The following is a 117,267-nucleotide window of genomic DNA, read 5'->3' as shown; positions in this document are numbered from 1 at the left end:
GTCCACGATTTCCCCCGGGTCACACCTTCATAACGAATCAGTCTCGTCTGGTTATCATTAACACGTCCAAGAAATATCACCCTAATACAGGTTGCTGTTTAAAAAAAATGACAGCGCGTAAATACATGTGTCGTTAAATCCGCCACCACCCGACAGCCAATTAATAATGCTTGTCACGTAAACAGAACGTGCCAATTCGTTACGAGTACAGCACACCGGTGTGTTGGAGAGCAAATCCACACCAGATTTACAATCCGACATTTACAAATCTAACCCTGCCTTTCTCAAAGGCAGGGTTAGATTTGTTGTTGTTCGCTTCTGATATCCGTGACACATTGCCCACTCGTCTTTTCTGTCCACCAAATGTTTAAACATCCTCCTGCGTCTTGGAAGCAAACACACAGACTTCACGTTGTGTCTTGTTTGCTCTCTGCCTGGTCTTTGTGATTGCCTGGCCTGTACAGCCGTCCAGCAGAACACACCTGCATGGGTAACACCGCAGTATACAGGGTGGCCGCGAAGGTCAGGACACATCGGCTTATTATATTTACCCGAACAAGTGGCATAGGGGCATTAAACGTATTTTCTCAGGTTCAGACTGACTTCCAATCAACACGAATGCACGAGGCATGAATTATCTTTTGTAATTAATTTAGGACGGTATTCAAATACAGCACACACACACACACCCACACGCACGGCAGCTGTGTGCATTTCTGTCACATTCAGCGCTGGTGATGTTTAGTCGTTTCACTTCACTCCGGGTTCTTGGTCGAGTTTTGGTCACGGTGGTTTTGAGATGACGTCACAGGGAAAAGACAAATATATAAATTATAACAGATAAGCTATCAACTTAAAGAATACACAATTAAAGTGCTTTAATGCCAGTGTTAAAAGATGTTTAGCATTTGGCTCATTTTCATTAAGAAAGGTTCCTGATGGCACACGAGGCCCGGCCGCATTTGTCTCCCCCAGTGGCGATGTTCACACGTCGCACCAGGTACACATTTAAGTCTGAGTCGACCTAGGGGAGGCGCAGGACCGGTTCAGATAAATCGTCGCTGCTGTTGGTGGCCGTGAGCGAGAATCGATCTCGGGTCGCCGGGTTTGAACGCGTGAAACAGCTTCGTAGCTCATCGGATTCCTCCAAGTCGAAATAAAGATTCAGAATCTTACTCTTAGTTCTTTCGGTAAAGTCACGTGGGTAAAAAAGTTAAATAAAAATTAATAAAAATAAAATAATAAAAATCACGACGTTTCGGAGGCAACACAAGTCTCCGTCATCAGGTGGCACCGTCACAGCCAGATTTGCTGCATCAAGTCGGTAAAGTCACTTGATGCAGCAAATCTGGCTGTGACGGTCCACCTGATGACGGAGACTTGTGTTGCCTCCGAAACGTCGTGATTTTTATTATTTTATTTCTATTAATTTTAATTTCATTTTTTACCTACGTGACTTTACCGAAAGAACTAAGAGTATGAATCCTTGCAGTCACGAAAGCTTCAAATCTAGAATTCATAATCTTCTGCTTCTCAAGAAACTCGCACCATTGTCGGAGCTTCCGCTACGACTGGGTCCTCCGGTCTTCGAGCCCTCGGGAACAGAGAAACAATGGGCTCACCTCTCTCTCTCTCACCCTGTGCACACGTAAACAAGTCAAACGTCGCATTCTACCGCGTCGCATCGCGGAGCCTTTAAATAACGAGGCACGCGCACGGTGGATATCGCACACAGGGCAAGGCCGTGAATAGCACGACACATCGTGCTCAGCACGCACGCACAGACACACACACAGCCACACACACACACAGCCACACAGACACACAGACACACACACACACAGCCACACACACACACAGCCACACAGACACACAGACACACACACACACAGCCACACACACACACAGACACACAGACACACAGACACACACACACACAGCCACACACACACACAGCCACACAGACACACAGACACACAGCCACACAGACACACAGACACACAGACAAACACACAGACACACAGACACACAGCCACACAGACAAACACACAGACACACAGACACACAGCCACACAGACAAACACACAGACACACAGACACACAGACACACAGCCACACAGACAAACACACAGACACACAGACACACAGCCACACAGACACACAGACACACAGCCGGCGAGCTAGCTGCGATTACATAACGCATTCTCGAATTCACACATTCACTCAAGAGCGGCGGTCGAAGAGTCACGGAGACGCGCGCACACACAGGCGCGCAAAGAAGACGCAAGCAAGCGAAGCAACGACAGACGCCGCGAGTCGAGCCGCAGGCAACGGGGGCGTGCAGGGCCCGCTTGGTGGTGCCCCCCGTGAGTCTCGGCGGTGGCGGCGGCGGTGCTGGGAACGGAGTCCTCGGGACTTGGAACGAAGCATTTGTGGCCTCGCACGTGGGGACCTCTCGGACACGCTGACTCGCACCGACGTTCTCCGTCGGTCGCATCGTGCGACGAAGCGACGCGAAACTCGGGTCGCCTTCTCTCTGTCTCCCTCTCTCTCGCTCTCTCTCCGCATGTACCTTGAACTTCGTTCGCGCCGTACGTGGCCAACCGTGCGGAATGGGAGGTGCCGGGGGAAGGACAACAAACTGAACGCAAAACGACACTTGTTGAAATTAGTTTCCAATCTACGAAAAAATACATGTGGATTTTCTCTCGCTGTCTCTCTCTCGTTGTCTCCATCTCTCGCTCGCTGTGTCTCTATCTCTCTCTCGGCGTCTGTTTCTCTCTCGGTGTCTCGCCGTGTCTCTGTCTCTCTCGCGGTCTCTCGATCTCGCTGTCTATCGCCGTGTCTCTGTCTCTATCTCGGTGTCTCTCTCGCATGGCGGGGTCGACAGCACGGAACACGTGGGCGAGTGGATCGCAAGCTGGCGAGGCTTGGTCTGGACGGGGGTTTTCTCTCAGCCCATGAACTTCTCGGGGTCGATAAATCAAGTGCTTTTACCCCATTCGTGGGGAAGTCAACCGTAGTTGTCCGATCGACGGAATGGACTCCACCCTACTCACCCCGCCCACCATAGGAATGTGGAATTTCCACCACTGGCGCAAGGACTGTAGGGAAGGCGAAGCGCACAGCCTCAATGCCACCTGGAGCAGGTCACCGATTGGACTTGGCACCAGCCTTAGCGGCACGCTCGTAGCTTTATCTTTGTGTGGGTAGGTGTGTCATTGTGTGCGTGTGTGGGTCGGTGTGTCACTGTGTTTGTGTGTGGGTCGGTGTGTCACTGTGTGCGTGTGTGGGTAGGTGTGTCAGTGTGCGTGTGTGGGTAGGTGTCACTGTGTGCGTGTGTGGGTAGGTGTGCCACTGTGTGCGTGTGAGGGTCGGTATGTCACTGTGTGCGTGTGTGGGTAGCTGTGTCACTGTGTGCGTGGGTAGGTGTGTCAGTGTGTGTGGGTAGGTGTCACTGTGTGCGTGTGGGTAGGTGTCATTGTGTGTGTGTGGGTAGGTGTGTCACTGTGTGCGTGTGTGGGTAGGTGTGTCACTGTGTGCGTGTGTGGTTAGGTGTGTCACTGTGTGGGTCGGTGTGTCATTGTGTCCGCGTGTTATCCACTTAAACGTGTTTTTTCAGTTCGGAAATCAATTACTACTTCAAACAATTAAAGCAAAACATTTTAATCGACGCGCTTAGTGCATGATTGGTAAGTTATATCGTAGCATTTACCTGTCAACTCCTTACCGGTGCCCTACCTTATTACAGACAAATTCAGACCTCCTCGGTCACCCCTTGCCCCTTATACATCTCAACGTTCACCCTCCAGTCCCATCAAAACGGCTGTACGCCGTATGGACCTGAAAACTCAACTTCCCTGTACAAGAATACGGGGGGTCAACCGTGATGGGTTGACAGCTATGGAAGCAGCATTGCCACTATCGGGGCAAGCTTTCTTATCATGGACATTTGTAAAGTCTTTGACACGAGCCCAACAATTGTGTGATGTAACGCTTTTTATTTTCACTTTTTCCAAAAAAAAAAAAACCTTTCGTCCACGCATCTTCGTTTATACATACACACCGGTTTTAAAGTTTTGTATATATTATTTATATATATACACGCACACATGAGAACGGTGAGCCATGTACAACAGGACCTCCACACGACAATAGTTCGGTCTAGAAAATAAGGCAATTTGTACGTAAACATAACAAAGTCTCGTCTCACAAAGTCGTACGGCTAACTTAATGGCCACCATCGGTGTTGCTGAAGACCTTGTTAAATGCGCGATGCTTAGACGCGAGCGCGTGTACGGCGTCCATGAAGCTCCTGGGCCTCCCCAAGGTCGGCTCAGCCTTAAATGAGTACCTGGCGCGGTGTGTAAAACATCTTCACTGGGGGCTGGGTGTGGTGCTGGCCACCCATGGTCCTGGTGTGCCATCCCGGCCTGTATAGGAGCTACTCTTGAACAGCATTTGGCCCAACAGCCGACGTAGGCGATACGGGGGGGGGGGGCTCTTTGTCTTTGTACATACACACGCAATATTACTGGTATGAGAGTGGCTGTTGTATCAGATGTATGCAACACAAAACAATCATTGTTGTGACAACTCAAACTGGCCGGTGACGGCTTTGGTAAGGATTCAATACGTTTGTAAAACCTTCAAAACTCAAGAAAATGTAAAAAAAAAAGACAATTTCTTATAATTTCATCTTATTGAGATGCAACCTCCTATAATATATTACAGGAAATCAAAACCTGCGATAATTGTTCAAAACAAATGCTGTATACATTGATAAAGTTTTAAGAAAAAAGATGAATGAGATGCCTTTTTGAATTTCAATGAATGAACCTTCATCCTAACATATCAATGTCCAGTTTCCTATGAAAATAACAGCTGTGTGATTATACGCATCTCTCAGCTATGCAGAACATAAAATAACGTCGTTAATCATTGCAACTATTACTCAAAAGGGGTTTCGTGTGCCTACATAGGCACTAAGGCAGATGACAGTGGCTTGAACAGTAAAGATGATTGTTGGGATTATCCCTAAGTGAAAGGAGAGGCAGCAAGTTACTAATATTCTTGGGAAGGTCACGGAGGCGAGACTTAGATGGTTTGCACTGAGAAGGGCTTTGGAGATTAGAGGTCCATACCACGAACTCACAGAGAGAGCCATGGACTCGCACAGAGACCCACAGACTCACAAAGACCCCATAGACTCACACCCACAATCACAAAGACCCCATAGACTCGCGCAGAGACCCACAGACGCGAAGGGCAAGTGGGGTGCCACCAAAGCAGAGTAGAAGAGGGAGACCGAGAGAGAAATGGGATGGGGTCTAACGAGGTGTGAAGAGGATAGTGGATGTGATGAGAGAAAACAATGTGACTCCTTGGGTGTCTATGTACGGTGCGAAAGAGGTTCAACATACAAACATTATATATGCGTCTATGCAAGTCAATGGGTCTGTTTGAATCTACGGATTTCAATTTAAGGAGCGTGAATGCGGCCTCAAGGGAAGGCACGGAACAGAAGATCACGGAGATCAAGATGAGATCTGAAAGTCTGGGCCCGTGCAGAAGATGACGAGGATGCGATGACACCTATCCGACACGGGATGATTTAATTTCTTTAAATAACATTTCCACAAACAACTTCCTTTCACAGGGCAATTCGATTTCATGTCATTAAACAGCAAAATAATTTCCGACCACTTTTATGAATATTTACTTTTATTCCGATTACTTTTAAAGTAAACAAAAACAGGTCCTTCTCTGTTATACTCGGATGATATGTTATACATTTTCGAAAAAATAAACACTCACGCGCACTAATTATATATATGATATAAGAGGATTGCAAAGTTTGCACATCCTGGCATAGAGAGCAGTGAGTGGCCTTGTTGATGCTCTGTTATTTCTCTAACTTGGTCCATCACCATCATAATCATCATCATCAATCATCATCATCAATCATCATCATTGAAGTCCCAAAAATTCAATCCGCCCACGTGGAAGAACTCGGTCTGGCTCCAGACACCACTCGGAGCTCACGGCTCGCTCGCTGCTCGAGAAGAACTACCCTTGAACGCGTACCTCCTTAACCCTTTCCCGTTCCCATGATGTGCGTGTGCGTCATCACTTTCTCTTCCTGTTCCGTTCCAATGACGTACACACACACACACGTGTACGTCATCGGAAGAAAAACTAAAATTAAATAACTTTATCAGTACCGAGGCTCCCACAAGGCCATGCGGGAGGGCGGGAGGGCAGGAGGGCACGTGGCAGTTTCGCGCCAGCTGTCGTAGGGTTGCGGTCGTGTCGCTACAGTTCTCCGCGGTGAGTACAATGTCTTTAAAAATATCAGCCCTACGCCTCTCTAAATAAACTTAACGTCGCGCCGCTTGCGTGCTCTGAGATTCAGCGGTGAACGGGACACCGCACCCTGAACGGGACACCGCACCCTGCAACTTGCCAGACGTCTCAAAAACGGGGAAGGGTTAAGCGGTCATCTCGTGTAGGTGCAACGTGCGAGAGTAGCCCTTGGTACGGCGGAGCAGATGGTGTCCCACCCGGCCGTGCTCGTGAGCTCTCCAGCCCTGGGTTGTTTCACGCACGGAACGTTCGGACGTTGGTTGCAGCCCGCGGGATGTTGCGACGGACGCACCGGACACCACGAGGTTTTATTCGACGCAACTCCCACGCCCCTTTGCCCCCCCCCCACCGAGCGAAGGAGGTCGAACCATTCCAGAAGGCAAGAGGCTTCGCCGGGAAGAAACCTCCATGCGGACTTTGCACCGGAAACCTCTCCCTCGTCGAGTCAGGTCTCTCCGAGTCGGGAACGTCGCGCTCGAGTTCCCACCGACGTTGGGAGAGCTGGCAAAGTCGAGCGGGGGGCCAACACTCGTGGCACGTTCGCGCCCACGAGCGAGTCGCAAACCCCGGGCCGCCGAGCGTGGCAACAACGTGGGGAAGGCACTGGGAGACCGGTGTGACGGGCTCGTGGGTGGTTTCCTTCGCGTTTCTCTCAAATTTTCTCTCCAAAGTATTGCTCGAGTTTTTTTTTTTTCCGTGGCCGTTCGAGATTTCTCCACCTTCAGCCCCGAGACGTGTTAACACCCAACAGGGTACGAAACCCTTTCAAAGGTGAGCGTTCGCCCTTTTGCTTGTAGCGCCGACTTCCCTGTAATGTCCAGGCCGTCGACATGTCCATCAACTTCTCACGCACAGTTGGAGGCGACCGGTACTGTTTGGGGTGTTTACTTGCGAGCTTTTTCCACCGAGGCCTCGGGCTCGTAAAAATGGCACGTTCCTGTCTTTAATGCCAATCGTGTCCATCATTGCCCATGTTGGCTCACGTCATCAGCGATGACAGGCTTGGCACTTCTAGGAGGCGAGCCTGTGGCCTCACTTCCTCGTCCCACGAGTGTGATGATGGAAGAACAGAGGAAAAAAAACAATTGCATCCAATGATCCGGTCACCAGCTGTGTCTATAAAGTACCTCGGTGTGTTTAGCGGAAGATGCAGCCGAAAGTAAATCAGAAAAAATTATTTAAAGTGACGATCAGGCACACCTTTGCCACACTCTAGGGATGTCACTGCTGCCATGATGTTTCAATCAGAGCTGGGCCCCCCATCCCTCCAGCACTCGACCGATTATCTGTTGCTCGACTGATCGGGTCGCCAAAAATAAACTGTCAAAAGCCTCAACTCTGTTCTCATGCGTGCCGCTGAACGGGAGGTGATGGGCGGGGCTTGGTGATGTCGCGGGGGGGAGGGCTGTCACTTGTGGAAAGCAGGGGTGTACGGGAGGAGGGGCGGCCGCCGTTTATGGCTCCGAGTATCCAACGACAGCTAAAAAGTTGCCGGCCTTGATGTCTGGTCGATAGCTCAACTTAAATCGGCGGCCGGTCACCCCCCGCCGGGGCTCGAACACGACCGGCTCGTCTCATCAACGGCAGCGGCAACACTCGCGTGCTATTGCAACCATCTTGACAATCGAAGGCTGAAACTCGCTTTAGGGGGGACATCCCTGCTGACGCAGCGTGGGTGACGCAGCCAACCAACGGGCTGTGAGCTGTCCGGGTTCCTCGTTGGTGTCCACGCGCGCGGTGAAGAGCGTCGAGCCGCCTGCCCGGGCATCACTCGCACACCTCCGAGTTGACCTGTGATCTGATGCTGGCGGGGATGACTTCCAGGTGTATGTCGTACTGTTGGTCCAGGCCCAGGTAACAGTCGCTCATTACGTACAGCGTGTAGATGCACCTGCAGGGAGAAAAAATGCAGGGGACGTGTAACGACAGGCGCGTCATCAGCGCCACCGGCGTCATCGTCAGTGATTTCAGACATCAACATTTCCATTACTATTCACGTCTTCATCTCATTCCTTGAATAGTCACCCTCATTAAATAATACACGAATACATATTTTGATTTAAAGCTTTCGTGACTGCAGGGATTCATATTCTTGGTTCTATCGGAAAAGTCACGTAGAAGGGAAATAATAAAGAAATCCACAGCAAGAAAAAAATTCTTGCAGTGGATTTCACACCTGATGATGATTGCTTGTGTTGCAGTCGAAACGTCGTGAGAGTTTTTATTGTTTTATATTAATATTATTTAATTATTTCCCTTCTACGTGACTTTACCCGAAAGAACCAAGAATACAAATAAATATGTTATCCAGGAGGTCGTGAGTTTAATCCCAACCCTGACGCCTGCTGCTGTATATTTGGAGTTTTCGTGTCTCTCTCCCCGTGATCGCGTGGATTTTTCTCTGGGTCCTCCGGTTTTTCCCTCCACGTTTAGAATCAACATCACGCGTTTAGAGTATTTAGCTGTGTTCATATTCTTGGTTCACTCGGTAAAGTCATGTAGATAGAAAATAAAAGTAATAAATTAAAAATAAAATTAAAGCAAAAAACCCACGCCTGATGAAGACCGTTTGTGTTGCGATCGAAACGTCGTGGGTTTTTTGCTTTTATTATTTCAAATGTATTAAATTTTTTTATTGTATTTTACTATTTTTATTGTGGGTTTTTTGCTTGTATTATTTTACATTTATTATTTATATTTTTTCTTATTTGTATTTTAAATGATATTTTATTATTTTTGCTTTAATTAGATTTATAATTTATTATTTTTATTTTCTATCTACGTGACTTTTCCGAAAGAACCAAGAATATGAATTCCTGCAGTCTCGAAAGGTTTAAGTAAAAATTTTGCATCTAGCTGCTATAAATGTCCACGTGATGATAAGCCACTTTGTTGAGCTATCATTTGTGGCCAAGTTGCTTCTGACAGAAGAGCATCATAGCTCAGTGGGCCTAACCTGGTAAAATGAAAAAAGTTAGTTTTAGTTGAATTGCCATGGTGATTGTGGTCACCTGGAATGGGCCAAAATTGTCATTCTGGCTGGATGGAAATTATGCTATATAATCGCTTTATATTGCAAAACACTTCCAGACTTTTCACATAAATGGGAATTTCAAGGTGGGAATTACTCAGAGGATGTGTGATTCCTGCAGGTATCATTCCAGGGTTGGAATTTATATGAAATGAATACCATTTCTGCAGGAATTCCCTGCTCAAAACCATCATCATCATCATTCATTCTCATTCAAAATCATCATCATCATCATCATTCAATCTCATAAAAAATTATCATCACTATCGTTCATCCATTCTCATCTAACAATGTCATTCATCACCAACAACCACCGCCATTCAAAACTTCGGGGCACACCCGGTTTGTGCCACCCAGCCACCACCCTCTCTCGAAAGCAAACGGCGGGGACCCCATTAAAGACATCGACAGTGAGGACCACAAGGAAAGACACGGGTGGGGAGGGGGTGTGAGGGGGACCGCCGGAGCCCCAATTGGCGGGTGATCAGCACACACGCGCGTGCTAGTGCGGGTCAAACGGAGTGCCGGCGTGAACTCGCTCGGTGGAGGTCCACAGAGCTCCACCGGGCGACCCGCTCGCACGCAACGACGACGACACTTCAGGTGGAGTGCCGTCAATTTCCATCCTCTTCAAAACCGGTGGGGGCGGGCACGCAACGGGTTTTGTTTGAAAACCAAATTTGTCTATTCACGCCTGCCCACTCTCACTCTCCTCTAAACAGCCGAAATTCAACGTGAACCGGTCCGTCCGTCGCTCACTCGGTTGCGCAACCAAAGTGTTCTCGACATCACGCAAGTCAATCATCGCCTGCCAACTGCTTTGTCCACATCTGAGCGAGCGGTTGTGCAGCATAACCCCGGCCCTGGTCTGCGCGCAACTCAATCGTGCAACAGAATCGCTCGTGGGGACCCCGCCTTGTGCTGTGAACACGACCCCGTGCTACGTCAAAAGCGCCCGACTTGCCATCACCACCACTACCACCACCACCGTCGTCATCATCATCATCACCAGCCGTGATCGACCCACTGCTGGATGAATACCCCAACAACCCGCAGCGGTGCAACAATAATCCACCACCCTGAGCTGACCCTTATTTGACCCGGTGACTGCATCCCCCGCCCCCCCCCCTCTCTGTGACCTCCCAGCGTGACCCCTCACCGGCCCGTGCGCTCGGGGGCGTAGAAGGCCAGCGAGACGGTGGTGGCGCCGCGCACGAAGCCCACGCGCTTGAGAGCCAGCAGCTCCTTGCGGTCGACCTCGCCCAGGACCAGGATCCAGGCCTCGTCCTTGGGCTTGGGGAAGCGTGGGCACTGCGCCTTGCTTTCCGCCTTGCCCTGCGGGCGCGAGGGCGGCGAGTGTCACCGTGGGTCAGCGCCGTCGCACACAGAGGCAGCGCAGTCGTAGTGTGTCAGCGCCGTCGCTGTGCGTCAGCGCTTTCAGCGTCAGCTCCGTCGCTGAGCACCAGCTTCATTGTAATTATCACCGTCATCTTTGTCATCATCAGATGCATCATCATCAAAGTTGACATCGTCATCGTCAGTACCATTGTTATAATTAGTGTCGGTCACCATCAATCACTAAGTTTCATCATCATCATCATCAGTTTCAGTGTCATCATCAGTGTCACCGTGGTAATCATCAATCACCGGTGTCATTGTTCCCATCAACATTATTAGCAGCATTATCATAACCATTGACTGTGTCATCATAATTATAATGTTCATCATTATCAGTTTCGACAGTAATTATAATATTGTCGTTATCATCCCATTCATTTATCAGTGTATGCATGACGCACTTTGCCGTGAAGTGCTTGTATTTGCTGTGATGATAAAGGCTCATTAACAAAATTATCATCACTATCACCACCACCTATGTCACCACCAGCAGCAGTAGAAGCAGCACCACCACCACCACCATCACCACCCCTGCTGCTGCTGTGCGCTCCGCACCTTGCCGTGGTGCGCCGCGTGGCGTCTCAGCCGCACGGTCAGCACGTACTCCTGGTCGGCGTGCAGCCGCAGCCACCGCTGCGGCCGCCCGCGGGACGCCGTCGGAGCTCGGCACGGCCCGTTCAGTGCGGCTGCCCCCTCCTCCCCCTCGCCCCCCCGACTCCTGCACCTCCTCCTCGCCGCCGTCGTCCCAGCAGCCCCGCACGGTCACGCTCACGTCGAGCAGAGGCAGCGCCGACACGTAGGCCCACGCCTGGACGGGGAGAGGGAAGGGCGGCAGTGGGAACGGCGGCGGCGGAGAGAGGAGGATTGCGGAGGGGGCGGTGGAGAGGAGGATGATGATGACGATGGAGAGAGTAGGAGGCATTTGTGGAGAGTGAGACAGGGTGGAGCAGTGCAATGATGAAGACGATAAGGAGTGAAGGATGATTGGGAGGTCGGTGGGGGATGATGATTGCGATAATGGTGGAGGAGGGGAATGAATGAGAGGGCAATTAAGAGGATGATGCAGAGGGAGGATGATTGCGATGGCGATGATGGAGGGATGATGCAAAATATGGAGAAGAGATGCAGGAGGAGGATGGAGAGGATGAGGAGAATTTGGATGAGAAATATTGAAAGTGCGGAGTATATGAGAAGGTGGATGGGGAGAAGGGGGATGAGAAGGATGATGAACAGGGAGGATGACGGAGGAGCAGCATGAGCTTACACACTTGCGACATCTTTGCAGCAGTGATGATTTGACCTCGGATGTATCTTTAAGTGGGACAAGCTGCGGACCGTTAAAAACGCGTGCCCGCGGGGGAATCGGACCGTCATCCATCATCATCATCATGCGGCTGCTGCTGCTGCTGCTACTGGCAAGCGTGTTCGGCCTGCACGCTGTTGCAAGCACATCTTGAATTGGGCGCGCACAGGGGATTCGGGACCGTCGCACGTCACACAAACGACGCCGCTTTGCTCCCACCGCCCCCCGTAACCACGGTGATATTGCCGCTATCTTCTGTGCGACATCCATGCCGAGGTGTGTTGCTCCACCTCTGATCTCCGGCGGATGCATGCAAGGTGGCACGCGCGCGTGGCCAATTCGCACCGTTGAAAACCTGGATTGCAAGTTCCAGTGCGTTATCAAGGGTCTGTTCTACCATCACATTTGTATCCCCCATATCTAGCCTTAACAGACCGCAGGAGCGAGTGCTGTTAAGCGAGTAGCACCTATGAAGGCCGGCACAGCACACGAGGGGGTGGGTGGCCAGAACCACGCCCTGCCACACCACCCTGGGTACTCATTTGAGGCTGACTCGACCTAGGGGAGGCCTAGGACCAGTTCCGATAATCGTCACCGGTGTTGGTGGCCCACGAGTGGGAATCGAACTCGGGTTGCTGGATTCGTAGCGCAGTGCGCTAACCGCTATGCCACCACTCTCCACACATTTTAAACCACGAGAAACAGGAGGCAAAAGGCAGCAAAAGCGACTTCCACGGCACTTTTCCACCACACGTTTTTTATGCCCCCCCCCCTCCACACACCCCACCGCTTACAGGAAGAAGTGCAAATATTAAAATTAATAATATTAATAATCGCAAGACAAGAAAACAAAATAACCAAAAGCTCCAATTAAATTCCCATCATCGCAGGTGAAATGAATTTCGGCGATTCCCCAGTGACAGAAATCAGCAGCGGTGTTTTTTTTTCCTTCTCCACGGCTAAATCGAATTCTTGCCTCCTTGGCAAGGGTGGGGAGATGAGGGGGGGGGGGGGAGAAGATAGGAAATGAAAAAAGATCTCGTTTGGCGAGGACACCACTGTGCATATGATTATTCAATTAGCAGCGATGCAAGTCGGAGCTGTGATTATGCTGATTAAATGTAGGCACTGCGGCCAGCCTGCATCGTGACGCAAATGTAACAATTGTTGCCGGAGCTCATAAGTATTCATTGATTTTACATATATATGTGTGTATTCATGTACACTAAGATTGGCCCCTATAGCATTGACAGACTGCCGAGTGCTGTTGTTAGCGAGTAGCGTCTATTAAGACCGGCACGGCACACGAGCGGGTGGGTGGCCAACACCACGCCTGACCGCCTTTGTCTCCCTAGCGACGATGATTTTACACACTGGACCAGGAACTCATTTAAGGCTGAGTTGACCTGGGGGAGGCCCAGGACCGGTTCAGATAATCGTCACTGGTGTTGGCTGTGAGCGGGAATCGAATTCTGGTGGCCGGGTTTGTAGTGCAGCGCGCTAAACGCTACACGACAGCCCCCCCCCCCCCCCCCCCCCCCACACAGCTTGACACAAGCGCACATTCGGCTGCAAGCAAGCTCTGCTCACCTGTGAGATGTGACTGGGGGAAAGCTCCGGGGAGAGGATAGAGGCGAGCGTTGCTTCCCGGCCGTCGCAAGCCGCGATGAGTTGAGGCAAACTGTCGATGGGGCCTTTGAATCCTCCTCCCTTGGCTTCCATCCTCCGGCCAGCGCTCCACTTCCTGCGAGGGGGACAGGTGACAACGAGCGACGTGACTCCGGTGATTTCGCGGCGAGCCGTGCGGCAAAGCTGCAAGCCGGCGACCTGAGTTTACTCAACTATACTAAGCGATTTTTTATTGTAACAGTTAAGGCCCACTGAGCTTTCAGGGGCTTTTTCAGAAGCGACCTGGCCACAAATGATAGCTCAACGAAGTGGCGTATCACGTGGAAATTTATAGCAACAAAATATTCTGAATTCATGTTGCTTGTAAAGGGAACAACCGGAGGACACGGAGAAAAATCCACGCTACCACGGGTAGAGAGACATGCTAATTCCAAATATACAGCAGGTGTAACGGTCGGGATCGAACTCATGACATCCTGATACCAGGCGAGGCAGTTAACATCTCGCCACCGCGGCGCTCAAATTAATTAAATTCCAATCCAAGGCTAACACCGGGTGACAAGCGACATCAGCAATTGGGCCTGGGTCTCTCTCCCCGCCCCTCTCTCTCTCGCTTCACAACCTGCGCTGTGACCAGCGTGGTGAAGTACGGTTCAACAACCCCAGCGCCTGTCAAGGCACGGGGGGAGGGCCTTCTTCACCCACAAGTCGATTGATGAAGGGCTGTAAAAAATTGTTACATTGGGGCCACAGGCCAAAGTCTAACAAAAGGATTACCACTTTTGACTTTCTGCAAATTGGTACCTATTTTACTAACCCTGGAGGGATGATGATAGTGGTGACAACTGGCCGAATTGACCCTCTGAGTGGGAATTACGAGTCGATCACTTCAGGTATTGGGTGGTAGATTTGTGGCAGAAAGGAACCAACACCGTCACGTGTTAACCAAACATAAATTTGATTCGACTTGAATGTGAAACGATACAAGATCCGCAGTGTAAAACATCTGTACCGTCACAAGATGCCCATGAAATAAAATAAGATCATAGCAGCTCAATGGGCCCTTCCCGCTGAAATAAATAAAATCTAACAACTATAAAAAAACTGAAATAATCATTGCAAAAATAAGTATAAGCAAAAAAGTAATCTGTGTACAAATGCATCACTCGGTAATGCTACACACAGCGAGCGGTAAAAAAAGTTTTTATAATGCGTGCGCAATAAAAGTTCCGCCGGACTTTAATCGAGGCTTACTTTGGAGCCCCCGTGCTTACGTTATAATCCTGTCTTATTGCACAATGATGTATTAATAGTAGTGGCTGTTAAACAAAAAAAAGACACTAACAAGGATAATCCTCCAGGATATACAACTCAGGCATACGAAGCATTCGCTGTGCGTGTGGTTTCAGGCCGGGGACGGTCTTGCACAGACATCGTATTCTCTGTTCGTCTGCTACAGCAGAAGTGCAGAGAATTTCAACAGGACCGACATATCTGTTTTATTGCCTTGGTCAAGGATTACGACACCATCGATAGACCAGGGCTCTGGGTTATTCTTCATGCCTTCAGGGTCCCTGATCCTCTGCTCACAATAATTACGGACCTGCATGATGATGGGCAGGCGTTGGATAAAGCAGCATGGCCAGGAGTTGACCTTGAGGTGCAACAACGATGTCCTCTGGCTCCTAGATTATTATTGAACAAATTTTTTGACCATGTAGTTCGAGAAGCTTTCCATGGCTGTGCCAGAAAATATCCATCTGGTACAGATACAATGGGAGGCTGATCGATGCCCGCGTGCGGTCAAGGGATGGCTCCTTATTCATCAACCATGTCACTCACAACTGAGTCATGCCGATGATCTGGTAATTGCAGCTCACTCGCAGGAGTTGGAGCCTCTGCTGCTGAACCTGGAGTGTGCCAATAAGAGGTGAGGCCTTACCATCAGCCCCACCAAAAACTAAGCACCTGCCTGGATATTTTATTGTCAAACACTCCACCCCTCAACTCCCCCATGAGTGATGGGGCAGCTGTGGAGAGAGTGGAGAAGTTACAGTCACTGGGCAGTCTGCTTATGACCAACTCCGGTTTGGTAACAGAGGCCTCACTCTGACTCAGTTGTGAGTGACATTATCTTTTCATCAGCTGCGAAAAGCTTTGTGGAAGCTGCCTGGCCTGTTGCTCCACAGAAAGCTTCAGATCTTCAGCGAGTGAAGTTCGTGGCTGTCGTAACCACGACAGTAGCGATAAGAGAGTGACAAGGAGTTGACAGACTGCCGGTGATGGAGCGAGTGGCTGGATGACCAATCACGTCGCTCCACGTGCCGGCGCTCTCACCTGAACAGGTGCAGGTGCTGCCTCTCCACGTTGGGCACCGTGAGCAGCGAGTGCTCGTGCAGCCAGCGCGCCTGCACCAGCATTTGCACCAGATGGGCGACGCACAGAGCCGACACGAGCCAGCCCTGCTCCGCCACCGTGTCCAGCATCGCCTGACACACGGGGTGCACACGGGGGGCACACGCGCGGGATTGCAGGAAGGAAAGATTGTAATCATCACCATCGCCGTCATCATCATCACCGTCACCATCGTTGTTGTTAGCCGTGATCTGCTGGATGAAGGCCTCCCCCCCCCCCCCTCCCCAAGCTGTTTCCATCGTTAACGATCCTGCGGTCGAACAATTCACCGAGCACCTGCACGCACCTCCGACTAGCACGGTTGGCTACGTACGGTACGAAAGAAGTTCAATGTACATCAATATACATCCTCCCGCCCCCCCCCCCCCCACTCCGTTACAGACAGACAGACAGAGCTAACGCATCGGTGTTGGCGAGCCTTGATTATAATCGGAGGATTGTTGAGAGGAAAAGGGACACAAGGAAGCGTTTTCTCATTCCCAGAAACATTTTGGTCGCGTGGCTTCATAATGACTCCGTCTCCACAGAGGACGCGCTTCCTCCTCCAAATGCCACCCCACCATTGTTGTCAACTGTGCTAAACGCACCTCCGATTCGCACCTTCGAATAGCACGGTTAGGCTACGTATGGTGCGAAAGAAGTTCAACATACATACATCCTCGATGGCAGTATCCTGCCCAAGCCTGCTTTTAACAAGTCAATATTATGCCTTACACCTGCGCGTGTTATTTAATTCGAGATGTTGACTACCTCGCCTGGTATGCGGGAGGTCGCGAGTTCGATCCCGTCCCTGACGCCTGCTGTATATTTGCTTTTCTCTCTCGCCGTGGTCGGGTGGATTTTCCTCCGGGTCCTCCGGTTTTTCCCTCCACGTTTAATAACAAACTGTGATTGACGATAGTGACGGATTACAGGGGATGCCAGTGATGATGAGCGTGCGGTTATTGATTAAAAAAAAACTCTCGTGTCTCACACAACAAATTTAACTCCCTCTAATAAAGCCAACTTTTATTGACAATGCACTTTACGGCCTAGATGCGGACAGCTGTTATCTGAACGCTACCACAAACTGAAGCCACACATTCTAACCGACTAGATTTTACAAAGCAGGCAATGGCAAAAAGGTCAAATAAGCATATTTGCAACATTTTCTGCCGTCTTTGACTCGCTGTAAAGGTGACAATCTGCAAGCGCTAAATTTAAATAGATTTCTTCTTTCGACGCACGGCTGTCTTGTGGACGCGCGCCCATTGGGCACAGACCAGGCCGAAACTCAGTCGGGGTGTTAAATTGTCGCCAAACCGCGACGGTGGTGACTAACAACACAACACGTGCCGGCCTGAAAGCAACACCCCGTTTAAGCGGCGAGCGCCTTACGGACGGGCCGGGAGGGGCATTAATGCGCTAATCTCCTCCTAAATGTGGTCAAGGGAGCAAATGTCTCATTCGGATGCCAAGATTAAACTGTCAATTTTTAATATCAGATCTTTATTCTCATTATTATTATTGTTGTGACTTTGAACGCTCGCTGCCGTACACCTTTGAATGACCACGATAGCCCAACACCGCCCTGCACTTAATAAATAAAAACTTGAACCGTTGTAACAGGAGTGTAAACATACACACACACACAGGGCCACACACGGACACACGCACATCCACCCTTGCTCCCAGCGCATCACGGCGACGCTGAGCTCTCACGCCACACGCGCTAAATTAAATCGCGCAATTTCTCATTATTAGCATAGTTAATGGGCCGCCAATCTTCCTTTTGAGCATCCCGCACAGACTGTGCGTTGATTAAAGCATTGGTATGCATTGCCACTGTCGCTCGCAACGAGCACAGGTGTATCGGCAGATTTAATTTTCATCGCCGTTTTTTTTTTGGTATTTACACATGCACACACGTGCGCGCGCACACACACACGAGCAAAGGCAGACAACAACAGCCGCCATTCGCCGAGAAGTGACGGTGACGTCACCATGGCACTTGTGCCAGGCTGGGTGCACTTTGAGGCCACGTGAAGTGTCGAAGGCTCGCTGGCAGTAGGTCACGGGACAGACCAAGCAGGTGCCACGGGTAGATTGACAGATGACTGGCAGATGCACTGCCTGTGCTCCCTAATGTGACAATTTGCTGAATTTTATTCGCCCGGCGCTACGCTCGTTGTTGTGAGCGTCGATCCTTTGCCCCCCCCCCCGCTGTTGCAGGAGGGGCGACTGCCTCCAACTGCCCAGCAGCTTCATTCATCGAAGCCGATCTTGACACCGCTGGTACCAGTCATCCACACTGTGTTCAACAACCACCACCACCACCACCCTGCAAGTCACAACAACCACAACACTCACTCACCCACTCGCACCACACTGCAGGTCACAACAACCACAACACTCACTCACCCACTCGCACCACACTGCAGGTCACAACAACCACAACACTCACTCAACCACTCGCACCACACTGCAGGTCACAACAACCACAACACTCACTCAACCACTCGCACCACACTGCAGGTCACAACAACCACAACACTCACTCACTCACTCACCCACTCGCCCACTCGCACCACACTGCAGGTCACAACAACCACAACACTCACTCAACCACTCGCACCACACTGCAGGTCACAACAACCACAACACTCACTCAACCACTCACTCACCCACTCGCACCACACTGCAGGTCACAAAAAACCACAACACTCACCCACTGACTCACTCACCCGCTCGCACCACACTGCAGGTCACGACATTTCTTGGTCCGCTTCCTGCCCCGCACTGCTCGATTAACCAAGCCACTGCCTCATAGCACGTTCAAGAGCAACTCTGCGGCTAAATGATAATAATATATTAGGCCAACTTGCACGAAACATAATCTGCCAATGGACGATGCACTACCAGGTACAGAGCATTTCATTAGGCTGTTTAGGCGAGTCTGAAAGTTGAATACATACAGTAATTGGCTCTGTGTGTTTGCAGACCGTTCCTTACTTACGCCATTTAAGCACTCCCGACATTGATTGCAATGTGTTTATTCATTCACCGTATTGCAGTTGCACATTCACTGCTGCTGGTCGATGTAAAAAAAAAAAGAACTGCTTTTTTAACAGCGATTCATCAAGAGGGGCGACCGGGTGGGGGGGGGGGGGCATCAGATGTCAGGAAGCTGAGCTGGCACCGCTGAGAACCTGGGTTCGAATCCAGGCAAGCACCACGTGTGATTTAAAACAGGCTTCTCGAGCGCTGCGAGTTGATGGGCTGAGAGCGGTCACCAATGACCGCACCAAACAAACAAACTCCCATCACATTTAGATTTAGTTCCCTCCTTAATTAGGCTTAATTTCAGCTCGGAGAATTGTCGACATTGAATCTGACTCGTGGCCGACATTTGAAAGCGTTGGCCCCCTTCTGTGCTGACTAAAGGTCACTTGAAGGGACCTCGGAGGTAGCTCTGTGATATCTACTTCTGTGGGTCGTTCTCGAACACCAAGGGTGGCACTGCTCAAATGAGAAATCTGGACGAGTTCTTCGTCTTAATGACGTGACGCCAGTTGCGGAATCGGGATACAATTTTGGATTTTGAGGTTGTTAAATTATGAAATCATATTATCTGCATGAATCTAGTTGATGTATAATCACACAAACGACCACCCACGACCTACATGTTACGGGGAAGTTTGTATTCTGCAGTGCATTGACAAAGCAATGGAAATGAAAAACCCACCCCATGAACAAAAAAATAAAAGTTTATTTTTTCTGTTTGGAAAATTCATCTTTGGCGAAATATGAACGACCTCAACTACTATACAGGAGGTCATGGTGGGTTCGATCCCAATCCTGACTCCTATATATTTGGAATTTGCATGTCCTTCCCATGGCCGTGTGGATTTGTCTCCGGGGCCTCCGGTTTTTCACCCCACGTCCAGAAACACGCGTTTCGAATATTGGGCTGCTCTAAATTTGCACGCGAAAAGCCGCTTCGTTGAGCTCCCATTTGTGGCCAGGTCACTAGTGAAAAAGAGCTCTATGGCTTAGCGGGCCATACCTGGTAAAATCAAAAATATATATATCGTTCATCTTCTTGGTTCTTTCGGTAAAGTCACGTAGAAGGGAAATAATAAAATAATAAAAATTAAACATAATAAAATACAATTCTCACGACGTTTCGGCCACAACGCAAGCAGCCGTCCTCAGGTGAAGAACAGGTCTGTCGGAAAGACAGCGTCTTCACCTGAGGACGGCTGCTTGCGTTGTGGCCGAAACGTCGTGAGCATTGTATTTTATTATGTATTATTTTTATTATTTTATTATTTCCCTTCTACGTGACTTTACCGAAAGAACCAAGAAGATGAATCCCTGCAGTCACGAAAGCTTTAAATTGAAATATATATCGTTTTTAAATGTGGGTGAACACAGGAATGACCAGAGAATGGGTCTACACACGAGGATGTAACTCACCAGAAATCACCGTTAGCAGGTTTGAATGTACGCCTGCCTACATTATGCAAACGTGCAGAGGCATGCACACACACACACGCGCAAATGTTCCTGGTGCTGTGTATATATATAAACACCTGCTCTAATTAACCAAGTTTAGCCAGTTTTCATAATAACTTAATTGAAACACAATGGAAATTCACTATTTGCATAATTGGCTTCATTGAAATACAACATAAGTAATGTGGAATGAATATGCTTCAAAATGGATTCAACCGTGCATGATAGCGCATTGGGATTGGTGCGTTGGGGATGTACGGATGAAATGCACCGTACAAATGTAAATAAGTATTATTATTACAGGCAAACGGGTGCCTCGTGCTGGGTAAACACACTGGGGAGACAAAGGCGGCCGGGCGTGGTGCTGGCCACCCACCCCCTCATAGGTACTGGCTGACAGCACCGGCCCCAAAAAGTCTGTTAAGGTTACATCTTTGCCTTTGTGCATGCGTCTCTGCAAAATGTGTTATTCATCCGTTTCATTTCATTGTTTCTCTGGCCGGTAAATGCGGCACATGTTTAGAAAGCGGAAAAAAACCGCTCGCAAACCCACAACGAGCAATGTGTCCTTTCCATTCAATCGATTCTCGGATAACGAAATAAATAAATAACTAGCACCGCCCCCCACCCCCGCGCCTTCACCAAACCAAAGAAAGATCGCAGGAGACCGAGAAAAAAAGATTTATGCTCGAATCGCTCGCTAGAAAATCCAGACACCTGCTACCCCGTGTACACACTCTCCCAGCCGGCCAGCCAGCCCCACAACCTCTCTCTTCTCCTGCACATCGCTTCCCCATCTACATTCTCCCCCCCCTGCTCCTTTTCCCCCATTTCCCATTTTTCGTCCCAGACGCCCACACGCCGCCGCAGCAGCAGCAACCCCCCGCCCCCCCTCCCCCCATAGGAGCCTTGCCTCAAGCTCACTGCCGGCAGACTTAACACGCTGGCATTAGGAGCTAACACGCACTCTAATTAAGGGCAATCTGTGTCTCCTTTGGACGGGTGCCCCTGCAATATGCCCAGCGACACACACCATCCCTTTTTCTTACTCCCCGCTGACCCACCCTCCCTCCCGCCCCATCCAAATCCACATTCATGTCCGCACCATCCCACCCCCCATCACCAACCCGAACCCCATCCCATCGCGCCCCCCCCCCGTGTCCCCAACGCAGAGCGAGCAGAACCCAATGGCTCACCCACCAACACCTCGATCGCTGCCACCACCACCACCACCCACCCCCTCCCCACAGTCCCTCCACACAAAGGAGACCCAGGGGAGGCGTCTAATTTAACGGGCGAGCGAGCGGAGAGATTTACAGGCGCACGCTTTTACACGGTTTCACAGGTTGGGGGCGCGTGGAGTCATTAGCATAGCGGCTCTTGTCAATGCGCGAGCACAGTTTTACACTTACGCCGCTCTCAATGGATACGCTGCGACGTATTCATCGACCGGCCAGTTCACGGCGTCGTCTGTCCGCGTCGAGCGGCCAACGGGGGCGGCACGAAGTCTCCGCCGTTGGGCCCGGCGCCAGCGGGGGAAATTCCACGTTAGCAGCAATTTTCGTCGGTCCAAAGTGCTCGCTCAATTTTTGCCCACCCCGGAGGCATGATGGGATGAGTCCATCCTTGACGACATGTTGAACTCCACGAGTCGTGACAAGTAACACAATCTAAACGCAATGCCACCCACTCAGAGATATTTATACGAGCTGTGATGTATTTATGAGCTGTGAAAATTATATAGTGCAGAATGACTTGGTCGAACACAGTAGACGCATACATTTGATGATGCTCACAATGTATACTGTAATAAAATCAGCCAAGATGTGTCCGATCTTGGAAGCAAAGTAAGTTTGAGCCGGGACAAAGTTTGGACGGGGCAAACGGCGTGCATAACGGGTGTTACAGGCAGCGGGACTACACTGTGGGCAGCGGGAAGCAGTTCAGGAAGAAAAAAAAACACCCAACACAGCCACGAAGGGAAAAGCTAAAATGAGGTGACGTGTTGAGTCAATGGTTATTTGTTGATAGTGCATACGAGGAAAGGAGATGATATAGATAGGCTTATGAAGCAGAGTCTACCTCCATGGCCTACCGACACTCATGCAGTGAGACAAAGAGAGAAAGAGAGAGACAGGCAGCAACAGGCGCGAACACAGACATTGAAAGAGAGACCCAGAGGACAGAGAAATGGGGAGAACTCGGGAGACGAAGGAACGGAGGGAGAGAATCAGCCAAAGACACGCAGAAGTGACAGAAACACAAAGAGAGAGAGCAGCAAGCGACACGCACAGAAAGAGACACACAGACACAGAGAGAGAGAAACAGAGAGAAGCAGAGGACACAGACAGAGGGGGAGAGGAAGAAGCAGAAGTCATTTAGAAAGCTACGGGCTGGGGTCATGCCTTGCCGGCATGTGCTGCGATAAATCGTCTCCGCTCCCACCACCGGGCCGGGCAGCGAGCCAGTAGGCGACGCAGACTTCATTATCGTGAGGAAGACGGACAACGCTGGCGGCGGCCAAGAGAAATGCCGAGACGCAAAACTTACACACACACACACACACACGTGTCGTCGTCGTTGTTGTTGTTGTGGGCTGCACTTTTGCATGGTTCAGTCGAGTTAAAAGTGTCCCGACACTTTTGCATTGTCTCTGTGCTGTTCACCTCTTGACGTTCTCTGGTCTGACACTGGTGGTGAGACTAGGCCACAGAGAAGGCCGTCTCTGGTGTAGGCCAATCAGTTTCAAAGACAACGCCACATATTATTAGAGCGTGTTTTTGTTTGCATGTTTTGCCACAAGTACCGTGTGTGGTTAATGCAGACCTGATGCCTTGCAAAAGGTTTCCGTTTGGTATTTGAACATCTTAACACCGATTGTTTTATTGCCAGGAAGGTTAAAACCTTTTGTTATTCATCATCAGTCGAACTGGTTAGGCAAAGCTAAATGACCGTGCTTCTATCGTCTTATCGTATCTTATTTGATATCCGTAGAGCGCCGGTATCGTGCGAGGAACATCAGCACCAGCGCTGGGGCACTCGGCAAGGCAGGCGCGGGCGTTAAACGAGAACGTGGTACGGGGCGTGGTAACGTCGGCACTGGGGAGACTAAGGCGGCCGAGCATGGCGCCAGCCACCAGCGTCCTCACGCGCCGTGCCGGCCTTTTCAAAGGTAACCAAATAACTTGGCAATGTCCCCTTTACTCATCCCGTCTCTTCGGCTTGGAAAATGTTAAATAAATAAAAGCATAATTTCAGCAGCATTGCTGCAATACAAGCAAAACTCTGGACCGGTTCGACACACGGTGTCTGACCAGCAGTCGGGTTTTATTTTCATCGATGCTGGTGAACTGGCGACCTTAGAGGAAAGGACATGGGGGTGGGTGTGTTGGTTGGACACAAAATAAAAAAAGCAACTCAAAATAATCACGAGCTCGCTTTAAAGCACTTGTTCAGAGACGCCTGTATTGGGCCCTGCGAGGGATATTCTTCTGAAGCGTCTTTGTTCAAAAGAGAAATGGAATACAACGTACGCACACACATGGTAATGAGCGTGCACGTATTTTGGTAGTCCCGCGTAGCGCCTTTCGCAGGACACCTCATATGATTTGTATGTGTCTTCCCGCTAAACTAACTCGCATGCCAAACACACGCAAACTATTATCTCCCTTCCCTTGCCCATAAAAACAGCGGCGATTGTGCCTCGCCGCAGCTGCTGTAAGCAAGACGATTTCTCCAAGTCGCAAGTACAATTGCCGTATGCTTTTAAACCGCACGTGTCCCGCGCAATACAAAGCAACTCCCCCCCCCCCACCCCGTTAAGCCTGACTGACTGCCGGAGCCAGTGGCGTTAGCGAGCACCCACTAAGACTGGCCCCAAGTGGAGCGTCCTGCAACATTCCTGGCCGCCTTTGTCTCCCCGGTGCCTGTTTGAATACTGAACCAAGTACTAATTTAAGGCTGAGCTGACATCGACACGTGGTTGCAAAAATATATGGCTACATATGAACAGACAAAGATCCCCCATGTAGCCTGAACAAAATGTTGGGCAAGTGCTATTAGTGAGCACCTATGAAGGTCGGCACAGCACACGAGGTGGTGGGTGGCCAGTAGCACTCCTAGCCGTCTTTGTCTCCCATATGGCGATGTTTACACACTGCACCAGGTACTGATTTCAGGCTGAGTCGACCTAGGGGAGGCCCAGGACCGGTTCCGTTTATCGTCACTGGAGTTGGCCATGAGTGGGAATCGAACTCGGGTTGCCGGGGTTCGTAGCGTAGCGCGCTAAACCGCCACTGCTCCCCAAGCGCACACACATGCACACACGCACACACACACACAGCTATACACGCACACAAATGCACACACGCGCACACACGCACACACACACGCGCACACACGCACACACACACACGCACACACACGCACACACACACGCACACACACACACGCACAATCCAAAACGTGCACCTGCATGTCTGGGCAACCAGTGCATTGGGGTCACATCCTGACTTATGCCGCGAGAGTAGAAAGATGTCCTCTAAGCTTTTTCCCCCCTCTCTCTTTCTTTCCCCACCGCCGATAATTCTTGGAGATGCCTCTGCGTTGGCGTTCTGTGCAGAGCGAACGCCCTTGGCGAGTCTCGCTCTGCGCTCAAACTTTTACGCGAAGCTCACAGCGCTGCGAGCGCACGGCCCAGGACAGGCCGCGCTCGCGACAACCGCGTCGCCGACACACTTTGCCAAGCGTGATCTATCACCCCCGAGGCCGTCAAAACCGGGTCGCACTCTCTTGGCGCTCTTGACGAATTGTCGCGTTGCTGTGGAGCATTGTGGGCAGAAGCAAACATACATCGCAGCTCCGTTCTTGAGTCTCCAAATAAATTAATAATAAAAAAATGTTGCTTAAGTCCATCAGCCAGTTGTTGGCTTTCCAGGCCAATATTATCCAGCCAGATTTGTTCGGGCAAACTCTTAAAGAGTGGTCAGTCAATACAAAGACTGGCCTTCTTGGCATACTAAAGTGGAATTTCCACCACTGGCTCAGGGCTGCCAGCAGAGACGAGCACGGTCTCTCCCATTACTAATGCGACATTTTTTCTGAGAATAAAAGCAAATAGTGAAGTTGTAACTCGATGACGAATTACTAACTTTTGTCGTGTAGATTATAAACCTCGGTTACGTGGCCCCGTCAAGACACGGGTCTTCAAGCTTCATTAACGGGTGAAAAAGTCTGGAGTGACTTTCAAACACACTGCCACGGTACTTGCGATGCCACTCCGCTGGTGCTGCATTGACACGTTTCCGCTGGGTATTTATTACATATGTAGCTACTACATATGTAGCTACTACATATATAGTAGCTACATATGTAGTAGCTACATGTGTAGCTACTACATGTGTAGCTACTACATGTGTAGCTACTACATATGTAGCTACTTGTGCTACTGGGATAATCCGGCACTGCCCGACTCCACTTCGGATGGCGAATTTCTTACTTTCCTTCGCCATCAGGATCATTATTATCATTGTTATCATCGTCACAAACAATTCTAAAATTCTACAAACGCAGCACCACGACGGTCACTCCAACGGCCATCCTACGCGCACCACCGCCACTTGTACACCTGCCACAGTAACGTGGAATTACCAACGCTGGCGCACGATCGTTTGAAGGGGGGGTGGGTTGTCTGTGGGGAGTCATTTAAGACTTTCGCTGCAGCACTCTCAGGAAGATGTACCCCCCAATCCAACTCAAATTGCCTTTAACAGCGGAGGGTTAGGATGTGAAAAGTAATTGTGGGCAATTAAAGGGGCCTCGTTTCTTGTTCTACCCCTTCGTCTTCTGCCTCACTCTCTCTTCTCGCTCGCTCGCTCCACCCCCGACCACCAACCAACCCAAACGTTTGGCCGCACGGGCAGAACGGCATCCGGCCCGCTCCACAGACAGCCCCCTCCACCCGCGCCCCAACCCACCCCCCCACAGTTCGCAGCGCAATTACATTAATTCGTCTGTTTTTGCAGTGGCCGTTTGTTCCCAGAACCCCCCCCCCGCCCCTACCGATGCCTTGCCATGTCTTAGACGTAATTAATACGGCATTTGCTGGACTCGCGACAGTAACCAGCATTGTGCCTGCACGTGGCTTCCACGCTGGTGAGCTGTGATGCCGGCGACCGGCGTCGGCGGGTTGAGATTCCCGGACGTGGTCAACACCGGTGACGATTACCTGAACGGGCTCTGGGCCCTGCGCCTTTAGGTTAACTCGGCCTTAAATGAGCACCTGGTTGCGGCGTGAAGACATCAGCATCGGGGAAACAAAGGTGGCCGGGCGTGGTTTCTGGTCACACCAACTCCCCTAGCGTATGTCATATCGGCCTGAAAAGCTGCTCGCTACCAGCATTTGCCCAAGTAGTGTGTCAAAGACTACACGGGACACCTTTGTCGTTGTGCGTGCGTGTGTGCAAACGCGCGTGCCTGTACGCAACACACACACAAACGCGTACACTACACACGCCGTCACAAACTTCTATTTCTCTCGAGCAGCAACAAAAAACCCACTCCCGACTTACTCCGTCTCAAAGGCAATCCACACGCCCATTCCCCATCCTCGCCCCTCCTCAAAGGCCCAAAGAGCAGCGGGCAGGCAAGGAGAGCCTTGGCCCTGTTGCCCGGAACTTATTCTGCAACCTGAGAATACCAAGGAAACATTAGAGAAGGGTCTTCATCTGACCCCGTTCCTATCCATCACTCTGGGCTGCATCCACCCACCCACCCATCCACCCATCTACCCCACCAGTCACCCCAACCCCAATTTCGTGGACACCCCCCCAGTAGGTTCTCCCCTCTGCCCCCCCCCCCCCCCGTAGAAAACCGGAATGGCTGGCAATCTGTCAATGGCATGGCCATGAGCTCAGAGCCTTTTACAACCGGGCGCACATAGCCCTGGCCAAACGAAGTCCCGTTTATAAATAGCCCAGATCGCTGCAGCGTTTGAGGATGAGGGCAATTAGGGCCAATTTTAAATCAGCCGCTTCTTCTGAAAGTCGTCGCGAATGCAATTGCGAGCTTAGTGATGCTTACCGACAAACGCGCGTGTGCGCGCGTGTGTGTACACGCGAGGTCTGTTCAGAGGTTTAGACACCGCTTTATCCTGTGTATGATGGGTGCGCGCGCGTGTGTGTGGGTATGCGGGGAGCGGTCGTGTAACGGTTAGTGAAATGCGCTGTGAAACCGGCGACCCGGGTTCCATTCTCGCTCATGGCCAACATTGGTGATGTGTATCTGAACCAGTCCTGGGCCTCCTCCATGTCAACTCCCGCACCTCCGATTAGCACGGGCGGCAAGGCAAGGTGCGAAAGAAGTTCAACATACATACACACAACTCAGCTTTAAGTGAACATCTGGTACGGTATATAAACATCAGCACTTGGAATACAAAGGCGGCCGGGCGTGGTGCTGGCTGCAACACCCCCTTGTGCGCAGTTCCGGCCTTCACAGGTGCTCGCTAGCAGCACTTTCCCCAACAGCCTGTGTAGGCTACACGGGGGATCTTTGCCTCTGTGGGGAGTGTTGGTGTTTCGGTATGACTTGTGCTATAAAACCGGCGACCTGGGTTCGATTTCCAGCCATGCAAAACATTACCGGCATGTGGTATTTGAACGTTTGCCCTGGCACGAGGTGTGATTAGCAAAGCGATACGTGAATGTTCTCCCTCGGGTCAAACTCAGCCTGAAGTGAATGCCTTGCATGGTGTGTGAATATCGCTGCAAGGGAGACAGAGATGGCTAGGTGTGTTGCCGACGACACCAACCCTCCGTCGTGCCGTGCCGGCCTTAATAGGAGCTTGCTTACAGGACTCGCCCCCCACGTTCTACAAGACGGTGTATGCGGAGTGTCCAAGTGTGCAAAGTATCGCCACACCGAAATAAGCACTGGGAATTGTTCCTTTCCTTTGGAAAAGCTCCAAATAGCACAGGTGGCGACGTACGGTGGGTGGAAAATAAGTTCAACCTACGTACATACATGCAGTGGTGGAAATGCCACATTCTTATAAGGATGACACTAATATTGCCTTTCCATAAGTGAGTAGTGCAGCCTCAACAGTTATTGTTTTATTTAAGAAACCTGCAGAAATGACGATTTCGGTTCTGGTAGTAGTAACAATGGTTGTGGCTGTAGTTATGATGGTTATGACTAGGTTATTACAGTATTGATACTTGTGGTTGTCATGACGATGATAGTGGTGGTGACTATGGTGATGGTGGTGACGATGGTGGCTGCGATGATGAGGGTGGTGAAGAAGATGATGATGGTGGCAGTGGTGGTTGTTGTGGTTGTCGTGATGACGATGGTGGTGGTTGTGATGATGAGGGTGGTGATGACAACGACAGTGGAGGCTGTTGTGGCTGTAGTGACGACGACTGTAATGATAACAATGATGATGATGGGCACCGATACGGCCGAGCGAACACCAGTCCTGGACTCAAACACGTGCCCTCTCACGACTGTGCGCCCGGCTCTTCAAACCACCGAGCAAGCCGCTAAGTCACAACACATCACACGGCTCATTTACTCAACACGCAAACACACACACACACATGACCCACAGCTCTGGCCACGTGACCACGTGTTCACATTTCTGCGGTGGTCAGCCGAAGGGACCACCTTTCACGTCTGGCCCATTCCGAAAATAATCCGCGCTCACAGCTTGCGAGATCCTGGAAAGTTTCTCCTTAACTTTCATGTGGGCGGGCGGCGGTGGGGGGCTTTAATTATTATTATTATAATTATATATTTTTTTTGTCCTTCACTCCCCCAGGCCTAGATTGTGTCAGATTTCAAAGGGGCCGCGGGATTTGAAGATGGCACGATGAGACGATGCGACACGACAGGCGAGGGGTGGGGGGGCAGGGGGGGGGGGTCTCGCACGTAGACACTCACAACAGAGAGGTGAGTGACATCAAGAGCGCAATGTGTTGTTCATACACGTGTATGCATGCGTATACACAAGCATGTATATATATGTAAACTAAAACTTTTTTTTAATTTTACCAGGTAAGGCCCCACTGAGCTATGTAGCTCTTTTTCAGAAGCGACCTGGCCACAAATGAAAGTTCAACGAAGTGGCTTATCGTGTGGAAATTGATAGCAGCCAAACAGTCTAAGCGCGTGTTGATTCTAAATGCGGAGAGAAAAATCGGGAGGTCCCGGAGAAAAATCCACATGACCACGGGGCGAACACGTAAACTCCAAATATACAGGCGTCAGTCGGGATGGAACTCACGAACTCCTGTACACCAGACGAGGAAGCTAACATCTCTCCACACGTATGCACATATACATGTATGTGTACATACGTAAAGACACCCTCCCACCGGTAACCTTGACGGGCTCTTTGCTGCGTGCAAGCCCTGTTAGCGAGCGCCTATTACGACCGGCACGGCACGGCACACAAGGATGTCGTGTGACCAAAGCCAAGCCGTGCTCCGCCGGCTCTCCTCGTCTCCCGAGTGGCGATGTTGACACGCCGGGCCGAGAACTAATTTCATGTTGAGTCGAACTGCTAGGGGAGGGGCCCAGGACCAGTTTAGATGTGTGTCACTCATGTCAGCCGTTTGTGTGCATCGCAGCGCAGTGTGCTAACCACTGCGCCACTGCTCCCAACATTTATATATAAAGACAAAGATACACACACGTCTGCACTATATAGCGAAGATGGGCAGATAATAATAGATTGAAAGAAACTACGAGTATTAGTAACATTCCATAAGAGCAATGAGAGAAGGATAGTCTAGCAAGTGCTAGGGTATCTGTAGAGCCAAACTTGCTGACGGTGCTGCTGTTGCTGATGGTGCTGAAATGGAGATGATAATGCTTCACAAAAAAAACATATTTCTATATTACTGCCGATGCTATGTTGAGAATAATACTGCAGCTCCTGATTAAACAGGCTAGACAATCGTGGTAAGTCATGATGATCCTGAGGATGCTGTTGATAAAAACCATAGATGTTTATAATGATGTTGATAAATACGATTTTAATAACAATCTACTCGATTCTTGTGCATGAAGGGAGCAATGTGCTCAGGAGATGAATTTACCGAAAGAACCAAGAAGATGAATCCCTGCAGTCACGAAAGCTTTAAATCGAAATGCACTATTGTTTAACAACTTTCGCACCGTACGTAGCCAACCGTGCTAATCGGAGGGGTGGTAAGGCCCCACTGAGCTCATATAGCTCTTTTTTAGAAGCGACCTGGCTAAAAACGACAGCTCACCCAAGTGGCTTAATGCGGAAATTTCAAGCAGCCAAATACTCTAAACGCGTGTTTCTAAATGTGGACGGAATAACCGGAGGACCCAGAGAAAAATCCACGCGACCACGGGGAGAGAAAGAGAGAGAGAACACACAAACTCCATATATACAGGCGTCAGGTTCGGCATCGAACCCATGACCTGCATACCAGGCAAGGTAATTAACATCCCGCCACCGTGGGGAAGTGGTGGTTGACACACCGAAGACGCAAACTGCAAACACACAGCACTAACCGACACGCCGACCCTCACCTGGCACACGCGGAGCGCCTGGTCGAGCACGGACTTGGTGTCGGTGCCGTAGTCGGGCGAGGGCAGCGGTACGCGGCCCACGTGCGCCAGCAACAGCAGCAGCGCCTTGGTGTGCGCGCTGTCCATGGGCCGCTGGGCCACGCCGTCCAGGGCCACGTGGCCCGCCAGCTCCAGGTTGAGCGAGTCTTCGTTGTGGCGCACGGGCAGTTCAGCGTACTCGGAGGCGTCCTGCGGGGTGAGCGGCGTCACGGTGGTGGTGGTTGTACATCATTACAATGATGATGATGGTACATTGTTACAATGATGATGATGGTACATTGTTACAATGATGATGTTGGTACATTGTTACAATGATGATGTTGGTACATTGTTACAATGATGATGTTGGTACATTGTTACAATGATGATGTTGGTACATTGTTACAATGATGATGATGGTACATCGTTAGAATGATGATGTTGGCACATTGTTACAATGATGATGTTGGTACATTGTTACAATGATGATGTTGGTACATTGTTACAATGATGATGTTGGTACATTGTTACAATGATGATGATGGTACATTGTTACAATGATGATGATGGTACATTGTTACAATGATGATGTTGGTACATTGTTACAATGATGATGTTGGTACATTGTTACAATGATGATGTTGGTACATTGTTACAATGATGATGTTGGTACATTGTCACAATGATGGTACATTCTTGATTTGAAGCTTTCGTGACTGCAAGAATCCATACTCTTTGGTTCTTTTGGTAAAGTCACGTAGGTATAAAATAAAATAGATCACGACGTTTCGGACGCAACACACTGATGACGGACGCTTGTGTTGCGCCCGAAACATCGTGATCTATTTTATTTTATACCTACGTGACTTTACCGAAAGAACCAAAGAGTATTTCGATTTAAAGCTTTCGTGACTGCAGGGATTCATCTTCTTGGTTCTTTCGGTAAAGTCACGTAGAAGGGAAGTAATAAAATAATAAAAATAGCAGCCGTCTTCAAGTGAAGACGGCTGCTTGCGTTGTAGTCGAAACGTCGTGAGAATTATTTTATTTTATTATGTTTTATTTTTATTATTTTATTACTTCCCTTCTACGTGACTTTACCGAAAGAACCAAGAAGATGAACCAAAGAGTATGATGATACATTGTTACAATGATGATGTTGGTACATTGTTATGATGATACAGTGTTGCAATGATGATGCATTGTTACAATGTTGATAATGCATTGTCACAATGATGATAAATTAACACAATTAAGATGATGACATATGGTATCACGATTATGATAGAAGCGACCGCATCTCAAGACGCTGTGCAAGAACACTGCGCGTGTTTATTTTATATTGGCAAGCGATATCCGCACCGCCGATTTCCCGCACCTCCAATTAGCACGGTTGGCTAGGTACAGTGCGATAGAAGTTCAACGTACATACTTAAATCTGAATGTTCTCCCTAGGGTCAAACTCAGCCTGAAGTGAACGCCTTGCATGGTGTGTGAATATCGGTGCAAGGGAGACAGAGATGGCTCGGTGTGTTGCCGACGACACCAACCCTCCGTCGTGCCGTTCCGACATTAACCCTTTTGCGTTTCTGAGACATCTGGCAAGTTGCAGGTTGGGTGTCCAATTCACCTCTAAATCTTGGAAAGTGCACTGTTGTTTTTAAAGACATTGTACTCACGGCAGCGAACTGTAGCGAACCGACCGCATTCAATGATCACTGGCGACAAACTGCGCCACACGCCCTCCCGCATGGCCTTGTGGGAGCTTCGGTACCGATAAAGTTATTTTATTTTAGGTTTTATTCCGGTTTCATTTCGCTCATGTACGCGTACGTCATCGGAACGGGAAAGGGTTAATAAGTGCTTGCTTACAGGACTCGCCCCACGTCTACAAGACGGCGTTTGCAGAGGAGCCGAGTGTCTAAAGTGTGTGAATCCATTGAGCATCACCACATTAGTGGCAGAGGAGAGGAAGTTCTCCAGCCTGAACTTGAACAAGGGAGGGGAGCCAAAACAGCACGGACGGCTGGCGGAAGAAGGAAGGCGTTCCAGACCATGGAGGACAGCAGAGGAGAATGAGCGGCCGCCTCCAGAGGGACGATCGGCTTCATCAGAAAGCCTTGGCGTGTATCGTGTACGTCGCCGCTTGTGTGCGAGTAGCATTACCGAGTACGCTTGTTGAACAACATCGACGGCGTTACTTTTCTCTCTCGCGACGATGATAACCATCCAACGAGTGACGACGAGATGTGCGAAAACGTGATGAGAAACACAACATGGTGACGATTTATGACGATGACAAGGCACGTGATGATGACGTTACGGCGAGTTTCGTGAATGCTTCATGAGCCATGCTAATGTGCCGATGACGATGATAATGCTGCACACGGTAATGATATCATGATGACGGTGGCGATGTTGAAGAGCATTGAATATCATATTTACGGTGAAAGGACCGAGTTTGGTAATCGAACGCAGAAATCATCATCATGAAATACTTCTACTCGTTATCATCATAGCAATCGCTTGCTTCGAGATGAGCGCGACACGCCAGCCCGAACCTTGCTCACGTTACACGATCAATCACCACAACAGCTTTGAGAGTGTTCACAAGGTGGGCTAACGAGTCAAAAGCGAAAGAAGTTTCGACGCACAAATGAGCAACATAATCCCGCTCGCCGTTCTCTCTTGGCAGAGTTGGCGGTAAAAAAAAATATATAAAATACTCCGTGTTCCCATAGCAGGAGCCGGTTCATTGACAAGACAACCACGAAGTGATGAACAATTTATTGACCTTGAAAAAGAAGACCAACGATTGATGATGCCAGCAATGCTGACGATGCGGTCATTGATGACTATGATGATACTGATGATGATGAAATCCATGATGATGATGAATGAGTGAATCGATGCCCGACTGGGATTTAAACTCACAACCTTCAGGTTGGCGGTCAAGCGCTCGAACCACAGGACTTTTCGGCTAAAGAACGTCGATTCAATTTGGGCTCGGTTAACAACCTTAGTAATTACAAAAACAATAGATGGTTTTCTGAGCTTCGTCACGAATTGTTTATGAAGTGGTGCGTGCGACAAAAAGTGTCACAACCCTGAAAAGTAGCACAACCCTCAACGCGCGTGTGTCGGAGAGCTGTGCGCAGTGCGAAAAACCCACTCAGCGATATCAACAACGACGATAACAACAACAACAAACACCGACGGATAGGGATGAATCTATCACCACAATAGCTTTGCCCTGTCGCCATCGCCGTCAGTGTCGCCGCGCGCGCGCGCGCGCGCGCAAGTGCAGCCCTGCGATTGATGCGAAGCGTGCGTGCGCTGTACAACCGAGCGCCCCGCTCACACATCGGTGCGAGTGCGGCTGTGCGCGAAAGCTATTGTGGGACGAACTGTGGAGCAGGAGGAGGACGAGACGGACATCTGCTCCAGCATTCAGTCGGAGCTGGGGTTAGGGTCGAGGTTGGGGTTGGGTTTGGGACACACACGAGTTTTTTTTTTAACCAACTCCCTCCACTTTGCCCACTCCCCCCACCCGCCCCACTCGGGGGCAAACACGAGTGGCCGGCAGTTGTGAAAACACGGGGGGCGCTAAAGCGGCTGTGCACCCACGCGCACAAAGACAAAGGTCCCCCGTGTAGCATTCATCACTGTTGGGGGCAAGTGCTGTTATAGCAAGCACCTCGGAAGGCTGGCAGAGAGCACAAGTAGGCGGCGTGGCCAGCACCACGCTCGGCCCCCTTTGTCTCCCCAATGCCCATGTCTACAGACCGCAGCCAGGTACTCATTTGAGGCCGAGTTGACTTCGGGGACAGGCCCTGGAATGGTTCAGATATATTCGTCACTGATGTTGGCCGTGAGTGGGAATCCAACTCGGGTCTGTGGATTCGTAGCGCAGTGAGCTAATTAATTATTGCACCACAGCTTCCTAAGCGTGCCTGCCTGCCTACGTGCGCGCGTACACACAAGTACAAACTAAACGCACAAATGCACGCGCACCTCTAAACGTAGAGAGACACCGAGACAGAAAGGCACACATTCTCGTGCGCGCACAGAGAGTCCGATTACATCTCCATTTGAAACAACGGAGCAAGGTTCTTGGGCCTCTCCAAGAATCTGTCTACCCAGCGTTGTGAGTGGGTATCGCGAGAGTTCGCGGAGGACCGGCTGCGTGCGGCGGGGGCAATGTGCGAGTAAATCCAACCTCTGTCGCGCGTGGAAGAGTAGGCCGAAAAAAAAAAATTCCCACCGGTGTTCTTGGGCTCCCTCTCGTGGAGCCTCTACCTTCCTCTACCAGTGGCGCGAGCAGCAAGACATTGCAGGGCTGCACCTTTGCCATTACTTTTTTTTGCGTCACACCGCGTTTTACAGAACACGCGATTTTGACACCTACGATCGCATGACCGCGGGGGGCTTTGTCTGTGGCGAGCCGACAACTCGACATCGTTGAGCGTGGGTGGCTCCCGGACTCGCAGATAAAGGCTCCCTTTCAGCGGAGAGCGGCGGGCCAGCTAAAGGTGAAACGGGGGTTTAAAACGCGACCCCCCCCCCCCCCCGGCACCTTTTGAGTGCGACACTCGCTGCTCGTGAATGGGGGCAGCGAGCGGCAGGGTCACGGCCATGGGGATTGTTCGCCGTCGACGAGCGATGGCGGAAAGCACGCGAGAGGGGGTAACGCGTCGCTCGCCGCGTTTTGTTTCGGTACGTTTTTCCGTCGTTTGCGTGCGAGAGAGAGCGAGTGCAGCGAGCAAGCGAGAGCGACCGAGAGGAGCGAGAGAGAACGAGAGAGCGAGCGATTAAGAGAGCGATTGAGAGAGCGAGAGAGCGAGCGATTAAGAGAGCGAGTGAGAGAGCGAGCGAGCGGAGCGAGAGAGAGAGCAAGAGAGAGTGAGCGAACGTTTGCAATGAGCAAGTGACGGAGCTTCGCACTGAGCGGTGTGACGTGTGAGCAGTGTGACGTTTGAGAATAAATGTTCCAACAGAACGAAAATGTTGCTGCATCCCAAGTTGAAACATTTGTACAGTTGCTGATCATTGGCTGCAAAACGGCCGGCAATTGCACTCTTGAAAGGTGCAAAAAATTAGCGGTTAATGACTCTCTACAATTGAGCAAAGGTATATAAAAGAAAACTTGGGAAAAAGAGATGATGAGTGAATAAAAAAAGTGGAGCAGTGCGAGCTAAGAAAGTGGACCTGAGCTGTAGTAGCTGAATACAGTACGGATATGTTCACAGACCTTTTCAAATCCACTGCTGGATTAAGGCCTCCCGACACCATGTGGAACGCAATGACTGTTTGATCATACTTCACCGCGTTGGCCAGTGTGGGTTGGTGACCAGTGGGGGGGGGGAGGAGGCCAGGACCGGTTCGCCAATGATGTAAGCCTTGGCTGGGAATCAATCTCAGGTCGCAGGATCCATAGGTCAGTTCACTCACCTACCCCCGCTACCCATAGCGAGAGAGAACGAGAGAGCGAGCGAGTGAGAGAGTGAGTGACAGAGTGAGCGATTAAGAAAGCGAGTGAGAGAGCGGGCGAGAGGAGAGAGATGAGTGAGAAGAGAGAGATGATTGAGGAGAGAAAGAGTGAGCATTTGCAAATAAAAAAAATTAACATACCTACAGATACACACACACACAAACAAAACACAGACACGCACAAACACAAGACATAAACAAATATACACGGACAACATGACACACACAGACACACTTACTAACAGACTTTTGCGGCAAACACCACGCCTTTGTCTCCCTAGTGGTGATGCTTACACACTGCGCAAGGCACTCAATTGAGGCCGAGTCGACCTAGGGGAGGCTCAGGACCGGGAATCGAACTCGGGTAATCGGGTTCGTTGCGCAGCGCGGTAACTGCTGCTGCGCCACCGCTACCAACACGTCCACAGTTACAGACACACAGGCAGTTGGACGTACATTGTTAAACACAGATCATGGGAAAGACAGCCAGACACTGCCCGACACATTGACAGCTTGACACACAGTTAGATTACCAGCAGCGCCGAGTGTGACAGACAGCGGCAGTGTTGAGCGCGAGAGGGTGCGAGGTATCAGGATGGCTTTTGTGCGCGTACAAAAGACAAAGATCCCCACGTGTAGCCTATACAGACCGTTGGGGCAAGTGCTATTAGCGAAGAAGTATGAAGACCGGCGCGGCACACGAGGGGGTGGGTGGCCGGCACCATGCCTTTTGTGTCCCCAGCCAGTGCAAATGTTTATACACTGCATCAGATACTCATTTAAGGCTGAGCCAACCTAGGGGAGGTGCAGGACCGCTTCAAACATTTGCTACGCTTATTGGTCGCGAGCGGGAATCGAAACCGAGAGGCCAAGTTCGTAGGGCAGCGTGTTAACCCACGACACTGTCGCACATATCAAAGATTCAACCGACAGACAGAAGTGCTGTTAGCGAGCACCTATGAAGGCTGGCGTGGCACACGAGGGGGTGGGTGGCCAGCACCACGCCCGGCCGCCTTTGTCTCCCCAGTGGAAATGTTTACACACCGCATCAGGTACTCATTTCAGGCTGAGTCGACCTAGGGGAGATCCGGGGATTGGTTCAGATAATCGTCACTGTTGTTTGCCATGATTGGTAATCGAACTCGGGTCGCTGGGTTTGAAGCGCAGCGTAGCGCTAACCAGGAGCCTACCGCTCCTAACAAAGATCCTAGCTGTCCCCTTCCCCCGCACCTCCGACTAGAACCGTTCGATCGAATTTGCAGCCAGAGGTCCCGTGGTGTAGAGTTGTCTTGCCGCCTGGGAGGATCGTTCGGTTGGCTACGTACGGCGCGAAAGAAGTTCAATATACATTCTCGCTATAGCCTTAATAGACTCTTTGGGGCAAGTGCTGTCAGCCAGCGCCTCCTAACACACACACACACAAGCTACGCACGTGCGTGCAAACGCACACACAAGGCGCGCCCGCACGCCGCCACGCAAAAACCCGTGCCGCATCCACTCCGCTGCCTTTGTGCTCAGCCGATAGGGCAGTGTGCAGCAAGGGCGCGCTGGCAAAGGCCGGGGTGGCCGACGGCCATCCGCTAAATCCAATTTGGCGCGTTTAAGCTCGCTCGGGTGAGCGGCAAAGAGACTACAAAGCGTGCACGTGCTGACAGATCGAACCTGAAAAGAATAAAGAGCCGGGGGACAAGGCGGCACACGGAGGGGGGCGGCACACGGAGGGGGGGCGGCGGGGGGGGGGGGGGACAGCCACCGGCTAGGGTCCTTATTTTCAACGAGTGCCGTGAATTATGTCACTTGTGTTTGCCGCTGTAATCTCGTTAGTGGGGGGGGGGGGTTAACGCCGCTCGCACTTTAATTGGTTGACTCGCCCTTGCTCATTGCATTGTCGCTCGATTGTCAATTCTGTACCGCCGTGTGTGTGGCTGTGAGTGAGGGGGATTGACGTCAATTAGGAGGGGGGTAATTTTTTTTTTATAATTATATTTCTTCGGCACCTCCGATTAGCGCGGTTGGCTACGTACGGTGAGAAAGGCGTTCAACGTACGTGCACACATGCATCGTCGTTATTGTCGTTGTGGTGAAGAGTTCGAGATCGCTTAATTGAGAAAAGCCGCCCCAACGAGGGTGTGTGGCCAACAGCTTTGTAAGGACCGATTCGCCGAACTTGGAAGGAAACTTTCACATCCGGTCCATGCGTGCAAAAGTTTAAGCACTCAAAAGGTTCCACACGGCAGGACCCATCCTGAGAAGAAGGTCTCCATGAGATTCACCTGCAGAAACAAGTAACATTCGTATTCTACGTAAAAAAAAATACGAATCTTTCAAGGCAGCCTTAATGACAAAAATCGTGGGCAATTTGATATTCATGACAAGAACATTATCTCCCAAACTTTATGGTCGCGAGTCAAAGAATCGATTTAGATACGCAACAGACGTCAAAGAGAACCCTACTCCCCATGGAAGCGGATATCAGAGAGCTACCCTCCGAGATCTTTTGAGATTGAGCTCCGGTCCTCGACGGTGGCAAGTTTTCAAGTGCGCGCACTTCCATTTTTGAGCTTCACCAAAAAAATGCCTAAAATAAAATGAAGGTGTTAGTTACTTCCTCCTGGCGTGTGTCCAGTTTTTAAACCCACAAGACCTCGACTCCACACAAGCACGCCCACCCCCCTCTCGCACACTGCCACTGCTACCCTTTGAGTTTTAATCTGTAAATCTGCATTGTGGGCGCAGAGGGAGACCCATTGTGCCCCGTGGCGTCTGGGTCCGGGGGGGGGGGGGGGCACAAGACATCTCAGCGGCAGACGCACGAGTGCCTGCAGAAGATCGGCTTAAGGAGGGCCTTCTTTCTCGCCCGCTTAGGCCAATGTATCTGGGACACGCAGCGAGCACCGGCGTTAGGGATGTCAGGGAGATGAGACCGCAGGGTCCATATGGGAGGGGGTGGTGCTGGTGGTGGGGGGTGCAGATGGCTTTTGGTGTTGGTAGGCATTTAAATGCCACTCTCCACAGCCACCTCCCCACAGACAAATCCTTCACCTCCCAGATGCCCCATGTCTCCGTGCCTCCGCCTCAAACGCACACATGTTGTATTGGCGGGATTGGGGAAGAAAAAAAGAAGGCAAGCAGCACGAGCAGACAGCATGTGGGCAAAACTACTGGCTGTCCTGTCACCGAAATACACCACACCTACATGCCCTAACGGGTCCACATCCCAACTGGTCATCGACAATGGGAATCACGGACAGGAATTGAACTTGGGTTACCGCTATTATCATTGCACAGCATGCTAACCACTACAAGATTGATCATAAAGCATGTGTAAGTATATAAAGATGTAATGCTGTTTCGGTCAATCATAGGTGATACTAAACATCATACTACGATTCAAATAATCTATGCCTCTAGTTTCCTGGCTGGCTGCTGCCTGGTTCCCTGTCGAACTCTGCTGTTGTTAGTGGCTGCCGCGGGGGCCATTGCAACCGAAACTATAGCAGGGTAACTGGCTGCACGGGATTTTCTGTGAAACAAATAAACGTTGGGTTGAAACAGCGGACTTCTGCACAACTGAACAATGTGCTTGTCAAGAGAAGCAAACCACACAGATAATTTTCTGAGATGCCCTGCAGCACCGCAATGGGACTACTCAAAATTTGAAAATGCAAACACCAGAAGCGGTGGCCTGTGCAGAATATTGGGAAAAGGCCACATAGGTTGGACAGGAGACACGGTGAAGAAGGAAAGTGGACAAGTTCAAAGTACATTAAACAAAAATAAACACATTTCTGCGGAGGGAGCTGGTAGGTACGTTGGGTTGCTCGGTCAATGGCCAGGGTCAACGGCGGCGTGGTGTATTCCGCAAATATGCCCAACTGTGAGGGCGGGCACAAGCCGGCGTGAGTAGGTTAAACGTTGAGTTTTATAAGGGCACCACGGGGTGACCAGCCCCTCCCCACCCAGCCCCACCCCTCCCACCCCCCACCTCCCCACCCGCCACCTCCTCACCCAGCCCCAGACTCCCCACCCAGCCCCTCCCCACCCAGCCCCACCCAGTCCCTCCCCACCCACCCTCCCCTCCCAGCCTTACCCTCTTCACCCAGCCCCTCCCCACCCTCCCCTCCCCAGCCAGCTCCTCCCTCCCCACCCAGCCCCTCCCTGCACGACGGACGGACACAATAATCCCCTGTGGGCTGGTGTACCCAGGAGGTTCCTACCAGTATGATGATAGCGACACTGAAGAGGTGGGGCTAACGAATATAGAAGACTGAGAAGGTTAATTTAAAATGTACCCAAACTTTTCAAATTGTGCTCCTATTAACGTCATTCTCTTGCCAGAATATATATTTTTTAATACGAGAGAATACAAAAAGAAAATCTCGCAAGATATATTATCTTGCCATTTTATGATATAAAAGAGTGGATTACTTGTAGTGCTCAGAGTAACAAGATTGTGAGAAAAGTATGAAATTGACAGCTGTCGATAATTTTCCATTGCAGAGCAAACGTGTTCTCTCCTCACTAAATAAATAAAAGAAAAAGTCAAGGTGTAGCCCTAACCATTACACGCCACGGCAGTGTCTCCCATTTAAACTGAGAAAACAAAAATCTGAATATTAATTCGATTAAGAAATAACAAAATCTAACATCTGATCTGCCAGTGTGTGTACAAGGCGGAGCAGCAACCCGCTGGGCACTTTGTTCAAAAAGAACGGCAACATTATCGCGTCATTTTACATTCATCCGTATCACTATTAAAAGGATTACAAGCTGGCAGTGAGGTCTGGTCGCCTCCCACCAGTGAACTAACACAACCTCAGCTTTCTCTCTTGCTGCTGCTGCTGCTGCCACCACCAAAGACAAAGATCCCCCGTAGAGCCTGAACAGACTGTAGGGGCAAGTGCTGTTTGCGAGCACCTATGAAGGCCGGCACGGCACACGAGGTGGGTGGCCAGCACCACGCCCGGCCGCCTTTGTCTCCCCAGTTGTGATGTTTTTACACACCGCACCAGGTACTCATTTGAGACCGAGTCGACTTAAAGGAGGCCCAGGACGGGTTCAGATAATCGTCACCGGTTATGGTCGTGAGCGAGAATTGAACTCGGGTCGCCGGGTTGGTAGCGCAGCGCGCTAACCGCTACACCACCGCTCCCCGCACCACAGCACCGCCACACTCACCGCACAACACTCGGTGTTTTTTGTTCGTGAATCTGTCGACGCTGTGAAACGGAGAAGGGCGGCGCAAACTGCACAGAAGCGCCCCCCCCCCCGCACCCCCCTTCCCCCCAGTTTACCAGTTTGTATTTGTACTTTGCATTAATACATGGCGATTAAACAACCATCACCGACGTCCTGAATACTAATGGCTGCATTAATCCTCCGCCGCATTGCCTTTCCTTTATTCCGCTCGCCCTTTCTTTTTTGTGTCGCGCCAAACCCCCCCCCCCCCACCCCCCCCTAGGGCTTAGCTGTCCGCGATAGCGCCGCGCTCTGCCCGTGCCTTACTGAAAAATCTGCGAGCGTTTGTGCGCACGCGTGTGTGTATGCGCGCGTGCGTATGTGTGCATGTGGGGAGCGGTGGTGCCGTTGGTTAGCGCACTGCGCTGCGAACCCGGCGACCTGAGTTCGGTTCCCGTTCATGACCATAACCGGTGACGATTATCTGAACCGGTCCCGGGCCTCCCCTAGGTCGACTCAGCCTTAAATGAGTACCCGGTGCGGTGTGTGAACATCGCCACAAGGGAGAAAAAGGCGGCCGGGTGTGATGCTGGCCAGCCACTTGTCTGTTATGGCTACATGGGGATCTTTGTCTTTGTGTGTGGATGGGGAGTGGTGGTTGGCACACTGTGCTACGTACTTGGCCAGCCAAGTTTTCACCTTCAACATCAATGTTGAAAACCAGAAACGGTTTCGAGTCTCCCCACGGCAGACTCATCCTTAAATGAGCAGCTGGGGAGACAAAGGTGGCCGGGCGTAGCACTGGCCACCCACCCTTTCATGCCCAGTGCAGGCCTTAAGAAGTGCTCGCGAAAAGCACTTGCCCCAACTGTGAGTATGATGGCCATACGGGGGGGGGGGGGGGGATCTTTGTCTGTGTGCCTGTGTGTGTGTTGCTGTGGCACAATTGAGTGTATTAGGCTGCAACTGCTGGCCACCTGGGTTTGATTTCACGCTGTGGGTGACATTTATAGTAAAACTAAAAAACTTCGTAAGGCCCACTCAGCTACATGTAGCTCTTTTTCAGGAGCGACCTGGCCACAAACGATAACTTTAAAAAGTAAATTATCATGTAGATATGTATAGAAGCCAAATACTCCGAATGCATGTCTCTAAATGGAGGGAAAAAACCGGAGGACCCGGAGAACAATCCACACGACCACGGGGAGAAAACGCAAACAACAAACACACAGCAGACGTCAGAATCAGGATCGAACCCACGATCTCCTGCATACCAGGCGAGGGAGCTAACACATCACCACCGCGGCACCAAACTCTGTCTTAAATGTCTCCTGGTGCGGCAGTGGGTAGACACAGGCGCCTGGGGAGGGTGCCGCAAAACCATCTTCTTTGTGTTTTGTTCCGGCCTTACCAGGTACATCCTATCAGAAATAGATCAGGCAGTTCACGAGGCTGAACGTGGAATCTGTTTGCGAAACGTTTACAGACATGGGTGCGTATTCCCGTGTGTGTGTGAGAGATTGTATATATTATTATTTTTACACAAATGCATCCTGCTCACTTACAACACAGCTCGGCAAAGACACGCACAAATTCAAGTCGACACAAGTACAAAGGTCCCCTGTGTAGCCACACAGATTGTAAGGACAAGTGCCGGGACTACCTATGAAGGTCGGTGTGGTGCACGAGTGGGTAGCGTGACCAGCACCACGCCTGGACGGCTTTGTCTCCCCAGTGCTGATGTTTACATACCACACCAGGTACTCATTTAGGGCTGAGTAAAGCTAGAGGTGGGCCCTGGACAGATTTAGATTACGCCGCTGGAAATCGAATCCAGGTCACCTGGGTTCGTAGAGCGGTGTGCTAACCACTGCGCCACCACTCCTCCCACAAGCCCACACACACACATGCAGGCAGGCACTGACACACCCACACACACGAAATAAATCAAGGATAATCTTTTTTTCATTCTTCCTGGTGCGTGTGTCCCATCTGCCAAGCTATTTTCCCCATCAAAGTCGCTCAATTAAGCCCCTAATTGATGAGCATGTTTAACAATAGGGAGCCGGTGGGTATGGGTTTTTTTTTTGGTTAAACTATTCAGCGTGGTGGATAATGAAGGGTGTGGATAGACCAGGCTTGGGTTAAAGGGACTCTCGGTTTGTCTTAAAGGCAGCTGGTTAACGTGGACTATAAAACGTAATTACAAAATGCCGTTGTTTAAAATCTCGGCTTGAAAGCCTAAAAGTTTGGGATGCAAGTGGATCAGAGAGATAGGTTTCAATGGAATGGCAATGAACGTCTGATTACGAACTACGAGATCGCTCAGTGTGGCTCTGTGTGTGCATCTGTGTGCACGTCTGTTTCAACATTTTCATGACCGTGCGCTTAGCAGAGAAGCTTAAGAGGCAGTGCTCAGCCCTGTTGCTTGCACGTGCTGGACATTCCACATTACTGTCGTGAGAGAATCCCCCCTGCCTTTCCCCCTATATAGATAACCGCTGTTGATTTACATGAACTGTGCAATCGTCATATAGATCCTGGAATGTCTAGTGGGCTGCACTGATCCACAAAGAGATGAACCCACGGATATTTCATTGTCAGGAACTCTCAACAATAAATTAGTATTACATCATGACAATGACGATGGCAAAGATAATTACGAGAATATTTGCAGTAACAACACTACGTGACGATGATTATGATGAAGAGAATGAGGATGATGTTGCTAATGACAATTGTCAACATGACAGCATTAATTGTAATTGTTCCGGTTACTAAGATTGGGATGATAATCACGAGTGACAACGATAATGACGACGACAATGACCACGATGCCAGCCAACAAGAAGTTCAAGTGTATTTAGTTTAACAGCTCTGAGAACAAAAGAGACCAGGGATGAGTCTCATTAGCAAAGGGACCTACGGGGCAACCAAAATTACCAAAAAAAGAGAAACCAAAGGAAATAAAAAGTACGGCAACGACGCAAACAGAAAACTGGACGCATCACAATATTTAAATTTAAAACACCGCACAAACACCAAAATCAAAGGCAAATAATAATCTCCCCGCGCTGCGTGTCGCCAATAGTCAAGGTTCGCGGCAGCCCACGCCGTCTGCAACGCCAACGCCACCCACCGCGCATTCGTGCCTTCGACTCCACAGGCACTTTTAAGAGACAATTTAACCCGTGAGCGTTACGATAACGTACGTGTACGTCAACAAAACGAAACCGGAAGATGAACGAATATAAAACAAGTTATCATTACCGCGGCTCCCACAGGGCCGTGCGGGCGGGCGTGTGGCACAGTTTGGCGCCAGCTGTCGATCGTAGGGTTGCGATCGACAGTTCTCCGCTGTGAGTACGACGTCTTTAAAAATAACGTTGCTAAGTCTCTCTAAATAAAATAAAACTTGCGCGTTCCGAGACTCAGCGGTGAAGGGGACACCCACAGCCTTGCAACTTGCAGACGTCTCAGAACGGGAAAAGGGTTAAAGGCCTAATTTCTCTTTCTTAAAAGGCCACACACCTTTTCGCCTGGCTTTCGAGTGATACTGAGCTTGGCTCCGTGCCTAAAGAGTCGTCACCATCGTTTACGGCCGTGGTATATCGCGCGTGTTACAAACCCATGTCATTGGAACCGCCGTCACTGATGGTGACGACGATGATGATGACTAAAAGCGTTGAGGACTGGCGGTCCATATGTATGTTGAACTTTTTTTCGCACCGTACGTAGCCAACCGTGCTCATTGGAGGTGCGGGGGAAGTACAACAAACTAACAACACGAAAAGCAGTTCTCAACAAATGAATTTTCTAACTAGATTTTAAAAAGAGAATAGCTCCAATGGCTTCTAATATCAGAAGGAAGAGCATTCCAGATGGCTGCGGAAGTGCATCTAAAGAGCGCGATGCGGTGACCGTCTTTGTTCGACGGCTCGCCAAAAACCGCTGCTGCTGCTGCTGCTGCTGCGAGGATGACCGGAGTTCGCGTGACAAGATGAGCAAGGTGCCGTGGCTCATTGACGGCGAGCACTTTTGTGTGCAATGAGCGCGACCTTGCACGTAATGAGTGCGACCTCAACAGTGACTCACGGACAGGGTGACGAGGAGGTCCTCAACGCGGCTGTCGGCACGGAGCTGTTCACGGAACATGCGCACCGTGCCGTGCTTCAGGTAATAGTACGAGGAGATCTTGCCCGGGGAGAGCGGCTGGATGCTCCGGTTGTCCTGAAGGAAACATGCATCAACACTCATTCACATTATGAATCATTAAGACGTTATTGTTTAAAAGTTAAAATACATAATGGAGATTATACGTATTTTGCGTAATTTTACAAAACCGCGACACCTTGCTTATATCAGATGGTGTTCTGATGGGTGTGGCGAGTAGCATGCCCTGCCACCACCTTCATCTCCCCAGTGCGAACTTTTCACACTAAACCGGGTACTCGTTTAAGGCTAAGTCGAAACGTCGTACTCAGATTGTAAATGTTGTGGCTTGGCTCTCCAACACACTGGTGTGCTGTACTAGTGACGAATTGGAAAGTTCTGTTTACGTGACAACCCTTACTAGTTGGCTGTGTCGGGTGGTGGCGGGTTTTAACGACACATTATATATTTACGCGATCTAACCCAAAAAAAACCCTATATTATGGATGATATTGGTCACGAAAGCCTACCACGTGTTAAACTGGCCTGGGACAAGTTCAGACAACTTTTCACCACTCAAGTTAACAGTGGCCAGGAATTTAAATCACGTCTCTGGGTTCACAGTGGTGCCGGGACTAAATAGGACTCCGTGACTCCGTGACAACCGACGGGACGAGTTAAGACCCACACAGGCGATAGCCAGAAATGTTCTGGCCATCGACACATTTATAGGCACGTGATCCAACCCGCAAAAAAAAACTTTTACCAAGGTGCCGCTCCCTTCACGGCGCTCATCTCAAGCAGCTCGCCGTTGCACGGCTACAGCCCTCGACCTCGACGTGAGGCTCCGCCGACTGCGCGAGTATTGCAGAAGGGCGTCTCTTGGTCCCGCGATGCCAAAGCACCAAAGCATGCGCAATCGAAGGCACTGCTCAGGAATGGCTGTGACCCAGGGGAGGTCGCGCGCTCGCAGACGCAGAACGCGCCGCTCGCCAAAAACTTTCTCGCACGCAAATGTGCGCGACCGCGTGCGACTGCGTGCGACTGCGTGCGTGCACGACATGCGGCCGGTGTCGTAAACCACCTCTTCGTAATTAATATTGATGCAAACACTTTGGGTGGCGCCCGGTACATTACGGGCGTGAGCGCGGATAATTGCCTAAAGCCAATTACAAACGAATTACTGCTCTGTCGGCGTGAGAGAGAAAAAAAAAATTATGCACCCGCGGCCCCCCGGTCTCGGAAGAGAGAGTAATTAAGGCATCGCGCTGCGTGGCGAAGCGTAAACAATTTAGCGCTCTGCATAGCTCCCCTGCCGGCCAGCCAAGCCCGGGCATAATGAATTGACCATAATCGCATTACTGCCGACGCGTGGCAGTAAACAGCGACATATAAAGGCGGCAATTAGTAGTGCTATGGGGGGCACCAGGTGTCTCCACAAGTGGATGGCGGTGGCATTGAATTTAACGGGGCTTGCATACGGATTTTAGAAAACTACCCATGCTAATGCCTGAGTGTGTGTTGGAGTGCCGGCCTTCATAGGCGCTTCTCGCAAACAGCACTTGCTCCAACAGTCTGTTGAGGGTATTCGGGTGATATTTTTATTTGCTATTGTTTTGAGTACCTGGTGTGGTGGGTAATCATCGACCACCAGAGAGACAAAGGCAGCCGGAGGAGGTGCTGGCTACCCCCCCCCCCCTACATCCGTGTGCACTTGACCTAAAAGTCTGTTGAGGCTATGCAGGGGGATCTTTGTGTTTGTGTGGAGGGTAGGGATGATGCATCGGTTAGGCGCAAAGGGCTATCACGAGTCGTCAAATCAAAGTTCCAGATCCATCCACGGGTAACGCGAACGGCAAGTGGGACCAGAATCTGTCGCGAGTAATGTTCGTCAAATAATAATTGTAATTCCCAGCGTGAGAACTTTAGCCAACAACAAAAACCCGTATTCCCTTCCCCGCTGCCAATGTTGACGACTGCGTCACGATGTCGAGTGTGTCACTTTACCGGCTGCTAATGGATATCGCTGACGGAGAGGAGGCGGAGACTTGACTCGGATAACAATTTCCACGAATGTGAAAAGCCAGTGCTGTACTCGTAATTGAACCCAGTTTTACAAGGGATGGTGGTGGTGCAGAGTGAAAACCACTACGGGAGCACTCGACACTCTAGACACAGCGTCTAAACAAGCGCATGCACGCAAGCACGCACGCACTCGCGCGCGCGCACGGACAGCGAGACATTTTTTTCACACTTTCACGCGAATCGTGTAGTGCAAGTAAAACAACATGACGATGCTGATAATTTTGATGCTGGTGACAAATGTTCGTGATCATTCTCATACTTGCCGATGATGGCCATCACGTGACAATCGCTCTAGTGATGCTCTTGCTGCTGAGGTGATAATCCTGCAGGCTGCTGAAGCTTATTCCAAAGATGCAAATGACCGTGATGACGACAATGATGACGACAAAGTTGGTGAGACAGTGACAACACTGCTGCAAATTCCAACGATTAAGACAACAACAACAATACTGATGATAAAGATGTCGATGACAAATACAGTAGAACCCCTCTTAACGACCACCCATGTTCACGACAGGCCTCCATAGAGTGCAATGTGTTCGCTTACCGACCATTCCCCTGTTTGGGGGAAAAAGGGAAACTTTCGATGCTATCGGAACGAATTAAGCCTTAACGTGTATTTCCTACACTCGCTTAATGGCCAAATCACTTAACGACCGGTTTCGTGGAACCAATTACCGTCGTTAAGAGGGGTTCTACTGTATGATGATGGCGATGCCGATGGCGAACACAACTCACCTCCCCGACCTCTATACATCCCGAGAACTCCAAGTCAAAGAGGGCACTTCCCACCAGCCCCGACAGGAAGTTGTTGATGGCCTGATGGTCGATGTTGTCAAGTTTGTAGTAGCTGCGGATGGAAAAGAGAAGCGCCACCAATGTTGACTTAGTCATCAATGTTTAGATTTTAGTCACGCTCCGAGTCTCATCGGTCCGTGGCGTACGAGTCGAGTCTGAATGTCCTACCCATCTTGCCCGCACCTCTGATGAGCACGGTTGGCTACGTGCTGTGCGATAGAAGTTCATACATACAGCCTATGGGAGTCATAACCCTGAGACTCGTCGACTAAAGCAGTCAAACATTCAGTCAAACACTCTTATTTATTAAACGTTCACGCGAGGCCACGCAATCCCCACACCGAATACATGCTGGAAAATAAAGGTGCAGCCCTGCAAGTGCTTGCTCTCACCACTGCTGGGCATAAGGGCCTCAGCGAGAGGAAGCTTTGGCCCACTCTTCGACGCTGACCAGACGCATTGAAAGAGGTGGGAGCGCCCACACTTTTATCCCACACACACACGTGACATGCCAATCGACCAACGTCAGTTTCGTCCAATAACACTGCTCGGTGGACAACAGAGGCGGAGAGGGAATCGAACGAGCGACCTCCGGATTGCAAGCCCGGTGCGCTGACCGTTACACCGCCACTGCGGCAGCGGCAAAAGTTGTAGCCGTAGCATCCGCAGCAGCCGCACCAGCAGTATCCTCTGTAGTAGCAATAGCAGCGGCAATAGTGGCAATAGCAGCGGCGGTAGCAGCGGCAACAGCAGAAGAAGAAGTAGTTGCAGCAGCAGCCTCTATTTGCATCGTAACCGCACTAACATGACGGCAGTGTGAATACGTAAATCTCGTGTAAAGCATCTGGTTTAATAAGCCACGGTTAACTTCCCTTCCTGTGCATAATCTTCACCACAGCTGCAATCAGTATTAGAATTACAATGTATTCCTATTGCTTTTTAAGCAGTTCTTAACATCTGCGGGTCCTATAATGTCTCTAGCAGCAGGGACCCATTAGCCTATAACCCCACCGTGATTTATGGTTTACCGCATGTCCAGAGGAAATAGTCCACAATGATATACAACTTGCACTCTTTTACGGAGCCAGAGTTTTATGTAAAAAGCGAGCATTGCGGTGTGACTCTGCTTAAATGAGTATTGATTGGAAATAATCAAAAATCCTACAGAGATATCCACCCATCGATCTGCTTACATACCGAACAACCAACCAACCATCCACCTACCAATCCCAGCCATGCACCTATCCACCAACTAACCCACCCATCCAACAACACGCCTACCTACATACCAACCCACTTACATGCTAACCTACCTATGAACATACCAACAAACCTATGCAAGCATCCACACACCTTTAAACTCAACCATTCTCATCCAACCACTAATCCACTGACACACAATGTATCTACACAGCCGTTCACCCACACATACACCGACTTATCAATCTACCTATACACATGCAATCAATCCACCTACCTACCTACCCACCTCCTTGCTATATTCCATCACGGTTTTTTTTCCAAGTTTGCACGCATTGCCAATCATTGCCTTTGAAACGCGCGCAGTTAAAAATAACGTTCGCCTCTGCCGCGTTTAGCAAACAGCGGGGGGAAGCAGCAGCAGCGGCGGTAGCCGCAGCCGTTACGATCGATGGGATCGTTGCCGAGTGACCGCTAACCTCGCCGCACACGCTGGACACGGCGCTGGCCTGGTGATTTATTCCGCTCTGTCAGGATTAGCTTGCGGCATCGCTCACCTTCCTCGCTCTCTCTCTCTCTCCCACACTCTCAGGAGGGTGTAAAAAAAACAAACCCCCTCCCGCCCGCCCCACCACCGATAGCCGCTCCTCCCAGTCACCACCACCGCTAGCACGAGCGAGCGAGCGAGCGAGTGAGCGTGCGATGATGTATTTACATTGGCACCTCCGAGGTCTCCCGTGTACGTCGGGCTGCCTTGCGTAATTACGTGTTTGCTCACGGAAATCACCGACGGTCTTAAGGAGATCCGCGGAATTAGCCCGTGGAATCGTGTGTGCCGTGGCGGTGTGTAACTACCGCTCAAGCGCCGCTTCTTAAAGAGGCGAACTCCCTCTCCCCCCCCCCCCCCTGCAAAAACAAGGGCCGTGCCGTTTTATTGCGCGATGATCAGCGCAGTATCGACTCGCGCGGCAGGCACAGGCGGCCCTTGAAATCTGGGTCAATTACTAAAATTATCCTAGGACTTACATCGCCCTCAATGCACCCCCCCCCCGCCCCACGGTTGTTGCCACAGGTATTCATTTAAGGCTTAGCTGACCTAGGGGAGGCCCAGAATCTCGAAGACAAAGATCTTCCCTTGTCACTTTAAACAAGCTGTTGGGGAAAATGCTGTTATGGGCAGAATGGCACACGAGGGGGCAGACGGCAAGTATAACGGCTAACCGCTTTTGTCTACCCAGTGGCGATGTTTACTGCAGACCGCACAAGATACTCACTTGAGGCTGAGCAGACCTAGGGGAGGCCCAGGACCGGTTAAGATAATCACCACTGGTGTTGGTCGCGAGTGGGAACTGCACTCGGGTTGCTGGGTTCATAGCGCAGTGCGCTGACTGCTACATTACCGCTCCCCACATACAACAACAACAACAACAACCGCCATTCGCCACTAAGTGGCGGTGACGTCACCACGATGCTTGTGCCAGGCCAAGTGCACCTTGAGGCCACGTGAAGTGTCGAAAGCCCGCTGGCAGGAGGTCACGGGGCAGACCCAGGTGCCACTGGTCGACTGACCGAGATGACCGAGATGACTGGCTGATGCACCACCTGTGCCCCCTACTGTGCCAACTTGCTGTGCTTTAGCCACCCGGCGCTCCGCTCGTTGTTGTGAGCGTCGCTCCTCCGCCCTCCGTTGTTGTTGGAGGGCGACTGCCTCCAACTGCCCAGTAGCGTCCTTCACGAGCCTCCTCCACTGAGGCCGATCTTGACACCGCTGGTACCAGTCATCGGCAAGTCCACTCAGCTCCACGTCCTCCTGTACCACATCACTCCATCTCTTCTCCAGCCCGTGCCGCGCCCGTCTAGCCCCCTCGATCCGGCCGAACAAAAGCTGTTTAGGCATGCGGTGGCTGGGCATGCGGGCTACATGACCCAGCCAACGCAGCCTTGCCTGCCGGAGGAGCTCACTGATGGGACTTTGCCCAGATCTTTCAAGGATTTGTGAGCTCCTCACACAATCCAGCCTGGTTAAACCCAGGATGGATCGTAGGCAGGCCAGCCTAAATGTTTCCAACCGGCGAAGATGCTCCACCAGGGGGGTCCACGTCTCGCAAGCGTAGAGAAGGGAGGGAATGACCGTGGCCGAGAAGACCTGAAGCTTCGTGCGGAGCGACAGACCAGGTAGCTTCCACACAGCGTTACGCAACCGATGAAAAGATATTGCCGCTCGACTGATTCGGAGTGAGACCTCTGCTGATAGACTGGAGCCGGTCATAAGCACACTGCCCAGGTATGGGAAACTCTCCATTCTCTCCACAACTGCCCCATCACCAATTGGGAGTTGTGGGGGTGGAGTGTCCGATGGTACAAAATACCCAGGCAGGTGCTTGGTTTTGGTGGGGCTGATGGTAAGGCCCCACCTCTTAGTGGCACACTCCAGTCTCAGCAGCAGCGCCTCCAACTCCTCTTCTGAATGAGCAGCTATTACCAAATCATCGGCATACATAACGTGGTTGACCAATAGGGAGCCATCCCTTGATCGCACCCGGGCGTCGATCAGCCTCCCATTATATCTGTACCAAACGGAAATTCCCCCGGTACAGCTATTGAAGGCTTCACGAACTACGCGGTCAAAATAGATGTTAAATAATGTGGGAGCCAGAGGACATCCCTGTCGCACCCCAAGGTGTACAGGGAAAGGCTCCGACTCCCGGCCACGTAGTTTTACCCGGGCCCGCTCACCATCATGAAGGTCCTTAATGATCGTGAGCAGAGGGTCAGGGACTCCGAAAGCACGAAGAACAACCCAGAGTCCAGTCCTACTGATGGTATCATAGGCCTTGACCAGGTCAATAAAGCAGAGATGTAGGTCTTTTTGGAATTCCCTACACCTCTGCTGTAGCAGACGGACAGAAAATATGGCATCTGTGCAGGACCGCCCTTTCCTGAAACCGCATTGGGGCTCCGCAAGCCCCTCCTCAGCGTGCCTAGCAAGGCGATGTTGAATAATCCTTGCCAGGACCTTACCCGGCACACTGAGGAGTGAGATGCCCCTGTAGTTGTTACAGTCTGTGCGGTCCCCCACAAACACACATTCACACACACTCACTCATACTTGCAATCACACACAGTCACTTTCACACACACACATTAATACACACTCAATGGTATTAACTCACAGACATACACTCCGCACGCACGCACTGATTGAGACACGCTGAGATGCACCTGGGGTTCATGATGAGCCGACGGAAGAAATAGGTCCAGGTGATGTAGTCCATGGCATCTTGCTTGGAGGTGATGGTACCAGAGGTGATCTCAGCATTGAGATGGTCAGCGAGTACCTCCAACAAACTAGGACACACGTACGGAGTCGGGCATGGCCACACACCTTCCAACCCTGTGCAGCCTTGCAAAGTGGACGTGATCTCCAGCGAAACGTCGGTACCCATTAAAACGTCGTGGCATTCCTCTCCAACAACAACAACAATAACAACAACAGCACCGACTGGTGGCACTGCCGAGGCAGTGAGAAGCGTGGCCGCATTCGATTCACGTCACACTTTTATGAATTGTCTGCGTCGGGATTGAGGAGGGTTTACGATGCACACGTCAATTACGCGAAGACCTCACCCAAAAGAAACCAAACACGAAACGTACTATTTTGCCGTGAAAGCGTACGAATAAATTGCGTTCGTATTGCTGTTTTTTAACGAGCGGTGCGGAAAGTGTGCGGGCTGATTATATTATTGATGATTATCGTCTTGTTGAGCAAAGCCTCCGTCCCAAACAGCAATACCACTCTCTACTCGTTCCTATTTAAACGCAAATTATCATGGCCCACTGTTACAGACACACGGACGGACCAACAGAGCTCATGATGAACAATTTCCACTTGGGTTGGAAAGCGTTTAAAAAGGGATACAGGTTCATGGGAGGAGATAAGGAGGTGAGTCTCACCTGCACCTTATTAGAAAGTGTGAGATTATGACCCATTGATTTCTTGTATGCATGTACGTATGTATGTTGAATCCAACCGTACGATCCCAGGCGGCAACACAACTTTACACCACGAGGCCTTTGGCCAAAAATTCGATCGAAAAATGCGATCGAGCTTTACGAGAGTTTATCGTGCGCCCCACCTCGCGCTACGGACCGGCAGGCAGACGGACGGACAGAGCCGACGTGCGTTGGAACGCGTTGACGAGGGACGTGGGGATTCTTTTCGAGAGACAGGTGAGAGAAGGGCGTCTCACCTCGACTCTACCGGGAAGGGCTCGTAGAGGAACTTCTTGTAGAAGTCCTTCTTGAGGTCGTGCACGAAGATCACCGCCTTGCCTTGATCGTCGAACTGAGGGCGCCCGGCACGGCCCATCATCTGCAGGACGTCTGCGGCGTGGGCACAACGGGAGGCGAGATATTTGCTGGTCTTTTATCATCAACATCGATGTTGATTTTTTGTGTATTCTTATGTTCACGTCATTTATGCCTTGACCAAGTGCGCCTTAGAGAGAATTGAGAACGGTACGTATGAACGCAATGGCGGAGATGGGGTGAATAGATGAGAGAGGAGGTAGTGGGCGCATCTGTTTCATGCGTGTATTAGGTCAAAGCGAAACTGATGAGAGCAAATCTTGATGAATGGATTGGATAGATGGGGAATGAGTGCTAGCGATGGAGAGAGATTGTGAAGAGGGAGCGGGAGCGGTAGTGGTTATAGAGGCAAGATTAAGGCGTCGTGGGGTAAGCAAGAGAAAAAAGGAGTTTTGAGGGAGGAACGGAAACTGGTGAGCGAAGATGACTGCTTGATGTAATGCTTGTTGATGTAACTTGCTGACCCGCCCCAACTGGACATCTGTGCAAAAGAGCTTCATAGCTCATCGGATTCCTCCTCTGGTCAAAATAAAGATTTTTTTATTCTGAATCATCATTAATAATGTATTGCCATCATCAGCTCATCGTCATCGTTATTGTTATGAGCCAATCACTGTCTCCATCATCATCATCACCGTGCTCTTCATCTTTGTCAACACATCATATCCCCGATTATCATCGTGAGGTCATTATTGACATTGTCATCATCATCATCATCAGCAGTGTCATTCTCAGCACATAACTATCATCATTATCCTAGTCGTCTACATCGCCGTCAAGTAACTATCATGATGATCATCTTTCTCAGCACACTATCATGTACATCATCATCGCCATCAGGTCATTGTAAGCATCATCATTTATGTCATCATCTAATCATTGTCAAATGTGCACATGATTATCTTCTTTCTAATTACATCATTTATGCCATTATCTGCACAAGCACATCACCATCAGCAGCAGCACCATCACCTTTGTTATGGGTTAATTACAGAGACCATAGGCCAAATAAAGATTAGATACGCTGTTAGAGTACTTGCAATGTTCTCGAGGTTTGTGCTCTTTGCAGCAAGGGCTATTACATCTGCATATACGAACATGCGAGATTATGTAATTGGCAGGTCACTTCATGTGTGTGTGTAGTGTAGCGGTTAGTGCGCTGCACGATGAACCTGGCGACCCGGGTTCGATTCCCACTTATGGCCAATACCAGTGACGATTATCTGAACCGGTCCTGAGCCTCCCCTAGGTCGACTCAGCCTCAAATGAGTACCTGGTGCGATGTGTAAACATCGCTACTGGGGAGACAAAGGCGGCCGGGCGTGGTGTTGGCCACCCACCCCCTTGTGTGCCGTGCCGGCCTTCATAGGTGCTCGCTAACAGAACTTGCCCCTACAGTCTGTTAATCTATACGGGGAATCTTTGTTAAACAGCCCTCCTACGAAAACCTGCCATGTGTAAGTTCGCACCTGTGATAGGGAAGTCCACGTATCTCCGCGTTTTTCCGTCGAAGTACTCGGTGCCTTTGATGATGACCAGGTGCGCTGGGAAGTTCACCCCCCAGGCCAGCGTGCTGGTGGCAATCAGCACCTGCAAGAGGCGACGTATCTTCAATAACGACTCGGTCAAGATCGCAGCCAACGTGATGGGGGGGGTCCAGATACAGGGTGAGAGCCGCAGAGCCACATTCGGGTACAAACACCAGCTTCACGTACACACACACACACACAGATTAAAATATACGTATCCGAATTCAACACAAATACTAGATTTGAACACACATCATGTGTAAACACAAAGGGCAGACTGGAACATTGAGAAGACATTCATTGGTTAAGATAAGATTCACACGCAAATATGAGATTAACACACACACATACTTGCTGACCCCCTCGTTCCGGACATCTGGGAAAAAGAGCTTAATGGCTCATTGGATTCCTCCTCCGGTAAATAAAGATGCTGATTCTGATACACAGACGAGATTCAAACACATGGCTCATGATGAAACACGAGACAAGACTGAGTTTCATGCGCATCACATTTGAGACACAATGATTAGGTCAATACACAAAGACCAGATTGAAACACGAAGATCAGGCTCGGGCACAAACACCACATTCAGGCACAGAGACCCGATTTAGACGCCAACACCAGGCTAAGACACAAATGTTAGATTAAGACGCAAACATCAGCTTCCGACACAAGCACCGGATAGAAGCGCGGAGGCTGGGCTTCGGTCGCCTGTTGCCTCCGCGTGTGCGTGCGTACATGTGGACGTGTGTGCGTGCGTGAACGTGTGTAAGCGTGCGTGTGTGTGCGTGTGAGCGCGTGTACGTGTGTGTGCGCTGTGAGCCGTGAGTTTGACCTGGATCCTGGTGTTGACAAAGAGCTCCTCCACGGTGCGGCGGTCGCGCTCGTGCAGGCCCGCGTGGTGCATGCCGATGCCGAACGCCAGACACAGCTTCAGGTTCGAGTCCTTCACCGTCGAGATGATGTGCTCCATCTGCGCACAGAGACAAAGGATACCCCCCCCCCCCATGTGGCCTTAACGGACTGTCAGGGCAAGTGCTGTCAAACGAGCACCTAGAGAAGGCAGGCACGCAGCACGAGAGGGTGGGTGGGGGTGGCCAGCACCACGCTCGACCGCCTTTGTCTCCCCAGTGGCGATATTTACACATCGCACCAGGTACTCACATTCCTGTCAACCCCTTATCAGTGCCTACCTTACGACAGACTAATTCAGACCTTATCGGTCACCCCGTGCTTTTATAAATTTCAACGTTCATCCTACAGAGTCCCATCACAAGGGACAAACACAAAGATAAATATTTGTTGTTGCCCGTATTGAAACGGCTGTACACCGTATGGACCTGAAAACTCAATTTCCCTGTACAAGAACGCGGGGTAAGCCGTATGGGTTGACAGCTGTGCCCTCATTTTAGGCCGAGACGGCCTAGGGGCGGGCGCAGGATGGGTTCTGATAATCGTCACGGGTGTTGGTGGCCACGAGCGGGAATCAAACTCGGGTCGCCGGGTTCGTAACGCAGCGTGCTAACCGTTGCACCGTCGCTCCCCTCCATGCACACACAAAGACGCACACCAACACTCACACTCACGGCTGGCCGATTCAGTGGTGAGCACAAGGGGGCCATCTGTCTCATTGGGCAAGGCACGAGGATCAACACTGAGAGTTCTTGGGATGAATAGAGGTTCCTTGGACTGAGCAACGGGTGTTCAAATAAAGGTACAACGCCGACGTATTCCCGCGCTGCGCAGGACGCTGTTGTTCGGCACGACGTCCGACGTTTCGCCCCACGTGCCAAGGGCACGCGCAGCAGAACGTGGGAGGTCATCGTGGGAGGAAAGCTCGCGGAGAGAGCTTCCTCGGGACAATCGCGAAAACCTACGCAGTTGTAAATAAAGATACAAACGACAAAAAAATACAAAGAGCTCTTATCTTATAGATTCGAATCTAGGTTGTGTAACCACCAGGCTTGTTCAACAAGAGTTTAATGTTGCAATCGTACAACACAACACAGTTTTTCTTTTGTATATTGCTCACCATGCACAGTATCCCAGGGTAATTTACAATAAAAAGAAAATCTCAAAAAATCAACTGGCGAACCGATCCAGCACAAAAATGACAACACGTGACAAGTGCCCACTGGTCAGCAAAACGATCTGCTTAAAAAAAACAACTGTATTGTGTAGCCGGTAAAACATTTATGGAAACGTAAAGATGTTAAAATGTTATGTTAAAGGTGTGACGGTATGATGATGCCTCGTCTGATTTGGAACAGAGCTCCAGTGGCAGCAGGACTGCTCCTCTCGTGTGTACGTACGCGTGTTGATCTTCCTTCGCAACGTACGTAGCCGACCGCGCTAATAGGAGGTGCGGGTGGAGGACAACAAAACTAAACACAAAAGGCAAATTCTAAAATAATGAGTTTGTCAATCAAGATGATGATTTTAAAGTGCACAGCTCCGAGTGGCTTCCTAATATCGGAAGAGCGTTCCAGACGGCCGCAGAAGCGCATCTGAAAGCGCCGTGCTATGTGGTAACCGTCTTTGGAGGTCGCTGGAGATTCTAAAATAATGAGTTTGTCAATCAAGATGATGATTTAAAAGTGCACAGCTCCGAGTGGCTTCCTAATATCGGAAGAGCGTTCCAGACGGCCGCAGAAGCACATCTGAAAGCGCCGTGCTATGCGGTAACCGTCTTTGGAGGTCGCTGGAGAATTTATTCCCGGCTGAAGATCTCACCAGCTGTTAAACACGCCTCTCTCTACGTCTCTCTGGTTCTCGATCTGTCTCTTTATCTTTTCCCCTGCGGTAACTTCTCCTCTACATGCACGGCGTTACGCGATCCATTGCTTAAGAGCGCCTTCATGAATTTCAACCATCATTAGCACTGTTATTTCTCCACGTTGTGAATGCGTCGCTGCAGTCGGATTGCCACCTGTCCTGGTTTTCCCGGGATCGTCCTTTGTGTTTTTCGAGGAGGCAGATGTTCTGGGAAATCCGTAAGTCCTTCCGGAACATTCCTTAAAATAATTCAGGTTTTTGTCAGTTCCATAAGAGTTTGTCCCTTCTTCCAGTACTGACACATATTCCTATTCCCACGGTACGTCCCAGTGTTTTGCATCTCAGGTAGCAAACCTCTACCCTGCAAGTGACATCATGGGAATGTGCTTGCGATTTAAACTTTTTGTTATCTCATTAAGGAAGCGTTTGTGTCCAACAGTACCGGGCGACACGACCTTAGGTGTGTATCTATGAGATAAGATCTGTTCCACCTGATGGGTTTATGCCTTCCGTTAAAAGGGGACAACCAATGTTGCCGTTTTCAGACTGAACATCGCTTCCGCAAGCAGAGCCTTGCCAGAAGCAACACGAGCGCAATCCAGGGAAGAAAAATCACGCACGCGCATGGATCATGTAACACTTTGCAACACGCGGTTGATTGTATTTGGGGGTATTTAATTTGCAAAGTATTTAAAGCCGACAAGTAGCCCTTGGGGTAAAAAAATGCATGTTCAGAAATAACAATCCCTTCACACTCCGTTTTGGTTGTTAACAAACTTTTTGGTAAATTTATCAATTTCACAGCCATTTTCCAAAGCAGGTGAATGAAGAATGACCTTTACCCCAAAAACCGTAGCCCGTTGCGTACTTCTTCTTGTTACCGACAAACGCGTTTAGTTTTAGTTTTCATTGTTGTTGTTAATTGTGCTTGTGCACCACTGCCAACGCAGCAGCATGACCAAACAATGTGCATAATTTTGTTGAATTTAATTGTGGTAAATAACAGCATAACTTTCTACCGGGGGGGAGGGGGCTGGTCCACACTGGATCATTCTTAGGAGGGTTCCAGTCCCCCCCCACTTCCACCCCTCCGTGTTACGGGCGTACAGACGGACATAAAAGACTCGTGCAGAACACTCTTTTAGACCGTAGTGGGGAAGTGCTGACAAAAAACTTGCACCGAATAAAGCAAGCGTTCAAGGGGGGTGAAAAAACGGAGGGAATTGATAGAGTACTGAAGATAAACTCCCCAAACCGGCTCAAATGCACAACTGCATTCACCCCGCCCGGAACGAATTAAACTTAACAGCTAAATCATAAAGCTGTCGTCACCAATGACCGTTCTAAAAAAAACACCCCGCTCATCATATCCGAGTTGTCACTTTTAATTTGCCATTTTCCCATCGTCGGCTACAGAAGAAACTTCAGCATATTACTGTTACGAATGACATATCACGGAAAATGCGCATTCATCAACAGGAGGACGTGACCTTAGAAAGTGGTTACGCAAAGTCTACTTCCTCCCCTGCTCGCTGTGAGAATTCTGGGTAGAAACGTCGACTTTTCATGACATAACCGCCGATATAAAAGCTACAAACGGAAAATAATTGCAAGCAAAAGAAAAGGAAAGGACAAAAAAAATCGCAATACTTTGGGAGCGCTGGCCCGGCTTGTGATGTTAATTACGTTGCCGCCCACCCACCCACCCAAATTAAAACGTTAAGTCTGCGAGGAAAGCGGGCATGACAAACAGACTGCCTTGGCTGGTTTGTTTTCAAGTGAGAGAGGTGGGGGGGGGCGGGTGAGGGCGGTCTTGGCTTGGAGCTTGGCGGTGGAAAAAGATATGTAAACAAGCTTTTCCCAGGATAACTGGGAAACGAGCGAATGTGTGAGGGGAAGGGGTGGGTGGCGGAGGTGGTTGGGAGGGGGGCGCTCCCGTTCCCGGGTCTCGCTAATCAGCTACACAAACAGACACGCACACTCGCACACACAGCAGAGGTCGCGGACAGTTCAGGGGCCAGAGGTCGAAAAGGATCACCTCGGCCTGGAATATACTTCTCAAGGGACTCCATATATGTTACGTGCGTTTCGCTCGGCAAATGCAAGTTTTGCGTGACGATTGCAGCTGTGTTTTTTTTGTGAGGGTTTCAGAGTGGTGCGGGGGGGGGAAGGGAAACAAAAAAATGCGTCTATTTTTTTTTACGTCGAGTTCTGCGGAAAAACAAGGGCAGTTTGCGAGTTTGTGTACGGGGTACGCGCGCGCGTGGTGAGGGTGTGCCCCCTACTATACCAACAGCAAGTTGGCATAGTAGGGGGCACAGGTGGTGCATCGGCCAGTCATCTCAGTCAGTCAACCCATGGCACCTGGGTCTGTCCCGTGACCTCCTGCCAGCGGGCATTCGACACTTTAAAAGTCATTAAAGTGCACATAGCCTGGTACAAGCGCGGTGGTGACGTCACCGCCACTTAGTGGCGAATGGCGGTTGTTGTTTTTGTTGTGTCAGCGCGCCTGGCGAGCGGTAGTGTAGCGGTGAGTGGCACTGCACGACCGAACCGGCAAACCCGAGTTGGATTCCCGCTCGCGGCCAACATCAGTGCCGCGTATCTAAACCGGTCATACGTCTTCCCCCGGGTTGACTCGGCCTTACATCAACGCATTGTGTCCCGTGTGTAAGACAAAGGGCAGCCGAGCGTGATGCTGTCCACACAACCTGCTCGGGCCTTCATAGGCGCTCGCTAACAGCACTTGCCACAACAATCTGTGCGGCTATACGGGGTGCCTGTGATCTCTGTGTGTGGGTGAATGGTGGGTGCAGTGGCAAACTGCACTGCAATCTCCAAAAACACAGGTTTGTTTCCCGGGCCAAGCTTGATAGCAGCAGCAGCAGTGGTATCTAAACCTGTCCTTGTCCCTCAACTAGGTCAGCTCAGATGTAAATAAGAAGTCTGTGCATTGCATGAACTACCGGCACTACATCAGAGGCGAGGCTGGCCACGCAAACTCGTTGTGCACAAAGCCGGCCTAAATAGGTGCTCGCTAACAACATCTACCCCTACGGTGTTGTAAGGTTAAAGCGGCACCCAATGTTTGTGCATCCCCAACATTAAAGTCATTCCCATTGACAGCCATGGGCCAGTGCAGCAGAGCCCCCATTAGGTGGTTGGCTTCCCACAGTTAGTACCCAGTTCATTCATGTTTGAGGGATGACGACGCTGAGGATGAGCTGGGTTCAACCCGAGACCAGGATTTGAACAAATAACTTTCCCGACTGAGTGTTAGGCATAGCTCAAGCCAGTCAAGGGCAGATACAAGTTTATGTGGAGGCTCCAATGTGATTCGTTAAGGCAAGGTTGGTGTTTTCGTCGGCAGTACAAGCTGACATGGAACAGGCCAGGGAAATATGATTCAACGTTACATCACGTATCATCTACTCGAGTGTCTTTTAGCAGTTTTGGAGGTAGAATTGGTGGATCACACAGAGATGAATATGCGAGTTGGTAAGCCCCAACCTTATGATAAAAACAATATGTACCACCTACGCCATCTGCTGGACACTAATGCTGCATGCTCTACGTGGGGGGGGGACATCCTTTCTAACCACCGTTCAAACAAGCTGTCACAAATTGTTCACGATCTTGTCAACAGCACGTGCACTTGAAGCCCTTTCGTAAAACCACTGCTGGATGAGGGCCCACTTCCTCCCCATGCCGCTTGGGTCGTGGGGGTTACTTGACCATACTTCACCATATTCTTAGGTTTTTTCAGTTCAGTCACGATTCCACCTGAAGACGGAAGCTTGTGTTGCCTCCGAAACGTCGTGATTTGTATTTTATTTTTATTTTACTTTTATTAATTTTTTACCTACGTGACTTTACCGAAAAAACCTAAGAATATGAATCCTTGCAGTCACGAAAGCTTCAAATCTAGAATTCATACTTCACCACTCTGTGCTGTCGTGAAGGCGGTGAGCACAGACGACGGGAGCTTAGTTAAGTACAACAATTAATCGTTCTGCACTGCGCGCTACTGACGACGCAGTCCCGCAGCAGCCTATAGCACCTGTGTTATGCACGGTGGTCGCCCATCCAATCACCATCCAGGCTCACAACCTGCTTAGCTTCCGAGCGCTTACGAGATCGGGCACCTTCCGGGCGATCTGATCACAGGCATCTGTCAATAAAAATGGAATCGCTTTGCTCAAAGTCAACTCTTGTTGTCCTGCCATAGGAATGAGAAATGTAGAGTGTTGGCCTCGATTGGGGATGAGTGTTGCTCCACACTCCTTTGAGCAGGCACACTTTCTGAATTGAATCGAGAGGTTTGATGATTATAGTAAGCAGCACAAATCTACTCAGTGGCATGTTTACGCATATTACTTTTCGATTTGCAGTCTTGATATGGGATCGGTGTCCAATTTTGCCTTAATTTCCAGTACAACAAGCACAGTGTTTCATTGTTAAAGACATTCGTAAAATAAAAACACAAGTTAATGCTGGACTATCACTGAGCGTTATCGTTCTTATTTGGGAAAAAAAGATAATTGTTTTTATTTTTTACAAGTAATAAAATTGGATTGGAATGATTGCAGCAGCTCATCATCCATCTGGGGTCAATAAAAAAGACACGATCATCCGCCTGGGGTTGTATTATGGACATACTCGTCCCTGTCACGGGAACGTCAAATTTCCATCACCGGATAAAAAGCTTCCATTCTAGAGGGGCGCACCACCTCTTGATTGACCGTGGAGACACGCCGACACTTGTCGATTGTGACTGCGTTTTGAGAATTTAGCCGAATCCAGAATCCAGTTGGTAAGAAAGCATGTCGGTCCACTCCAGGGGTTTTGCTAACCGCTTGGACCAGGTGCTGCTGGACTGCGGACACTTGCAAGAGTTTGTCGCACGAACAATGCGCGCGATGACCTGAGCGGGCTCCCGCTCGCTCGGAACGCGCACGCACACAGAGACCACCACCGCTCCCACCACAACACCCCCCCCCACACACCCACACCTACACACCCACGTGCACGTGCGTGACGCATACACAACACAAAAGCTATCTTCCTTCCTCTACATTGTCCTTGCAGGTGCTGTTAGCGAGCGTCTATTAAGGCCGGCACGGCACGACACGCCCGGCCACCTTTGTCTTCCCCGTGCTGACATTCAGGGCCAATGAAACACGTGTTTATTTTAGGCTGACAGCATGTAAAAGAGACCCTTTGCGATGATATTTATTGATACGAGAAACGCTTACCGAGTGTTAAGACTTTTTCAGGATGGCGATGCATTGGGGATAGCTGGCCATTTCTATTTGAAATTATTATTTTTTACGTGGATTTTTTAAATATATTATTAGATAAAAACCACACAGCAATCACCGAGATTCCATAAACAAAAACACATCCGTGTAGTCAGAAACCCACTTGCTGCACTGCCATCTCCCGGCCACCTTGCTGATAATGAGGAGTTTCACAGCACATGGTTTCTTTGACGCATGACACCAGAGCACCCATTGGGCACTGCCAAACCAAACGTGCTGCAGCGGTACGAATAAAAACGTTGAGGCCAGAGAGAGTCCCTTAAACCCCCACCCCCTACTCTTTGGTTCTTTCGGTAAAGTCACGTAGATGAAAAAATTATAAATAAATAAATTAAATCACGACGTTTCGATTGCAACACAAGCAATCATCATCATCAGGTGTGACAACCACAGCAAGAAAATTTTGACTTCAGTAAAAATTTCAGCAAAAATGTTCTTGCTGTGGTTGTCACACCTGATGATGATTGCTTGTGTTGCAATCGAAACGTCGAGATTAAATGTATTTATTTATATTTTTTCACGTACGTGACTTTACCAAAAGAACCAAAGAGTATGGATCCTTGCAGTAATGAAAACTTCAAATCTAGAATGAACCCCCACCCCCTCTTGTAGCCTGTCCACCCAGCAGTGTGACTGGGTACACCACGGTTAGTTGACCAGCAGCAGGAGGGCCTACCGCTAGCAGAGGAAGTGAGTAAAGCAATTTCAGGGCTGCACCTTTAGGCTGTATGGTGATTGGTGGAGCTGTTCGTCTTGGTCTTTGTGTGCGGGGCAGATAGCAGCGGTGGCACAGTGGTTAGTGCATTGTGCTACGAACCTGGCGACCGGGGTTTGATTCCTGTTCACAACCAGTAACAGCGGTTGTGGGCTTCCCCAAGGACGACTGAGACTTAAATAGGTACCTTGTATGGGGTGTAAAACATCAGCAATGGGGGAGACAAAGGCAGATGGATATGGTGTTGGCCACCAACCCCCTTGTATGCTGTGCCAACCTCCAATGGTGCTCGCGAATAGCACCTGCCCCAACAGTCTGTTGAGGCTATACGTGGGACCTTTGTCTTTTTGTGTGCATGGAGGGTGATGGTTGGCACACCGCGCTCTGTACCCGAGCCAGCTGAGTTCGATTCCCACTCACCGTCAACATCAAGGCCGAGAACCAGAACCGCTTTACACGAGCAGGCTCTACGGGGAGGGGGCGGGCGGGGGACGTCTCCGTTTGGTAGATCGGAAACCGCAGTGCTCGGAGAAAACCCACGTGATGCACGGGGCGGGGGGCGACTCGTGGGGTTCACCTCGGTCTCGTCCGTGTGAAGCCACTGCTTGGGATTGTCCTCGCCGGCCAGGAAAGCGATGAGGTCGAGGGCGGTGAGACGCGTCTGCCTCCGAGACGACACGAAGATGAGCACGGGCTTGGCCGGGGAGTGCGTGCGGATCGCTGCGGGGACGGCAGGTGGACGCGGAGACGAGCGATCGACGCGAGCATCAGCCTCGTGTTATCCACGTGGGCATCAGCCTCGTGTTATCCACGTGGGCATCAGCATCGTGTTATCCACGTGGGCATCAGCATCGTGTTATCCACGTGGGCATCAGCCTCGTGTTATCCACGTGGGCATCAGCATCGTGTTATCCACGTGGGCATCAGCATCGTGTTAACCACGTGGGCATCAGCATCGTGTTAACCACGTGGGCAGGAGCCTCGTGTTATCCACGTGGGCAGGAGCCTCGTGTTATCCACGTGGGCATCAGCCTCGTGTTATCCACGTGGGCATCAGCCTCGTGTTATCCACGTGGGCATCAGCATCGTGTTATCCACGTGGGCATCAGCATCGTGTTAACCACGTGGGCAGGAGCCTCGTGTTATCCACGTGGGCATCAGCATCGTGTTATCCACGTGGGCAGCAGCATCGTGTTATCCACGTGGGCATCAGCCTCGTGTTATCCACGTGGGCATCAGCATCGTGTTATCCACGTGGGCATCAGCCTCGTGTTATCCACGTGGGCAGCAGCATCGTGTTATCCACGTGGGCATCAGCCTCGTGTTATCCACGTGGGCATCAGCATCGTGTTATCCACGTGGGCATCAGCCTCGTGTTATCCACGTGGGCAGCAGCCTCGTGTTATCCACGTGGGCAGCAGCATCGTGTTATCCACGTGGGCATCAGCCTCGTGTTATCCACGTGGGCAGCAGAATCGTGTTATCCACGTGGGCATCAGCCTCGTGTTATCCACGTGGGCAGCAGAATCGTGTTATCCACGTAGACAGCAGCCTCGTGTTAACCACAAGGGCAGCAGCTTCGTCCTCCACGCATGTAGTTCTGCATGACTGGTGGACATTCCACGTCCTTTCTGGCGAAAGCCAATTTGTCTTAAAGAAAATCCACTTGGGCTCCCACATTGTGGTCCCAAATTTTATCAACCCATCGGAATGCATTGGTTGAGATCTGACGAGGGTTCGACAAACGCTGCCAATGTTACCAACTGATGAATTCACAGACTACACACACGCGGATTAATCCACACACAGCACCACGACGCATTCAGACACCGCCACGCAGCAGAAAGCTACGAGGGGGTAAGACGGGAGTAGCGCTCGCACGCAAATTTCAACAAATCTTCAACAAGCCTCTACAATCCATGTGCGAAGAATAATTGGCGCTAAATAGAGCGCGTTCCATTCAATCAGCAGCTCCATCAACAGACAGCAGTGGCAGCCATATCCACATTATGACCCCATTAATCATAACGTCCGTGCGCATTTGTGCGGGGACCCGGTGACTGGTAAATGCTACTGACCCAATGCAGCGTGACATTAAGTGGGCGGAAAAGCCACACACACAATACACAACAAGAGAAGAAAAATGCTGCCTCCCGATAATACACAGTAGCTGCAAATTGTGTTTTGAACACAAAAGGGATGTTGTTTTTTGGGTGTGGGCGTATGTTATTTATTTAGCGAAAAAGTTTCATCCGGGGCTGAGTGAAATGAGCACACGAAGGCTCAGGAAGTTTAAGACGGTGACAGGGCGAGAGTTGGTGCGCTTAGCTGCAAGTCCCAGGGATGTGGCACCATGGTGGGTGAGATGTTAACCACCTCGCCTGGTTTACAGGAGGATCGTGGGTTTGATCCCGACCCTAAAGCCTGCTGTATATTTGAAGTTAGCATTTTCTCCCTGTGGTCGTGTGGATTATTCTCTGGGTCCTCCAGTTTTTCCCTCCACTTAAACATGCGTTTATAATATTTGGTTCCCATAAATGTCCACATGATAAGTGACTTTGTTGCGCTATCATTTGTGGCAAAGCCGCTTCTCAAAGAGAGATGCCTTACCTGGTAAAGTAAAAATAGCTTCGTTTTTTTTTTTGCGAGCAGTCATTATTTTCACAATGATGATTCAATCTCTAAAGAGACTTTCAACGCACGTACCGCCAACCGCAAGCAAGCTGCCGCGAGCTCGTGAGCTCCACCGGCTGTGGAAATGAATCGTTGAGTTGGCGGTGTCTATAAATCCACACATTTTACGGCTGTAATCTTGCCGACGTGCAAGTCGGCTGTTTGGCGAGCGATTCTGTGCCCAAGAAATATCGTGTCTGTCAATAACCCAAGGCTAACCCGACAGATTTTCACAAAAACTACAAAAAAACTCCTAAATTAATCACTGAAATGTACCACAAAGATTACCAATAGCTATGTGCAAATATGAACAGTTGTGCCGCAAGACGGAGATAGGAATTTTTTTTTTAAAGCACTATTTTTTCTACATAAAATAAATGTATGCCGTACATCACTTATTAGTGTGTGTGTGTGCATGCTAGTGCGTTCACGTCCATTTAAGCTCACAAATAATATCTCATTTGAGGCCGAGTCGACCTAGGGGAGGCCCAGGATAGGTTCATAATTGCCCACTGATGTTGGCCGTGAGCAGGAGTTTTAACTTGGGTCACCGGGTTCGTAGCGCAGCATGCTAACTGCTGCACTACCGCTCTCCACATATATACACAGGCACACTCACGTACACACTCGTACCCATGAAACCTCACGCACATATCTACATATACATACAAATTCACACACACATATAGATGCACACACAGAGATATCCACACACATATTGAGTAAGCCAGTGGTAAAAGTGAGGGTAAAAGTGAGTGGTTCGGGGGTTTGAGCGAATTATTGGGCGAGTATTAGATTGAGTGAGTGAGAGATTGAGAGAGAATGCGGTTGAGCGAGCGGTCGAGTGAGTGAAATGATGTGCGCGGGGGCAGCACCTTGGAAGGTCGGCTTGTTCATGGTTGCCATGCGAGGGCAGTAGTGCTGCCCTGGGAAGCCGTGAATGTGAGCCTCAAGGGGCACGGGACGCACAGACGGACGGAAGTTGAAGAGGCCAACCTGTGTGGACCACGCACGCACACGGTGAGTAACACGAGCACACACACACACACGAGCACACACACACACAAGCACACACACACACGAGCACACACACACACGAGCACGCACACACACACACGAGCACACACACACACGAGCACACACACCACACGAGCACGCACCCACACACACGAGCACGCACACGGTGAGCACACGGAGCAACACACACCGGGAGCACACACACACGACGCACGGCACACACCGCACACACACACGAGCACACACACATACACGAGCCACCCAACACACACGAGCACACACACACATGAGCACGCACACGGTGAGCAACACGAGCACACACTACGAGCACACACACACGAGCCACGCACCACACCGAGCCCACACACCCCGAGCCGCACAACACATGGTGAGCAACACGAGCACACACACACACACACGAGCACACACACACACACGAGAACACACACACACACACGAGCACGCACACACGAGCACGCACACACACGCACACACACACACACACGAGCACGCACAAACATGAGCACACACACACACGAGCACGCACACACACACACGAGCACGCACACACACACGAGCACACACACACACGAGCACGCACACACACACACGCACACACACACGCACACACACACACGAGCACGCACGCACATGGTGAGTAGCACGAGCACGCACACACACGTGTGCATACACACGAGCATGCACACACACGAGGACGCACATGTACAAATACAACAGGTGACTTGAATCACCTCTTTGATGGCAAGCCAATCGGCGAGGTCCCTGGCATTGGCGAGCGCCGTGGACAGCCCGACCACGCGCACCGGCTTCTCCGTGTGCGACGAGATGAAGTTTGTGCGAGACACGATCACCTCCAGCACCGGACCTCGATCATCGCCTGCGATGGCACGGAGACCGTTTACTTGCTCACTCGACGGCTCGCAGCTCGCTCACTCGCCCATTCAGTTGTTCGCTCGCTCGCTCGGTCGATCACTCACGCACCCAATTACTCACCAGCTCACAGCTTGCAACGCTCGTTAACTCACTCGCATATTAATTTAAAGTAAGTCAGTCTGTCGTGCTGCTCAAACATGTGTTTGGCGTTACCCTTCCCTGCTGGTGGTGCTCAGCTAGAAGTAGATTTCCCAAGACGACACAGCGAAGACCCCTGAGCAAATGCCACGGTGTGTGAACCATGATGCCACCACTCGCATACATTCTCTCTGGAACGTAGGTGGCATGGATTGTAGCGCGCTGTGCGAACCACTGCAATACCAATACAATGACAAAGATCCTCCCAAACAAACTTTTGGGCCAAGTGCTATGAAGTCCGGCACGGCACACGAGGGGGTGGGTGGCCAGCACCACGCCCGCCTGGCCACTTCTCTCTCCCTAGTAGCGATGTTTACGCACTGCACCAGGTACTGGAATCGGGCCGCCAGGTTTATCGAGCAGTACGCTAACCGCTGCACTACACATCTATACACTCAATCCCACACACACGCACACGCGTCTGCACACTCCGGGCAATGGAGCCACTTACCCAGCAGGTGGATCTCGTCGATAACGAGCTAGCGCCACCTGCTTGACGTAGGAGCGGCTGTGCCAGCTGCGGCTCACGCCGTCCCACTTCTCGGGGGTTGTGACGATCAGGTCGGCGCTCGCGATGGCACGGGCGTCTGGGGTCACGTCGCCCGTGAGCTCCACCACCCTGGCAGCGGCGCACACACAGAGAGATCCCCCCCACCGTATAGCCTTAACCAGAACTGCTGAGGCTGTTAGCGAGCAGAACCTGGCCGCCTATGTCTCCCCCAGTGGCGATGTTTACACACCGGACCAAGTACTCAATTGAGGCTGAGTCGACCTAGGCGATGCCCATGATCGGTTCAGATAATTGTCACTGGTGTTGGCTGTCAGCAGGTATCAAAGCCCGAGTAGACTGTTGGGGCAAGTGCTGTTAGCGAGCATCTATGAAGGCCAGAATGGATACACGAGGGGATGGGTGGCCAAGACCACGCCCAGCCACATTTGTCTCCCTAGTGGTGAAGTTTACACACCACACCAGGTACTCATTTGAGGCTGAGTCGACCTAGGGGAGGCCCAGGACCGGTTCAGATAATCGTCACTGGTGTTGGCCGTGAGCGGGAATCAAACCCGGGTCGCAAGGTTTGTAGTGCAGCGTGCTAACCGCTACACTACTGCTTCAGCACACACGCAGTGACAACACAACTTGTGTCATGCCATGGAGTGCGTGACCGATTAGTGTAGGATCTCGGAAGTTAAGTAAGGTTGAGCCTGCTTACCATCACTTAGGTGGGAGACTGCTTTGGGATACCAGTTGCTGTAGGCTTGAGCTGTGATGCAGCCACCTTTCCATCACCCAATGACCTACTGATTAATCCACCTATGAACCCACTGAACCGCTGTCTCACCTACCAACCCAGGCACCTACCCACTCACCCGTCCATCCATTCTATCGATCTATTTATTTGTTCCTTAATATACATGATCTCTAGACTATCCACAAGCCAAAGCACTGCGTAAGCCAGCACTGGGCATGGTACAACACAGTTCCATCAAGTGGGGAAAAAGGCCCTGTACTTCGTGAGATGTGAGATGAATGATGAACCACCTCTTTCCCAGCTTCTGTTCCAGTCGAACCTTCCAGTCCTCCATCCTCTCCCGCACCAAGGCCTTTAGGGGAGCGATGTACACCGCCTGCCAGACACGTGCGCAGGGGTGAGCAGTTCAAAGGCGCGGAAGCCGGATGACGTGTTAATTAGGCCTACATTCAGCAGCGGATAGACCACACCAATCGCAACAAAACACCGAAACGCCGGCGACCGAGACCGGACCTTGGCTCCGGGGTGAGCGTTGAAGATGCGGAAGATGGCGAGCTCTGCCGCCACGGTCTTGCCGGAGCCCGTGGGTGCGCCCAAGCAGGACGTTGCCATCCCCGTGGTACAGCGTGTGGAAGATCTGCGTCTGCACGGGGTTGAAGTGCGTGAAGCGGTAGAGGGCCTCCAGCCGCGTGTCGCCCAGCGCGCTCACGGGAAGTGGCTGCAGGTCCAGCAGCTCTGCAGGGGGAGTGGGCACGCGGGGAAGGTAGTGCACACGGGGTGCCACGGTCAGGCCACGGTGTGGCGGTGGTCTCAGGGCAAAGCTCTCGTCGTTATCGCGACGCCACCTGACAAAAGACCGATCCAATTCTGATCGAGAACGATCCTCGCCGGTCCCTTAAAGGCTGTTCGTGACAGAATTTAATTAACACCGAGACCTGACTTTTTACACCGGCCGCTCTGAGCTTCATCAAGTAATAAATCTTGGTCAGGTGGTGGAGGGTTCATGAGAAGACTTTTGGCATAAAACTACTACGTGGCCGCACCAAAAACAAAATATGGATCATTGCATTTGCTAGGACAACCCCTCGTTTTAAGTTAGGTTTTCTACTCTAACGCCTTTTCCAATGGCTCCACAGATCTCAGCCAGCGTGGGGGCCATCGAGGTATGGGCGCTTTCCCACTAGATATTTGCCGAGCCGAGTCTAGCTCGGGGCCAAGCAGGGCCAGGGACGCGATCGAGCGCACAACTCAAACGCAGCGACACCGCATCGTCTACACGCGTCTCGACGAGTTCATCCTTGAGCGACACCGGCTGCACGCACGGCCTGGCTTCTGCACCTCCAGAGCCATGCCGGGCTGGCTCGGCACACAGCCCGAGCGCGGCGCGGTTGTTCGGCGGAAAAGGGCCATCGGCGAGAGGGGGCCTTGATAGAATCTCAAAAGAGGACGTGACCTGAAAAACCAAGCAGCTCGGTTCATCCATTCATCGATGAGTAGGTACCCCGGTGGCGAGATGTTATCTGCCTCGCCTGGTATACAGGAGGTTGTGGGCTCCATCCCAACCTGGACGCCTGCTGCTGTATATTTGGAGTTTGCATGTCTCTTTCCCCATGGTGGTGAGAATTTTTCTCCAGGCCCTCCGGTTTTTCCCTCTGCATTTAGAATCAACATGCGGTCAAGAGCATTCGGCTGCTCTACATAGTTTAAATAGTTTTAGAGTCAGTCTGGCTCGGTATTTCGCACGATTGATTGGCAGTGCTCAAGCCTTCTTCTTGCATGCTCTCTCTCCCTATGGTTGTGTGGACTTTTCTCCGGGTGCTCCGGTTTTTTTCCCCCCACATATAGAAACATGCATTTACAGTATTTGGCTGCTATACATTTCCAGATGATAAACAACTTCGTTGAGCTATCACTTGTGGCCGTATCTCTTCTGAAAAAGAGCCAAATAGCTCAGTGGGGCCTTTACCTGGTAAAATAATAATAGTTTTAGTTTTGTTATCGCTTTAGAGTAGTCGTAGTAGTAGCAGCGGCGGTACCAGTGTGTGGCGGGTGCCTCTCTGGCAGGATCAGCTGCTGGAAGTTGATGGGGCACACGGCCTCCGAGCCCAGCCAGCGGTCCGACACGGCGCGCACGTAGTACTGCGAGGGCAGCGGCTCGAAGATGGGGATGGTGAACGTGACGCACTGCGCCTCCTGGGACAGCACCTGACAGGCCGGTGGGGGGGGGGGGGGGGGGGGGGACGCAAGGATCTCGACGGTGACTTCATCTTCACGGCGGCAGCGTGGTGGTAACGGTTGTGCATCACGGCAACGAGTGCCTGGGTTCAATTGCCGACTCGGGCGCCTTTCTGTGCGGAGATTGTTTGTACCTCCCCCCGTTCTGCAGAGTGAGAGTGCGTGCGTGCAGAGCGGTGGCGTAGTAGGTTAGCGCGCTTTGAAGCAATACAAATGCAACACATTCACTGTATTCATTACAATAGTACGGGGGTTCTTTTAAATCTTAATTTAACGTCTGTTTTTCATTTTCCATGTTTTTTTATTCCATGCGGCCTACAATCCTGCCCATTAATTACCCCGCATAATCAAGAGTTGACTCTGCATTAATGCATTTCAGATGTTACCAGAAATTAAACAGCATGCTACTGCTGGTTATGAATGCTGTGGACGCTGCTGCTGCTGTTGCTGGAAAACGTGTTTAGATTTAATATATTTGTACAAGTTGTGCATTTCGAAGTAAGGTCTTGCTTAACTCCGCGTGTATCCCAACATGACCGCCAGCTCATTCTTAGAACCTCACATGCACGGTGACAATCCTCAGCCTCATACATTCACGTTTTCCTAAAGAGGCAACCTGGGGCTCCGGTGCCGCGTGCGGCTCTTTAAGGAGCTGCTTCGTGACCGTTATTCACCAAGGACCCACCGCATCTCGCATTCACACGCAATCTTGAGTTTTCTCTCCGAATTCGAAAAAAATGGCATCTTATGGTTATTTTGGTTGCCCACCCCTGATCAAGACTCTCAGACTACGATGCAGACACGTAGGCTATGATTATTTATACATTCAGACTCTTACCTAGACGCTCAACAGAAAGCGCTCGGAGGCCTTGTGTGAATGGCGCTATATAAAACTGACTTCAACTTTCTTACTTACTAATATATTAACATTTTTAAATACCTTTGTTGGGCCACACATTAAAACCCCGCTCGGTCGCTTCGAATTGGCCGATGACACCTTAATATATAGGGGACCCCAGATGTTGGGGTGAGGAACTTGGCACCGGCTCACCGGCCGGCTTCCTTTCCCATTCATCTGTGGTTCCGCGCGTCCCCTCTCTCACTTCAACGGCGCGCGAACGCCGAGCAGTGGCGGTGCAGCGGTACAAGTTGGCATTATTATTATTCCTTCCGTCGAAGCAAGCGGCCGCTGCAGCAACAGCGGTGGATGGGCGCACCAACATTAGGAACGCAATGTTGGCGGTTAAAAATATTTCCCACCAGTGCCCGAAAAGCAAGGCCGAGATGCTCGTGTTGACGAATAAATATAGGCTTTTTTGGAAGTGCAAGGCCTCATGTGGCTGTGAGCCGCACGAATTAAAGTTGTGGGTCGTCGGTTTCCGCTCTGATCTAGACGCTCAGACGACGAAGCACCGTACCACATGTCAGTTTCAGCTGGACATGAAGGCGATTACACACTCTGGATATACGCTGTCAGTTAGACACTCGGGTTACGAGTACGCCAGCGGCTCACCAAGTCTGTGGGGTGTCCACGCGGCACGAGGGTAGGACGAGTGCGAATGTCACCTCACCTGCTTCTTGAGGATCATGAAGTTCTCCGAGTGGTAGATGTGATCGTTGGTGGGGTCCTCAACCCAGATCCACCACGGTTCGCCAACAGAGCCGTGAACCTTGACGAAGTTTAGATGAACAAACACGTCATCAACAATCGAGCAGTTACGTTTTGATTTAGTCATTAACGTACGATTGTGGTGGCGACATATCCATGTTGTATGTAGCTCGAACTTCTTTGGCACCGTACGTAGCCAACCGTGCTAATCGGAGGCGCAGTGTTTCAAGGCATCGTTGCATACCTGACGCCTACGAATGGTCGGACAACGCTTGCGTATATCCTGGAGTAGCTGCTCACCTGGTCGCACCAGGTGAAGTCGGCCGTGATGGAGAGACGCACGCGTAGCACAGTGCGCGTGATGGGCTGGATGGAGGCCTCTAGGGCCAGCGTGGGGATCTGCTGGACGCACTGCTTGATCTTCTGACCCATTGCCACGTGGTGGATCATGTGTCCTGCTCGCATGCGTGGGTGGGAGGGTGAGAAGCGGCAGTCACTTCTAGCACTCATTGTGAAAGACCCAACGCAGGCGAAGCCAGGGACTGATCTTCCGCTCAGCTCATGGTCCAACCTAAACGACATCCACTGCACATACCACATGGCAGATGCCAATACCCGATGCACAAATGGAAAATATAAAACTCTCCAGTTTGCGGCCGTGGCCATCCAGAACGAACCGTACAACATGTAACGACGCAATGCCCGATCCACAAATACGAAGCAGACATCACAGCGATACCTGCGATTACCTGGCTTGATCACCTTGATGTGAAATTGTAGTTGTTGCTCTGCATCTACATCAGCCATATGGAAGAAGAAGACTTGAGAGCACTTCCAATCAATCGTGCGAGATACCGAGCCAGACTGACACTAAAACTATTTAAACTATTTAAAGCAGCCGAATACTTTTAAACGCGTGATGTTGATTCTAAACGCAGAGGGAAAAACCGGAGGACCGGGAGAAAAATCCACTCAACCACGGGGAGAGAGACACGCAAACTGCAAAAGTACAGCAGGCGTCAGAGTCAGGATCGAACCCACGAGCCCCTGCTTACCAGGCGAGGTGGTTAACATCCTCGCCACCGTGCCACCGCTATGAATGATCCAGTAGGCGGCGTACCCTCAACTCGGTTCTTTGTCCCGCCATGAGATGAGTGCAGACCGATTTCACGCTGCAAATGCGATTCATGTGAGCTGCCAGTGGGGAGCGAAGCTGCCGTGCACAATCCCAATCGAGGAATTTGCGGTGTCATTTTTAAAACTTGGCAAAAATGTCGACCACAATGGGCCTACGCTCCTTTCCAATGACACCAGGGGGATTTTGAACGTCCACGGCACGCATTTCTGTACGGTCAATACGCGCCGCGGAGATAACCAGTGAAGCCTCGTTGGCTTCGAACCAAACCACGAACCTCTGGCAACGAGCGGCAAACGCTCCGCACCGCTGGGGCCACGTCACCGCCCCCGCTGCCCATTCACTCGTAAACGTGAGATAAGGAAGCCAACACACGGGAGACCTGCCCTGCCCTTTTCCCCTTCTTTTATTCTACGGTCGTGACGCAACGGGCGTGATCAGTGTGGGGTCGGGATGGGGGGGGGGCGAGGTGTGTCTTTTCTGAAGAGTTACGGCTCCCCCTTGCCAAAAAACCGACGGCCGTCACGGGAAATTTACCACAAGTGCCGTGTGTCGGTGTGCCGTTACGCACGGCTGCCCGGGAACCACGCAAGCGTCCCGACGCTTGTCACAACAGCCGCCCCCGGCCGAGGTCGGACGGGAGCACACGCGATGGCGATGGGGATAGGCAGGCGTGGAGGCAGACGAATGAGAAATTCAAAACTCTGGTCTGCTACTTTAAGGGGACGTAAACGCAGGAGGAGACGGTTGAATAGGCAAGGCTGGTGCCCCAGGGTGTTGCCGCTAACTAACCGCGATGGACTCACATTTGCTGCCTTTACAAGAGCCTCCTCGCCACGTTTAAAATTCCTCTAGGGGGTAAGTGACTGTGTTGGGGTCAAAGGTAATGGTGCTGAGCTGACACCGCTGAGATGCTGGGTTCGATACAGGACAGCCAACTAAGATTACCCCGAGTTGTCACGTCCAGTGAGTTTATTGCCTTAGCCCAGTCACAAATGACTGCAAGACCCCATTAAATTGAGCTGCGTACTTAATTCAGCTAAATTACAGCTATAAGAATTAAAATATTGGTTTGATTTTGACCATCAGGTCAAGAACCGTACTCTCATATGCAGAGCGAGTCGGACAGTGCTGCTCTCCACTCTGGGGACCAGAGTTCAGAAGTCTCCGTGAAATTTGCCTCCGTGGTGGGCCATTTTCTCACACGAAGGGTTGCAACTGGCTCAGAACCGGCAGGATTCTTCAACTCACGGCGTGACGTCGACAGCACAATCGGGATAAATATCGGTGGAAAAGCTCTGCTGGACCCACGTCGCCTTCAAATCCTCCCACGTGATGTCCCACACGACTGACAGTCCCGCCTCGTCAAGTCGTTGCTCAGTGATTGACCGTCTCCACCATCCAGCGTCTTCTCTGCCATTCGCACTGCACTGCAGCGCACTGCAGTGCGAACCAACGGGTCACAGGTCAGTGGCAGCCGGGTATCTGAACCATTCCGTGGGGCATCTGCTTCAATCGAGGCACACCGACAGAGTAGGGTGAAGTACGGTCAAACATCCGCCATGACCTTTCGCAGCAAGCGGACGTCTTCAATCAGCAGGAGATTGACAGAGGGCCGTAGATTATTACCGTGATTAAATTGATTGATGCGCTTCCACGGTCTACAAGAAGCGATACTTATGAACACAAAGCCTAATGTCTCTACACCATCTACCTTTCTCATATTTTCCAATCGCAACACGAATCACAACCACTGCCCAGGAGCTTGCAAAACACGGGCAAGCTAAAAACCGGGTAAAAACAATCAATAAAAAAATACAACGCATGCATTTCACTCTGATGTGAAAAAAATATAACAATATTATTATTTAAATAATTATATTTATGTTTTGCATTCCACGTGCCACAGGGAGAAGCCATTCAGCTTGGCGATTCACATTTGGCCATTGTGCTCACACAGCAGCACCTCCCCGTTCATCATCATCACTATCATAGCCAACGCAGACAGACTCAGACGAGTTGGCAGAGTTGCGCACAGCACGTCGGGCACAGGTGCGGCCCCCTCCGATGCCGTCTGATGTCTAAGAAGATGGAGTGCCCGATACAGAACCAAACAACATAGAGGGGCATTTGTGTCCAAAACGGAGCACAAGGGAACAATACCTCCGCTTGAAATGCCTTTTAGAGATGCGGGCTCCCGTAAATCGTGGCTAGTAAAACAAACCGGACAGGCCGGCCCATTAGACGGGCCTTGGCCCCGTTAAATTTAGAGGCAGCGGCGTTTTATAGGGTGTGCCGTATAACTCGGAGAAATGTGCAAATGCAATCTGTTCCACCTGGCCGCCCGTACAGGGTGTGTTCGTTCGAGTGTGGTTTGAACATTCATTACTTCTGCTGTGTGCAAGACCGAAGACAAAGATTCCCCCTCGCTCTGTATTAACAAACAGACTGTTGGGACCATAGTGCTGTCAGCGAGAAACTATGACGGACGGCACGGCGCACTCGAGAAAAGGTGCACCGTGCCCAGCTGTTAATGCCTGCCCCAGCGCTAATCTTAGCCGAGAGGGACCAGGTTCTCACTTCAAGATGAGCCACCAGCCTAGGAGAGGCACAGGACTGACGGTTTAGATTTCAATTGCCACTGGATATTAGCCGTGGCGGGAATCGAACCCAGGTAGCTGGGCTTGCAGCCAGGCACACTAACCAATGTGCCACGACTACTTCTCATCTATGGTGCGTGCGAGTGCACACACGCCTTCGCATGCAAAAATAAACACGTGTGTGCGTCACATGTAATGCATCAGTTGAATTAGCAATCGTATGATTGAGCGAGCAGTTGAACACACGGACAATCGAATGAGCGGGCAGTTGAACGATCGTTTGAATGAACGCGGCTGAACGAGCCACGAGATTGCGATGTGCCACAACACGCTACCTATGTCGTGGCTGCTCATGTCTCGGAGGTTGTCGACCGTCATCTTGCGTGCCTCCAGCTTCTCGAGCGTCGTGTGCGGCAGTGCCGAGAACTGGCGCAGCGGGTGGGCCCAGCCCCAGAGGCGGCGGTCGATGGCCTTGCTCAGGGCCAGGAGGCGGCTCGTCATGGTGGGCCAGCGCTTGCGAAGCGCCGTCTCGAAGAGAGAGCGCACGATTCGCGCTGCGTTCTGCCAGGGGGAGACGGACGGACGTGTTTGGAACAGGGAAGGACTCGTTCCATGTCCTCGTGGTCAAAGTGTCTACCTACTCAATTGGGAGTTGAATGGTTAATCGGCAAACAATTAAAATGAACCAAACCATGAACCACTTAAACCGACTATTTAACCAGCCCACCAACCGCCAACCATTTTTACGAAACACTAAACCACTTAATCATCCAACCACTAAGCCAAACACTTAACCAGCCAGCCAACTAACTAACCTACGATCTATCCAACGAATCACCATAACAACCAACCAATCAACCAACCGACAGACAAACCAGCCATCTAACAGGGCAGCCTGGCAACAGAGCCACGGACCAACACACAAACAGGCAGACACAAAGAACAATGAGAGAGACGCACTCAAACACAGGCAGACACACGCAATCAAACACGCCCCCACAATCGTACAAACGCCCATCATTTAGACCAGAGGTCGACAACCTGCAGCTCCGGAACCATGCACGGCTCTTCCAAGGACCGCTTCGTGACGTCGTTCATCAACGACCACCGTCTCTCGTATTCAGCACACTCGCGGAGCGTGCCATCCAGACTCACCTGGGCGATGTAGGAGAGGTCGGACACGAGCGAGAAGCAGTCGACGTCCCCGCGCGAGATGTACGTCTGCAGCAGGATGTTCACCTTGCCGTAGCCGTTCTCCACGCCGCCGGCCACGGGCAGCAGGCAGTAGCCGTCGGCTAGCTGCTCGAGCTCGCCGAGTTCATCCTCGCGCACCTAACCCAGCAGCCCAGGGGAGCAAATACAAAGATCCCCCGTATAGCCTGTAACAGACTGCTGGGGCAAGTGCTGTGAGCGAGCGCCTATAAAGTCCGGCACGGCACACGTGGGGGTGTGGGTGGCCACCACCACGCCCGACCGCTTTTAACACACTGCACAAGGAACTCATTTGAGGCTGAGTCGACCTAGGAGAGGGCCTAGGACCGGTTCAGATAATCGTCACTGGTGTTAACCGTGAGCGGGAATCGAACCCGGGTCGCCAGGTTCACAGCACACTAACCGCAACACTACCGCTCCCCACACACCTACAGGCACACACACAGCACGCTGATGTAGCAGTTGCTGATAGTGCGAGCCAGGCGTGGTGACGCACGCTAACAGAGCCAGCGCGTCGGAGACAAGAGTTGGTGGATGTGACGCCGATAGCAGAATCGGTATAACATTGGGGAAAAGATAGAACGATAAAAAATTAAATACAGACCGATTGGCATCTGCATGAACAATGAAATTGGTTGATCGAGAACAAACATTCAATGGGCATGGGGATGCCTTTGCAAAAAAGGTCACACCGTGTGCAATTGCCATGCAGTCCCACCTTGATCTGCTCAAACTCCTCTGCCTTGCACACCATCGATAACACGTCCGATTCCGTCAGGTGCGGGCCAAAGTAGTCGTTGAAAGTCTGCCACAAGAGGAGAAACGAAACGGAGACAGCGAAACGCCGTTTTAATTACGACAAAACCCCAGCGTATACTTTTCTGACAAAATTTTAGAAACCGTAAATAACTGAATTCTACGTGTGCGATTCAATGTACGTAGTGCAATTGTAACGGTTAATTTGAATCAACAACGTGTTGTATAGGCTTAGTTGCGAATAATATCAGTGGAGCTTTAAATGCCAGCTTCGCAAAAGAGAGTGAGATTATTTTTTATTCATGACAATATTTGTTGGGCAGAGGTGTGGGACTCTTGCAACTTACTTAGCATGTTACCCAGTGGACTACTGGGAGCTGTATGCAAAATACACGTGTTCAAACATGAACGCAATATATGGTACCTCTGATAATAGGTTTTTCCACTTTTTTCTGGCAACAAAACAGCTGTGTTAAGATGTTAAAACACCAAACTGAATCATGTCTGCATAAACCACAATGCTTGTGGTCAGAATGCAAAAAAAAAACCTACTCTGATAATATATGCATTGTCCTTGAAACTGATCGGTCCACACCAGAGACATCTTTCTTTGAGCCTCGTCTCAAACAGTGTTAGACCAGAGGACGCCAAAAGGCGTACGGTACCACTATAGCAATCAGGAAAATACATCAAAGAGTATTCTGAGAAGTGTTTTTTTATCTGGCTTTTTACAATTCTAATGTCTTTATACTAACAGTAAAGCATTATCATTTACTAATTCAGCTTAAAACAATTATCTCATTCGTCTTTGAACCCATAAGCAGTCAGGCACACCACACACAAAGCTCTCTCAGTCAAAGCTATGTTATTCAATTTAATTCGGATATTCTCCCCGTCCCGTGGGACCACAATCTAAATGCTAATTTACCCTAAGCCGTAACGCTTTATGTTCATTTAAATAAAGGCATAAGTTTAAAGGCATTTTCCATAAAGAGGTATTTACTGCCAATGTCTTTTCCCCGGGACGAGTTAGTATGCGCCGATACCAATCAGGCCGTGATGGCGGAAACGTAACGGTGCCTGCCAGGTGGCTCAGCGGTAGAGCGAGCGGCTCGTGAGCTTAACACTGCGAGTTCAAACCCTGGTTTAGGGCTTGCCTCAGCCAATCATCCCCTCTAGAATAAAAAAATAAACGAGTACCACTTGGCAGGGAAGTTCACAGTGCACTGTCCTATTGATTGGACTTGGCCCTGCCATAGGAATGTGGATTTTATTTTAGTCTTGGCACAAGGCTGCAAACAAGATATGAGCTCCACCTCCATGCTTATTCAAGCAATAAATGACTCACCCCTGGGTTGGCCAAATAGTACATGGATTGGGCCTCTCCTCACAGCCTAACGTGAGTCGTAAGTAACCTGGTGCAGTGGTCACTGTTTGCATTGTGGAGACAAAGGAGGCGTGGGGTGCTTGTGGTGCTGGCCACGTCACGACGGCTTTGCCAGCAGTCGTTGGCTGTGATGGTCTGGCATAGTTCTGGCATTCGGTGTAAATGCGAGGGATAGAACTTCCTGCGATTGTGCCGATAGCATTCACTTGATCACGGATAGCATTCACAGTGTTCGCACTGCTAGTGGCGGCAATGACTGTGATGGCGTCTGACAGTGATAGTTTTTTACAACAGTAGCCGTGATGTGAAATCGATAGTGATACTGCCAAGAGCCACATCGCTGAGTGAAAGCGGTGACAGCGACGGCGCTGACAGTGACAGCACTAACAGTGACAGTACTGACATTCGCAGCTATGACTGTGGTCGTTCAATACTGGCATTTACACTTCAAAACCAGCAGTGGCATTGCCAGCCGTAATATGACTGACAGCGCGGGTGGAACCGGAAACAATGCGAGTGAGACTAAAAGACAAAGATCCCCCATAGAGCCTTTAACAGACTGTTGAGGCGAGTGCTGTTAGTTAGCGAGCACCTATTAAGGCCGGTACGGCATACGAGGAAGAGTCTGGCCAGCACAACGCCTGGCTGCCATCGTCTCCCCAGCACTGATGTTTACCCAGTGCACCAGGTACTAATTTAAGGCGGAGTCGACCTAGGAGAGACCCAGGACCGGTTCTGATATTCGTTGGCCACGAGCGAGAATCGAAACTCAGGTCGGAGGGTTCGAGGTGCAGTGCGCTAACCGCTGCATTACCGCTGGAGGCGCCAAAAACGCATGCACGCATGAGCACACGCATTGCACAAAGACAAATATCCCCCGTGAACATTTAACAGGCTGTTGGGGCAAGTGGTGTTAGCAAGCACCTATTAAGGGGAGCAGTAGTGTAGCTGTTAGCGCTTTGCACTATGATCCCCGCTCGCGGCCAACACCAGTGACAATTATCTGAACCGGTCAAGAGCAAGCCTCCCCTAGGTCGACTCTGCCTCAAATTAGTAGCTGGTGCGGTGTGTAAACACTGCCACTGGGGAGACAAAGGTGGCCGGGTGTGGCGCTGGCCACCCACCCCCTCGTGTGTCGTGCCGGCCTTCATCGGCGCTACTCGCTAAAACACGTCACGCACGCACGCACCTCGATGGTGTTGTACTTGATGTAGAAGTGGCTGGCCGTGCGTCCCGTGTCGGTGGGCGAGAAGTATCCCGTGCGCTCGTCAAAGCGAATCATTCGCGCCTTGTCCAGCTTCCGGCCCGCGTCCACCACCATCTGCTCGCGGAACTTGTGCAGCGACGGGTCGGCCTTCGCCGCGGACACGCGCCGACGGGGACGGGGAGAGAGGGTGACACGCGGACGAGGGCATGAGCCAATGGAGGCGTGAAGTGAGAGACTCACGTGGTGATGCACAAGAGAAGAGACCGGCGTTTGGGATTCGCTTGCCAAAAATTACACGCGAATGAGAAGGCGGTTAATGAAATGTTTACTAGCACCTGAGAGCCAGGTGGCTCAGTCGGTAGGGCTTGCAAATGCTAGGGATACAGATTGACATCCTGGATGGGGATCGATGAGGTCCATCATTTATCTGGGGTCACTACGTAAGTATCAACTTTATGGGGAAGTCAACACTAGTTTTTTCTAATGATAAGACTCGCCCCGGCCATAGGAATGTGGAAATTCCACCACTGCCTCGCGGCTGTAAATGGGAGATGAGGTCGCCGTTTCGATTCCATCTCCCAGCGCGGCAGTTCATAGAATGGGTGAGTTTATTAAATCCGCCCCATTTCTGTCCATCCACCCAGCTGTGTGAATGGGTACAAGTTAGTCGATCGACAGCTGGCGTGTGGTGGGATAAAGCGTGGTGGGCACTCCCACCTCATCCAGCGTGGAAGAGTAGGACAAATACATTCTAGATTCGGGGCTTCTCCAAAGCTCCCTCTAGTGGAGGCCCTTCTTCCGCCTGCAGTAGCGGAAGCAAGCAATTGCAGGGCTGCACCTTTGCCGGCTTGTACGGCGGTGTCACGTGACATGCAATATGGAGCCCCGAGCTTCGGGTCACAATCGCCAGACTTTGCGTTGTCTAGATATCGCTTGGACACATTTGTGTGTACGTCTCACCTGTTGCGTGTTGTAGCTGATTCCGTACGCCAGTGGGTTGGCTCGCATGCGGACGTACAGGTACGTGTAGCTCAGCCACCTCACGGCCTCCTGCACGTTGGTCACGGTTCCCAGGGAAATCTGCGGCGGGAGAAAAAAAAAAAACGCCACAGAGCTCAATCGGGCGCATCAGTCTCAACGGAAGCTTTGACGTCAACACACGTGCGCGTGCGATCGAGATACGGTGTAATCTACATCAAAAAGGTCATCACGGCCAATGCCTCAGATGCCACCACACCCCCGCCATTGCTTCCTTCCTTCTGTCAGACACACCCCTGTTGCACAGTTGAAAACCGACCTTTAAGATCTGCCCTTACAGAACCTCTACAATCTGGCCTTAATGCCTTGCCCTTGAAACATACGCAGTTCATGCGTTATCCGAGGACATGGCCTTGTGTGAGTGCTGCACAGGTACACGGTTCGAAGCCAGCGGGCGACCTGATTAATACTGCGGGTAAACCAGTGTGCTAGCGTCATGCTATAAATGACTAATTTGGGATGAAGCTGATAAATCACCGCCCCCTGTCGCGAAAACTCGGCAGGAACTCTCTCGGAAATAGCCATGAGATTTGGCAAGGCTTTCCTAGGTAAGCAAGCAATAACATAACATAAATAAAAGCTCATCACGAGCATAATCTGGCTTAAGGTATTTCAATTGGCCACCAACCTCTGGCTACCACCCCTATACATGCTGCATTATATTATACAGAGATATAAAAATAAATATGGTGGACGTTTAACATTCCCAATGGTGGAGACAAGTCTCTTTATCGGACAACCACTGTTGGCTTCCCCACAAAGTAGTCTTCATTTTATCGACCCCCCGAGGGATGATGGGCGGCTGAGTCAACCCCCCTTAACCAGGATTTGAACTTGCAGCCTTATGACTGCGAGCCGCTCTCTCTGCTGCCGAGCCACCTGGCCAGACATCGAGTCCATGACCTTGGGAATCGATTTGACAAACGGCTATCGCAAAAAACTGATAATAACCTGACAACCCCCCAGTAGGTTACATTCAATATCAGGTTTCAGCACAAGTCCTGAGCCAATGATGCTGACACGTTGACCGACTCGCCCACTCTCAACGTGAGAATGACAATGATGAATAGCAATATAACGATAATAGGTTTTTGTAAAATGCTCCTCGGCTTTCTTTTTGTTAGTATTATTCACGGGGCACATGCTCTACATTTTGACCGATTCCCTTTTTACAAACACTTAAATCGGCAAACCGCATTGAAGACCTCTCACCCGTAACGGCAGATCCAGACAAAAAAAAAAACAGACATTTGTTACAAAACCCACGGAGCACGAACAAAACAAAAAACGCATGGGCAACGCAAGCCCTTTCTTTTGTTATGGCAACTCCTCCGTGCCAAGTTTGATGATGCTGCCGATGAAAGGCACGAGTCACGCAGGTCAGCGCCAAATGACCTGGGGGGGGGGGGGCTCTCTCTGAATTTCCAGCCGAGCGTGTGCATCTGTGCAACAGGTACGACGACCACCACCGCAGGAGGACACGGAGCGGGCCAGACGCCTGCCCCCGTACGTGACAAATTTACCATCGCGTGACGCGCGCGGTGATTTATTGGCGGCTAATGGCACAGTTGTAATAACAGCGGCGTGGAAAGGGGCCCGAGGCGAGCGATTATTGTTCATTGATATCTGCCGGAGGCATCATTATTATTACCATCATCGGGCCAATTATCTATCCATTCAGAGATGAAGGCCTCACCATGCTACTGACACGCCTTGCAGTACCAGTAATGCCACAATCCATTTAACTTCTTCACACGAGCCGATCTCATTGTTCCATTTCTGTGGTGGTAATCCTCTCTCTCGGATTTGCATTATACTGCCAATAAATTACTAGGCTTGTCCACTGGCTGTCGTCATTCCCTCCAGCTTTGTATCCCACTCATTTGCTTGGACTGAATCCATACTGCTCAAGTTAAGCACTCCCAGAAGGCCGTGGGGACAATGGTTTGTGTAATACATGCGTTTATTTCTTATGTGCAGAAACATATTGATGCACATGAAGGTATCTGCTTGCTTATATGTTTACTTACATGAAATCAACACGATATCTCCGATTTGTATTTGTTCCCTGATTCCAATGCGACTCCACTGGTCTCTAAGTGTAATTCCCCAACGTGCATCTCCCCATGCTTCTTTGCACACCTTTCATCTGCAGTTACATTTTCGTAATCAGTGTCCATAGTTCTGATCAGCATGTTTTAGCTGGTAAAATGCAATATAAAAAAAAATGTATTTTATCATAAAAGGCCCACTGAGCTAACTAAGTTCTTTCAGAAGCGACCTGGCCACAAGTGATAGCCCAATGAAGTGGACGATCATACATAAATGCACAGGAGTCAAATGCTCACGGTGATTGTAAATGAGGGAAAAACAGAGGACCCGGAGAAAACTCCACACGACCACAGAGAGAGAGAGAACATGCAAACTCCACATATACGCGCGTCAGGGTTGGGATCGAACCCACGACCTTCTGTATACCAGGCTGGCTGAAAGCGACTCATCCTTGTTCGTGCCTTCATTTCATAATTCTCTTCTCAATTCCACCTTCACTAAGTGCCCGATGTACAAATTTGTTACGTTGTACTTTCAAAGAAGGTTGAAAAGTTGGACTCCAGACAAGTAGGAACAAAACATAGGCAATGAACAACAGCTATTCATAAACAAAACAAATCACGTATTGGATGGCACACAACTTGGAAACACACACACACAGGCGTCAATACTATGTACTCAAAAACCTTCCTCAGACTTTACTGCCCCCTGCAGATTTAAAACTGCATTTAACGTCAAAAAGTTGCAAGCGGTTGACGTGTATTCATTACAATAAACACTGTGGCCTCACGGGAAAAAAAAATATTTTAATCTGCGACGTTTCTGGCAATGGACCTTCTTCAGAGCATATTTACGCACTATGTACACAGCCGTGGCTAAGCCGGCTTCATCCTATCACCCACACAGCATTCTCGGTGCACAAAGCGCCGCCACCTCCTATCCCACGGCGACCGGACACCACAAATTCGACCACTGTTATCGTGCAACGGACAACCAACTGTGGCCGTTCGGCTTGAGCGTCGCCAAGTGCGTCGCTCTCTCCCGTACGCACCTCCGCGTTCAGGTTGTCCTGCAGGCTGGCCTGGAACTGGCTCTCGATGGGGTTCTGCTGAGTCAGCAGCGTGAGGTAGCGGCCAAGCTTGTCGTGCGACGTGATGATGATGCCGAGGCCGAACGTGTCGTACTGGGGCCGCCCGGCACGCCCGAAGATCTGCATCACGTCCAGCGCGCCGAGGTCCACGAAGGTACCGCGCTTGGCGTCGTAGATTTGCGTGCCCTGTGTTGGTGACAATAACGATAATGCTACAGTCGAAGTCGACGATGATGCTGCATGCTGCTATTGACGATGACAACGACGATGACATCTGCAACAACGCAGCTGCTGCCGCCGCGGATGAAAAGGCGAAGACGACGACAACGCCGACGTTGCTGTGCCACCGCTGTAAACAATAACGGCGTTGTTCTTTCACTACCCAAGATGGTGTCGCAGCAATTAAATCATCTTCTGATAGCAAAGCTGCTGTTACTGGTGACGATGACCATGGTGCCGTCACTGTTGCCAATGCAGCTCCTGCCAACAACAACGATGCCGCTGCCGATCACGACATCGACGCCGCGTCCGCCGCACTGCTGAACCGGGGGGCAGCCACCACCGCGGTCGCACCTTGATGATGACAGCGTGGGCGGGCAGGTTGACGCCCCAGGCGAGCGTGGCGGTGCACACGAGGACGCGCACGAACCCGCGCGAGAAGAGCCCTTCGACGAGCGAGCGGTCGGGCCGCAGCATGCCGGCGTGGTGCGTGCTGAAGCCGTCCGGAAACAGCTCGCGCATCGGCTTGTTGCGGGAGCGCTCCACCTGCACTCGAGGGGCACGCATGGAGGAGGAGGAGGACGAACGCCGTCGGTAATACCACACTGGGAGCAAGCAAAAACGTGCAGCCCTGGAGGATTGCTGGCTTAAGGCACTGCTGGTGGAAGGGGGTCAAAAGGAGATCAAGAAAGCCGCCACCCCATCCAGGACCGTAAGAGGTCACTGGGGCCCGCGCTGCCTCACCAGGGTGCCATAGGGGCCACAGGAGGCCGCTGGGGTCTAAGGGGCCCTAACTTTGTTCGATGTGCGCTGTAGTACAATAAAAACGGACCACGGGCGATTCACCGATCGTGCAAATGTTAGCCAATTTAAAAAAGAGGCATTTAATATGAAGCTTTACTAACCAATGAAATTACTCAATCCATGGATCGCTTGCCAATGAATCGACGTGCCGATTAGCCCGCGATGCATCGATACTCTTAACTTGGCCGTCGGATCGACCGCGAGCAGAGTCGATACAACAGACACCTCGATACGGGTTTTGCAAGACCATACGTGGGCAGAGACGTGCCCCTACGGGCAACGCAACGCCTACTTTGTTCCATATAAGGGCCGATCGCTGATCGTCGATTTTGTCGGGTGTCCGATTTCATCAGCGTCCAGCGCCTGCCGCCCTCACCTGCTTGAACGCTGTGCCGTACTCGGCTGACTGCGGCGGCGTGAAGAACCCCGCCTCCCCGTTGTTCTTCGCCATCTCCCTCAGAGCCATGGCCGTGCGGACGGTGGCGTTGCGAGCGTGCACGAACACCATGACCTGGGCAGCGCCAAGGAGAGGCGATGCGCAAACGCCTTAGAAGCACGCCTTCGAATCACAGCCCACTCCACGCCTTGAGAAGTCCGCCGGTCCGACCAGACGTGCGTTCATCCGCGTGTGCTTGCGTCTTCGCGCGGAACATTTTTTTAATAGGCATGATGCGCGCTAGTGAATGGGCAATGTGGATCTTTACACGCGCGGTTTGGGACAATTTTTCCAGGCTTTGGAGCTTTCGTGACTGCAGGAATTATTATTTGGTTCTTTCGGTAAAGTCACGTATAAAGAAAAATAATAAATTAAATAATAGCATACGACGTTTCGATTGCAACACAAGCAATCATCATCAGGTATAATGAAATAGCGACATAAAATCTAACCAGAAAAAATTATAGACAGACATATAAGCAGACAGATATCACCAAGATACACAGAGCGGGCAACACAGGTACAATGAGGGATGATCGTCTCTGTGGGGTGGCCTTAAATAGACAGAGGGGGGCGGAGGCAGCGAGAGGGAGGGGTTAGAGACAAAATTTACATGTCAATGAGTACAAAAAGGAGTGAGCAGGCTTAGGGAGAGATTTTCACACTTAAATTCTAACATAGCAATCTTTGAAATACGTAATCGACCAGGCTATGCGTTAATTGTGTGTTGACCGACTCTCTGTGTCGTTTTACATAACATTTCGATACTTTGCTAGGTTATTTAATTTTAGTGTGTCTCTTTCTCCCCCTAAGCCTGCTCACTCCTTTTTGTACTCATTGACATGTAAATTTTGTCTCTAACCCCTCCCTCTCGCTGCCTCCGCCCCCCTCTGTCTATTTAAGGCCACCCCACAGAGACGATCATCCCTCATTGTACCTGTGTTGCCCGCTCTGTGTATCTTGGTGATATCTGTCTGCTTATATGTCTGTCTATAATTTTTTCTGGTTAGATTTTATGTCGCTATTTCATTATACCTGATGATGATTGCTTGTGTTGCAATCGAAACGTCGTATGCTATTATTTAATTTATTATTTTTCTTTATACGTGACTTTACCGAAAGAAGCAAAGAATAATTTTTCCGGGTTTTTTTCTCCCAGATTTTTATTTCATTTTACAATTTTACAGGATATAAATTATATGTGGTCTCTATTTGCAGGCGAAAGGACGAGTTTTAAATCTTGAGTCAGTGCAGCCCATTATCCCTCTGCGGTTGTTAAAAATCGGTACCACTGTGGGAATAAAATAGTGGTCATCATCTGACTTCCTCTTACAAACTGAATCCCCCCCCACCCCCCCTCCCCCGTATGTCCCTGATCGTTCACTCCGTTCCCGAGAGGAGAGATTAATGAAGCTCCCTGCATTCAGAAGTTGAACCCCAGAGTGACAGATCCCATTCTTATTAGGCTCCCAAGTCTTTTGAAATGTCTTACCACCCTTGGTAACATGTGCCACCTCAGCATCTACTTTCAAATCATGCATGGAGAGTTAAATGTAAAAAAATATATATTTTAATAACATTCAAGCAATAATGAGCCGGGTCCAATTTACCCAAACATTTTTACTTAATATATATTATTTTAGGGCCACAGTGTTACTAACAAATTGTTGAGTTTGTTTTTGTTATAAATCTGCTGAAGCACCACTGTCAATGCAGCAGCATCACTAAGTAATGTCAAATGTTGCTGATTTTACTATATTAATCACTTTTTTTATAGTAACTGTTACAGAAACTCAGGGATCATCAACCCTTTGTGAGAGCCTTGAGAGCTATAAGAGAGGCGGCGTATACCAAAACTTATTTATGTTTGGCTTTGTAAGGGTTTTGTGATAGCGAAAAATTGCGAAAAAATCAATTATTTAATACGTGTATAAAACGTGAAGTTATTGTTTGAACTGATGCCATCCTTGGCGGTTTTGAGATGCTGCTGCCGACGTGCGTACGTGCGAGTGCAGTTTTGAAAGCACTCACTCGTTAATCTCGTAAATTCAAAACGTACAGCAAGCGCCCACGTTGCTAGAACACCATTCCCATTTTGATATCTTTGTAAAAGTTTGCGGGGCCAGCGATTTATTACTTTTGATTCTTAAAAATATACTTTATATTCCTCGACGTTTAAGTAGCCCCTGGACACGGTCGGTACAGTCAGCTCTACATGCAAATTGCAATAGCGTGAGATGCGTCACGGATGTGAAGAAGATGTTAGGAGCCAAGCTGAGATGTGATGTGTTTTCAATTTTGTTTCCGTTGATCATTGTTGGTAAATGTGTACTAGCCTTTTGCCCATCTAAGGACGGGTTTATTTCAGTAAATCTGAAACTTGCAAGCGAAAAGCAGACTGTGACGTGATATTCATTGCATCAATCCGTGTGCAATTTATAAGGTCGCGGTGACACAGACCTATTTCATATAAAGGTTATAATACCTTGTTCATCATGATGTCCTTTTTACTTCAATGTCTCAACAGCGTTACGGAGATCGCATGACGTGAGGGTTCTGCCTTTGTAGTAAGGGATGTAAGTTGACGCTGAGAAGGGGGGAGGAGGCGCCTCGCCCCCCATGTGGAGTGACGTCACCCGCTAATTATTATTAATGGAGGGGGAGGTCCATTTATAAGACGTCACCTTATGAAAATCGATTCGCGAAGCCACTTGCTGTACTGCCGCCTTCTTGCCAATTCACAACCCCAGTAGGTTTATGAGTTTCACAAATCCAAGTGATCCACCAATCCTTTCTGTATTGTATGTGGCGTAACATCTCGCTCGGTTTAAATGCTGTACCATAGGATACGTGCAGCCCTATTGTCAATCCACTGCTGGATGACAGATTCCCCATACTATGAGGGACATGGGGGTTATTTAACCATACTTCACCACGTCGGTCAGTACGGGTTCGGTGTTGGTGGATAGCACGGTTGTGGGACCGTTGAAGTGCAGTACAACAATGTCTTTGCCCTCTCCTGCGTGATAAAAAGCCTACGTGTTAAACTTCCTCGTCTGCGGGTGAATCAAGGCCCTCAGGACTAAACATCCCGCTGTGTGTGGTCGTCACCTATCCGAGTGCTACAAAGCGTTACCCAGGCTTCAGCGCTTGAGATCTGACAACACTGGGCACATTTCTGGTGATTCAACGATGGTGGGCCTGTGACAGCATCGACATATTAAGTGAATAACAATACTAATAATTGGAGTGTCCATTCATGATAATGCAGCACGTCAAATTTGAATATTATTTCAGCAAATGCCTGGATTTTCTCCAGGCCCTCCCTCTGGTTTTCACCCACATGGAAATTGGCCAAGCGTCCCAACACAGGACACTTCTGACAAGATGTCACAAGACCCCCAGTGAGATGACAGTCCCAGGCAAGTTAAGCGACGCTGTTACCGCCGCACCTCCGATTAGCACGGTTGGCTACGTACGGTGCGAAAGAAGTTCAACATTAACGCACATACATACCCCGACCATGAACTATTCGGGGAGAGAAAAAAACCAACCTGGTGTCCAGCCTTGACTTGCTCCAGAACTTTATCATAACACACTTCATCCATGTCGTGCATTTGCTGCATCTGTGAGGCAACAATTAGAGCGAAGACAGCAGCGCATGTGCATACACGTCTCCTGCGGCCAATGCAGCATTTACAAAAATAAAATGACATTTCTAACCAGATCTTGTCTAATGCATGTGTCCCTCTTTCAGTCTCCCAGCGTAAGTAACTCTGAGCATCCTCCACTTACTGCACGGTAATAACGTCTTTCAAGGATCGCTCATAGTTAAAATTGGCAATATCTGGCTTTAGCTATTTTCTTTGTTGCGGTTAACAAGTCCTTCAATGTCAGATCTCTATGTCCCTCTACTACCACCATCTGACATTAGGTCTTTCCTTTGGGCACTGACCAACTTGCTGTGAAAAAAAGCTTCATATAGCTCATCGGACGTTTCCAGGATAAATAAAGATTCAGATTCATGTACCACTGGGTACCACTCGAAAACAAGTCTTGCCTCCTCTGCTATAAATTTGGCCGCTATAAATTGCAGCCAAACACTCTATGAGCCACTTCGTTGAGCTATCATTTGCGAACAGGTCAATTCTTAGAAAAATAGCGATATTGCTCAGTGGGGCCTTACCTGGTAAAATAGTTTAGTTTACTGAGGGGGGGGGGGGGGTGATGATTGCTGCTGCGGTGAATAATCTCAACGTCGCTACGAAACAAACGGCGGAGTTTGCCCAAACTGCCAGGCACACCTTGTTGGTCGTCTTGACGCCGATGAACGTCTGGCTCAGGGGCACGGGCCGGAAGCGGCTGTCGAAGAAGAAGAGGCCGATGTACGGGTTCACGTGCAGGAACCGTGCCACGTCCAGGTAGTTGGGCAGGGTTGCCGACAGACCCACGATACGAATCATGCTCTGAGTGCTCTCCACCTGCAGTCGGACGCAGCAGGTTTAACGGCGGTTCTTGTACGGTGCGATTCTACAATTAGAATGCGTGTACGTGTGTATGTATGTTGAGCTTCTTTCGCTACGTACGTAGCCAACCGTGCTTAATCGAAGGTGCGGGGGAAGGACAACTAAACAGGAAATAAATCATCTTGAATTAGACTGGAGCTATTTTTACACAGGCCTCCAGTTGGGGCATGGGGTCAGAAAGTTACAACAATACAGAAAACGATAGGAGTGCAGGGGAATCAGTCTGTGGTGGGGCAAAGTGTGGGTACTCCCACCTGTTTAGACGGCCCTTGAGCTCTCACCCTAGTGGAAGCCAGCAGTGTCACGAGCAAGTAATTGCAGGGCAGCGCCCTTTCACTTTACCAAGGAAATGTGACCACCTTGTGTAACGATTCTTCACTTAATGTTGATTTTACACTCACAACTCCGCACCTCCGATTAGCACTCAGCACCTACGAGTAGCACGGCTGGCTACGAACGGTGCGAAAGAAGTTCAACATGCATACACAACGGATTATACGCGTCACCCTAGACACCCTAACACCACAAGGGGCTCCTACGGGTACGCAAACGGACCGCGAGCTGCAGGTCGCCCACCCACCACTGGCTTAGGTGTTCAACCACCACCCTGCAGGTCTCAACACTTTCTGCGTCAGCCCTCGCCACTGCCCCACTTTGACATTCACTCTCGTCATCTCTTCACCACTTCCCCCCCTCCCTCAAAGTTCTTAAAACAACAACCTTGCTCGATTAAGGAAACGTGTTAAATCGTATCTATTACAAATTTAACAATGCTGCTTGTCGCCAGCCACAGGGTGATTTGGGATTCTGGGCCCGTGTTCAGCAACCGAGATTAACAATCAAAGTGCAGGCACTGGACACAAAACTAGCCTTGGCAGAAAACTCCCATTAAAGTGTCCAGAGACTCGATGTTTTTTCAGGATATAACGTCAATCATTGTTTTACAGAAAGCCGTAACCACCATGACCATACTTTCTCCAATCAGTCATTCATTAATTTACACATCAATTTTTCTATTTACATTCCCAATATCTGATAACTAAGCGCAATGCAATATACAGACGTTTTGGTCCTTTGACCCTGTGCTCAGCAACTGTGTTCGAAAATAAACACAACATATCCAATCTGTTGACTATAAATAAGTCAACACCTGGGGCTAAATCAAAAAGTTTCAGCATTATCACTCACTAATTATATAAAGGTCTCACTGTTGGATAAACCACCACCTTTTCATCTGCATGGTAATTTATATTTATTTACTCATTAATGAAACTCCCGAGTTAATCTGCTCATCTGTTTTAAAACTAAATGTTATAATCTCTCGGCACTAATCACCTTTGCAAATTAGTTTTTCTTTGTCACATGCAGTAAAAAAGAAAAGAAAAAACCTCATCACAAGCAAGCCAAATTGGATGGAAAACATTTCAGCGTGTATATATTAGTACACGAGCGCATCTCTCATCGGCGACTTAGCATTCGAGAGGGCGACGAGCCGTTTGCCAAAGATAAAACCGCAAAAGTTGTCGCGTCGCACGAAACGCAAAACCGCCCGCCCGCCCGCCCGCCCCCCCGCGCTGTTTGTCAGAAATTCGCCGCCACGTTGCGAGCCGTTGCCACCCTTCAGCCTTCCGCAATTCCACCGAGTGGTGTTTTGACGACGCCAACAGCTGGATCGTAAGAAGAAAAAAAACCCACAACCGTTGGCTCCACGACGCTCAGAATGAGAATCGTGATGTTTTGTTACAATGGAGGAATCGGATGAGCTATCAAGCTCTTTTACACAAGACGTCCAAGTTCAATTTCGATTTAAAGCTTCCGTGACTGCAGGGATTCATCTTCTTAGTTCTTTCGGTAAAGTCATTCACGTCCAAGTTCACTCGGCCTAGCTTTCATGCTTATTTGGCGTAAAACTATATATGCCGCGCGGGAACTGCCCACCGATTAATATGCAGCGCATAAGCGCAATTCGGTAAATGTGGAACGCAAGTGCCGTACAAACACAAATGCTAATAAAACCCAAGTGATTTTCAGTTACACATTGCAGTTCTCTCAAAGCGGAGCTGATGCCAGACCAAAGCCGTGAGTCAGCAAAAGCTGAGATTTACGGTTTTAATTTCCGATTCGTAACAAAAATAGTACCTCTTGCATGCAGCAGCGCAGCAGTGCGGCACGATCCACTGTTATACCCCACATGAATGCTTCGCAACTACGGACCTGGCCTTCATCGATCACTATCTCTGAACCTGGAGAGTGCCTGGATAAGCAACCACTGAGCATAACAGGTGTGTTATAGGCTGTCCGGCTACACTATGCGGAGCATGCAGCAGTGCTCTAAAATCCGCTGTTGTACTGTACTTCTACACTCCTACATCTCAGGACTTGCATAGCCTGGGGGAGGCCCTCATCCAACAATAGATCAACCAAATCGATGCAAATGTGCGTATCAATATTGCCTCTCTTGTCAGTCAAAGGGCTTTTTGTGTATTACCTTATAGGTTTGCCAGATTTGTTGAGTTTGTGAAAAAAGGGGATATTGTTAGGCTGTCGTAAAATGTGCTTCAGCAGAAAAAAGAAACTTTTTTTTTTTAGATTCAACTCTGGCAAATGGTACGCACTCAAGCTCTTCAGCCCAAAAGGTTTTGGCAGCCAAAGCTTCTGCTGCTTGCTAATGATGACAGTGCTGTGAGAATGACAATAATAATGCTATTGCTGTTGCTTCTGATAAAAATAATGCTATTTCTGCTGATTATGATACCAATTATGATAGTGGCATTACCGCTGTTGATGCTGCTTCTGCCATGAATGATTATTAGATTGACGTCGTGGCTGCATTAATGATGGCAAGTGCAATCAATGAATGTTCGCGTTAATGCGGAGAACAGGGGGTATGCATAAAAAAAAACTTAAAACTAACAAGAGCAAATACGCACAAAAACCCGAGACACTTTCAACACAGGCTCCCTTATGGCGCAGGTAATAGGGTTCTTTATCATTTGAGCTCCGAAGTCAAAAGAATGTAAATTGAACACTTGGTTAGGCAGACAACAGCGGCTGGGTCACGGCGACAGGTCTACGTGACATACATCACGGACGCAACGAGAACTGAAATTGGATCACGACAATACGGGCGGGATAATACATGGCTCTCGGTCAAAACGACCTCAGTGTAGTTCCGCATGCAGCAAAATTATAATGGCCAACTGCTACCGGAAATTAAATTTTCTGCTTTTGTCAATAGATAGAACTTTATTAATAGAAGTAGAATAAGGTTTTTTTTGTTTTTGTTTTGGGGGGGCAGGGGGGAAGCAGAGGTCTCTCAAATGCATTGTGTGACTTATACAACACAGGAGACATTGTGGACAAGTGTTAGAATGGTCGATATTTTTCAAATGCTAATTGAATATGAGTGAACAATCAAGCGTGCTGCGAGTGCTCACATGAGTGAGTGAGCAAATTCGTTTGTCTATGGTTGATTCAGTGAGCGACTTAGTTTGCCTACGAATGAACAAGTGATTGTGTTTACAAATGAGGAAATGTATTCGTTAATGAGTGAACCAGTTATTAAGCGAAGTGACTGAGTGTTAAAATGATCATGTGAGCGATACAGCGAACATGCGAGTGAGCCAGTGCGTAAACGAGTGAGCAAGCCCCCGAAAAAAATGAGCGAGCGATTGAGTGTCTGAGTGAGTAATAAACGAATGAACGAGTGAGCAAGTGAGCAAACGAACGAGTGAGCGGGCGAGCGACATGACGAGCGAGCTGGCAAGTGAATACCAGTGCGCGGCTGTGCGAGTCAGCAATCCCCCAAAACAGTGAGCGAGCAAGCGAGCGAGTGGGCAAATTCAACGAATGAACGCATGAGCGAATAAACGAGTGAGCGGGGACCAGCGATTGAGCGAGCGACACAGCGGACGATAGGGCGATCGAGAAGGTGGATAGGGCGGAGCGGGCAGAGCGGGCGGAGCGGGCGAGTTCACCTGGCGCAGAGTGCGCGCGACCAGGCTCTCGAGGACGGGCCCCCGGTCGTCGTGGAGGAGGTGGACTTCGTCGAGGATGAGCAGGCGCACGAGCTGGCTCAGGGCCACGTCGCCCACGCTCTTGCGCGTCACCACGTCCCACTTCTCCGGAGTCGTCACCAGCATCTGTCGCCGGCCGAGAGACGCAGTGCGCAGGGGAGGGGTTGGAGAGAGGTGAGCGGGGAAAGGAGAGGCACACGGGGAATTCCAAATGTGTGGTCGTATTTTTATAAATGTCCACGCAAGGTGCGACTGTGGCAGCTGCAGCAAAGAAGCCGTGGAATTTATGCGATTTGTTTACACGGATGGGTTGTGCTGTGGGGCTACGTCCCCCCCACTCCTCATTGTGTCAATGCAGAATTTCCACAGATGGAGCTGAAACACATCCCTTGGATGTTACTCAACCGGCAACGCCGACGACACGCAAGCTAACAAACCTGAGTGCGTAAGATCTCCCCCTTGGTGAGCTGCATGTCTCCCGTGAGCTCTCGCACCGCGATGCCAAGCGGCTGGAGGCGCTTGCCGAAGTTGCTCGTCATCTCGGCCGCGAGAGCCTTCATGGGGGCCACGTACACGATCTGTGGACAGCACACACGAGCAAGCGCGCGTACATAAGTATGTACGTAGGAACAGCACAACAGGGGAATGCATATGCACAAACACGCGCACGCACAACCGCATACTCGCATGGCATAGCATGCAAGTGCACGCAACAAAGACGACGCGCAGGTCGTCAGGTTCATAGCGAGTGTGCTAACTACGATACCACTGCTCTCCTATCTTACAAAGATCCCCCATAATGAGGCAAGTGCTGTTAGCGAGCACCTATGAAGACCGGTACACAGCACATGAGGGGGTGGGTGGCCAGCACTACCCCAGGTCGCCTTTGTCTCGTCAGTGGCGATGTTTACACACAACACCAGGTACTCATTTGAGGCCGAGTCAACCTACTACCGCATGTACATAGCTACACCTGAAGACACACGCGCAAACTTTTTGTTGCTATTGGCTAGTTCTACCAAAACTAACTCTCTGAAGTTGCATTTCCCGTACCTGCTGTTGGGCCAGAGAGGCATGCCATACGTTTATCTAAATCACTGGTTCTTAACCTGGGGTCCAAGCACCCCCTGGGGGTGCGAGATGCCCGTACGGACACGTAAGTACAAGTACTTTCTTTTTCGATTTAAAGCTTTTGTGACTGCAGGGATTCATCTTCTTGGTTCTTTCGGTAAAGTCACGTAGAAGGGAAATAATAAAATAATAAAAATAAACATAAGACGCTGTCTTTCCGACAGACCTGTTCTTCACCTGAGGACGGCTGCTTGCGTTGTGGCCGAAACGTCGTGAGAATTATTTTATTATGTTTTATTTTTATTATTTTATTATTTCCCTTCTACGTGACTTTACCGAAAGAACCAAGAAGATACAACTACTTTGTTTCATCAAACCCTAAGTATTTATTATTATACATTTTTTTTTTACCGACTGAGAACCAAATGGGTGCAAGGCTGCAGTAAAGGTTAAGAACCACTGATCTAAAGGTACGACCGCCAGCTTTGCCGGCAGAGAAATAAAATAATATATATGCATACACGTGGGGGTGACACTAATATAGCAACCCACAGTGAGAGGTAATGCATATTTGATGCATCCCCTCCAAAGCGACGTCACTTTGCGTGCACACTGTGCTTAACGTCGTGGTGGCAGGGCAAATCAAACCAGATGTGGGCAAAAAACGCGGCAAAGCTGTATGGCTGCCAAGGAAAAAATAAAGAGCGACCCGACAGAAATAATTTATAGCACGCGAAAGAGAGATTTCACGTTGCGTTAAATTATACGGATGTGTTGTTTCGTGCGTGCAGTTTTTTTTTATGCCAAGTAAGCTGGATCGTACAATTCCATGTTCATTGCACCAGCCGTGCGCTCCGCATCAAATATTCCACAGGTCACATCCAATGGTGGGAATTTGCAAAACGTGCGGTGTTTTAACATATCACAAAACGTACAAGCGGGCTTCAAAGAGGGCTCATGTGGCCTCACATTGCAGACACGTAATGAAAAGTGAGCGTGCTTTCTCAACGAATAAAAGATGTAACTGTCTGGATTTCAATAGAGTCTACCTGATGATTCCTGCATCGCATGTAGCTGCGATTGAAACCAAATGTTTGTTTTTAAAAGCAAATATTTTAATGATAACTCTGGCCAACAGCCACTCCTATCCTAATCACTACTCCTGCCAGCACTTGTCAATGTCACGTCCACCACGGTTGACATTACCACCGTGGTGATCACGAAAACCAACACAAGTCATTGACGTGAGAAGCAAGATCACCGTAATCATGCTCATGATCATGACCATCATCAGTAAAGTCATCGCCATCACCAGCAACGCATCAGCAATGGCATCGGCAGAGTCATTATCATCTTAATCTCCATCATCACCATCATAGGCTTCGTCACCTCTGCCATCATGATCAGCACGATCATAATCACTATCACCACCTTCCTCTTCACCACCAATCCCGATTAGCAACGTGGGCTACGTATGGTGCGAAAGAAGTTCAACATGCGTAAATTCACAACCACGACCGCCACAACAAATGAACAGCACCGACAGAAACATTATACGCACCAATGATCACCTGCGACTACCACCTCCATTATCAACATTACCATCATCACTAACCACCACCATCCATAACAAATGCCGCCATTTGACATGAATTGAGAGCGACGTCAAACCCAGCCCACCCCTTTGCGCCAGGCTAGATGCACTTTTGAGCCCCGCCATCGAAATCCGCACCACGCCCAGCGGCGCCATCGCCGCAGCCAGGGGTCTCACCCACCTTGAAGTCTCCGCTGTTGAGGAGCCCACCAGGTCCCACGTGTTGCCGGACTTCTCTCAGCACAGTCAGCATGGCCACGTTGGTCTTGCCAGCGCCCGTGGGGGCGCAAATAAGCAAGTTCTCGTTGGTGTGGTACGCTGTCTCGAACACCAGCGACTGCACACGGTTCAGCTTCTGAGTGCCGCTGAAGGCCAGCTGTCCGATCTGCGAGGTGGAGACGTGAGCGAGAGAGAGGGAGCGAGTGAACGAGTGGATTATTCGCGAAAACCTAAAAACATGTTCGTCAACAGCGCTGCCCTGAAAGTAAACAAAAAATATACGAGGAGACGTTTCGTCGTGATCTGCTTAGCTATCAACAGCTGATGCTGTAAGGAGAGGGGTGATCGCCTGTAAGATCGGCAGTTTACCAGCACCGATTCAAGCGAGCCGGACTCTGCTGACGAAGACACTTTGCGCCAAAAGCGGTTGTGAGTTTTCTCGTCTTGAATAAACGGTGCCGAAATTATACTATCCTGATGGGTTGTGTAAGAAATAATTACCGATGAGATCAGGTGCATTCTGGGTGATAAGGTCAAAAGCATTGCTTAGACAGCCGAGGATACAAAGACTGGATGTGGTTCTATGAATGTAGTTGCAAGTGTTTTTTTATTGGGGCTGCTGTCGCAAAGTCACGATTGCCACTCCGGCCTTCCAGAGATCGCCGTTTTCATCAGTGGGCAGGTTAAAAAAAAATTCTCCCCAACCTCTGTTCACCAAGTAGGAGTCAAGAGTCGTGGGTCTTCCCACCTCTTCCAAGATGTCCGGCCAGGGTGGTAGAGTAGGCCAAATGCCCTCAAACAGGACTTCTACGAGCTCCGTCTCACGGAGGCCCTTCTTCCAGCGGTGCCGTGAGCAGAAAATTACACGGCTGAACCTTTAGCTATTGAAAGGCATGACCCGACGGCAATACGTGCATTGTGTGTGAGTGCGCGTGTGTGTTTGTGATCACAAAGTACCCCACCTCATCGAGGTCGCGGACGAAAACCGGCTTCTCTGCGATTCCGATGGGCAGTGGTGGAGTGGGTGGGATGCTCATCTCTTCGTACATCTTGTTGTTCTGCACCGAGAAGCCTTCTGGCAGAAGCATCTGTGTCAACGTGCACAGAGGAAAGGGACCCGGGCAGGCCAGCGTGACGAATAAGCTTCAACGCACGTTATTTCTGAATCTCCATTGGTGGAAATTCCACATTCATATGACGGGGAGGGGAGGGGGGACTATCCCAACAGCACCACATTTCAGTGTTAATTGTAGTGGTACTAATGAATTCACAGTTACACTGGAACCCCTCATACGTAGAGTAGACCAATTACAAAGTCATACGTAATGCACATGTACAGCCATTTTGTCTATCTACTGTTGGATGAGTCGTCTTGTGCTGCGCGGGGGCTGCTGCCACTGGGGGTCCCCTTGGAATGTTCTGAGATGTGATGCGTGGTGCTTTCAGTTGCCGAGTCGTTCAAGTTCCGTATAAATGCTGAGATTATCATTATTATAATTTGTATTATGGTCATCCGACACTGCGCGGTGCACGCTGGTTATTTGACGACGCTTTAAGACTGCGATCTCCACGGACACTCAAAATGCGCGTCTCCCCATACCTTGGAGCCTCCGACAAAGGCCGACGTCTTGCGCGCGTCCGCGTAGGCGTCGTACACGTTGGGGAATCTCTCTGGCTCGGTCCACTGAGCCCGGGGCAGGAGTATCGGTGCGATCTGAGCATTCAGAAGGGCCTCCTCCCTGCCACACGCATTGCACCCGTGCCAAGATTTAGTTTATTTTTTATCGTATATATTGAAAACTCATATCTTGAGAACTGTGTAGTGTTTAATTTGTTGTCCTAGCTTTTGCACCTCCGATTAGCACGGTTGGCTACGTTTGTGCGAAAGAAGTTCAACATACACACATAAAAGAGGCGATGTCCTGCTGCCACTGGAGCGCTATTCTAAATCATATCAGAAATGCGTATATCACAAAATCTTTAAAATAACATTTTAAAATCGATACATTTCCATGGCTGGCCATCGAACAAAGACGGTCACCGCATCACGCGCTTTGAGATGCGCTTCTGCGGCCGTCTGGAACGCTCTTCCTTCCGATATTAGGAAGCCACTGGAGCAATGCACTTTTAAATCTAGATTGAAAAGTAATTTTAGAACTGCTTTTGTATTTAATTTGTTGTCCTTCCCCGACACCTCTGCTTAGCAGAGTTGGCTGTGTACGGTGCGAAAGAAGTTAAACATACGTACTTATCCGCCCTGAACGATTGAAGGGCCACACTCAGTGCAGTGTTTGTATGTGTGTGGCGGTATAATCGTCAGTTTTCTACAAATCGCCAAAAAAACCAACCTTTTCACGTGCACTTCATGGATGTTATTCTTAATCTCATGCACATTCACCGAGTGGACCCCAATTACAGTGAATAATTTTCGCATGTTCAAAGCGGTTTAGTAACCAATTTGTGTATGGCACTTTGATGAAGATGATGTTGACAATGGTGAAGTTGAAAATTTGCGATCACGCTCACGATGGCAATGATGATGATAACATCATTGAAGATGGTGACAATTATTTTTACAATTACGATGCTGAAAATGACAACCGTGATGACGACAATTCGTGATAATAAAACAATCACGACGATGATTACAATGCGGAAAATTACGGGTGCTGGAAGTGACGATCACGTGAAAATGATGGGACAGCCCAAGGCGACCCACGACCACTGGGCACGTGATCTTGTTATATCTGTGAAAGAGGTGCTTTATAACACTCGTTGGATTCCTGCAGTATAAATAAATATTCTTCTAAATCCCAGAGCTCTGTAACCATTGGGTCTTCTTGCACCTCTGGAGCCGCAGGGCCAGGGGATCGAATCCGTTGACACCGGTGGCGGCGGTGGCGGCGGTGTCGTCGTCGCCGTTGCGACGATCGCGCTTGAGGCTGCGCTTCTCCTCGCGGCGTGCCGCTTTCCCCAACAGCCGCTCCGTCTCCGACTGGACGGTCACCTGGCGGGCGACGCTGGGGCCGACGGGGGCCCCCGTTCCCCCTGCCGGACCTGAGCGCACAAAGACACGGGTGGGGCGTGGCGGCCTCTAAGTCTAGATCGAAAACGAATTTCTTTAGAAATGCTTTTTGTGTTTGGTTCGTTGTCCTTCCCCCGCACTCCCGATTAGCGCGGTCGGCTATGTACCGCGCGAAAGAAGTTCAACATACGCACATACATAGTCGCTCAAGTCGCCTACGAGTTCAGCGCAAGAAAGAATGAAACTCGATGCCATAATCATCAGCTGTGGCCAATCTGCTACAATCCCCAAGCCGATTGTGCCAAGAGTGTCACCGCAAGAGAAGAACCAACCATTTGGATCTCTCGCACAGCAGTGCAACTCCTGCGTGTTCGAAAACGGCCCACAGATGCAGAAATGACATGAAGGACCTCTGCTGAACACAATAAGCGACAAAACTTTCTTATCTGCTTTGCCACTGGCAGTAATGTTCACCGCAGGAGAGCCAACCCGATATAGATATATATTGTTAATTATCAGATCTCCAAACACAAATTTAAACGAAGAACCATATTTTGCATGCACTCATTCGTAACCATTCTGACGCTGTCAGCTCTTTGCAGTCGACAGCCCTGGTTTAATTACGGGCTCCTGCCCGGATTTGAATGCACGGATCTCAGCGGTGCAGGTTTAACATTCTGACACCCACAGATTCACTCAGAACACCAGTCATCTATGATCTCAATCGCTGTGGGGGCGAGTGAATGGAGGTTCTCTCACCACGATTAACCGGAGGACCCTCATCCACGGGCTCCATGGCACAGTCCACAATCTTCTTCCTCTGCTGCAGTAGCTTTGTGATGAAGTCAAACCCGCCCACTCCCAGCAGCTCGAACAGCTGGGAAGACACAGTGCGGTGGAACACACATCAAAATGTCAATCATCAAACACGGAATATGCAGCCGCGTGGCTTGCTGGAGTTTAGTCGCTTGCTGTAACGTAACCCTTTCCTGTTCAGATACGTCTGTAAATTTCAGGGTGGGTCCAGTTCACCACTGAATCTCGAAATTGTATTTAGAGAGGCATAGCGCCGTTGTTTTTAAAAACACCAATAAAGTTATTTAGATTCCGATAAAGTATGACATGAGAACGAGATCGGAAGAAAAACTAAACAAACTAAAATATGGAATCAAAAGAAAAACTGATGGCGTGCACGTACACATACGTCATCGGAATGGGAAAGGGCTAATCGCAAATGGTTTTTATTGTCGTCACATTTTTGTTGTCTTTGTTTACGATTGCATTTGAAACGTCCCCATCGGCGTCGTGTCCTGAGATGAAGACACGTCCATTGAGAAGTCCCGAATACACCAGTGCATCATCCTGTATTAGAAAACTGCCTCTGGATGCTGATATAATATTTCGAAAATCCCTTCGAATACCGTGAATGCACAAGAGGGACCCTGCACTTCCGCACGTGCTCTGCTCGAAGGATGATCATCGCATGGAAAATTACCAAGAGGAAGCCCTGAGATGACATGCTCATGCCACTACCGATGGAAGGACTTTCCAGGTAGGAGAGTTTTAGAGTGTCCCTCCAGAAGGCACTCCAGCCTACCCTTCTACACTGACTAGACACACATAAAGAGATGGGAGTAACCACACTCTACCCCACAAAACGGGAACTTCTGTAAAGATGGAAGATTGCATATGCATGCATATTTAATGTGTGCAAGGACATTAATGACTTGGTTAAAATAAACTTCAGAAAAAATCCAAAAGGATAACGTTGTAAATGTATAAACACACAAGGCAGAAATATTAAAATTTTCCACAAAGACCTGACATGTTAGATGAAAAATAATTAGTTTACATCTAACAAAAATGCCTTTTAAAAAGATAACACGGAACTCCTGCTGTCGGTTCCCACATCAGGGCACTGACCTGGAAGATGATGCAACTGACCCAATTCAATAATAAGAGGCCCTTCGAAAGTGGTGGTTTCTCTCACCCAACAGGACACACTTAACGCTCTGTAAGTCTCTAACCCAAGTTTTTTAATTCAGCAGACTTGCACAATGCTTGCTCTAACTTTCCTCCCGAAAGTATCCGAACAGAACATAAATATTGCTCCTAAGAGAGTGCAGTTCCACAATGAATGCGCTACTCAAGGGGAAGGAAAGGGTAATGGGGTAGAGAAGCTTCAAGGCGATGAGCTCAACGACCGGAAAAACATATGGAGCCCCCCGGCGGAGGAAAGTTTGCAAAGTTACTGGTAATTGTACCTTTTTAAAAAAAGAATGCGCGCAGCGTCGTTAAAGGCAGCTGGCTTTCCCGCTGATTAAAACCATAATCACCGTTTCACTGGGGTTCGTGGAGTTAAAAGCCGTTTGCCGCACTCTAAATGAGCCTTGGGACGGCGCGCCGTGCCACCGCGGAGCCGCTCGGGAGTGGGAGGTTTACTTTCTCCGGGCTAATGGTGTTGCGCAATCGTTAGTGCAGCCGTTCGTGCAGAGCGAGCTCAAGTGGTGGCACGTTTCAATCAATCAATGATTCAAAGTTAAACATCTAATTTGCAGCACTTTCTGCATTCCTATTTTTGGGGAAAAAACCACCGCCCCCACCGATTCTATTCAAATTGTGCCTGCCAGCGTCGGGTTAAAAAACAATGATCCAATACCGATCTCTCATAAGGCAGTATAATCCCTTCATGCTACAGAACACCTCTGTGAGAAGCGGATATCACAGAACAACCACCGACATTCTTTCAAAGGACCTCTCTTACACACAGCAGGAGGCAGCAGCACTTTCTCACTTGCACCAACACCAACGTTTGTTGTACGACATCCTGGAATTTAATGAGAATGGGTTCTTTTGGTGGATTCATTGATGACCGGTCGGAGACAATCAACTAAAATCCAATTAAAATCTGAGCGTAACGTGGCTGATTCTGACAATGAACTTGATCCTAACAGCCTCGAGGTTCTAAATGACCCTGCAAACAATGGATGCATTTGCAATTTTGGGATTAATTAAAAAAAATCAGGCCGAGGCACATTTTCCAACGATCAAAATTATTAAATGATTTACTTTATTTTGAAATGGCATCCCGCGGCATTAGGTCACGTCCCGACACATTTTAAATTAGTACATCATGTAAATGACCCCAAACCGCAGAGATGATCTGAAAATTGTTCTTGAAAAATCTAGAATTTTTGTTGTTGTCAGACCTCCAAAGTTCCCTTGATCAGTGTTGAATCCCTATCCCCTACCTCCCCGTCTTTCGGGGGGGGGTGGGGGCATACCTCGTTCTGAAGCGCGTTGTCGCTCTTGTCCGAAATGAGCGCCTCGAAGAGGCTCGAGCAGAGCTCGGCGGACGGCAAGCTCGAGCCGCCAGCGGCCACGAACTCCTCCACCTGGCTGCGCAGCCACCCGCCGTCCACGCAGCTGGCCTGGCCCGCCGCCCCCTCCTCCCGGCCGCCCGCTGCCTTCACGAAGCGCGAGTAGTCGAGGCTCAGCTGGTTTGGCGGATCGAGGTGCCTCCGGGCGATGAGTTTGTCGGCGGGCTCCAGGTCGAAGCCGTCGGAGGAGAAGGGGATGTTCTGCCCAAACGGAGCGCAGGTGTTGCCATCGTCGTCCTGATAAGAAAAAAAAGAAAAACGGGAAAGAAAAAAAGAAAAACGGGAAAGAAAAAAAACCGGCGATTTAATCGCGCTTTTCCGGGCCGGGCTGCGCGAAGAGCATTTCTACACATGAGCTGAATTAGACCAGTTGAGTTGGTTCAACTCCGCAAGATGATCATACATTCAACTCCGGAAGATTCCCGCAGCGGCGCGTGGCGAAAGTTTTTGAACGCGCAGCGCAAACAGAAACAAACCACACTTGAGCGGCAGCGATGCTCAATCACGTGCGTGTCCAAGCGGGTGCCGATGGTGGATAAGTAGATGAAGAGATAAGTGTGGAAACAATTACATTCAATAACCGATAACAGGTCGAATTTCCACCGGGTGCCAACAGTGATAACGGGAGACGGTGAAGAAAATCGTAGATACAAACTCCAAGATGCATTGTTGTGGTGCAGTATAGGTAGCACCGTTAGCCACCAGCATTTGTTTAAGCAAGCAAACTAAAGCAAAAAAAACTGCATATTTGTCATGCTCTTGTCAGCTCGATTCGTAAGTGAAAGCGAAGAGCATCTTTTGTTCAAATGCAACTGCTCCACAAATTTGTAAACGTTCCCATGATTCACAGTTTTCACCCAATTGCAGATTCATTCGTTCATAAGTGTGCAGATCGCCCCTGAGCCCGGCTCGGGCGCCGGGGGCTAAGACAACAACTTGGACAGGGGTTGGCGGCATCGTTGTATTCCTCGCACCAGGACCCATGCCAACCAATGGAGAAGAGCATGGAAATGTTTAATCCAGGGCCGATGCCAACCAAGCAGGCCAACTCAAATGCTTATTAAACGATGAAACAATTTTTTATTTTGTCAGGTAAGGCCCACTGAGCTACGTAGCTCATTTTCAGAAGCGAGTTGGCCACAAATGATCGCCCCACGAAGTGGCTTTTATCACGTGGAAAATGTTTATGAATGTGGAGCAAAAAAACGGAGGATCTGGAGAAAAATCCACGGGGGGAACATGCCAACTCCAAATATACAGGCGTCAGGGTCGGGATTGAACTCGCGACATCTCGTATACTCGGCAAGGTATTTAACATGAGGTTTTCGGGTTAGATCGCGTAAAATAAAAATGTGTCGTTAAATCTGCCACCACCCGACACAGCCAATTAGTCAGGTTTGTCAAGTAAACAAAACATGCCAATTCGTTACTATTGTTTGGTTCTTTTGATAAAGTCACATAGATAGAAAATATAATAATACAAATTTAAAAAATTTAGACGAAAATAGATTTTTTCTATTTACGTGACTTTACCAAAAGAAACAAAGAATATGCATTTCTGCAGTCACGAAAGCTTCAAATCTAGAATACATTGTTACCTGCTCCTCCTTGCTGGGCAAGGAGAGCTCGGAGAGGCGCGAGGGCTCGGGCAGCCGGGACACGATCCGAGCGACGACGTCGCTGGCGTCGCGAGCGGCGCCGGGGGGCACGGGACCCAGCGCGCCGCGCAGACGGCTCGCTCGCTCCTGCCAGGCTGCGCTCGCTCCTCCCCGCTCCTCCTCCTCCTCCTCGCCTGGAGCAAAAGTCTCGAAGAGGAATGCGGCGGCGCACTCCACCGACTCAGTGTCCTCCTCGCTGCCAACTTCGGTGTGGGGCGGGCGGGGGGGAATAAATAAATGAGCAAACAAAATCGCACGTTGGCTTGACGTACTGGGGACACTTCGAAAGTGTTTAGTAGAATTCCTTTGAGTTCAGACCATAGGGTGCTGCCTGATATCATTGCGTTTAAATGCACTATCGGGTGTGATCCCCTCCTTTGGTTGCCAGTCCATCATTATTCTCATCGACCAGCCATCATCTTTTCTAGAATCATCTTTATACTGGAGGAATCCGATGAGCTATAAAGCTCTTGTTCACAGATGTCCAGGAGCGGCGGGCGAGAACAATACTAAAACAATGATAGGAGTGCAGAGTATAGAAAAGGTAAACAAATCACTTCAGATTACCTTGCAGACTGACGGCACCATGGCCTAATGGTGCTTTGTCAGGGCAAATAAAAGAAACCTTCACAAACACACCGGTCCGCTCACAGTGGAAGGGTAACGACGCTCGGCGAAGTCTCACCGATCCGCTTGGCCACCTGCAGCAGCGCTCGCAGGTCGTCGCTCAGCTGGCTGCGCTGGCTCTTGACGATGCTGCACGACAGGAAGTCGACCACCTTCTTCCAGCTCAGCCCCACGTTGCCCGACGTCTGTTTGACCAGCTGCCTCTTGGACTGAGAGAGAGTGGCTAATTAATGGAGGAAAACTAATTCTGTTCTGAATTACAAAAAATAAGGGACTGTGCTAGGCAAGCACAAGTATCAACAAACTCACAGCATTCATACTCTTAGGTTTTTTCGGTAAAGTCACGTAGATAAAAATAAATAATAAAAGTGAAAATTATATGAAGATGAATTACTTATATTATTTTTATAATTATTATTTCTATTATTTTTACTTTCATTATTTATTTTTACCTACGTGACTTTAACCGAAAAAACCTAAGAGTATGAATCCTTGCAGTCACGAAAGCTTCAAATCTAGAATCACAACATTCATCATTAAAACTGGATTATTGCAGAAAAAAATATATATTGACACTTTTAGCAATGGTCCAACAGTTTGTTATGACATCAGGCTACAAGCAGACATTGTTAATGTTGGCTGTGGTGAGTCTTTCCAAATGACATTGGTTTCAAACAGAACCTGTTCTGAACCAAATGTCTTTGACGGCAACCTTTTATTTAGCCATTTCCGAACAAACGATTTTACTGTCATGGGTGTGTTGCACGTTTGCTCATATTACTTGGGAAAACAATCGTCAATATTTGAGCACACTTCATCCCACACTGGTCAATGTGGAAAATCTATAATGGAAGTCGTTCCTCCAAACTCAAAACGAGTCTACGCTTGAGGAATATGTCTCAGCGGCACAGGAGTGAAAAACGATGGCATTCTACCATTGCCTCTTCGTCATTATCTGCTTTAGGGAAGATACGTTTGTGTTTAAACAACTGCGTGTTTATAAAACGTGGATGAATGTTGAATGTTGTTAGCGTGCATGCTGCAAAGCGTTCTACAATCCATGCACGTGAGACTACTTTTGTCTTCCTTGTTGGGGTTGCGCCTTCCTGTAAGTCACATCGTTAAGTCACGCAGAAATAAACCGAGGAGCATAAACCATCACGTGAACTCCGCTCGTCCTCACAGCGGCTTGTGGCTTGCCGTCTAACAAAGACGGTCACTGCATCGCGCGCTTTCAGATGCGCTTCTGCGGCCGTCTGGAACGCCCTTCCTTCCGATAATAGGAAGCCACTGCAGCTATGCAGTTTTAAATAATATATATTGAAAACTCATATCTTTAAAACTGCTTTATGTGTTTAGCTTGTTGTCCTTCCCCTGCACCTCCGATCAGCATGGTTGGCTACTTATGGTGTGAAAGAAGTTCAACATATGAAGAACATAATTTTGAACCACGCGATGGGCCTGCTATTGCGGCAACGTGATGTACGATTGACGCAGTGACGCAACATTCTCCGCTATCAAGGTGGTGCTCACCTGTAGGTCAAGGTCCGAGTCCGTGTCTGGCTCAAAGCTGCTATTGCTGACATTGGTGAACGACCGCAGGGCATTCGTGAGCCTGGGCAGTTCCATTGCCATCAACATCGCTCCTCTCTCCCTGCAACAGAATAATAATAATTCAGTACCAAGAATAATGAGAGCACAAAATGTAAAATATCCTTGTGGTTTAACACGTGACTTGGTGATGCTGTGCTGACTGTAGCATACAATAAACATACACAAATAACAGTGTGGCCTTAAAAATTTCAAACATATAGTAGGCAACATTGCGGCCAATGGCCTTTCTTTACGGCACACAAATATTTGTTGCATTGTTGAAATATCGCCCGCCCCCCACCCCCGAGTAATTTTTTTGTAATGTGGCCAGCACCATCACAGGATAGGGATGGTGAGGCTAGCAATACCAACACAAGCACGCACAAAGCGCACAGTCACACAACGACACGGTATCTAAAAAAAAGTGCTTCGCGCATGTAACCACCAGTAATCACTAAGACGAAACAAAGCTAGAGTATAATGATGTTGTGCAAATCCCCGCTTATTTTCTTCTACTGTGGAATACCTCGAGGGAATTACGCACACTGGCTTGTCAATTCACTGCTGGATGAGTTTCCCCCATGCCAGTGCATGACTGACTGTATCTCAAAGTACTTTGGTGCAACATTACAGCATTAACTAAATTACTCTACAATGACATTCACCTCTCTGCATACTTCTCGGGTTTCAAAGCTATGCCTCTACTCTTAGGCGTGTAGATATCATATGCAATCTCGTGTATGACTTGTTTATACGAGTCCTTGCACATCAAGAAGAATACACGTACAATTAATTATGAAGAGCGTTAGGAGGCATTTGCCTCCATCGAGGGGCCATGAGAGAATGGCAGAAATCCAATATTCTGATGGCAATAAGTTTCATTTAAAGAGCGGCGACTGGACTGTATATACTTACAGGGGAGTGGTGTCATTGTGGATTGTGTACATTGACGTCACGTTCAATCCCGGGGCCACGAGGCACATTGTCATCAGCAGAAACACAAATGAAACCATTGCGGTAACCTCCTGGGTGAACTCAAGCTTATATATTTAAAAACATTCAATCAAATGAAGAACACCAGTTCAGGGGAAACAAGGGTGGCTGGGGCTGCGAGGTTCTGGCCACACCATTCGCCTTAATAATTGCGACAAACAGCAACCCGGGCAAAGCAATGTATAGATGCAATAATATAAGGCACTCAATATTGCTTCGCATACATACAGCCGATGACCAAGTCGCCGGGAATGTGCCAGATTCTCGCCAGATCACAGAAGCTATGCCTGGAGGCCTTCATCCAGCAGTAGATCGTCCATGACTGATGATGATATATCATTGGACCTCCTCTGCCAGTACCAAAATACGAGAAGTGTGTTTGCATTCTGACCACAATCACTGTGGTTAATGCAGACATGATTCCTTGTAAAAGGTTTCAGTTTGGTGTTTTAACATCTTAACACCTGTTTAGTTGCCAGATAAAAGGGGAAAACCTCTTCTCTGATGATACAGTGAGGATGATGATGATACAGTGAGGATGATGATACAGTGAGGATGATGATGATGATACAGTGAGGATGATGATGATACAGTGAAGATGATGATACAGTGAGGATGATACAGTGATGATAATGATAGTGAGGATGATGATAGTGAGGATGATTATAGTGAGGATGATGATGATAATACAGAGGATGATGATACAGTGAGGATGATGATGATACAGTGAGGATGATGATACAGTGAGGATGATGATGATACAGTGAGGATGATGATACAGTGAGGATGATGATGATACAGTGTGGGTGATGATGATGCAGTGAGGATGATGATACAGTGAGGGTGATGATACAGTGAGGATGATGATGATACAGCGAGGATGATGATGATACAGTGAGGGTGATGATGATACAGTGAGGATGGTCCGAGTCTGCCGGTGGTGGCGCTGTGCCAGTGGTGGAAATTCCACATTCCTATGGTCGGGGCCCAATAATTGCACGTCAACCACCGTTTCACTTCCCACAACGTGATACTGTGGTGAAGTATGGTCAAACAACCACTGAACCAGCGTGACGTAGCGTACGGCCAAGTAACCACTGAACCAAAGAGCATGAGCGTAGGGAAGCGTGGTCAAACAAGCGTGGTAAAGTATGGCTAAGCAGTGAACGAGCGTGGGGAAGTATGACCAAGGCCTCAATTGCGGCCTACCGGCTACTTGAAACAGCACCAAACGCGGCCAAACAGCTGCGAATGACACCGCGGCGAGGCTCATTGTAGACGTGACTCGAGTGTAAGTACAACTCACCGACAGAGACTTTAAACCCTCTCGTTGTTGTTGTTTTATCGCGAACCCGTCAACAGTGACAGCGGCAGCAGCAGTAGCAGCAGCTTCGAGTGAATGCGCTCTGTTCCCGTACAGTAACGCCGCACAATCACCACATGGTTTGGTTGTTTTTCGTGCGAGAACTGTTGCGTTTTATTTCTGCCTCGCACTTAAATTAACGGCGAGAAAACGACGCGCACTGACGGGCGGGCGAGTTTGGCGGTTATCTTCTGACTGTCGACGTCTCTTCAACGCCTCCGTTTGTCATTAATTGCAGTCGTGACGCCTCTAGTGCGAAGGCCTCGGAAAAAAAATCGGCAAACAGGGGGGCGGGGCGAGGGGCGGGGCGAGGGGTGGGGGGGGCCTGACGTCACGCGCGATTCTTGGGATTCTGTTTTTGTCTCCCCCCACCAAACACCCCCCACCCAAACACCCCCCCACCCAATAGCCCCCCACCCAAACACCCCCCACCCACCCAAACACCCCCACCCACCCAAACACCCCCCACCCATTAACCCCCCCACCCAATAACCCCCCCACCCACCCAAACACCCCCACCCACCCAAACACCCCCAACCCATTAACCCCCCCACCCAATAACCCCCCCACCCAATAACCCCCCCCACCCAATAACCCCCCCACCAAAACACCTCCCCACCCAACCCCCCCCCCCCACACCCAATAACCCCCCCACCAAAACACCCCCCACCCAATAACCCCCCACCCAATAACCCCCCACCCAATAACTCCCCCACCCAATAACCCCCCCACCCACCCACCCAAACACCCCCCACCCAATAACCCCCCCACCCAATAACCCCCCCACCAAAACACCCCCCACCCAAATAACCCCCCCCCCACACCCAATAACCCCCCCACCAAAACACCCCCCACCCAATAACCTCCCCACCCAATAACCCCCCCCACCCAATAACCCCCCCACCAAAACACCCTCCCACGTTTGAGAGACAAATCTCCACTTGTTTGTTTATATTCACCACAACGTCTTCGATGATTGTTGAAATTTTTGTTTTCTTTTGTCAGATCATATTTTCATGGAATTGGGATCGATATTGCAGAGAACGACGAGCAAATGGCAACAAACATACTACAAAATGCAAATTGTATTTTATTTTACCAGGAGTGATGTTGTGGCGTGATGGTGCAATGAGATGGTGTGCAGTGATGGTTGTGACTCGAAATCAGGGGTTGGGAACGTCCGGCCCGCGTGCCGTATAAGGCCCGTGGATTCATTTGGGTCTGACCCTGCCAAGGCAACCGGAGGCGGGACTCGAAATTCAATAAATCTAGGAGAAAACCTGGAAAAGCAGTTGCGAGTAGCAACATCATCAATACCAGCTAACATCACACACGCCTCACCAAAGAGAAGCAGCTCCAGCCACATCGCATTAGGGATGAGTTAATTAAATGTTTGACCAAATATAACAGGCGAATTTTTTAGTTGATAATTTTGTATGGCCCGCGAATGATGTTATAAATATCCAAATGGCCCTTTGCAGTAAAAGGTTCCCCACCCCTGGACTAGATGGTGTGACGAGATGGTATAATGGGCCTTGGAACCATTTCAGGAGAGTCATTCAAGCAACAGGTTTCAGGTAAAGTCTTAGACTCATCGTTGCTCAGCAAGCACTGAGTGGCCACAGTTGCCCTTGGTGAATGTATTGTTAACCAGGTAAGGTCCTTTGAACCATATACTGTAGCTATTTTTCAGAAGGGACCTGGCAACAAATGGTACCTCAACGAAGTGTCTTAAATATGATTTCCCTTCTACGTGACTTTACCGAAAGAACCAAGAATAGGAATCCTTGCAGTCACAAAAGCTTTAAATAGAAGTGGCTTATGTGTAAATGTATAGCAGCCAAATACTCTTAAATGGATGTTTATAATGCGAAGGGGAAAACTGGAGGACCCGGAGAAATATCTATGCGACCACGTGGAATAAGACACCACAAACTCCAAATATGCAGCAGGCGTCAGGGTCGAGATCAAACTTATGACCTCCTGTAGTCTAGGCGAGGTAGTTAACATCTCCTAGCCACCATGGCAAAGACAGGCCGGGATCAAATGATGAAATAGAGAGAGAGAGTGAGCGCAGACAGCAGTGCTTTTTGAAAGCTGAAATTCATTCATCTTGATTTGAAGCTTTCGTGACTGCAGGAATCCATGCTCTTTGCTTCTTTCGGTAAAGTCACATAGGTATAAAATAAAATAAATCACGACGTTTCGGGCACAACACAAGCGTCCGTCATCAGGTGGGGAAGCCCAAAACGTCGTTATTTATTTTATTTTATACCTACGTGACTTTTCCGAAAGAACCAAAGAGTACGATTTTGATGCTTCGTCTCAAATAGATTTTCACGCGGTTGGTGAAATCCCAGGTCAGCGCCCACCAGATGGCAGCATCGGAACGTCGAATTAAACAGAAAGCGTGTGACGGTAAATCCTGACTTAAAGCTCTCTTGACTGCAGTAGCTCATATTCTTTGGGTCTTTCGGTAAAGCCACGTAGTTTTTGTTGTTGAAAAAAATGGTCGACGAAGAATACGGCATGATGAGTGAATGGTGCTCGGCTCAGCGAGCCGATCGATGCAGATGACAGTCATGGAGATCGTCCCTGGCTCAACGTGCACCGCGTGTCCATCAGTGGCAATTCTTCAATTCATCAATTGTTCGAGTCTCAACCGCACAGTCGCGACACGCCGCGCTGATTTCGCACCTCCGATTAGCACGGTCGGCGACGAGGGGTACGAAACAACTTCGACATGGCACGTGCACACTAGACTTTCTTCCGGCGCGTCGGTGCTCTTTATAAACAACCTGTACCATCATCGCAGTGCCTAATACACCTTGACACATGTGCAGGGATTGTTTTGTCAATCCACTGCTGGATGAGGGCCTCCCCACGCAGTTGCGGGTTGTGGAGGTTATTTAGCCATATTTCACCACGTTGTGCCAGTGCGAAATTAAGAGAAAATAATCCTTGGTCATGGGAGAGCATTTTTTTTTATTTTTTTATCAACCTCTTATTTACCAAAAAGTTGTCATTTAACTACTGTCTATGGGAAATAGGACCGCCTGTACCACGTGAATGCCCGCGCACAGGCGTGCGTGTATGGACGTCACTTTGACGCATTTGAGGGCCCAATGAGACAACGCGGAAAGTTCGACACATTCATCAATAACACTGCGGTCTTAAAATAGAAATAATAATATTATAGGCGACGTTTCAGGCAATGCCCCTTCTTCATAGCACATACAACGTAGAGCAGGGATGTGAGCATACATGTTTCGGGGCATGGAAATTAAGTGATAACAAACAACAATCACACAGACAAAAAAGAACTAAATTGACAAAATAAATGTGCGACACGCAACAACCGTGCAGCGTAGGTTAAAGCGACATTGATTGTCTTATTCAAATGTAACATTTTCATCTCCGCCAATTTAACCTTAATATTTCCATCACCAGATCATAACCGCACATCGATCCATTACGATGTTTTAATGGAACGCTCCGTTCGGCATAGGTTGATCGTCGTGATCATCATCATTATTGCTTCAGCTCATTAAGACTAATCAATGTACGTAAATTGGTCTCTCTGAGCAAAGTGGCTAATTAACGGCAAATTACACGTTACCTCCCAAAAGGGTTAACAATCTCTCAATGTTGTCAACCATCGCGCGGTGTCGTCACTGGTGACCTTGTGACGGCTCTTCTCGATTTGCGTTGTTTTTGTTTGTGTTCTAGATTTGAAGCTTTCGTGACTGCAATAATACAATTTAATAATAAAATAATATAAATAATAATAGAAATAAAATAATAAATCACGACGTTTCGGGCATGCCCCCTTCAGCATTTGTTTCTTGCTGTGGTTGTCCCACCTGATGACGGACGCTTGTGCTGCGCCCGAAACGTCGTGATTTATTATTTTATTCCTATTATTATTTCTATTATTTTATGATTCATTTTTATTATTTATTTTTGTTTTTGTTGTTTTTGTTGGTGGGGCGACGTCGGTGCCTCGTGTTGCTCGTGAGCTTGCAATCGTGGCCTGTTTATTGGCCGCGGGCGGAATTATGTTTCCCCTTCGCCTACCCCTTCCCCCGTAATGTTTCTTCCACGGGAGTACTTAATCGGGTTGCCCGTGGAAACGGCGTTGAATTTACGCTAAAGTTCATCTGTTGTGCCTTCTAAAATTTCTGATTTGCATATTTAAGTGCGCATTGTTGAGTAAGCTTGAGTGAATTCAGAAAATGTATGTTTTTACTTTGTACATTATTGCAAACTTTTCATGAATCATTCACAAAAATACTTGTTGTTTACTATTTTGTTACCAAACGAAAGCCCCAATGTCTCTGATATGGAGATGTGTTTGCTTTCTGAGCCATGAATTCGTGAAAATTAAATAGTTATCTTTGCATGTTGAGTGAATGTTACTCATGCTATCATACTGGTAGGGACCCACTGGTTCCACCAGCCCACAGGGGATTATTGTGTCCGTCCGACCGTCGTGCAGGGAGGGGCTGGGTGGGGAGGGAGGGGCTGAGTGGGGAGGGGAGGGTGGGGAGGGGCT

General features: G+C 49.7%; 1 protein-coding gene across 1 annotated transcript; it reads right to left on the bottom strand.

Moving 5' to 3' along the window:
* Nucleotides 1–7,988: 7,988 nt before the first annotated feature.
* Nucleotides 7,989–112,966, bottom strand: ASCC3 (activating signal cointegrator 1 complex subunit 3). The gene is given in 46 exon segments (XM_061568172.1): nucleotides 7,989–8,257; nucleotides 10,557–10,732; nucleotides 11,351–11,431; nucleotides 11,433–11,603; nucleotides 13,689–13,842; nucleotides 16,065–16,216; nucleotides 31,206–31,433; nucleotides 45,987–46,121; nucleotides 48,867–48,978; nucleotides 53,349–53,474; nucleotides 54,377–54,509; nucleotides 55,964–56,084; nucleotides 56,860–56,997; nucleotides 65,413–65,555; nucleotides 68,384–68,504; nucleotides 69,278–69,423; nucleotides 70,069–70,096; nucleotides 70,098–70,236; nucleotides 71,158–71,243; nucleotides 71,381–71,464; nucleotides 71,466–71,602; nucleotides 72,904–73,072; nucleotides 74,674–74,772; nucleotides 75,012–75,166; nucleotides 78,782–79,007; nucleotides 79,602–79,778; nucleotides 80,377–80,463; nucleotides 82,991–83,155; nucleotides 83,969–84,088; nucleotides 87,150–87,374; nucleotides 87,762–87,953; nucleotides 88,588–88,722; nucleotides 92,202–92,273; nucleotides 92,952–93,128; nucleotides 97,151–97,315; nucleotides 97,627–97,767; nucleotides 100,036–100,239; nucleotides 101,036–101,161; nucleotides 101,674–101,812; nucleotides 102,920–103,130; nucleotides 103,858–103,975; nucleotides 106,383–106,715; nucleotides 108,077–108,339; nucleotides 108,822–108,972; nucleotides 110,297–110,417; nucleotides 112,656–112,966. Coding segments are annotated over 45 exon segments (6,693 nt in total). The 5' UTR covers nucleotides 110,405–110,417; nucleotides 112,656–112,966; the 3' UTR covers nucleotides 7,989–8,133.
* Between the last annotated feature and the right edge of the window lie 4,301 nt (nucleotides 112,967–117,267).

Source organism: Lethenteron reissneri, chromosome 5 (assembly GCF_015708825.2).
Source record: "Lethenteron reissneri isolate LAM-NWPU_2019-01 chromosome 5, ASM1570882v1, whole genome shotgun sequence".
In the NCBI taxonomy this organism is placed as follows: Eukaryota; Metazoa; Chordata; class Hyperoartia; order Petromyzontiformes; family Petromyzontidae; genus Lethenteron; species Lethenteron reissneri.
This window is presented reverse-complemented; position numbering and strand designations above follow the sequence as displayed.